We start from the raw sequence: 144,179 nt of genomic DNA, 5'->3' as shown, positions 1-144,179 counted from the left end.
AACGGGAAAATCGGTCCCTCAAGTAGTTGTGCCGCCTCCATCCGCATTCGGAATGCCAACTGGGTTCTTGAGGCCCCAATAACCTTTTTACTCTATATTTATTTTAGAAATTACTTGTCGGTTCTTGTAAATACATTTTTAAAGTTTTCAATGGTAACTTCGCTTTGTTTTTGTACCATGTTATGAATCTAGTCTTGTAAATATTTCTAATAAATTATTAGAACTTTAATTTCCCGCATAATTGTTTCATTACGAGCTTATTGACCAGGCTTGTAAACTTTTTACATTCCGGATTAAACAGGGCAAATTTAGGTAAATTTATATTAAATGCCAAAATATCGGTGAAATTAAAGAAGATAAAGGCTAAATAATTAAAATTTGTTAAATTTTTGGGAAAATTGATAGAAATTGGTAAAGGTTTGGGAAAATTATAGAAATTGGTAAAGGTTTGGGAAAATTATAGAAATTGGTAAAGGTTTGGGAGAATTATAGGAATTCGTAAAGGTTTGGGAAAATTATAGAAATTCGTAAAGGTTTGAGAAAATTGATAGAAATTTGTGGAAAATTTATAAATTTATGTAAATTTGGTGAAAATTAATTAAATTGTGAAGTTTTTGTTAATTCAAAAAATTCGTTACATTTTGGGTAAACTTCTGTAAATACGAGTGAAATTGGTAAATTAACGTAAGCTGGATACGATCGTGAAACTTGGATGAAATTGGATCAAGTTCTTTAAATTTGACAAATAATGAGAAAAATTGTGTAAAATCTTTAAGATTTGTAAATATGCAAATAAATTTATATACAGAGAAATGTTTTTAGTTCTCGAAAACTATTTCGGATGCCATGGCAAAACTAAAGCCCGTAGCAATATTTATCTTCAAATGGGGTTTTGTAAGTACACAAAAGTCTACTTAATTCCAGAGATAAAACAAAATCAGAGAGTTACACCTCGGGTAGTCTCCTGGAAGTTGTTCCAAATGATATTGGGATTAAAGCACCATATACTTGTAACTAAGTAACCACAGTTAGTCGTTCTTTGTTTAGTTTAAATATTAATTTATTGTTGGACTGCCATTTAAAGCACAGCATTGTAACCCGGCCACCTGTTTAAACGCCAAGGGTATTAGCCTAGTTGATTATTATTATTATTTCCAACACCATTCCTGCATCTAGCCATCTATGGGGTTAGTACTTCACCAACATTATTTCCTACATTTAGACCAAGACCAGCGGCTCCAACTACCACTTTCGTTCCAATGACCGATTTGCCTCCAGCGACAGTTAGTCCCGCTTTACCAAGAGCGACCTTTCCGAGGACACCGGCTCCCGCCTTTGCTACAGCAACGGTACCTCCAACGACAGCTTTTCCGCCAGCAACGACCAATTTGCCTTTACCAAGAGCGACTGTTCCAACGAGCCCAGCTCCGGCTTTGGCCACAGCAACCGTCCCACCGACCAAGGCTTTTCCTCCGGCAACGACAACTTTGGCTTTCCCCGCTGCGACAGATCCGACGACTGCGGCTTTAGCTTTTCCGAGGGCGATATTACCACCAGCGACGGCTTTTCCTCCAGCAAGGACTAATTTGCCTTTTCCGACAGCTACTTTTCCCACGAGCCTAGTCTTAGCTTTCCCCAAAGCTACTTTCCCAGCTACGACTTTGCCTCCGAGAAGGACGAGGATTGCTATGGCCTTTGTAGCTATGAGACCCTTCTTGATGGCTAGAGCTCCGGCACCTTTGGCAACAGCGAGTCCTCCTCCAATTAGACCCTTCTTGGAGATAGCAGATCCAAGAAGCCCTTTCGTCAACAGGAAAGTAGAGACTTGGAATTCTTGAATCCAGAGGCCGAAGCACAGGAATACTAACAAACTCTTCATATTAGCGTCCATGACTGTATTAAAGTAATTTAAAAGATTAATACTAATTAATTTAATAATAACCAACCATTCAACGATAGTGAAGGAAGCTATACTTACCGAAATACCAGTAATCAAACTGATGTGGAAAATGTACCACTCTAGACTACCTCGAAACAACCTGCTAAAATCAAACTACGAAGCAAACCCAAGCTGGAGATCTGATGGTAAGTTGAAATGCAAACGTCAAGTAGCTTCGTCCAATCCGCTTCCACTCGAGGGAGTATGTTTGGTAGTTATCCCCCCCCCTTGGATTTGCTGCCATGATATGTGCGTATAAAAATAGTCCTTCACTGAAAGTTAAGGCCTACTTAATATTATTTAAAATACTTTTAGTCTTAAAAAAATTCGCTCGCTTACATGGGCTCCACGCTGTGAAGCGATATATATATTTAGCATAAAAATAAATACCAGAATTCAAATCGACGTTGAAAATGTACCACTCTAGACTATCTTGAAACAACCGGTTAAAATCAAACTACGAAGAAAACCCAAGCTGGAGATCTAATGGTAGGTAGATAGGCCCCTCGCCTTTTTATAATGGTTGAAATGCATACGTCAAGTAGCTTCGTCCAATCACGGTTGTGGGTGTTGAGTTTGTTGTGTTTGTGTTATGACGGTTGTGGGTGTTGAGTTTGCTGTGTTTGTGTTTGTTGAAGCTGTTGTGTTTGTACGGGCGTTTTCTCTTCAACTTCTTCTTATTGACTTTTGGGATGGACCGAGTGCTGAGTGTTATGGTAACCTCTCAACGTCCAATGGCAGGGTTTCCACCAATTGTTCACGGTATTCGTCTTAGTATAAATATTGCGGTTTATTGGCGCCGGCCGGGAATCGTACCCGGGCCTGCTGCGTGCAAGAGATTTACTCTAACCACTTAGCTTCCGACGCTTGTGTTTTTTTCTAAAACAGCTATGGCGAAAGTGTTTTAAGCAGTTTTAAAGTTATTAACGTCAATTTTTCCTGTACCATTTTATTTTTTTATATATATAAAATTGTCAAATGTGGAAATTGATCAATTTGTAGATTAATACGAGCGTCGTCAGGAATCGAACCCGGGGCACATTCTTAAGACGCGGACGTTTTACCGATGGGCCATTGACGTCTACAGCGCTAAAGTGAAATAAAAATAAATGCAATATTTGTTTGGGTGGGAAGATTATAAACACCTTACGTAGATGTTTATTTTGTTTTTAAAGTCTAAATTTTGTACGTATGAAAATTTAAAGGTCAAATCTTGTTTTAGCGCAGTCAGCAGATAAGATGGTTAAAGGGTAGAAACCGTTAGTTTTTACCTCTCCGAGGAGACTTTGTACCCTAGGAGGGGTTATACAACCACCGTGTCTGTCTGTAGGTCTGTCTGTCAGGCCTGCGAACGCGTTCGCATTTTCGGGGCAAAGGGTAATCACTGCGTACGCCGTTTCTTAGAATCAGGGAAAAGGTTTTTCCAAAAGCGACCTATTTTTGTCATTAGGTGTAGTATAATTTTTTAACGTCCGGGATCGAACCCGAGCCCTCTTGCACGACAGGTGAGTGTTCTACCGCAGAACCACGGATACAGTTACGCTTCACTGAAAATTAAAAACTTTTCCGAGGAGAGGTATATTTGTACTTGTTTGTAATTTATTTCGTTTTTTCAATCGTAAATTATTATCATTTGTGTGTTTAGCGTAATTGTTCATTTATGAAGAAAATATCGAGTTGTATACATCGTGCGCTTACACTTATGTTTGTCTGGTTTTTAACTGGGTCGTCATTACTTTGTAATTTATTTTAAACGTTTTCTCGACTGATTAAGATGTTTAATGCAGTTCATCAATTGGGTTTGTTTCTTTTATTTATAAAGAGCCCTAACTATTCCGTCTACGGTCATTTATTGATATACGATCTGTCGTTTAGTCAAGTGGCTTTCTGTGCTTTGTGAATGGTAAGTTTTTCGCTTCTTGTTAATACATTTTTTATTGGTGTGGATTTTTGAATGTCTACGATTCCTAATGCAGTCATTATATGATATTGGAAATTGGACGGTATTGGTCCTTTTCATGCGTTATGTGACACAACGTCAACTGGAAGTCTACGAATCGTCCATTACCAGATGTCGAATATAGCTATTCTACGGTATCTTCATCAAGGGCGAGTGTTGAAATAAAATGAGCGTTAAAGATGCGGCAAGTATTTGGTACGCGAGAAAAATACAAATACCCTCTGTAGATATTTCTTTCATTAAAATTTGCTTCGTATTATATTTAACTGATAAACTTGTTCTGTAAATAGGGTTAAATTCGATTGTGCATTGTTTTAGTACGTCTAACTCGCTGTTGTAACTACTTAATTAATATTATTCTGAATAAATTAAACTCGGTTGTTTCGTCTCAATTATTTTAAATAAAATAAAATTTTATACCGGGCGGGATTGAACCGAGATTAAGTTTTTAGTAAATAACTCTGAAATGCGGCAATATATTTAAGGGTCGTCTCAAGAAATTAATACCACTTGGGAAAATTCTTCCGAGGAGAGGTATTTTTTGGCTTGCCAACTTGTTTAAATAAGCACTTAGCGTCCTATATTGGGACAAAACAATAGTGTAAATGGATTCACCTAACGTGCAGTATGGAACCAAAATCAGTTTTGAAGATGCTTCGTGAAAAAAATAAACGGTTTTATATCTTTTCGCGTTCCATTTGAAATTGTTTAATCGTGTCCATTTTATTTACGCACTTTTCTAGTCCCATGTCCGATCAAATGTCGATTTAAATTCTTTAAATTTGGTTGAATTTTACCAGGATTTCGTGATTGAGGAAGAATTAATTGGAATTTAAAATAATTTCGGATTATAAATCGGATTTCGTGTAAAGTGTATGGGATTTCTTCAAATGTTCATCCAGTCGTTTTTATTACACCCATATTTTTCCCTACAGGTTACATAACGCTTGTGGTATATAATATTGATTTTTTTCCCGAGATTCACTTTCTATTTGGATTTACTACTCTTTCTATTCCGGACGTAACAATTCAGTGATTCTAGTCGCGTCTAAATAAAATTAAATACCATCTGGCCTAATATTTATAACGTTAATATTAGTTCGTTCGAATTAAATCGCAACGCATTTTGAATGATTCAGCGCCAGATATTGCGAGTGATTCAGTTGATTATGAAGCACGGAATTTCTGGGATTGCAAACCCTACACTTGTCGTATACCGTGAAGGAGTTAATCGATTAATTATCGAACTTCATTCGTTCCATCTGCCTTTCCTATTTGACCTTCCCGTTTAATTCACCATCTGCCGCCACCAAGGCGCTACCGATAGGCGTTGTAAAATTTTTCTCTACGAACCTTGAAGGCGTTGCACTCAGATTTTTGCTTCTGGTTAACAGGGTTGCCATTTTCGATGTAAAATAAATAATTTTGAGAAAATAGCGTCAGCTCCTCCAATTCCCTTCATGAGCTTCAAAAACTCTCAAAACGGCAACTTCTAGTTTATTTTAATTAGTTTTTTTGTAATATTTCACTGAGCTAGATTTCCACAAACTAATGAAATCTTCAATGCAACATGAAAAGAATTACAATTTCGAAAGCAAGCAGACGACTTTTATGCAGAATAGGCGTTTAAAATAAACCGCTTTAAGGAAATCACCAAGAAGAAAAATATCCGAGAGCCAGGACCTGTAATTTATGTTGCATACCGTAGAGGTGAAAACTTTCCATTATTTCAACAAGCACTAATTAAACAGTAGCTGGCCGGTCCTGGCTCTCGGAAATATTACTTCTTGGCAATTTCCTCGAAATTGTTTTATTAAAGCTTCTATTGAAAAAGCTCACCTTAGAGAAAAATTTTCAAAATTATTTAGCGCAGCGGGGTATTCACCCCCAACAACGACAACGTCAATTGTGAAAATAACAGTCTCATTTCCTCAATAACTAGAGGGTGAGTTTAAAAAGACGGCGAAATAAAAACAAACTGTTTAGGGAATACTAAACTTTATTTAAAAAACAAACACGGTACAAAGGCAAATAGATAATAATTTGAGAAACAATTAAAAAAGCGCGTAAAGCGATTAAAAGGATTGTTTTTAAAAAAGGAACACTTCAGGGAAATTTCACATAATATAATATTTTGAACTGTTTTGGTTTAGAAAAAACAATTTTGATAATCCTTCCTAAAGTTTTTATCTAAGATAATTATGTTTATCAAAATGCACTCTATATAAATACATGTAAAACATTAAGTACAGATAATTATATTATCTTTAAGAAAAGCAATTTTGATATTTGTTCGTGAAGTTGCTATTTAAGAAAGTAATGGTTACTGAATGCACTAGAAATTAACACCTTTGAATGAAAACCTATATTAATAGGTAACACTAACAATTGTAAGTAATAGTCCAAGAGCCCATGACAAAATGAGCATGTGATAAGGTACACGATGGGTCAAAGTATTTTTTAATTAGGTTAGTGATTTGTAACCAAGAACTGTTTGTCTTACGCGTCAAAATGGGGGCTTTCCGGAAATACGAACCACGTGACGTCACTTCCGGTGACCTAGAAAATTGATATGACCTGATATTGGTATCATTCGATTGGTCTCAACGTACTCTTACCAAATATCGCTAAATTGACCTTCAAATCTGAACTTAACGGCGTATAAGACTAAAAAGGTAATTTTGTCTTATACATGTAAATTTGGGAGGGGCTCGAAATTAGTTTTTTAATCTTATACGCCTCTTGGTTCAGACCATATTATTGTTAGACTGAACTAAATATAAGTTTTATTTAATTTAATGAAAAATAACCGAAAGTCCAAAAACAATATCCCCGAAATTAGAAACGTGAAATCTTGAAGGTTCCCCGAGTATTTACTGAACGAAAATGTGCTATGGTAATATAGCATTTAAATGAGAGTTAGAAATTTAGAATCTTGCATTAAATAAATAAAAATAATATTTAGTTCATCCTAAAAATAATATTGTCTTACGACTTCCACTGCATCCAAAAGATTCTAGTTTTTGATTTTTCCAATTATTTTGTTTACCCGTTAAGTCAATTTTCAAACGCGTGTAATATCGTGAAAAATGATTGTATTTTCAACGACCAAACGTTATTCTTATGTTTTCGACGTCACTCTACATTTTTCTCATTGACAAAATTTGACGAGCTCCAATACATCAAAATTTATTTTTTCAAAATTTTAAAATATTATTTTAAAATCGATAAACATTATGTACAACAATGGCCCCCGGTACTGACAATTCACACAAAAAATTTCAAAATTCTAACTACAACGGTTATTGAGAAAAATCACTTTTTCGATTAAAAATGAATATCCTGTATATATATATATATATATATATATATATATATATATATATATATATATATATATAAATATGTTTATATATTTATATATATATATATATATATATATATATATATATATATATATAAATATGTTTATATATGTATATATATATATATATAAATATGTTTATATATTTCATTTAGTAAATTATAATAATAATAATTTGGGTTTATTTCGAAAACATAATTTCGACCAGGCTAAGTCTTTTAAGCCTCAGCTTATTTCTATATATTTGTAATTTGAGCAAGAATGAACCGTAGAATAACGCCATTTTGCTGGTGTAGATTTCTTACTAATATGCCAGGGTTAACAGTTTCAATCGTCTGTTTGCGGATTTTAGTTATTTTAAATGATTAAGAATTTTGTTTCACGTTAAAAATGGTTACCTGGCTTGTTAAAATATGTTCGATTAGTTCAATTAGAAAGAGAGAACGAAAATTGTTTATTTTATTCGATACCGAAGGTCATTGTAAAAGGGATCAACACAAAAGCGTAATTTGATAAACTTTGCCAACCTCTTTTCGTAGATATTCCGGTCGTCATTTGCTATTTATTTAAATAACCCGGGTTTCAAATCTTATCTGGTTTTGCTTAAGGCCCATAACGATATTATTTTAAAAACTTTAAAGCATTTAAATCTAATTTTCGTCAGTTTTGTCGCTTCAATGAGTCTGTGAGATAACCAACAAAATGGATACCTATTTAGTAGCTATCGGCGAAATGGTTTGACTTTTTGACCCCCCCCTTCCGGTTTCCATGGAAACCATAGGCCCTACCCTTCTGTGCAAACTATGTATACAAATAATAAATGCACTTTACTGAGAAAAAAAATAAGGAGTTATATAGCAGTAAAAATAAAACATGATTCAAGATAACATGAAAGGTCTTATTTAGTGATCTTTTTGGTTGCGTATATCATCTTAAAAATTATCTTTTATATGATCCTTAATGGTTTTGTCATTTCTATACATTTTAATTTATTTTGTGATGGAGATAGGAATAGTGACCCTCAGTTGGAACAGAATGTAGTTCATCCTTTCACGCCAATAGAATGTTCTTGCCCCATCTAGTGTCAAATTCACGATCAATTTCCAACGTTATGAAAGTTATTGATTATGTGAGAAGTAAATGAACCGAAGTTATTGGACAGGGCCAAAATTTTAAAGGGCATTTTCCTTAACGTGGGGAGAGGAAAATCTATCGGCGATAGCGGAGCCATGAAGGCGCGAAACTTGAAAACATTGATTAAAGGGAGATCCCATATGAAAAATGCACTTAGTAGGTTTTATACGTTCACAGGAACAGTTTCCTAGTCACCAATCTTATTGCTGGTGTTATAAAATCAAGATTAGGATGACGCCAAAATCATAGACGTTCCTCTATTCATTCCACTGATGATAGTTGAAAACTAAAAAGAGATTAACAACATCAGCAATTTTCTACTTCATTGATAATGAGATCCCAGTCCCCTCATGTACGCCTGAAGGAGGTATAGAACACTTACATATGCTTATCATTTACTGATAAATAATGAATTAAAAACATAGCACGTGGAAGCGCAACGGACAAACACGGGTCAGAAGAAACGACAAAGAGAAGCCATTCAAAAGGAAAGAACCTTCGCAACTATGCTTTACCTAATGAGCGATATTTACCAAACAGTATACAGACAGGGCCGTCTTTAGCTTTTAGGCGCCCCTGGGCTAATTATATTAGGCGCCCTTTTCTATATTTTTTATAGTATTTTTTATATAGACGGCGCCCCTGCCGGGCGCGGCGCCCTAGGGCTTAGCCCTACCTAGCCCAATGGTAGAGAGGGGCCTGATTACAGAAAACTAATTTAAATGTTAAAATCAGTGGTGTAGTCGGGCCAGGGCGGGGCAGGGCGTCGGCCCGGTGCTCTTTTCAAAGGCAGGGCCACGCCCCGCCTTGGTTTTTCCATTTTTCCAGGGCACGCCCTGCCTCTTTTTTTCAACTTGCCAGGGCGTGCCTTGCTTCTATTTCGTAAATCATTTTTCTCGAATAAACGGTGTGTGAATTTATGATAAATTTTGCCCGCAGAAAAATTTCATAACAATTTCAAATCGTTACCTAGGTACGGCCAACTTCGATTACGCTAAAGATCAAAGTTGGACCTACATTTATGGCAGCCGGTACAGCCAACTTCGGTTACGCGCGAAATCGAAGTTGGCTGTATCCGGGTAGCGCCCCGGTTCTTTTTATTTTAGGACTACAACACTGGTTAAAATGCATTCCAGATAAGCATTACATTTTTGATGATAAGTATTTTCCGGAGCCAAACGTATTCAAACTGAACATGGTTATTGTAATATGAGCAATAACGCATATAGGTACTAAGAACTATGAAAGACTTAAATTTTGGCGCCATGAAGTAATACTTTGCCGATGGCCTAAGCCCAACTTGGGCCTTGGTGTAATGGATTTTTACATAGAGAGAGAACCGTCTACTGCTTAGACTGCTTCTGAAAGTATAAGATCATGGCAGCAGGGGACAATGCTGTCATTCATAGTTCTTAGTACCTCTTTGCGTTCTTGATATGAGCAACAGTTATGTATTTAATGAAAATTATTTTACTAAATACTTTATATTATCAAGGAGGATAGGAAGGGAGGCGAAGTAGGAGGGATGAACGCGCCAGCATCCTTGTAAGAAGCTTAGCGCGCGCTTGGCGGGAAAAGGACATCGCACTTCTTCTATGGGATTTGGCTTTCGACCGATTTTTTTCAAAATTTAAACATGTTGTTGGGCTTTATCAAAGGAGCAAAATTGTCCTTTGCCATTTTTTAATAGCTCCTATAGTTTGTCCAGTATCAGCGGTCAAAAGTGGACGAAACTTAGTGTAGTCTATTTGTTAAAAGAAGTCTCGGCCCATCGCTTAGCGCTCTATGTTTGCGCGTCGCTAGTCCGGGCTCACTATCAATAGAGGTTTCTTGCCGAAATTCCGGGTGCTTCCCAAAACCGAGCGTCGAATCAAGGAGGATAGGAAGGGAGGCGAAGTAGGAGGGATAAACGCGCCAGTATCCTTGTAAGAAGTTTAGCGCGCGCTCGGCGGAAAATTTCGGAAAAATGGCGGCAAGATTGCGGCCGCTACGCTACGTGTTGCCGCCATTTTCGAGCCGAGCGCGCGCTAAACTTCTTACAAGGATACTGGCGCGTTCATCCCTCCTACTTCGCCTCCCTTCCTATCCTCCTTGGTCGAATTCTGATCGCACGATGAACGAACTCAGTAGATAAATAGTTAAGTATTGAGTCTTAACTGTCGTGTGACCGTGACTTTAACCGACTATGTGCTGTATCAATAAATAAGTGTTTGATCTGTTGTTGAGTGACTGTTTGTTACCTATGAGCGAGTGTTGAATGTGGGATTCATCGAAACGGTTAATCATATATATTCTGATTTCTTTAGTATTTCTTTTATTTTATTATTGCTCATAAAATATTGAATAATTAATAATTCCACGTACGAAAATTCATCGAATAATAAGTTGCGATAAAAGAAATAATGAAGTAGTGTAAAAATCTTGGCAAGAAAACTCTATTGATAGTGAGCCCGGACTAGCGACGCGCGAGCGATGAGCGTTAACCGATGGGCCGTGACTCCTTTTAACAAATAGACTACACTAAGTTTCGTCAACTTTTGACCGCTGATACTGGACAAACTATAGGAGCTAGGGAAAAATGGCAAAGGACAATTTTGCTCCTTTGATCAATCTTAGCAACATGTTTCATTTTGAAAAAAATCTGTCGAAAGCCAAATCCCATAGAAGAAGTGCGATGTCCTTTCGGAAAAATGGCACCAAGATTGCGGCCGCTACGTTACGTGTTGCCGCCATTTTTCCGAAATTTGACAGCGCCTCGCTAGGGGGGTATTTTCTTCTTGTGATGACGTCACTTCGTGACTAGCTCTCAGTGAAATATTCCCCAAAGTGACAAACGTATGGAACAATATTATAGATTTATGCTAATACTTAATAATCCAATTAAATTAAACTATATTTGTTTTGTTTTTTGCTCTGGGTTTTAGAAAAAAGAATTATTTTCCCCATAACGCTTTCAACATTTCTAAACATGTTCCAATGATTGCATTTAATTTACTTTCTTGTAAAAAGATAAATATAAAATCGTATAAAAGTAAAGTTTTTAGACGCAGCTGCTTCATCCATCCAAACAATACAACACGATCACACTTACCCCTAAATTCGCTTCGTTTAGATTTTTTTTTTTTTTTTCAAAAATAATAAACTTTATTTTGGTGCACATGACAACTAGGCCTTCGCACCTTAGATAACTGGTTTTTAAAACCAACGTGAGAAGTCGCTTCGTGTTGGTTCGGGAAGCAACTCGTTACTCGTCCAAGTCGGTTCGCTTAGAATCGCTTTCAAAACGACAAGGTGGGGAAGTAAAATTGCTCGAATTTTCAAAAATAAAGGGAATAAAATTCTAAATAAAGTCAAATAATATTACTGTATGTATAGTAAACACGATTAACTAATTGTTTTGGGATACATTTTAGTATTTTCAAAATTCTAGTCATAATTCGAAATGGCGTTAAGCGAACCGGGGGTGAAGCGATTTCGCACGTGTGAACTAAGAATTATCGTAGCAGGGAGTTGTTTGGAACGAATTTTTTTGTTCCCCAGCGTGAGCAGAGAGACCCCGAAAGTGGGGGGGAATTTCTACCCCCTCTTGGAATAATATGGGACAGAATACCGTTTTCAGCGCCATCTATCGCAAATCAGGAGTATTTTGTTAAATTGACCCCGGGTCAACTCAAATGCGCGTTGAAATAACAAAGTCCTCCAGCCAAAATTATATTTTTTCATTATAAAAATGGTAAATAATATTCAAGCGTTGTAGTTAGAAGCAAATAGTGCTAAATACTAATAATTCCTTCATATATATTACTGTAGGTAAAATTTTAGGTTAGTTATTATATTTTGTATCATCTTGGCATTAGGCCTTTGCATGGTAAAGGACTGGGCATGTACTGAAATAAATTTATAATTATTAATCCTGGCTAGTAAAATTTTCCTTTTGTCATGCCTAAAAGTTGCGTTTATCGTACATGTAAAAATCACTCTCGTTCCCAAAATAAGGACATTATTAGTAAAAAAGTGTACTTTATCCCTGTACCAAAACCTAAAACAAATCCTGTAAAATGTAAAAAGTGGATTTCTGCTATTAATCGTAAAGAAATAAGAACTGATACAGTAAAAAGTCACCACTATGTCTGCTCTAAACACTTTGTTGGTGGAAATGGCCCAAGAGATGAATATCCGGACCCTATACCAGATACGACAGTATATAAATTACTGGTAAGTAATCGCAATAGATAGAAGAGTTTTAATCTATATTGAAGATTGTAATACTTTTCCTTTTTCAAAGGAGCCTGTTAAAGAAATTTTACCGAGATCTTTAAATCCAAAAGATGGTATAGAACTGTCACATTCGGGTCTTTAAGCCGAGATGGTTCAGTATTGCCAGTAAGCTAGGTTACCGAACAGTTAACATGTACAACAATTTTGAGCCATTGTTTTTTGTATCCGATATATGCCATTTGATCAAAACAGCTCGTAATTGCTTGGAAAATAGTGGAAAGTTAAGTAAACAGAAAGATGGTTCTTTTAAATTAATAAGACAATTGAAAAAAAATGGAAAACTTATTTTATGGGATCATTTTAACGAAACTTTCCAAGCAGATAATAAGGCAATTTTACGAAAGGTACCAAAACTTTCCTATAACCACATTCATTTAACTCCATTCTCTCGCATGAGAGTAAAGCTTGCCACTCAAGCATTAAGTTCCTCGGTGGCCAATGCCATGGAAGATATAGTTGGGGAACGTGCTGAAGAAACTGTAAAATTTATCAGATTTTTTGATAAATTCTTTGACATCCTGAACATTTCAAATTCAACTGACGGAGTTAGATTACGGAAGCCTGCATTAGAGCCTTTTCAAAGTAGCAGTGATATAAGATTTGAAGTATGTAGTAAACAAGGTAACCGAAGGGTAATGAATAATGATCTAATGTATATTTTACTTGTAGTGGCTGGAAAAAGAATTTCTTAAATACTTAGATGAATGGGAACAAGAGGTGAATTCAATGGAGGAGAAAGATGATTTGGAAAAATCTAAAAGGCTCCTCAGTAAAGACACTCTGTGTGGAATTCGCATCACTGGTAAATAGAATGCTATAGCGCATCAAACTGATCAATCTCGGAATTTCCAAAAGGGTTTATTTTCCTAATTCTGCAACATCATTGTTTAAAATACAAAAATCTAGGAGCACCCGAGATTGACCAGTGCAAAAATATAATTTCCTTGAATCTAAAATGGGTTTAATTTTTAGTGTATTCAACCATATCAGCTATTAAGTTTTTGATCTCCAAAGGGGCTCCATCGGTATTCACGTACAAGTTCAATCAAGACCCCCTAGAGCATTATTTCGGTAAGCAAAGAGCTGCATCAGGCTCTGGAGAAAATCCTACGATTGAGAAATATCACCACAATGAAAAACGAATAAAACTTATGGGTTCAGTAGCTCTAAGTGCAAAGAACGGAAACTGTATAAGTAATACCGAAAAGAAAAGAAAAGCTCAGTTAGCAGAAATGAGAAGGAGATTGAATTTATAAAACCATTTTATACTAGGAACAAAACCATTTTAATCACTTTGAAAGTTAATAAAATAATGTTTTAAATATTAATTTATCTTTTATTACTAAGCACTTTTAGTTCATTGCATATGCCCGTTTTGTTTAGACTCGATTTTTTTACTTTTTGTATTTTATGTCTAATTTGGTTTTTAAAACCTTTTAGGTAGCAATTAAGCAGAATGCTGAAACATTTGGCTAATGCTTCTTTTGAATTATTTTCATTACTCCACAAATCTCTCCACTTCGTAATAATTTCAATATCAGAATGCAGTTCCTTTAAAATTACCTCATTTCTGTTGTTGTTTTCAGCTAAAATTTTTCCCGCTTGGTAATGGGGTGCTAATGTCTGGTCTATTTGGAGGAAAAATTCCATTCCCTTTTCGTTTAAAAATATTAAACCACCTCGATCTTGTTTCTCAGACCATTTTTGAAATTCTTTTCTTTCTTCTTTTTTCTGTTCTAAAAATTTTTCAGCGTGGGGACCATAAAACCTAACTAGCTGATTTATTGTGTAGCCAGCCACTTGATGGATAATTTTCGTGTCCTACTTTAAAATTTTATAATCAGGCTGAATTTCTCTTTCTTTCAGTATGAATTCCTTAAAAATCTCGGTGAACATTCTTGCATTAAATACTTGAAGAACAGTGTTTTTCTCTTGAGTGTTAAGGCTGACAAATGAATCTAACAAATTAAATGATCCACTCAATGAATCCAGAAAATCTGTGTTACAGCTAAGTTCTATCTTGTTTCTTAAAAAGTTATTTCTGTCAAAACAAGGTTGATCTGCTTCGCAGAATTGGCCGAGAAAGTTAAATGTAACACTGATATGGTGGAAATTTTAATTTTTTTAATATCTTCGAAGCAATTCTAGTATTAAATGGTAACATAAGAGAGATATATAAATATACTTATTATTATAAAATAAACTCTTACTTTAACGTTTAGAGTTCTTCCAGTCATCATTAAAGAATTTAAATCTGAAGCTTTTAGCAAAATCTCCTTTATTTTCTTTTGTAAAGTTTCACGGTCGAAAACCATTTCTATCAAAATAAACACGCGTCAACATGTGATAATATTTACAAAATACTTTACGCTAATTACCATTATTTTTCTTCTTTCTTTTAGTTTTAATCGATACCTTAGCATAGTTATGATGTTCCATCTTTAACTGGTTTTGTTTGTCGCGCTGAACAGACCACGTGGTATAGTGAGCGTTGTATCACGGCCGTCGCGCGAAGCAGATCTCGAGACGGCCGTGGTTGTATAGAACCGCTCTGTTTCAAAATCTTTTTTTGCCCAATAGATGGCGATAAAATAGTGATACTGGCCAGTATTTTTCCAAGCCTGGAGCGCGCCTTGCTCTGACCATGGGCCAGAACGTCGAGTTCCCCCACATTTCTACTCCCCTGATCGTAGGCAGTCAAAACTGGCATTCCAACCGACCTAAACTGGGTTTTAGGCTCTAGTGTGAACGTGGCTTTAGTATCAGATACTAGTACTAAACATTTGCAGGGTTTCTTTTGAAGCAGTATCCATCGTATCTTTTAGTTATTATTATTTATTATTATTAATAATAACATTTCATTTTTGAATTATTTGTATAAATATTATATTTCATGTATCGTCTCAACATACAATAAATGACGTCATAAACTGAAAAAATTTAAATAATAACGTTACAATTATTTTCATTATTAGTACAAAGAATATAAAGCCCCAGGAATGGAAGGTGTAGCTCCGTCTAGTGAAACTTTTGCGCCTCTCGTTTTTAAAGAGAGACCGGGTTGCGGTAACCGTTTCCGGTTACTCTGATTTGCTTTGCCGGAAGTTTCTAGCGCAGCCAAAACACGCGGCCAATAATATCAATCCTTCCATTCCTGGGGCTTTATATTCTTTGATGACTTAGGCCTAAGGTCTTGCCTAGGGTATTAGCCTAGCTGATTATTATTTAAAATTGGCCAAAAATAGATTTCAAAAAAAGAAAAAATGAGCAAACGAAAATAATATATAGTAATTAAATGTAATTAAGATTTCATTTAATTCCAGATTAGCTAACTGGTCAAATTAAAAAATCCGTTATACAATGAAAACGCCATCAATTGTATAAAAATCAATAAATTCAATAAAATAAAAAAATTCGGTTGATTTGATTTTTATTAAAAAAAAATAAAAAAACGAACCTAGTTGTTTAATATTAATATTTATATTGATTTGGAAATTTAGTATTAGTCGAAGTTGGAGCTGGTCAAGAATGTCAGTCTCTAAAAACGGTTCGGTCATAAACTTAATTTTAGGAAGTGACATACTCATTACTATTATGTTACTTATGGTATTAGTAATAACCTTTGTAATAACACAAACGTCGATACTAGGGTTCGTAGAAGTACGGGCTGATGTTTGGAGTTGCTAGGAACGTAGCCTGTATTAACTTTTATCAAGGTGCATACGGAGATTCAAGTTCATCGGAATAATGTGGGAATCTTTTACAAAAGTCACAGATCACAAAAAAACATGTTTACTTCGACGGACAAATGTTTTTGGTCGGAAACAAAATTGTCGGTACCTTATTTGAAATTGGTGTAAATTTGGAAAACTGTTCGTATAAATTTGTAACTTTTAATTGTTAAATATTGAAATTATAATTTGGTCTGTGGGTAAATATAATTGGGAAACAAATTACGCTAATACCCTTTTTAGACGATGTTTATAAACCGGGATTTCACTCCATTTAATTAAAGAAAGTTAGCTTTAATTTCTCAAATATGTTTCCCTCGAGTTCTTCAGTTTCCCCTTTCCAAAAACTTTTGTATTCGTTAACGGTAATAGTAAGTGTAGGGAGCTGTTGGCTCGCGTGGCATGAAGCGCTTGCCACCACCCTCCTACGCATTGTAACCCGGCCACCTGTTTAAAGGCATTAAAAGTCGCTAGATGACTTAGATCTCAACTGATAATTATTATTTTTAAAATTTACTTTAGTTTCGAAAACCAGGTTTTATAAGCATCGTCTGAAAAGAGAATTAAGCAAATGAACTTAAATTGAATCATTTTTATTTACGTGATAATTTTAACATTACATTTTCTAAAAAACAAATTATATAGCCATAAACGTGCAGTGACAACTACTAAATAGACCAAACTATATTCAAATAAAGTGAGGAACATATGGTAGTTCTTGTACGGATTTTGTATTATTAGGGAAATCGAGCCTCAATTGGCAGTACTAGTAAAAGGGGGGATACGGTAAAGTCTCGCACTAGCTTCTCCCATTGAAATGACTCGAGTGAATCGCAGAATTCCCCCGACCGGACAACGCATTATCGGCCTTTGTCCACACCGCCTTTGAGCACTTGACCCCATTTTTAGTTCCCAGTAGTCTAGCACAGACTGGTGTAAGACTCCTGTAGCCGTTATTGTCCCCGCCGTCGCCGCCGCTGTACGCAGGGATAGTATTTAAACTCCCAGTAACGTCGCGAGGTGATAGGGAAACTCCTACAGCTACAGAAAGTGGTTTCAGAGAAGGACCAGACGAAGGTATAGAAACCCTATCACGCCACTCATCAGGACCAAAGGCTGGCTCACACGGGCAGTGTTTTCCTGATTTTCTCTATTTTCTCGTTTTACCACATTTTCCCGTTTTTCTGGCGCACAGGAAAACGACTATACACACGGACAAAATTTGCTGGATTTTACCGCCACGAGCGCTGCCGGTGAACGAGAAAACTGATAAAAAAATATTGAAATATCTCTACTTTATTTTCCGGCTTTTTGAAGCACTTTGAGTTCGACCAATCAGCGAGCGTTACGCTCTCACGTGATTTTGAAACAGGGTTGGACGTAAGGCACTAGTCACGGCATTTGACTACGAAAATAAATGCTCTGACTACTGAAATTAATCGAAACTTGGGTTCTCACTAGTCAATTTAAATAGTGAAAAATTTAACTAAACATTCACAAATAATGGCGAATATGGGCCTATGGCGGATCATAAATTCATCATTCATCAATCCCATTTTATTTAAAAAAATCACATCATGTAACTCAAGGAATTATGAACTCCTAATTTAATTCTGACGGGTAAAGGAAAATGTTGGCTGTCCTTTTGTTTTTATACCCCTATTTTTACCCCCTCTAGTCAGTGACTTCTAAATAAAATATCCTTATGTCCAACCCTGTTTTGAAAGTCTTTGAAAGTAGGCTTACGAATTTTTGCGTCTATCACGTGACGGCATGACGCTCGCTGATTGGTCGAGCCCAACGCGCCTCAAAAAAAGGTTCTCCGTTTTCTCGTTGGGGCGGTAAAACCATAGACATAATAAAGAAATAGACACCTTACGCGGAGTTTGATTTGACAAAAAAATACGGGAGTGATAACTAGCAGACAACCGGCAGTTGTTCCGTATTCCTGGGGTACTACGTGTAAAGCGCCACTCAAGTTAGGTGGCGCTTTTAGGCGCCCACTGGCTCTCCGTTTCGTATCCGTCCTGCCTTCCACAAGGCATTGTCTCCGTTACGGAGCAAACGTTTGTGGAAGGTAGTACGTAGACGTTACGAATAGCAGTGAGCGCTTGTCCTAGGCCACGTAGAACCTAACGCTTATGAATATTTATCCGGTTTAAAATCAGACGCAAAAACTTAAGGGGTGAATTTGATAAGCGGGTAGTACGTTTATGTTAGCTAACATGTTTTATAATTAAATACCAAAGTTTTTGTGATTTCTTTATTAAAATAGTAGTAGTTTAAGTGTTTTCTACTGAAAATCGGTTTTTATTTGGTAAAAATGGTTAATATTTTTGCTTTTACGCATTGCAATAACTTTTCAACAAGTAAAACAATACCGGAAATGGTTTCATTCCATAAGTAGGATTAAATTATAATATTATTTAGATAAATATGCATTCTTATTTAAAATCTTTATATAACTATAGGTTTCTCGTATCTAAACCTACAATACTTTCTCAGTGGATAATTATTGCTGTAAATCGCGACAACTGGACACCTTCAAATCATGATTTAATTTGTAATGTTCACTTTTTAGAACGGGATATACAAATTGTAAATGGCAAAAGGTGGGTCACGCCAAAAGCCATTCCAACTCCGGTTTTGTTTCCATAGAATTAAAACAAGTAAAAATAGCCTAAATTATTTTTTTATTTAATGTAAAGAAATTACATCCACTTGAAAGTGAAATAGAAAAAACCGGTGATGCTAACGTCTCAACTTTTTAAACATTTTTGGTTGCCATGGCAAAACTAAAGCCCATTCTTGTCCACCCTTTTAGGGATTTTAAAGTTACATGAAGGTCTACTTACCACCCGAGTTTGAACCAAATCGGAGATAAACACCTCGGTAGTCTCCTTGTAAGTAAAGTTTAGGGGCCCCATTACTGGGGTGGGCCCCAATGCTGCATTGGCTTATTTACGCCACTGCGAGATCTCCTTGGTTTTTAGCCAACTTCGTTAAGTTGTTATGAAGAGATATTCATCTCTCTATAAAAGAAATGTAGTCTAAGAACTAGGACTTGCTGTATTACGAAATATTGTTGGCATGGACATCTTCCCAGATATCCACGAACATATGTTTGATGCTGAAGTTGGAAACGAACATCATCGCATCAGTTTGATTAAGAAAGTTATTAATTTATATTGCTAGCTCAGACTAAAATCTAGAAATGAAGGGTCAAGCTATCAGACTTAAATTGTCAAAGCTCATTTTAATTTAAGGACAATAGCTACATACCTTTAGTAGAATCATTATTAATTCAAGGTAGAATCATCCTTTTCATCAAAATTCCCTTTACTTTTGTTTACAATTTAGAATCTCAGAATATTCTCATAACAAGCCATAACCACAACACACGAGTTACTTAAGCCTTTGACAAAATATCAATTCGCAATTAGAATTTTTTTTTATTAATAGATCATATGCTGCTTTTTATTTGGGTTTCGAATGAATTAATTGACTTATTTACAAATTATAATTAAAATTAATAGTTGAGTTCTTGGAAAAATAAATTTAACGCTTTTTCTTGTTTCATTGTAAAAACTAAAAAAACACGTGGCGTGCCAACAACTAGCAGACGAAAATATTTTCTTAAGTTCAAACTATTTCCGCTAGATGTCTATATTGTATTAAGTTCAATGGTTTAACGTTTTGCAAAGCCTACCTACCCAGTCTACCCCATAACTTCGATCCTCCTAGGGTGAAGTCCTGGGCAGCTAAGGAGTTCAAGAGCTCTATTTACGTCAACCTTATCGACCCAGAACCATATTCTAAACTCAAGTTCGAGCAGCCCTCTACTAAACATAACAACTTTACTATCGAATTCACTTTTAACAGAGGTTTTTTAAAGAGCCCTTGGGATAATTTTACCTTCCAAAATTATGGAAAAAAAAACGTTGTTGGATAATTAAGAGGGCAGAGAGAACATTTCTGATCAATACAGTTCGTTTTATACCCACTAGATGGAAGCACCCTTGACGATTCCGAATTTTAGTTCTTAGACTGGAAACCCTCGTTATTTCGCGAGGAACGTATTCAGGTCATTAAGAACCTCGAACGATGCTTTTAGAATAATATTAATATGGAAGCTTCAAAACTAGGATATTGTTTTATTGAATAGACTAGGTCGAAATACCCTATTCCCTTCCATGAAGAAATATTCTATTTTTGTAACGTCCAGATGGCCCTACACGCATCACTCTGAAAAGTACAAAAACTGTGTTTCTTAAGAGACGTTCACGGATATACAGGGTGTTTCAAAATGTTATGCCAAAATTTCAAGGAGTTGTAGGGGATGAGTTGAGAAGTATGCTTGTTTTTTTTCCATTTTCCTACGATGAGTTAAAAGAGCGCCAGAGAGCTTCAAAGTATGGCCTACTAGCCCCTGGAAGTATGCTGCAACAAGCGCAATACCAAGCAGCAGGGAAACGCGAACATAAAGGTTTGGGTTCGTGTGATAGGTGAAAAAGGAATTTGTAAACCAATCGAGGTAACCAGCGTAAAAAAGTACACAGTATTTAAAGTCCCTGCTGCTTGGTTTTGCGCTTGTTGCAGCCTACTTCCAGGTGCTAGTAGGTCAAAGTTTGAAGCTCTCTGGCACTCTTTTAACTCATCGTAGGAAAAAGGGGAATAAACCGGCATACTTCTCAACTGACCCCCTACAACTCCGTAAAATGTTTGCATAACCTTTGCAAACACCCTGTATATGACGTTAATAATAGCCCATATTTCTTGGGCTATGGTAATAGGGTGGTCAACTGGTTTTTAGCCAAATTAAGCTTCAATGGCCGTAAACAGAAACGTAAAAAGCCAGATGTCGCTCAGAATTACCATATGTAACATAATGATTCATAAGTAAGCCTCTGTATCATATTTCCATATAAAAAAATTCAATGAGACCTTGTTTTTCACGAAACGTAATTCCAAAAAATGGAAAATTATCATATTCCATGTGTAATTGATATGGTTACCATGGAAGCAAATTATCGTGAACTTAACTGTAGATTATAAACGCCATGGTTTCCTTTGATTGTTGAAAAGTCCACTAAAATCCTACTAAGGGTCTGGTCAAAAACCTAAAAATTCTATATTTTTTAGAGCGATGATGAAATTGAAATTTTAAGGTGCTAGAATTTTGCTAAAATTGGATAATAAATGGAACCACAAAATACTTCTAAACTGGTACCAGAAAAGTACATTTATTTGCCCACTTCGTCTACCGCCACTGACGACGAGACTACCCGAGGTGATAATCACCGATTTTGTTGAAACTAGGTGGGTACGTAGACCTTATGGTAACAAGAAATTTCACCGAGGGAAAAGTTTCAAGGGGCATTAGTTTTGCCATGGCAACCGAAAATGTTTTTGACAACACAGTATGTATATTTTACCATTGAAAATGACATGATAATCTGAGCACTTCTAAATAATAATAATAATAATTCTAATTAAAATTATTAATTTTGATCAAATTCAAACAACTACATTCTATTTTATTAATTTTGATAAAATTCGTTTATTACCGTCGATTTGGCGATTAGTTGGTAAATACAACTTTTTATTTTTATATTTCGCTTTTCTCCATTTTTACCGATTCTGATCAATTTTGATCAAATTGACCAAAATTCATCAAAATATCATAAAATTAATTTCATTTGTCAACTTTGATCTATTTTTTTGGTTTTGAAAATTTTCACAGGGGGGATTAGAAGCGCTCAGATTCCCTTGTTATTTTCAATGAGAAAATAAACGTACTGTGTTGTCAAAAACATTTTCGGTTGCCATGGCAAAACTAATGCCCATTGCAACTTTTCCCTTGGTGAAATTTCACGTTATCATAAGGTCTAAATTTTTATTTTTTTTTAAAATAGAGCTAATACCCAAGGCACCCAACTAGTTTCAACAAAATCAGTGAGTATTATCAAATATTTAAAAAAATGCAGTTAAAATATCTATTGCGCTTACTTAACCAGATTATGAAAAAATAAACTATCGAATTTAATAAACAAAATAATTAATAATATTTAAAGAAGAGTCCCAACTTTACAATTTGTCAACTGATGCAAAATTTTCAACACAGTAGAATTCGTGGAAAAGTCAGGATATTAAAAAAATAGTCTAACAATCCGGGAAATATCTGGGAATTTAATTCCGGTTGGAAAATAAGAAAACCTTACTAAAATATAGGTTAAAAAATACAAACTTTTGGCACAAAATAAATCAGGGCAAATTTCCGGAGATGATCAGGGTAAACCTGTAAAAGTCAGGGAATTTACTGAAATATGATTCGAGAAGGTAAAATAGTGCGGGTCGAAGAGTCACATTTTGATTTTGGGAAGCAGGGGCGTAGGAACGTTCTAGAAGTTGGAGGGGGCAAAGATAAACGAAAAGGGGTCTGGAGAATGGTTTTGAATTTTTAATCGAGTGTAGCTTATCCGAATGCATGTGTACTTTTTACTACTATGTAAATTGGCGGGAAAAGACTGAAATTTAAACACAGTTGAGGTTCTATAAGCTTTATATGCTTTTAAAATGACAATTTGAGACTTGTGAAGATTTCTACTGACCAAAAGGTTGGAGAGGGCAATAACATTAGTTGCCCCTCCCTGCAAAATTATAGGGAGGGGCATTGCCCCCTTTGCCCCCCTGGTTCCTACGCCCCTGTTGGGAAGAACATGGTTTATCAATAGCTAAATATTCCCACACAGAAATCTGCTTTCGAGTAAAAAAAGTAAATCTGAACACCTGTTTGGATTTCTTAGATTTAAAATACCGGGAATAGACTGATACTTTTTGCGCTATATGTTTGAGAGACACAACCCCCTTGGGGCCAGAAACAAGACGGGGGTAAAAATATCTTTCCCCACCGGCACCATGGAAAATAAAGGATTTTAAAATCAATACTAATCGAACCCGAATTCTTCCATACTGCACGCACACATACAATACACTCTAGTCTTTGATAATATTTTTTTTTCAAAAACATTTTTTTTACGGTGAGGAGAGGGGTATAAAATGAAACCCCTTAACCTTTAGTGGTGGGGGCAGATAGCAGTTCTTTCTTCCAACAGCAGGGGTCGCCACAATATTTTCACCCACCCCTACCCGTCACTTCCTTGAATTTTCTTATGGGGTTATCGATTATGGGAAGATGAGTATGGATACGGTTCCGAAACCCGGCGGTTGCCAAGTATTGCTCGGTGGATCGGCCCTAGTTGCAAGTTAATCTTAATTACTAGATGGCGCTGGCCTCGGTATCTATCACGGCCGCTTTGTGCAATACATATATATATATATATATATATATATATATATATATATATATATATATATATATATATATATATATATATATCTTCGGTGGTAGGCGGCGAAACCAAGATGGGGTTAGAGGCTTAGAGCCCCAAATTCCAAGGCGTATAGCTAATAAATGGTTTTTAGATAAATATAACATATCTATCCGCTCAAGCGACTAAGAATTAATGTGCTTTGCAACTGAAACTGTTCACACCTTTTGCCCCTAAATCAAGGTGGAAATTGGGGTACACTTTGTACTTCATCTCGAAAGCGAGAGCAAAACAATTGGTCGTTTACAATTAGCATTGCCAGACGTTCGATAATTTCGAGCAATTCTTTGAGCCCTACGATAATAATTCTAAGTTTTATTTTGTTCTAATCAAGATTGTTTCAAGGGTTCAAACTGGATTTAAGCGCTATTAAAATTGTAGATTTCTCATAAATAAAATAAAATTAATTAATTAAATTAATTAAATTTGACGCCAATATTTCGACAAAATTAAATTTTCAGGCGTACGATAAATATTTTCCTGAAATCGATAATTTTCTAGCCTTGGAACGATAATTTGATTTTCAAAACTGTCTGTCACAGTTATAGTCGTCTGCTTATTCAGTGGTGGCGCCAAAAGGTTTTTTTAAGCAAAGTAAGTTGGGCCCCTATTTCAAATATTTGGGGCCCTTAAAAGGATTTCGGGGATTTTCATATCTTAAAGCAAACAAAATATGGTGTTCAATCATTAAAATTTAAATTTCTCAATAATAAATTTCGGTAATATTATAATTAATTTCAACATTTTCGCTAATTTTCGATATTTTGGGCCCCTTTTCCATGGAAATTTGGGCCCCTTTAAAATTTTCAGGTACTCCACTTGGGGGAGTGACCAAAATACCCGAACAGCGCGTGAAATGTACGACAGGTCGCAATCTTTACCAAATTATTAGGCATCTAGCTAGCTCATTTGCTAGATGGTTTCGTGCGCGCGTAGGTCGCGAGCGAATCGAGCGTAGCAGCTAAACTTACCTTCCGTCATTGATCCCGCCGAGGCCTAAGCGACTGGTCGTAATGATGCCTTCGCACGCGATTTCTATATTCGGTTTTATTTGTATAAGCAAATAAATGGAATCGCTACGAGGTTTTAGTTAACGGTAATGGTGGGCGTGTGGTTAAAATTGAAAATTTCCTTATAGTTTATTAATTTCCCGAAAATCACCACCAGGGTATTAAGGCTTTAAAAGCGATACGCGTAAAAGTTTGTAAAGTTAATTCAAATACGGTAATAAAATTTCATATTTTTCGGCAGAAGATTTCGGGCGATTTGCGTTGGGAAAATGTAGTGTTCTTAATTTTCCGCAAATCGGAAAAATAAAAAATTGAAACCTAAATTACTTTTTAAGGTTTTTTAATGTTTTTAACTTTTTATCGATATAAAATGTCTAATATCGGTAAATATACTACAAAACATTAAAGTGTTACATTATTAATCAGTTTAAACTAGTCTAGAGGTTTAGTTCCACTTTCAGATTCGAAAATTTGCAAACAATATATTAGACTAATCATGGAATGAAAACTTTTTTATTTTTATTTGGGAAAAATACTGAAAATTTTCCGGAAAAAAAGGCCTCGGTCATTTTCCGACTTACAACACTAGGAAAACGTCTATATACCCGTGGAAGTTGACTTCTTTGTAAAACGGGAAGAACTGTATCCTATATTTTTGGCCTACTAACTCTCAAAGTGGACAAATAACGCGTCTGTCTGCGGGGTTTTTGCGTCTAAAACGATTTTCGTATGTCTAGCCCCAGGGCCGGATTAACCAATAGGCCGAATAGGCCGGGGCCTAGGGCACCAAGCCTACAAGGGGCACCAAGAGGGTTCGAAAAAAATAGAAGTACAAAACTTTAATCATTTGCTTTTCACAAAATATTTTCCGGAGTAATTTTAGTAAATGCGTCCACCCCTATGAACCAAAAACGTTTGATTGTCACATTCTCTGACGGACTGCCGTCTAGCCCCTGACGACAGACATACTAAATCTGGCAGCAAAATGAATTTTCCTTCCATTTCGCAATTATAAAATTGAGGAAGCACCTGAAAGAGGGCACCAAAATTAACTTGGGCCTAGGGCCCCATTAAGTCTTAATCCGGCCCTGTCTAGCCCGGTCTAGTCCCCTTTTGGAAATGAAACTGAAACTATCAAAGCCATTTCCGTAATATTAGGGGGACCAACTTGGAACGTCAGGACGAAGAAAAGAAAGTAGTATCTTCGTCGCCTACCGTCAGTTACTACTCGAGACGGAAAGCGTCGCCCAAAAGGGAAGGTAACGCCGAAAAATGTTACGCTGCTTTGGTTTCGCGTCACCCCTCCCCAAAATGTCCTTTCAGCTAAGACTCGGCTTCGCGCCTTCACGGAGGGATGGAGGAACGCATTGGCGTCGTCTTTTCCTTCCGGAGGCCACCGAACGAGCGCCGAAGCTTCGCCGAGTACTCGACGGACGAGAGGAAGCCGCCCGCCGCCGTTGGGTTCGAACGGGGAGAGATTCGCCAGAGTCGGAGGGAAGACGCGGAGAAGGCGAGCTAAGCCTCGGCAGTTCCGCGTCGCGACGGCGTGATAGTTTAGAGGGGGGGGGATCCCAAATATAAAGAGGAAAGAGATTCGAACCCGTGTAGGGAGGGTTGGAGAGAGGGTCTCTTCCGACCCCTACGCGCCGCTATTCGAAAAGAACGGGGAGGAGAGTAAATAGAGAGGGAGGGTAGGGAGCGGCGGCGGCGAGCAGCCCCACTCGCCAGTTCCGTCAGTCCCGCTTGGATCGCGAGCGACGTCGAGAGGTCCGGGAAAGTTCGGAGTTTCGCGTCGCGCCAGAAGTTAGGCCTAAAAAGATGGGCACTATCCCTGAGGATTATTCAAATGGACGGCTAACCCGATTTCAATTCGATATCAACGTCACGGTTTTATCTCGTTCGTCGCGCCAGGCGTTCCCACCCGCGCTAATTCCTCCGAATCATCCGATTATCTTCGTCAATTGCTAAAAATCTTGGATATTTTCGGCTGACTTAAATTAACCGCGAAGTTTTCGGCGTGGGTGTACTCTTTCGTTATTAATATTATTCTCCTCGTTTGGTGATAATTTTGGTGAACAAGTGGTTTCTACTACTATTCTTAAAGTGTGTCCGGAGAATGTGATTACTTCACTGATTGGAAAAATTGTTTTGCCGAGAAAATAATTATTGTGAGTGTTTCGAAAAAAATAAAAGCCGAGTCTGGCTTCGTAGAAACGTTGGAAAACGCTCGTTTTTATATCGTGAAAGTGGGAGTGTTTCGCCGGCTGCCACCTGCTCTCAAGGTAAGCGGCATTCTACCTGTCTTTTATCTCGGCTGGTTCGCGATGACTAAGCCCCGGCTATTACAACGTATTTCTTTTGGTTAGCGCTTCTGATTCAAATATCGTGGCTATTGGTCTCTGATCGGATTCTCCGTATTTAAGTTTATAACCCAAACCACCACGACGTATTATCGATTTGACGCGTTTCGCTACGAGATGTCACTGATATCTGCAATCCCCAAATGGCGATGCCCCTAGAAGCCCCAGAGCTAACGCCGATGTTTGTACCTCCAGGAATTTATACGCGTATTAGGACGCTACTGAAACGCGTCCATTTAAATTATTATCTACACCAAATAACTGTTCGGCTCCGTATGTAAGGATAAATTTTAACGACAAATAATCTACGTTGTTTATTTTGAGAAAAATTACGTACTATTGTACACGCGGTTGATTCAATTTTGTTTTAAACTTCCGGCTAACAAAATAAGATGTTATTACCATTGAAATGAAAGTAGAGGGCGCGCTAACCTCCCCGAGGGCTATAGGGCATATTTTTTTTTATGGCTCTGGAAATTCTTCAAAGTTAGCACTTATAAAAAGACGGGGAAATGAAAGAATCTATTTATGTTAGTATGTTAAAAAGAAATAAAAAAAAATTACAAAAGGAATTTCTGGCAATCTTATGATGCATTCCGGAAACGTAAATCACTCGAATTACTTGAAAAACAGTAATATTTCAAGAATCTTATTATAATGACAGCGGATGTTGGGGGGTGGAGGGGAGGGGGGGGAGTGATAAGAATAGTTTACGTATGACGTATTTTATGACGTCGTTAAGGAAGTAGGTTGCCACTAATAGGCAGATAAGGTTCTGATTGAATCTTTATCGGATAATACCGCCTAAAGCATCGGTAACGACCGAATAATTAAGCTAAGTCAAGCGAGGTCAAGGGTCAATTTCGGAGACAGTAACTATACCTACTTAATTTCAACACTTCCTTATATAGAGCTATTGTTTTATAACCCTATTTAAATTAACTTAAGCGGAATTTTGTATACGTTGATGAATTTTTAAATGGACCTTATATGTCCATTATCTTCTAATTATAAACAATACTATTTAAGGATATAGGTGCAATTTCCGTTGAAACATTGGAATGTTTGAAGTTCATAAACGTCTGTACGGGATAAAGCTACGGTTACATGTTTCTCCTACGCGTTTCCTTGAGCGTGCTTAACCTGTTTAATAATTATTACAGTTCAACGTATCATAAGTAACTTACGTAATTAAAATAAGTATGACATTTTCTTTTTGTTTTAATAATAATTTTCTGACCGAACATTTTTCAAGGCTTCTCGGTCGGTACATATTACCGGGGCCTGTGCAGCCTAGGGACCCGGGTTTTAACAAACGAGGTATATTTCATCCGGGTTACTCCCAGAAAAAGTAGTAACGGCTCTCTTTGGTTCCGGAATTATTATTATTTTACCGGGGCCCGGACGGCTCTCTGCGGCCCCGTTGCGAAACGGAGTATTATATTATCGTCCTTGGGCTTATTTAACCACTTAAGGAGTCTGTGCTGAACAAAATCTTGATGGCGTAATAATTCTAAAAATCATTTCGGTATTAATTTTTGCTAATTTTCACACTTATTAAATTACTTATGACGCATTAAAAATAGTAAAAATTGACGGCAACCAATAACTGTAGCAGTTTTAATACAACCCTAAGTATCTCTAATACTGTTGTTAATTTTCCGGAAAAATAAAATGCGGGAAATTTTCGACAAATCGGAAAAATAAAATGCGGGAAATTTTCGACAAATCGGAAAAATAAAATGCGGGAAATTTTCGACAAATCGGAAAAATAAAATGCGGGAAATTTTCGACAAATCGGAAAAATAAAATGCGGGAAATTTTCCACAAATCGGAAAAATAAAAAATTGAAACATAATTTACTTTTCAAGGGTTTTTAATTTTTTAACTTTTTATCGATATAATTTCTAATAACAGTAAACATACTACAAAACATTAATAGCGTTACATTGTTAATCAGTTTAAAGCTTGTGTAGAGTTTAGTTTTACTTTTAGATTCGAAAAAATTAATCAAAAATTCCGTTTTATTTAAATTTGCAAGCAATATTAGACTAATTATGGAATGAAAACTTAGTTTTATTATTTTCGGAAAAATACGGAAAATGTTCCGGAAAAAAGGCCTCGGTCATTTTCCAACTTACAACACTCTAATTAAATACAAGTACCGTCAATTTACAACAACTCTTGAGTGTATGTGGGTATAATACCCAAGGTATATGACCCATAACGTTTAGGCGTGAAATATCTCAATTTGCCGTGAGATAAAAGACTTCCCACCTGCCCTTCCGCTGTCGGCGCGCGTGCGTTAGTGAGTGTCCCACCCTGAAGGAATAATTAAGCCTTGGCTAATCGGCCTTTTCCAAGACGAGATTAGTGGAAGGAAGCCCTTGACGAGATTTGGCTCTCTCCCCGTTAATATTTTCACTCTCAGGCGCGTCATCAAAGTCCTCTCAGCCATCAACGGCCGGCCACGCGATTTTGGCAGGAGTCCCAAAGCCTCGCTCTTTCGGCCTCGACCCCTGGCTATGATGGATAAGGGTCGGAAGTTGCAGCTTACGGACTATATCTACAAAGGTTGGGTGTTGTCTTTGGAACTAACGGAATCGAATGGCTTTCTCACGATATTCGCGTACCCGATACGAAATTGGTATAGGTGTCTTCGCGTTAGACTGTGATGGGCATTTTGACTGAAACTGGAGTGCCGAATGGGCTCAAATTCCGCTCAATTTTACAACGGCTTGAAGCTTTTAGCTCCGAAAATGGCGTTCGTCTTAACAGTTATTTGAGCAGATAAATATCGTTTCTGCACTAATTTGAACAGTAAAATCAGCGCTCATTTGGGCGGGGAAATCTGAGCTCCTCTTAGTAGTAATGAGTTTTAAAATCAGTGCTCATTTGAGTAGAGAAATCGGCGCTCATTTGAGCGGAGAAATCAGAGCTTCTCTTAGCACCAATTTAAGCAATGAAATCATAAAATCAGTGCTCATTTGAGTAGAGAAATCGGCTTTCGTCTTAGCACCAGTTTGAGCTGTAAAATCATAAAATCAGCGCTCATTTGAGTAGAGAAATCGGCGCTCGTCTTAGCACCAGTTTGAGCTGTAAAATCATAAAATCAGCGCTCATTTGAGTAGAGAAATCGGCTTTCGTCTTAGCACCAATTTGAGCTTCAAAATCATAAAACCAGCGCTCATTTGAGTATAGAAATCGGCTTTCGTCTTAGCACCAGTTTGAGCTGTAAAATCATAAAATCAGCGCTCATTTGAGTAGAGAAATCGGCTTTCGTCTTAGCACCAATTTGAGCTTCAAAATCATAAAACCAGCGCTCATTTGAGTATAGAAATCGGCTTTCGTCTTAGCACCAGTTTGAGCTGTAAAATCATAAAATCAGCGCTCATTTGAGTAGAGAAATCGGCGCTCGTCTTAGCACCAGTTTGAGCTGTAAAATCATAAAACCAGCGCTCATTTGAGTATAGAAATCGGCTTTCGTCTTAGCACCAGTTTGAGCTGTAAAATCATAAAATCAGCGCTCATTTGAGTATAGAAATCGGCTTTCGTCTTAGCACCAGTTTGAGCTGTAAAATCATAAAATCAGCGCTCATTTGAGTAGAGAAATCGGCGCTCGTCTTAGCACCAGTTTGAGCTGTAAAATCATAAAACCAGCGCTCATTTGAGTATAGAAATCGGCTTTCGTCTTAGCACCAGTTTGAGCTGTAAAATCATAAAATCAGCGCTCATTTGAGTAGAGAAATCGGCGCTCGTCTTAGCACCAGTTTGAGCTGTAAAATCATAAAATCAGCGCTCATTTGAGTAGAGAAATCGGCTTTCGTCTTAGCACCAGTTTGAGCTGTAAAATCATAAAATCAGCGCTCATTTGAGTAGAGAAATCGGCGCTCGTCTTAGCACCAGTTTGAGCTGTAAAATCATAAAATCAGCGCTCATTTGAGTAGAGAAATCGGCTTTCGTCTTAGCACCAATTTGAGCTTCAAAATCATAAAACCAGCGCTCATTTGAGTATAGAAATCGGCTTTCGTCTTAGCACCAGTTTGAGCTGTAAAATCATAAAATCAGCGCTCATTTGAGTAGAGAAATCGGCGCTCGTCTTAGCACCAGTTTGAGCTGTAAAATCATAAAATCAGCGCTCATTTGAGTAGAGAAATCGGCTTTCGTCTTAGCACCAATTTGAGCTTCAAAATCATAAAACCAGCGCTCATTTGAGTATAGAAATCGGCTTTCGTCTTAGCACCAGTTTGAGCTGTAAAATCATAAAATCAGCGCTCATTTGAGTAGAGAAATCGGCTTTCGTCTTAGCACCAATTTGAGCTTCAAAATCATAAAACCAGCGCTCATTTGAGTATAGAAATCGGCTTTCGTCTTAGCACCAGTTTGAGCTGTAAAATCATAAAATCAGCGCTCATTTGAGTAGAGAAATCGGCGCTCGTCTTAGCACCAGTTTGAGCTGTAAAATCATAAAATCAGCGCTCATTTGAGTAGAGAAATCGGCTTTCGTCTTAGCACCAATTTGAGCTTCAAAATCATAAAACCAGCGCTCATTTGAGTATAGAAATCGGCTTTCGTCTTAGCACCAGTTTGAGCTGTAAAATCATAAAATCAGCGCTCATTTGAGTAGAGAAATCTGCGCTCGTCTTAGCACCAATTTTTGAGCAATGAAATCGTAAAATCAGCGCTCATTTAGTTGACAACTATTAAAGCAGATGGCGCTAATTTTCCACAAACGTAGCCGTCGCGTTATGTGAAAAAGAAACAAGTTGACCACATTATGTTCTAGGAGCGTAGCTGCAGTTCGATAATCCCAGTAATAATAAAAATAATCAGACTTGGCGGCCAACCAAGATTATGTCGCGCGTACATTCCCGCAAAGCAGAAGGACAAAAAAAGAATCGCCAAAATGGAACATTTATTGTTAATACGGAGGAATAGGATGATTTCTTTCAGCGGGCAGCTCTTTGGGAAGAAAACTAAGGCCTTATCTCTTAAGGTCTTAATGGTGAGGCCACTAAAGCAGGCCTTTTCCGCCCCTTTGAAAGGATACGGCCTAAGTATGGCCGCTTTTACATCTTTGGCAGGACCAAGGCCCGATAACTTGGCCAAATGTTTATTGACCGATCTCGGCGTTCTGTCGCTTCTGCCTCGGATGTGAGCTTATTTTTTTCTCTACGGACGTCGACTCCGCGCCTAGCAATCGTTGAAGAGCTTTTTATGCCATACAAATCCCTTATTTGTACGGATAAAACTGACCTATGCTATGATTGTAGACTATTTCCAACGATTATTTATTTATTAATATTCTAGCATACTTCGTATCTTATAGAACGATTTATAAATTGCTTACGTTGAAACCAATATTTGGTTTTTTACTTGACCAAAAATTGGAGCTTTGACGCAAACAAATTGTAGTATAGGCCTAACGCTTGGTTTCCACTAAGGCAAAAACTCCATATCGACGCAAAAAATCCGCGAAAAAATCTCCGTTAACCCTAAAGGATGGTTTTCACAAGGGCAAAAACGCCGCGACCGTTGACTCAAAATAATGTATTAGGCCTAACGCTTCGTTTCCACTAAAGCAAAAACGCAATGTCGACGCAATACATCTCCGTTAAGCCTAAAGGATAGTTTTCACTAGGGCTGCAGGCAAAAACGCCGCGACCGTTGACGCAAAAAATTGTATTAGGCCTAAGAGCTGATTTTTAATAAAGAAATATCGTGACGTTGACGCAAAAAATCAACGTTACGGTTAGACCTAAAGGCTGGTTTTCTACTGGGACGAAAACCCCGACAGGGTAAGCGTTGACGCAAAAAATTGTATTAGGCCTAACACTTGGTTTCCACTAAGGCAAAAACGCCATGCTTACGCAAAAATTCTTCGTTAACCCTAACTGATGGTTTTCACTAGGGCAAAAACGCCACGACCGTTGACGCAAAAAATTGTATTAGGCCTAACGCTTGGTTTCCACTAAGGCCAAAACACCATGTCGACGCAAAAAATCCCCGTTAAGCCTAAAGGTTACGTGGTTTTCAGTCAAAGGAACCTTGGTTTTCACTAGGGCAAAAACGCCGCGACCGTTGACGCAAAAAATTGTATTAGGCCTAACGCTGGGTTTCCACTAAGGCCAAAACACCATGTCGACGCAAAAAATCCCCGTTAAGCCTAAAGGATACGTGGTTTTCACTCAAAGGAACCTTGGTTTTCACTAGGATAATGAAAACCAGCCCTTAGAGGTCCTATTTTAATATTTTTTAAACGCCAAATTAAACTATTTGACTGGAAAGAGATAAGTACTTACAGATTTGTACAAAAAAGTATTTCTAACATTATTTTATTTAGAAAATATAAACAAAATTCGACTTTGAAAAAGATATTGAATTTTGGATAATTTAAAATGTCTACCTATAAGACTGCCGGCGGCGTCTGGTTAAACATCGTGTATTTAAAAATCGACCTCTAATGGCAATACCCCTGTGAAATAATCTTCACCCTTGACAAATGTCTATCGGCACTGGTGAAACGATTTAAATGGGATTTATAACAAAGAGTAAATAAATATTCATTCATTCATCTCTTATATTTCAAAAGGGGTTTGTAAGTCAAAAGGAAAATAAATATGTATGTATTGGAAAGCGCGTTGGGGTTATTTCGTGGTTGGTTTTACGATACGAAGAACGTATTAATTTTAACAAAAACGTGGGTATGTTTTTACCGCTCTTGAAGGCAACAACTCGATAAATACCAGACCACGTATTTTCAAATAGTCATAATTTAAAATATGACGTAGCATTATTCGACTTTTACTGACCCCGTGGTACAAATCCTTGGCATATATTTGACTATGGGCGTTTATGACGTCGTAAAAGGTACTACTCCCCTCATTTACCCTATTATAACTCGGACCCTATCCGTCGCCTTGGCCCCCACCTCAACTTTCCTATTATTAAACGAAATGGAGCTTGGAAGCCAGCGCCACCACACGGTGAGGCCGCGCAAAATGAAGAACGGTTTATGTTTTTTAGCGCCCTCGTTTGGCCTCGAGGCTCTTCAAAAAATACCGTGTCGTAAAAACTCGCCCTCTCGCGGTTGCCTTTCGCCATTTTGGCGTTTTTTGGAAGGGGATAAAATGAGGGAAGGGTAATTTCATCCCAAAGAGAAATGAACCTAGTAAGGGGGGAAGGCATCGTGACTATAGGCAGGGGGGAGGCGACACTAACACCCCCAAATAATACAAAAGACCTTTGCCGATTTTTTTTCTTACTTCTTAAAAAAAATTATTCGTCTTGGCCTCGAGGCATTTATTTTTTTATACGGGACGCAACGTAAGGACGCCATCTACAAGAATTTCGGCGCAGTCGGAGGAAAAAGGGATCTATGCCTCGTTTGGAGCTCCCCTTCCTTTTGTACATTTTCGTTTTTCTTCCATTTCAAGGGTCATTTTCATTTGACCTCCATTTTTTTTTGGAAACAACGGTACAACTCTTCACGCGCAAAATACAAAGCTTTTCTTTGTGTTCCGTTTGAATTTACGTAATAAGAAGTTTGTGGGCGTTTTCTTTGTAAAATTACTTTTAATCTGGCTTAGATTTGGGCCAATAAGTTATTTATTTGTACTTGGGGAGAATGACTGTTTTAGAGCCGATGGAAAAATGTGTGTGCTTCAATTTATTTATTATTAAAATTCTGTCACTAAAAGCCACTTTTAAAAAAATTAGTCCCTACTTATCACTTTTTTAGGATTTTGGCGTTTTTAACCTTTTTTGTCTTTAAAAATATCTTCTAAACTATTTAAAAACCAAACTGAAATGCACTCTTGTGTGATTTAGCGAAACAAATATTATAATTCTTAAAAATCTCGCCAGTTACTTGATCATTTTGGCGCTGCATCTGCGCTTGGAAGGAGCCCGAGCATTTGAAATATTGAGGAGATTTCCACATTTATTAATTAGTACTTTTCAAATTCCTCTCAAGAAGGCTCGCTCTGTCGGACAATTATTGAACTAAATTTCTTTTTAAAGCATTGGTTTATTATAAATAAATTATTTTTATTATTATTATTTTTATTATTATTATTATTATTATTATTATTATTATTATTATTATTATTAATTACTATTATTATTATTCTTGTAATTAAGTTTTATTATTATTATTCTTGTAATTAAGTTTTATTATTATTCTTCTTGTAATTAAGTTTTATTATTATTATTCTTGTAATTAAGTTTTATTATTAATTTTCATTTTTTATTTTTTCTATAAATTGACCTTAAAACAATTATTCAACAATTTGTTTTTTAAAGCTGGTGATTTAACGTCATAAATATTTCAAACCTTAAGTTTTCATAATTTCAATAAATTATATTTATTATTATTTTATTATAAATTTACTATTTTTCATACAAAATACAAAATGCTTTAAGGTCTTTAACGTGGTCTTTAGAAATAACTCCATAAATAATCTAGAATGTAATGGTAATTTTGTTGGTAATACTTTATAGTGTTGACAAAAACACCTTTAATGACTTCACAGGTAAACCATGACCTGGACTATTATTGCTAAATGTTTTTGAACGACAAAAAAATAAAGTTCCGTAGGAAAACTTAATCAATTTCGGCGGCGGGATCAAAATTTAACGGAGGCGCTAGATAGTAAATGACTAGATAATATATTGGCGACCGCGGCGTTGGATCGGCGGCGCTATGCTCTAGCTATAGTTGCGGCTACGTCATTGAATTGGGAATAATACTGCTAGAATTACAATTACGATTTCGGTTGCCATGATTACGCGGACCTGTTGCGAGAAGACTACGAAATTCATCTTTATAATTAGGCGGTAGCGCCATCTATGTTTTGTAAAGTTATATGGCTAAAAATAAATAATTATGAGCTAACTCACCTTAACTTGTGTTAAAAAGGATCGTGTTGACAGTATAAAATTATTTTTAAACAACTTCAAAGGTTTGTTTGTTACGAGAAATCATACATTTTAATTTCGCGTCAGATTCGCGCAAAAATTCAATTGCCATATAGTGGCGACTACCAGAGACAGATGCCGCCACGGTAGAACGATAAAGTTGATAAAGTTTCCTTATTGAACGAAATTGGTCCCGCGCCAGCCAGATTTCGTTGTACCTCTATTTATTCGCAACTCAATGGGCTACGTATTCTCCGTTAAGGCGAATATATTCTTGGTAAGAATCATTCCTTATTTTGAGATTTTGTAAATTAATTAAATCTTAATCCCCGTCTAATTTGGGAAGTGAAAATTTAATCTCCGTTCGAACGCCAGAGGCTCCTTTCGGATTATACGTTTTGAGGGTAAGACAGACCGGAGGCAAATTGGGAATCGCTCGACGTGGCGCCGACAGCCGGCCGAAATGGAAACACAGTTATTATTGTTTTGTCACTCCCCAATTTGGAATTCTGACGCCGAAAAAGGGAGAAGGAAATTTTTCCACAAAAGATGTCTTAGGCCTATGTATTACTTACGTATGTTTCTTAAGAAAAGACAAAATTTTGACGGTATGCTTAAAGAGTTTCCAACTGATTTTTACCCAGGTTTTAAAATTATCGAGCCGATTTTTACCCAGGTTTTAAGATTTTTGAACTGATTTTCACGTAGTTGTTAAAATTCTCGAGCCGATTGCTTACCCAGGTTTTAAGATTTTCGAACTAATTTTTATCCAGGTTTTAAGGTTTTAAGATTTTCGAACTGATTTTCACCCAGGTTTTAAGATTTTCGAACTGATTTTTACCCAGGTTTTAAGATTTTCGAACTGATTTTTACCCAGCTTAAGATTTTCGAACTGATTTTTACCCAGGTTTTAAAATTATCGAGCCGTTTTTCACCTAGGTTTTAAGATTTTCGAACTGATTTTTACCTAGCTTTTAAGATTTTCGAACTGATTTTTACCCAGCTTTTAAGATTTTCGAACTGATTTTTACCCAGCTTAAGATTTTCGAACTGATTTTTACCCAGGTTTTAAAATTATCGAGCCGATTTTCACCTAGGTTTTAAGATTTTCGAACTGATTTTTACCTAGCTTTTAAGATTTTCGAACTGATTTTTACCCAGCTTTTAAGATTTTCGAACTGATTTTTACCCAGCTTTTAAGATTTTCGAACTGATTTTTACCCAGCTTAAGATTTTCGAACTGATTTTTACCCAGGTTTTAAAATTATCGAGCCGATTTTCACCTAGGTTTTAAGATTTTCGAACTGATTTTTACCTAGCTTTTAAGATTTTCGAACTGATTTTTACCCAGCTTTTAAGATTTTCGAACTGATTTTTACCCAGCTTAAGATTTTCGAACTGATTTTTACCCAGGTTTTAAAATTATCGAGCCGATTTTTACCTAGGTTTTAAGATTTTCGAACTGATTTTTACCTAGCTTTTAAGATTTTCGAACTGATTTTTACCCAGCTTTTAAGATTTTCTAACTGATTTTTACCCAGCTTAAGATTTTCGAACTGATTTTTACCCAGGTTTTAAAATTATCGAGCCGATTTTCACCTAGGTTTTAAGATTTTCGAACTGATTTTTACCTAGCTTTTAAGATTTTCGAACTGATTTTTACCCAGCTTTTAAGATTTTCGAACTGATTTTTACCCAGCTTAAGATTTTCGAACTGATTTTTACCCAGGTTTTAAAATTATCGAGCCGATTTTCACCTAGGTTTTAAGATTTTCGAACTGATTTTTACCTAGCTTTTAAGATTTTCGAACTGATTTTTACCCAGCTTTTAAGATTTTCGAAATGATTTTTACCCAGCTTTTAAGATTTTCGAACTGATTTTTACCCAGCTTAAGATTTTCGAACTGATTTTTACCCAGGTTTTTAAAATTATCGAGCCGATTTTCACCTAGGTTTTAAGATTTTTGAACTGATTTTCACCTAGTTTTTAAGATTTTTGAACTGATTTTCACCTAGGTTTTAAGATTTTTGAACTGATTTTCACCTAGTGTTTAAAATTCTCGAGCCGATTTCTTACTAAGGTTTTAAGATTTTCGAACTGATTTTCACGATTTTTATTTTTCTGTATAAAATAAACAAATTACAGTTAAATTCAAAAATGTTTAATTTTTAGCCATAATTTTAAAATAATAATTTAAAATTAGATTTTGGAATCTTTGGAAAAATATATATTATTATCAAGAATGTATTTATTTCTACTCAGGGAGAATGAATATGTCGAGATTGTTTTATAGCGTTCCTCCAATTCCAGCCGTTGGGGCCCCCGGTATGCTCCTCCGCTTTAATAAAATCAAATAATACTGCAATCTCATTGGTTCTTAAAAATTACGTTTTTCGACGCGATTAACGCTGCAGTGAGGACGCAAAAAATAAGACCGCCTCCTTTTTTCCTCCCTCCCCCCTTAGCGTGACGGGGTTAGGGCCTCAACGTGTCCGTCGATAGTCTCGACATATTCATTCTCCCTGAGTATAAATAAATACATTCTTGTTATTATATTCGTTTTATCGTAATAACGCAAAATCTAGGGTCGGTGTATCTTGTAAGAGTAAGACCAATCTTACTTGATTTAACTTAATAAATTATAATTTAAAAAACTTGAATACCACGTTAATAGTTGATTTTATAAAATAGAAAGTGGTCTTGCCCAACTTGTTAAAATGTTTCTCTTACGTCACAAGACACAGCTTTATTGGTATATTTTGCGCACGAGCGATTTGCACGCGCGCTAGAAAAACCTATATTCCTCTGGCGACTGTAGCGCGTGCTCGTAGATTTGTCAAAGTAAGAGATCAGGGGCGTGATTCTACTCTTATCGTTAGCTACTTAACGAAAATTATTTTTCGTTAGCTAATATAATTTCAATGGAGCCAACGAAAATTTTCTTTCGTTAACTCCTAACGATAAGAGTAGAATCACGCCCCTGAACTATTAATTTCTTACAAGTTTTAAAGGTATAAATATTTTTTTAGGGATACACCGATATGGGTACAGCCGATATATCGGCTATTCGTGGCCTATAAAATCGGCGGTAATATCGGACGATATTAACAAAGTTGTCTGTCATAACCGTAGTGTGTATGATAAAATCATGGTAAAAGCAGGGTTGACAAAAAACCGGCTTTTTTTAAATTGTAAAATCCAGTATGGTTAAAACCGGCTGTAACCGGTGGTTTAAACCGGTTAAAACCATTAATACAAAATGATCAAATTCCTTATATCAAGCCCTCATTGCTCAAATTTCCCGATTTAAAAATTACGTTTTTGCGCGTGACAGTACCTTTACATTGTGAGGTATAGCAGACTTATTTACCCGCTTTTATACCCTAACATGGCAGCGTATTTTCACGCGCAAAATTAATTTTAAGATCCCCTAATTGCTTATATGTTAGCTCTCATTACTCGCGACAAAAAGTGAAGGTTAAGTTTTGTCAATGTTTCTAATTAATTTCTCTATTTATTTTATAAAAAAAAGTGGTTTTAACCATGGATTTTATTTGGTGGTTAAATCTGGCTTAAACCAGGGTGGTTTAATCCAGTCTGGCTGGCTCTTGCCAACCCAGGGTAAAAGACGGTTCCCTACACTGTCATACCATTTTATTATAATTTTTCACGAAAAAAAGTTTGCAAAAGCATATTTTCTATCACAAATCGAATATCTTTGTTTTTTATTTGTTATCACTCGTAACCCCTTGTCTAAGAAAAGGAACGATTTAGCTTCTGAAATCTGGCGTACGTGGCGCGGCCAATCAAATAAAATATTATCATTAGTTAGTTGATTGAGAATTGTTTTTATTTTTAAATGTTTTTCTGAAAATAATTTTTTAATACCGGTATCGGCCAATATCGCTTAAGCTGATATTGGCCGATACCGATATTAGCAAAATAGGCCGATATATTGGTTACCATTTTAACTCTATATAGGATATCATTTTACTGAAAAAAAAGCGTGCAGGTAGTTTTTATCGAACTCTAAAAGTCGGCTACCTAGCGAGTAATTTTCTAAAGCGTCCCTTTACAAGATTGTAATTTTTTTTCGTAGATTAGATAAAAAAAAGCATGAAACCTCGACTCAATGTTTACGCCAAATAGCAAATAGGATGTAGTTTAGAGCTATCTAAGAAGGTAAATTTCCCGGGGCCCATATCAGAGATACTGATAGCGCAATGCGCTTCTTTGGAAATATATTTCTACTTTCAAAGTCACGAGACAAAACGCTTAGCTCGATAGGTTTTTAATAAAAAGGGCTTGAAAAGGATCTAGAATTCTAGATGTGGTATATTGAAGTCGCTATTTTGTATATTTTTTCATTAAAATAGATAAAAATAATCGAAGGTTTCGCATAGCTTGACAAAGGGGGGTTTTCGGAGGAGACGCTGAGAAATATTATATCATATCTTTTAGCTACTGATAAATTACGTCTTCCGAAAAATTGCCTCTGGATTTGAAACCGTCGCCTCATCCAATGTTAATGCGACAACTTTTTTCTTTTAATTACCGTCGGCGTGACTAATAGAGGGAGCTTGATAATTGATCTTTTGACGCTTAAAATTTAATGAACCTAGAAACGTTATACGGGTGGATTAATTAATCCACTCCAAACAAATATATTATGATTTAAAATGGAAAATTTCGGAACGATCCTATATATCTAGTGATTAAATTTATTGAATTGGCTATCATTAAAGAAAGTCGTTAACTAAGCTATCTAGAAGATAAATAATGGTTTATCACGAGCTAGGGTATGATTGGCTGCATCATTTCTACACTGCTTGTAACCAGGGTTGTCTGATTTCAATCAGTGATTTAAAGCAAGTAATTTTGAAAATGTACGAAAGTAGGTTTTCTAGAAATTAAATTTTATTATTAATTAATGATTCAATTTAATAAATATTAATTTAAATTAAAGGTTTATAGTTTACGTTATGGCCGCACTTTATTTATTAATTTGTCAATAAAAACCGACATAAAACCTTAAAAAATCAGTTAAATCAATTGAAATCCGAAATTTTGCAAAATAAAAAAAACAACCCTGGATTTAACTTATTTTTGAATCGAAATAAGTTGACACATTGATACAAAATTGTTCGCTTGATTTCAAAGCCCATGGGTTACGCGTCGAAATTTTTAGTATTTCCATATTTCGATTATTTTATATTTGAATTTCATTATTTGGTATTTGAATTTCATTATTTTCACCATCTTTCCAGATTTGATATTTGAGTTTCATTATTTTCACCATCTTTCCAGATTTTATATTTGAATTTCATTATTTTCACCATCTTTCCAGATTTGATATTTGAATTTCATTATTTTCACCATCTTTCCAGATTTTATATTTGAATTTCATTATTTTCACCATCTTTCCAGATTTTATATTTGAATTTCATTATTTTCACCATCTTTCCAGATTTGATATTTGAATTTCATTATTTTCACCATCTTTCCAGATTTTATATTTGAATTTCATTATTTTCACCATCTTTCCAGATTTGATATTTGAATTTCATTATTTTCATCATCTTTCCAGATTTTAGATTTATTTAATGATTATTAGTTATTTCTCTCATTCTTTTTGCCACGTGATGATTTAAAAAAATCTAAAACCTTTTTTTTAATAAAATTTCAAAACAATGTCTTGCTTATTTTTCTTATTATTTTGGCCATGATTTCATGATTTAAAATAAAAATTAATTTTATAAAATTTCCAGACCAAAGTTGTATTTCTAATGGTTTTATTTAGAATTATCAACCTTTGTTATATCTAGGAGCAACAAACACAGCACCCCACACAAGGAGAACGCAACCAGTCAAAAGTCGTACATTTTCTTGTGTACATTTTTCATTGGTTAGACGCTTTTGCGCCTGCTGCCGTCGGAAGGGGAAAATTCGGAAATTGTCTTTCCCCTTTCCGTAAAACGTGCAGCGTAAAGGTTCGTCCAATGAAATTTGTACACAACACTGCACGCCTTAGCTTGTTTAAAGGCTAGCTGCGTTCTCCTTGCGTTTGTTGCTCCTAGATTATATTGACTTAATTTAGTTAAATTTAATGTTAACACAACGCTTAGCTAATCAATGTTACAAAACGTTCTGGAACCTTTTCGAACGTAAACAAGGCCATCCGGTTTTTAGTTGGACACACCTGGTTTATTTTTGAGATACGAGCGGAAGTTTAACATTGATAGTTTATCTGGACAGCGGAAGTAGAAACGCACTGAAGCGACAAATTTATATTTCACCTTGTTTATATTATTTTAGCAGTTGAGACAACATTATTAAGCTATGCAAATGGATTTATATGAAAATTAAATTGACCGAATTTAATGAATTAGATTTAAAACAAATGATTAAAAACGTTGATATAAATCACCATTTAGGCACTCAAATAATTACAATATAAAACAGATTACTAAAGTAATTAAATTTAATTCATATTACATTTCATTTTGACTATATAACCGATAAAAGCTTATAATCCATCAATAACACTGTAAAAAATTCATTAATCAATAAATCAATGGCGAAACTATAAAGTCCAGGGGGCTGAAAAAATGGTAGTCACGTGACGGTGTGGAGAACTGCAGCGCCATCTATCCTAAGAAAAACGAACTATTATTCATTTTATTTTGCTAATGGTGGTTTAAATTTTGATCGATTATCTATTTATTATTATTATAATAATTATTATAATAATTTATTTCTTTACCGTCGCGTGGCCAACTATGAACACGAGTTACCGAATCGAAGTTGGCTGTGATATGGTAGCCACGTGATTTTGTTTTCCCATTTTAACAAATTGGTTAAGACCAAATTTACTTTATAGTTTCGCGTGTTTCATTTCTATCACAAAAAAAATTGTGCCAATCATTACCTCAAATAATAAACACTCGAGGTAATTTCAAAGTGTGAAATACCCAATTTTGTACCAATTTTATATTTAACAGTTCCTACAAAACTATTAATTTGATTGTGCTCGCGGTACAAAAGTGTGAACAGCTTCCCGTTTTCATTTACTTCATCTAGATAAGTAGGTTAAATCAAGGATACAATAATTATTTACAATACCAAGAATGTGGGCCTCTGTAATTGTTATCACGAAAAATTTCATCGTCAAATCCGGAAACGCTATTCACGGAACCAAGACGAATCTTTTTATTCTGCTAAAACTCAAATTTGAGGTATACAGGCTTTCCCTCAAAACGCACGTTTCTGTGACTAACCGCACGATTTTGGAAGAAAAATCAATTTACATACAAAACGTGTAATTTAAGTGTTGAACGATTCCCCGACGCTTTTTAAATATAATAGGTCAAATATGGAAAATACGATTGAAAAAAGGTTTCGCGAAAGCGCCATCTACCGTATAATTTAAAAGACTAAAATGTTAACCTTAAATTCTTTCTAATACTTTCCACTCCAGAAAAAAAATAAAGAAGCTAAGCACCTGCCGAATTTATTACAAACGTCAACGTAACTCGATACTACTATTTATACTACTAGTTAGGTCTAGGCGCATTGATATCTTGGATTGTCGCTACTTATTACTAAATACTAAGAAAGACAACTTAACTTCAAACTACAACGTAAAGGATATCGGGTATTAAGGCGTAGTGTTCGGTTACGTTGGTAAAAGCCGTAATCGTCAGCGGACGTTTCGCGTAACTCGTACTTAGCAGGTGAATACCGTTTTTGGCCCCAAAAAATTAAGAAGTTGTACTTCGTTACGTAAAGATGGCGCTGCCGGCAGCTGCCTCTCGCTGTTTTTAATTATTCATACTCTTCTACTTCTTATCCTCTATCTAGGCCTACTTAGATAAAAGGCACCACTTTATTTTATTAAGACCTAAAGCTTTCGTAATTGTAAACCTTTCGTGTCACGTAGCACTGAAATTATTTCTGATAAGTAGAAATATTTCACCCAAGTATACGTACTAAGAAAATATATTTAGGTCACGATAATTGCAATATAAATGCGTCCTGTTTCGACCTTTTTTTAACAACAAAATTGGTACTGAATATAAATGTACATATTTATTCTTGGACAATGGCGTGTGCTAAAGTAATTAAGAAACTAAAAGTCTTTCACTTACTATTTATAGTAAAAGTTTAACGAATGACAAAATTACTACCAGAAGTAAATAATTGACTTGTAAGTAACGTAATTGTAGAGTTACGTTGACTTTTAAAACATTTGAGCGTAAATCTTCCTATTTGGTACCATCTAGGTGCAACAAACACAGCACCCCACACAAGGAGAACGCAACCCGTCAAAAGTCGTACAGTTTTCATTGGTTAGGCGCTTTAGCGCCTGCAGCCGTCGGAACTTCGGAAGGGGAAAATTCGGAAATCTTCTTGCCCCCGCCCGTGAAACATTCAGCGTAAAGGCTCGTCCAATGAAATTTGTACACAACACTGGGTTAGCGTGTTTAAAGGCTAGCTGCGTTTTCCTTGTGTTTGTTGCTCCTAGGTACCAAATTGGACAAAAAATCTCACTGTTCCCGATATTTGGACACGGTAGGCGTGGCCTAAATCGGAAGGCTTACTGAGGTACATCAGCCGCTTTGAAGTGCCTCAAGAATTCTGTTCAACTATTACTACGAGAATGTTAGTCGCGGCTTATGCGACAGTACGTGCGAGAAAGTTAGGCTTAGTTTAGGAAATCTTTTAAAGGCCTAGGTTTTCTTCTGCCTGTCACCCTTTAAGTTTACTTCCCGCCAAACAAATACCCTGGTGGTAGGCCAACAGCAAAACATGTTGGCCTTTCACCAGGGTATTTGTTTGTAAGGAAAGTAAATTTAAACGGTGACAGGCAGAAGAAAACCTAGGCCTTTAAGTTAAGTTAATTTGATTAATAAACCTCAGCCATACGTGGCTTACTGGTTATTTTTACTTAACACAATGGTTAGTTACCATTACTTCAACTTTTAAAGAAACAATTTCCAAAATAAAAGATCAAAAAATTACTAAGCCTAATCATTTAAGCGACAACAACGGCGCCATTTGGTCAAAACTGAACGTGAACGTTCCAGCTTCTCTACGAAACTACGTCGGAAATCGACTTAAGCGACACCAAGTTTGTCCACATTAAACTAAAAGTGAGTCCCCCTTAGATTCTTGGTCCATGGTACCACGTCACAGCAGAAGCGGATTATCATATTCGAGGATTTTCCCAACTCCTATTTTACAAGCTCGTACTTGAAATGGTCAAAGTGACCATGTCTCCTATATTTTATAATTTTTCCTATATTATCAATACATTTCTATAATTACATTTAATTACATGAAATTTTTCCAACTTAATCCGTTGCAATTGCACGTTGATATTGATGTCAATCAAAATCTAAAAATTACTCCAGTTTTGCCTCTCCCAGATTTAAACTACAATCTTTTTTACCATATTATAAATAGTTGCTGGTTCAGTTGATTATTTAACAAACTTTCATTTAAATACCACGAAGTAATACTTCATAAGTATTTGAAATCTTTATTTTTCTGTAATTTCAACAGAAAATACCCAAAATTTTCATTTATTAAGCAAAGCAATCGACTTCGAATTTCATATTTTTCCTATAAATATTTTATTCTGTTTCGTGGTCACATACTCACATTAATCTAGTTAAATTCAAACGTTGGTAAAGTCCTTTAACGTGACAAGCATTGGCTACTTTAGGTTAGGCGTTTTAAGTTGGTAAATATTCCGGAAAATGACCGGGGCCTTTTTTTCCGGAAAATGTTCCGTATTTTTCCGAAAAAAAATAAAAATGTTTTCATTTCTTGATTAGTCTAATATATTAGAAATAAAGCGGCATTTTCGCCTCATTTTTTCGAGTCTAAAAGTTAAACTAAACCTCTAGACTAGTTTAAACTGATTAACAATGTAACACTATTAATGTTTTGTAGCATGTTTACTGTTATTAGACATTTTATATCGATAAAACGTTAAAAACATTAAAAACCCTTAAAAAGTAATTTATGTTTAAATTTTTTATTTTTCCGATTTCCTGGAAAATTTTCCGCATTTTATTTTTCCGGAAAATTAACAACACTGCTTAAGGTCATTTACTTCTGATACTGTGCATATATATTTTAATAAGAAATCGATAAAAAGGTGTGTAAAATTTTGTAGTTACTTTCTAGACTTGTGAAACGTTGCGTGACAATTTATAAATAAAAATCCACAATTTTTGGGTCAATAGAAAACCTTTCTACAGAACCCTTATAAATTCTTATCATTGTGGTGGCTTTGGGATTTCAGAGATACCAGCGATGCTAGAGCTATTGCACCACATACCATCGAAATGTTCAGTTTCTGTACTTGAATGCAATATAAATGGAAATAAATGTACTATTTCCAAGAAGTATTGAATTTAGAAACTGATTTGACATCCCTAATGATATAACCAGGGGCCCAACTTTTTCACGAATTTCAATTAAAATTTATTACACCCGTTAATATATGAAATTAAATTAAAAAGAAACTACTTTTGTAAAATTTAATTAAAAACATCAACTATTATAATAATATAATTGTTAATTATTATACAATATAATGTATTATAATCATAATTATTATCCGTAAAAGATTGAACTTAGTTAGTTACTGAAACTGCGTTATTTAAAATTAATTTATTTTCAGAAATTTATACGAAAATTAACAATTACAACTAGTATTTGTAAAAGAATAAACTAACAATTATAACTATTTTTTGTAAAAGATGAAACTAACAATTATAACCATTATTTTGTAAAAGATTAAACTTACAATTATAACCATTATTATTGAAATATTAAACTAGCAATTATAACCATTATTTGTGAAATATTAAACTAAAAATTATAACTATTATTTGTAAAAGATTATACGTTACAAGTTACTAAAATTGTATAATTTAAAATTAATTTATTTGGATAAATTTATACGAAAATTAACAATTATAGCTAATATCATAAGCCTATAACCTTATGATAGGCTTATGCTAATATTCGTAAAAGATTAAACCATAGTCAGTTACTCAAAATGAATCAGTTAAAATTAATTTATTTTCAGGATTAACACAGACTGTTTAGATTCCTCGACAAATTTATTATCTAATATCAAGTTACACTGGAAGTGGTCATAGGTTAAATCCATCTGGAATAGTGAATAATTCAAAGGTTATCCATATGCTGGCAAACTCGAATACTTTAATAGCACTGGCAAGTGCACTTGACGAACCGTCTGCAATTCTAGCCGTTCCTGCGCTTAACCTCTATTAGAAATGGTACGGAATAAAATCGGACTTTGGTTTAGACGCGTAAAACGAAATATAAAATAGAATTTGTTTGCACCACGTCAAACCCTCACACCCTTCAAGGTAGCCCTCTCGGTTATCTAACACCCGTGTAGAGGACCTTTGAACCAACAGCTCCCCAACTCGCCGTTTTATTCAACAACCACCTACGTTGAGAGCGAACCCCGGTGGGAAAATGTTGAAACTAATCACCGTTGCACATCCTGTTTTGAGAAAAGCTAAAATATATATTCGCCAAGAAAAATAAACCGTGTTCGGCGTCAAATCGGACCGAGTTCTTGCGGAGGCATTCTTACCAATCTCGAGATTTTGTTTTTTATAAATTGACACGCCCCTCAACCATGGTATTAAAAGTCGATTTTTAAATACCTGAGGTCTTACAATATGGCCCCAACAGTCTCAAATGTAAAAGTTGAAATTATTTAACAAAAAGTAAAAGTATTAATTTTTAATTTCTGTTTTGTTTTGGGCTGATTTCGAGATTTTGGAACGGATTTTACACTCAGATTTCGGGATTTTGGAACGGATTTTACACTCAGATTTCGGGATTTTGGAACGGATTTTACACTCAGATTTCGGGATTTTGGAACGGATTTTACACTCTGATTTCGGGATTTTGGAACGGATTTTACACTCTGATTTCGGGATTTTGGAACGGATTTTACACTCTGATTTCGGGATTTTGGAACGGATTTTACACTAGGATTTCGGGGTTTTGGAACGGATTTTACACTTAGATTTCCGGATTTTGGAACGGATTTTACACTCAGATTTTGGGATTTTGGAACGGATTTTACACTAGGATTTCGGGATTTTGGAACGGATTTTACACTTAGATTTCGGGATTTTGGAACGGATTTTACACTCAGATTTCGGGATTTTTGGAAAGGATTTTACACTCAGATTTCGGGATTTTGAAGTGGATTTGAAGATTTCTAGGATAATTTTTCTCAAGAGTGAACGGGATTTGTGGAAATGTCGGACCCATCGCGTCAGTTTTCGAGAAATAAGGACATAGCGTGCTGATTTGTTTACGGAGAAGGAGTTTATTCGTATCCACATAGTCATTATCCACACGTCAGTTAATTTAAAAATGGCCCTAAAATGTCAGGGAATTTTTAGAATTTGTAAAAAGTCAGGGAATTCATTTTTACGTTGACTCTTATCTATGGCAAATTCTGTCATTAATATTTAGATCCTTGAAACGTTTTTTTAACGTTGAAATAACTTTTGTACTGAAATATAAGTTGATAAATTTTATTAACTTCTAATAAATGTGAAAGTTAAAAACTGTGTAATTTGGCCCTAATAAGTCAGGGAAAATAACTTAAAATGATCAGGAAAAACCGTAAATAGTCAGGGAATTTTAATCTGGAAATATTGTGGTAATCCTGTTCTCCCTAAATTGAAATATTAACATTCTAAAAGCATCGTTTAATATAATGAAAGAAGTTATTTTTAATAAAAAAAATAATAAAATAAAATAAAATAACTTAATAATTTTTTCCCCTATAAGGATAAACTAACGCCATCTAGTTTGAATAAAAACAATACAATAGAACCCTTACGGGCTTCGCCCCCAATGTTTGTTTCGCTGTAAGTATTTTGTGAATTCGTCCAACACAATTCCGTATTTGTTTGAAAACTTTTTCATCCGCTTGCTTTTCTAATTTAGCTCAATCTTCAAAGAATGGGTTTGTTTTTCGTCGGCCCACGTGAGAGTACGCGATGACTAAGTGTACAAGGCGGCGTAGCGGCTCCAATTGTGGGCGGCGTTGCTAGTTCGAATTTTAAACACCAGGGGGCGGCTGGATGAGGAATAACTTTCGTGTTTCAAAAAGGGACTCGCGTATTACAGATTTTTCCAATAGATTAAGAACTTTTCTAAAGGCAGATGCTTTTACGCTCGCCTGCCAAAATTGTTTTTCTATTTTACGAAAAATAATATTTATGTTTCAAGCTTCCATAAAACCAGAAGTTAAATGAACTGCCCGAAGTTAACTAAGTAAAAATAAGTACATTCTTGATAATAGTTCAGTATGTTATTGAAATAAACATTTTGAATGGGGAGGTCACCCTTTTGAAGGTTGAAATCGCAATTATTGAAGGTTGAAATCGCCATTTATGAAGGTTGAAATCGCCATTTATGAAGGTCGAATTCGCCATTTATGAAGGTTGAAATCCGCCATTGTTGAAGGTTGAAATCCGCCATTGTTGAAGGTTGAAATCCGCCATTGTTGAAGGTTGAAATCCGCCATTGTTGAAGGTCGAAATCCGCCATTGTTGAAGGTTGAAATCGCCAATTTGAAGTTTGAAATCGCCATTTAGTAAAGATTGCTACACGTAACAGATAAAGTGGGAAAAACCACCCCATTGAAGATCCACAACTATAGAATATCCCAATCTTAATCAAATAATCATAAAAAAACCAATCCTTCACTAATTAAATGATGTAATTATAGGCCTAAAACTGGCCAAGTCGCGATAACAACAATATCACATGTAAATAATTGAGTCCCAACCGGCGACAAAGCCGGTGACGGGAGTGGGTGGAGGATGAAAGGCGGCCCGTCTAATATAAATTCCAGAGGCTTCAAACACAAAGCGGCCGAAGGTAGCCGTACACATATCTCAATCCATTAGCAAGCGTCAACTTTGATCTAAATAACAAAAGAGAGTCAAAGGAACGACAGCCCGAGGGTGAGGAGTGCAAGAGGGGGGAACTAACCCGAATTCCTTCATATTTAATAAAAGTCGGTCGCCCCTGCTAAGTTCGGATGGATCAATGATATCTCCACTTCGAACTGCTTCTGCTTTCCCATGACAAAACCTAGTAAACGCCAATTCTTCTAAAAATTTCTTATATTTCAGTTTCTTTATTTTTTGATCGAAGCTAGTGGTTAGCACTTTCGCCTCGCAGCAAAAGCTTGTGGTAGTGGGTGAAATCTTGGGACAAATCCTTCCGCTAAGAGTTTGCAAGTTCCCCCTGAACTTGACTGTTTTCCTTTCCATAAAAAGTTGTTGAGGTTAACGGTAATAGTTAATAATAATAATAATAATAATAATCAGCTAGGCTAATACCCAAGGCACCACCTTAGGCCTAAGTCATCAAGCGACTTTTAAAGACATTAATTCAGGTGGCAGGGTTACAATGCGTAGGATGGTGGTGGCATTGGCTCGCGTGGCATGAAGAGCTTGCCACCACCCTTGTATTGTAATCCGGCCACCTGAATTAAGGCATTAAAAGTCGCTTCATGACTTGGACCTAGGGTGGTAATTTGGGAGGCTTATCCTAACTGATTATTATTATTATTATTATTATTATTATTATTATTATTATTATTATTATTATTATTATTATTATTATTATTATTATTATTATTTCTAATACTTAAAGCAACTGTCGGCTCTATCATTGCCACCTGTAGCATGAAAAGGCCCCTGTTATTAGAGATGGCCATGAATCTATCCGATTTTTCGAAAAAAAGCGACTTTAGTGGAGAGCGTGGTGCCATCTATTAATGGCAAAGGAAGCTAAAATTCAAAATAGCCAAATGATAACGTCGTCAGAGAGCCATTGCAGATTATTATCTTTAGACAACTTATACTCTATTTAGTGGCCTTAAACCTAAATTATATATCCCATGTAACAAATATAGTTTAAAATTACTGTAAGTTATGTCATTGACCAATTTACAAACGATCCAATCAACGCGAGGGGTACTTATAAGTACCCGCTTTTTGGGTAAAAATGTAGCTTAACTAACTTGTTTTAATTGCGACGATAGGGCATCTGTTGATAAAGATCTACTTGAAGTCGAGCCGACACTTGCTTTAAACAACATAAATTGTTTTTACATTATTTCTTATAGTAATGTACTGTATTTACTCGTATATTTCATCTTGAAATTCTTTTACTAACAAGGAGACGACCCGAGGTGTAACGCACCGATTTTGTTCAAACTCGGGGGTTTGGTAGACCTTCATGTAAAAACCCTAAAGGGAAATGTCTCCATAGGCAACCAAAAATGTTTTTGACAACACAAAATGGAAATTTTACCGTTGAAAATAACATTGGAATCTGACCAATTTTAAGGGTTTGAGGTAAAACTATTAATCAATTTCGAACTTTTTAATTATTTTTTTATTTATATTTTCTATTTTTAGCATTTTTAAAATTTTAAATTTTTTACAGGGGGTACCCTTAAAATTGGTCAGATTCCCATGTTATTTTCAAAGGGAAAATTTCCATTTTGTGTTGTCAAAAACATTTTTGGTTGCCATGGATAAACGGTTGCCTATGGAGACATTTCCCTTTAGGGTTTCTTAAGTTACACGAAGGTCTACCAAACCCCCGAGTTTGATCAAAATCGGTGTGTTACACCTCGGGTAGTCTCCTTGTAAATGTACAACTAACGTATCCGTTTGAATTTACTACTAACACGAAAATTTCCAAATTGGCGTTTAATAGGAGTTGCTTTTGGACAACCGCCTTGTCCTTAAGCCTTGGCCCGTAGAAAAAATATCTTCATTCATATCAAAAATAGCTGTAGCACCCTCTACTGTTTTTTGATGATAATTGACGGGTCCTAGAAGACAATATAATGAAAGAAACACCGGCCTTCTTCTGGTACGGACATCTAGGCCTTGACGCCAGCCAAATATTTTATTTTTCTACGACAGTGATGATTCATGAAATTTGGCGCCAGATTTTTAGCGTGATTGATGACGAGTTTATCGGATTGGCACATCTTAACGCAATTAACTTTTATTTTCATTTCGCTAAACGATGGATATTTCGGTGACGCTTATGAAATATGCAAAAATGTCTGTCTCGTTTCAAAATTGCTTTTATATTGCCACAATTTTAATAATTTTAGATAGTTCAAAAATTGAAAATGGGTCTAACATTCAGGGTAAAGTCAGGGAATTTGAAAATGGGTCTAAAAATCGGGGAAAAATCGTGGAATTTCAAAATCTAGTATAAAAGTTAGGAAAATATCAAGTAATTCAATTTTGGTTGCAAAATAGTTTCCTAAAAATTGCCAAATTTTGGCAAACAATAAGTCAGTCAGAAATAGCTATGGAAAACCTGGAAAAGCTAGTGTTGTTAATTTTCCGGAAAAATATAAAATTGAAACATAAATTACTTTTTAAGGGTTTTTAATTTTTTAAACTTTTTATCGATATAAAATGTCTAATATCAGTAAACGTACTACAAAACATTAATAGTGTTACATTGTTAATCAGTTTAAACTAGTCTAGAGGTTTAGTTTTACTTTTAGACTCGAAAAATGAGGCGAAAATGCCGCTTTATTTCAATAGGCGAAACTATAAAGTCCAGGGGGTCTGAAAAGATGGTAATCACGTGACTTTGTGGAGAACTGCAGCGCCATCTATCCTAAGAAATACGAACTATTATTCATTTTATTTTGCTAATGGTGGTTTAAATTTTGATCGATTCGTCTAAATTATATATTTTTTTTTATTATTTAAAACATTTTTGTAATAGAAAAGTGTAAGTTAATTAGCTGTCTGCAGTATCTGGAAGGAATCTATTTTTTCTTTAACGTCGAACTGCCAACTATTTACACGAGTTACCGAATCGAAGTTGGCTGTGAAAAGGTAGTCACGTGATTTTGTTTTCCCATTTTAACAAGTTGGTTAAGACCAAATTTCTTTATAGTATCGCCTATTTGCAAACAATATATTAGACTAATCATGGAATGAAAACTTTTTATTTTTTTCGGAAAAATACGGAAATTTTCCGGAATAAAGGACTGGGTCATTTTCCGGAAAATTTTCGGACTTCTAGTGAAAGCCTTGTACAGGGTTGAGAATCCGCTGATAAAGGAAGACCCTTTCCAGGCGCATTCCGTAAACAAGGTAATTATACAGAACCCCGGCATTAATACGCAAATTTAAATCTCGAATGACAAACTAATCGGCTAGTAATTAGAGGAAAATTCTATTCAAAGCGAGACCGGCGAGGAGGGCGGGCTATTAGCCATTCTGGCTAACGTACTCGTCGCTGTCCTAATTATTTGCAAGACGGGGGGGGGGATAAAGACGCCCCCCGGGCCTATGTGAGATTGATCACCCTCCGAGGAGGGATATGAGGCTACCGGCTCATCGCGATCCGGAGCTCCTTGTAGGCGCACCATTTAATGCTATTCCCCATCGCTAAATCTAAATAAAGTCCAACGCAAAGAGACACTCCGGCCAGTGGTTGCGCGCGTTTAAACCGCTCCCTTTATCGAGATTCATTTTACTAAATTTACCATCGATTCGTCTAAAATAGGCGATATCATAAATAGTTTTGGTCTTAGCTAACTTGTGAAAATGTTCCCGAAAATTCGTCATAGCACTGCCAACTTCTATAACGCGCTTCCGCGATCGGGGTTAACCCCGTGGTCAAAACATTGGGTCTGCTTCACTAAGCCTAGGTTAAAAACTTGTTCTAGTCTGTGTTTCATTTGTTTACAATGAGACTTAGTATTCAACGTCGGAGAAGTCGTTAAATTAAGTTTAACAAATTAATATTTTTTCTATTAAAAAAGTATAAATGTTTAATAGCGCAAAATTTTAAGTTATGACTTTCTTTTAAGTATTTCGGCCGATAATATCGAACGATATATCGGCCGATATTAACAAAGCGAGAGGCTAATCACTATCCGTAATCGGAAAAACTCTTTTCATGCTAAATTAATCATTGATATGTCTATTAAGTGACTAATTTGGTCATTGCAAATGGGAGAGATGAAAAAAGGCCAGAAGAAGAGTGAATAGAATAGAAGAATATACTGCTTTTATTATTTATTTTTTATTGAATTTTGCCACTAGAGGTGGAAAAAACCATGGAAGTACGATTTACCACACGGTTTTTAACAGGAAAACTATAGGTGGAAAAAACCGCGGAAAAATCTAGTTTTTTTCACCCTTGGCAAAATTGTGCCGACCCTGGTTGTAGGGGGTGAGTGAGTTGAGGATTATGATGGTTTTCCCCATTTTCCTACGATGAGTTAAAAGAGCTTCGAAGTGTGGCCTACTAGCTCCTGGAAGTAGGCTGCAACAAGCGCAAAACCAACCTGCGGGACGTTGAGGAGCCAAAGCATTGTCATCCGCCAGTCCATACACGAGTGGTTAGCTCCTCGTAAAAAAGGTTATCTATCATAACAGTAGCGTATATGACAAAAGCATTGTAAAAGACGGTTCAGTACATACTACTGTCATTCCATTTTATTCTAAATTTTAATGAAAAAGTTTGCAACAGCATATCCGAATATGTTTCTTTTCATTTTAATTGATATTTTTTTTTTAAACAAACGTAATATCTTTGTTTGTTATTTGTTTACACTCGTAACCCATTGTCTAAGAAAAGGAACGATATAGCTTCTGAAACCTGGTGTACGTGGCGCGGCCAATCAAATCAAATATTATCAAATCAAATATTATCAAATCAAATATTATCAAATCAAATATTATCAAATCAAATATTATCAAATCAAATATTATCAAATCAAATATTATCAAATCAAATATTATCAAATCAAATATTATCAAATCAAATATTATCAAATCAAATATTATCAAATCAAATATTATCAAATCAAATATTATCAAATCAAATATTATCAAATCAAATATTATCAAATCAAATATTATCAAATCAAATATTATCAAATCAAATATTATCAAATCAAATATTATCAAATCAAATATTATCAAATCAAATATTATCAAATCAAATATTATCAAATCAAATATTATCAAATCAAATATTATCAAATCAAATATTATCAAATCAAATATTATCAAATCAAATATTATCAAATCAAATATTATCAAATGAAATATTATCAAATGAAATATTATCAAATGAAATATTATCAAATGAAATATTATCAAATGAAATATTATCAAATGAAATATTATCAAATGAAATATTATCAAATGAAATATTATCAAATCAAATATTATCAAATCAAATATTATCAAATCAAATATTATCAAATCAAATATTATCAAATGAAATATTATCAAATGAAATATTATCAAATCAAATATTATCAAATCAAATATTATCAAATGAAATATTATCAAATGAAATATTATCAAATGAAATATTATCAAATCAAATATTATCAAATGAAATATTATCAAATGAAATATTATCAAATCAAATATTATCAAATGAAATATTATCAAATCAAATATTATCAAATGAAATATTATCAAATGAAATATTATCAAATGAAATATTATCAAATGAAATATTATCAAATGAAATATTATCAAATGAAATATTATCAAATCAAATATCAAATGAAATATTATCAAATGAAATATTATCAAATCAAATATTATCAAATGAAATATTATCAAATGAAATATTATCAAATCAAATATTATCAAATGAAATATTATCAAATCAAATATTATCAAATGAAATATTATCAAATGAAATATTATCAAATGAAATATTATCAAATCAAATATTATCAAATGAAATATTATCAAATCAAATATTATCAAATGAAATATTATCAAATGAAATATTATCAAATGAAATATTATCAAATGAAATATTATCAAATGAAATATTATCAAATGAAATATTATCAAATGAAATATTATCAAATGAAATATTATCAAATCAAATATTATCAAATGAAATATTATCAAATGAAATATTATCAAATGAAATATTATCAAATGAAATATTATCAAATGAAATATTATCAAATGAAATATTATCAAATCAAATATTATCAAATGAAATATTATCAAATGAAATATTATCAAATGAAATATTATCAAATCAAATATTATCAAATGAAATATTATCAAATCAAATATTATCAAATGAAATATTATCAAATCAAATATTATCAAATGAAATATTATCAAATCAAATATTATCAAATGAAATATTATCAAATGAAATATTATCAAATGAAATATTATCAAATGAAATATTATCAAATGAAATATTATCAAATGAAATATTATCAAATGAAATATTATCAAATGAAATATTATCAAATGAAATATTATCAAATGAAATATTATCAAATGAAATATTATCAAATGAAATATTATCAAATGAAATATTATCAAATGAAATATTATCAAATGAAATATTATCAAATGAAATATTATCAAATGGAATATTATCAAATCAAATATTATCAAATGAAATATTATCAAATCAAATATTATCAAATGAAATATTATCAAATCAAATATTATCAAATGAAATATTATCAAATGAAATATTATCAAATCAAATATTATCAAATGAAATATTATCAAATGAAATATTATCAAATCAAATATTATCAAATGAAATATTATCAAATGAAATATTATCAAATGAAATATTATCAAATGAAATATTATCAAATCAAATATTATCAAATGAAATATTATCAAATGAAATATTATCAAATGAAATATTATCAAATGAAATATTATCAAATCAAATATTATCAAATGAAATATTATCAAATGAAATATTATCAAATGAAATATTATCAAATGAAATATTATCAAATGAAATATTATCAAATGAAATATTATCAAATGAAATATTATCAAATGAAATATTATCAAATGAAATATTATCAAATGAAATATTATCAAATGAAATATTATCAAATGAAATATTATCAAATGAAATATTATCAAATGAAATATTATCAAATGAAATATTATCAAATCAAATATTATCAAATGAAATATTATCAAATCAAATATTATCAAATGAAATATTATCAAATGAAATATTATCAAATGAAATATTATCAAATGAAATATTATCAAATCAAATATTATCAAATGAAATATTATCAAATGAAATATTATCAAATGAAATATTATCAAATGAAATATTATCAAATGAAATATTATCAAATGAAATATTATCAAATCAAATATTATCAAATGAAATATTATCAAATCAAATATTATCAAATGAAATATTATCAAATGAAATATTATCAAATGAAATATTATCAAATGAAATATTATCAAATGAAATATTATCAAATCAAATATTATCAAATGAAATATTATCAAATCAAATATTATCAAATTAAATATTATCAAATGAAATATTATCAAATGAAATATTATCAAATGAAATATTATCAAATGAAATATTATCAAATGAAATATTATCAAATGAAATATTATCAAATGAAATATTATCAAATGAAATATTATCAAATGAAATATTATCAAATGAAATATTATCAAATGAAATATTATCAAATGAAATATTATCAAATGAAATATTATCAAATGAAATATTATCAAATGAAATATTATCAAATGAAATATTATCAAATGAAATATTATCAAATGAAATATTATCAAATGAAATATTATCAAATGAAATATTATCAAATCAAATATTATCAAATGAAATATTATCAAATCAAATATTATCAAATGAAATATTATCAAATCAAATATTATCAAATGAAATATTATCAAATGAAATATTATCAAATGAAATATTATCAAATGAAATATTATCAAATGAAATATTATCAAATGAAATATTATCAAATGAAATATTATCAAATGAAATATTATCAAATGAAATATTATCAAATGAAATATTATCAAATCAAATATTATCAAATGAAATATTATCAAATCAAATATTATCAAATGAAATATTATCAAATCAAATATTATCAAATGAAATATTATCAAATCAAATATTATCAAATGAAATATTATCAAATGAAATATTATCAAATCAAATATTATCAAATGAAATATTATCAAATGAAATATTATCAAATGAAATATTATCAAATGAAATATTATCAAATGAAATATTATCAAATCAAATATTATCAAATCAAATATTATCAAATGAAATATTATCAAATCAAATATTATCAAATGAAATATTATCAAATGAAATATTATCAAATGAAATATTATCAAATGAAATATTATCAAATCAAATATTATCAAATCAAATATTATCAAATGAAATATTATCAAATCAAATATTATCAAATGAAATATTATCAAATGAAATATTATCAAATGAAATATTATCAAATGAAATATTATCAAATGAAATATTATCAAATGAAATATTATCAAATGAAATATTATCAAATGAAATATTATCAAATGAAATATTATCAAATGAAATATTATCAAATGAAATATTATCAAATGAAATATTATCAAATGAAATATTATCAAATCAAATATTATCAAATGAAATATTATCAAATCAAATATTATCAAATGAAATATTATCAAATCAAATATTATCAAATGAAATATTATCAAATGAAATATTATCAAATCAAATATTATCAAATCAAATATTATCAAATCAAATATTATCATTAGTTAGACATGTTTCTTATTTTCAAATATTTTTATGAAAATATTTTTCTAATACCGATATTGGCCGATACCGATATTAGAAAAATATGCCGATATATCGGTGTATCCCTAAACCATTTCTGATTGATTATAAATTTAAAGGACAGTTGCGATAGACTGGTTAAGGCAGCCAGTTTCGTAGCTAATATTTCCGCCCCCCCCCCCTAGGAATTTAGGGGCTTTCTGTATCCAGGGCCCCACTCCCGCATTGCCGGGTATGCGGAGGCCTTATTTACGCAATTGATTCCACCCCTTAAAGGGCAACGCAAGTGACCATGCAGGGGGGTAAATTATCTTATAGATAAAAAGAACGACTGCGCATGCGCTATCTGCCATAGCCTTTCCCTCTGTAAAAAAAGCAGAACCATATTTGCCGAAATTATTTTGTATAAATGCGCCTCTCGCGGTTTTTACGCAAAATCCATGCATTCTTTAGTCGCGAAAATGGCCGAGGAAGTGAAGTCTCCGTGCTTACCGATAAATCGGATCCTAAACTTCTACAAAATAAATGTAATAAAAAAAGATAAATATTCTGTCGGGGTATAATGATAGGGAAATTGTTAAGGGAGACGGGATATAGGAGTGTGTGTGGTGTTGAATTTTCTTAATCCAATGTGAGGCTAGCGGCAGAGATTTACCGCGTCCAAGGCCTAATGTTTCAACTTCCATTATTAAAAATATTCAATTCACAAATAATTTTATTCCAAAACATTGTTAAATCGAAAATATCGAAGTCCAACTCTCGGAAACTAACCCAGTTCTTTTCTCCATAATAAATAAATTAAGCTAGGCCTAAATTCCTGGATTCGTTGATTGCGAGCTAACTCGGCGAAGAAAAGCGAAAAATTCGCGAATGAGAGCGAAATTGCGCAACGTGGCTACACCAAGGAGAATAAGGCTTTCGCGCTGTATAAAATAATCCTTGGAAAACCTACTTACGGCTTGTTGAAGAAAACATAGTTCCCCCCCTGCGTGACCACTTGCGTTGCCCTTTAATAACGTGAACGGGAAACTGGTAGAAGTGTAGATTGTACAGAATAAAGCTATGTTTACACTCACGACGTCAGCTACGAAGTTTTCCCTATTCGATTTCAAGAGGATGTCTAATATTCGCCCTACCTGACCTTGGTCTAGCTTCGTCTCGGGTTCCCCTACATTTAGGCAAGTTTACGGGCCCTTAGCATATTGGGTAATCCGCCACTGTAAATATCGGGAAATCTTAAAATCGATAAAAAATCGGGGAAATTATGGCTTGAACAAAAAATCAGTAAATTACAAATTACTATGAATAGCCCTTTAAATAAAAGATCATTCATAGCCGAATATAGAGTTTGTGCTGCTGCAACTGGACATATAACAGGTTTGCTTTTGGTTTCTTTATATACTGCCAAAGCTGAGAATTTTCTACGCATAGATCTGGCAGCATTTTTCAACAGGGGGGCAAGACAGTCAGAGATGGGTTTATTTAAGCGTCTAATAGGCTGTCATAAATTTCCCCACTACACGACTTCTAGCGCCATCTCTAGATTAGTAGCGGACTACAGTTCCTAGATCCCCACGAGCCTCGCAAATTAATAGTTCAGCTATTAATTCTGGAATTTTAAGTCGGATTATTTGAAAATGGGTCCAAATGTCTAGGAAAAGTCTGAGAATTCTAAGATCTTGTAAACATGTCAAGGAAAGTTCGGAAAATATAATTTTAGTTGCAAATGGAAAAGTTTTACTAAAATATGGGTTAAAAAAATTACAAATATTAAAGGGTTATATATGGAGCCTAGCGCACCGATCGACCGCCGCCGAGCCATTTACTTTTCGGCGCGCCACCGTTAAATTTTGTTCCCGCCTATAGATTTAGCTTCTTATACAAAGTCATTCTAGTCTATACTTGTGTTATTGTTAACATGGTTAGCTACTAGTATATTGTTATGATAAAATGGTTCAATAGTTTTAAGTTTTTATGTGAAAATCAAAGATTTATTTTACTAAATATAGATTTGGTTTTTAAATTCATAAAGTTAGTAAATTAAATGGCATATATAGTCCTATAAAATCCTATAATTTAGAAAAAATAGTTCTATAAAATCCTGTAATTTAGAAAAAATAGTCCTATAAAATCCTATAATTTAGAAAATTTGTCATATAAAATCCGATAATTTAGAAAAAATAGTCATATAAAATCCTGTAATTTAGAAAAAATAGTCCTATAAAATGCTATAATTTAGAAAATTAGTCATATAAAATCCGATAATTTAGAAAAAATAGTCCTATAAAATCCTATAATTTAGAAAAATTACTATTTTTTCTAAATTATCGGATTTTATATGACTAATTTTTCTAAATTATAGAATTTTATATTAGTCCTATAAAATCCTATAATTTAGAAAAAACAGTCCTATAAACTCCTATATTTTTAGAAATATTATCTTATTTTTCCTATAAAAAGTGGAAGATTTTGCTAGTGCGAATAGGCCTGCAGGTACGATTATAATAGATGAGGTTGGGGAGGGCCGCAGACCGAGTTCCCCCCGCCCCGTCCTGGACATTTATCTCTCTTTTGAATGCGCAGTGGCGGACGATTCTTCAGTTTTAATTAAAAACGGGAAAGAGCGTCGGATAAATCAAAGGCTGCACTTCTTAATCTTTGATATATATACGGGGGGGGGGCGAAAGGGGAGTAACTGCGTTGTTCCCCCCGCGCACGCACCAGGCAATAGGAAAAAGGCGAGAGAGGTCCCAGAGTTTCCGATATATTGGAAAAAGGAAGCCAAAAGATGCAAAGTATCAAAACGACAATGGCATTGCACCTTTAACTCGGGGTAGCCTCCCTCAAACCACCCTCGGCTGTACGGGCGGGCGCGACTAATTGGCATCCATCCTGCCACTAATTACCATAATTAAACGAAAAGCTTTTCACCCCTCCTCGAATGGCGTCTCTCCAAACGACGCCCCGAAAACGAGGGTGATAGCGATATCTTGGCGGGGTTTGCTGCCCAAATTCTGCCCCCTTCTATACGAATTTGACAAGGATAATTGATGCTAAATACGAGATAGAGAGAGCTCTTTCGCGGGGGGCCAATTTCTCCAGAGCGCCATCGACCCCAAAACGTCGAGGAGTGGGCCACCGATCGCGACAGTTTTTAGACCCACTCCAGACTGATAGTCTACACAAATTAAGGTTAATTTTTTTTTTAAGTTTTAGTTGGACGTAATACTTGTAACTAAAATAAATAAATTAGCAACAGATGTTTGTTTTACCAAAAATATCAGGGTTCGTGCGGAACCTGGATATCCTTGATAACCTGGATAAGTCAGGAATTCTCAATTTGGGGAAAAGGTCAGGGATAAGTAAGGGATTTAAATAATATCGTTAAAAGTCAGGGATAAGTCGGGGATTTAAATAATATCGTAAAAAGTCAGGGATAAGTCGGGGATTTAAATAATATCGTAAAAAGTCAGGGATAAGTCGGGGATTTAAATAATATCGTAAAAAGTCAGGGATAAGTCGGGGATTTAAATAATATCGTTAAAAGTCAGGGATAAGTCGGGGATTTAAATAATATCGTTAAAAGTCGGGGATAAGTCGGGGATACTATTACCAAAAATGTCAGGGATAACCTGGATAAGTCAGGGATTTTAAATCCGATAATTTCGTACGAACTCTGAATATATTTAATGATATTTAGGGAGAATGACTTCCTTGTGACGATCTGAAGGAATCATGGTCTAATTTCCCCGGCGCGAGAGGGGGGAGAGGAAAAACGTCACGTTACCACAAAAACAAATTAGTTTTAAAAACGTTAGCAGTCATACAAACATACACAATTGATATAGGTTTCTCATTAAATGAGTTGTGAAAAGGCTTTGGCCACCTACTACCAACTTGTTATTTTTCATGACCTAATATCTCAGTGTCAAATTGACCTATTCCGACCAAACCAATTTCAGTTAAGGTTTTCGAGTATGCTCTACAACTTGTTCATTGACAGTTTCCATCTACCACCTAGCGTTAAAAAATAAAAATTCCAAAACCGTGAAAACTGTCACGATGTTGCTGAAATTTACAAATAACAACGACCGTCGTCGATAGTGTACATCCTGAAAATTTCACTTTTCTAGGTAATATAGTTTTTGAGCAACATGCCTGAAGCGATCAAATTAAAACACCCTATATAACCTTTTACTATATATTTATTCGGTCAAGTCAAAGAAATAAAAAGGTCGAGGCAGATACTTCTTTCGTAAGCGAATATTATATACTTCTGATAATACCTATCTTTATACCATTGGCAGTATACTATGGCATACTGTGGTAATTATTTATCCCCCCTGACATACTGTGGTAATTATTTATCCCCCTGACATACTGTGGTAATTGTTTATCCCCCTGACATACAGTGGTAATTATTTATCCCCCTGACATACTGTGGTAATTATTTATCCCCCTGACATACTGTGGTAATTATTTATCCCCCTGACATTCTGTGGTAATTATTTATCCCCCTGACATTCTGTGGTAATTATTTATCCCCCTGACATCCTGTGGTAATTATTTATCCCCCTGACATACTGTGGTAATTATTTATCCCCCTGACATACTGTGGTAATTATTTATCCCCCTGACATTCTGTGGTAATTATTTATCCCCCTGACATACTGTGGTAATTATTTATCCCCCCGACATTCTGTGGTAATTATTTATCCCCCCGACATTCTGTGGTAATTATTTATCTCCCCTGACATACTGTGGTAATTATTTATCCCCCTGACATACTGTGGTAATTATTTATCCCCTGACATACTGTGGTAATTATTTATCCCCCTGACATACTGTGGTAATTATTTATCCCCCTGACATACTGTGGTAATTATTTACCCATCTGACAAACTGTGGTAATTATTTACCCATCTGAAAAACTGTGATAATTATTTACCCATCTGACAAACTTTGATAATTATTTACCCATCTGACCAACTTTGATAATTATTTACCCATCTGACCAACTGTGATAATTATTTACCCCTGTGACCAACTGTGATAATTATTTATCCACCTGAAAATGAAGGTAATTATTTACCCATCTGACCAACTGTGATAATTATTTACCCCTGTGACCAACTGTGATAATTATTTATCCACCTGAAAATGAAGGTAATTATTAACCTCTGAAAAACTATGGTAAGTATTAACCCCTCTGACAAACTGATAATTATTTACCCATCTGACAAACTACCCTTAACATTTACCCTCTGATAAACTAAGGTAACTATTTATCCTTCTCACAAACTATGGTAATTATTAACCTATGGCAAACTACCCTAAATATTGACCCTCTGACAAACTATGGTAATTATTATACCCACCTGACAATGGTAATTGTTTACCCATCTGAAAAACTGGTAATTGTTTACCCATCTGAAAAACTGGTAATTGTTTACCCATCTGAAAAACTGGTAATTGTTTACCCATCTGAAAAACTGGAAATTATTTACCCATTTGAAAAACTGGTAATTATTTATCCATCTGACAAACTGGTAATTATTTATCCATCTGACAAACTGGTAATTATTTATCCATCTGACAAACTGTGAAAAATATTTATCCATCTGACAAACTGTGAAAAATATTTATCCATCTGACAAACCGTCGTAATTATTTACCCCTCCGACAAACTGTGGTAATTATTTGTTATTTCGTTTAAGGAGCCAAAATCTAGCTTCAAACGAGGGAGCCGGAATTAAGAAAATATGGAGCATTTGTAACGAAGAAATCAGAAGGTTCTAGGATTGGCTGATATAGGCGTTCGCCGACGCCCTCTGGTGGCACGCCGCGAGAAAACGTTTGGGGAGGGTGTGAAACGGGGTTGAGTGACCCCCTCGTTTATAATTGAGTTAATCCTTTAAACTTAGTCCTGGCTGGACTAACTAATTAAAAGAAAGAGTCCTACTGGTTTGGCTCTTCACGCTTCGCTTTATTTTTGTAACGGAGTTCTCATTTGATTTAATTTATACGAAGAATGGCTTTGCAATTCGGCTGTGTATAAACAATTTAGAGACTTGTTTTAAATAATTCTAATTCTATTCTATTTACACTGGAAATACTTATTTTATCGAATAAAAGTTCATACTTCGTCGCCGTTAAAATAAAACCACGTAACTTGAGATACGTGGTTTTGTAAAAATTGACATATTTAGTTTTTACACCCCGATTTACGTATATAACATTAAAAACATTAATTGGTTGCAATTGAATTTCTTTTTTTTTTAATCGAGAAAACATTTAAACGTATCTTTGATATTCCAACGCATTTCGCGCAAAAGCACGTATCTTGCTTATTTTCAGCTCCTATCTCGCTTCATGGCGCAAAACCACGTATCTCAAAGAATTCCCCTTTAGCAAAATATTTTTAAATTAAAATCCTCATAAATTTAATATTGAAACGAAATTATTTAACTATAAAATTAACTCGCGTGTAAAAACCTAACACGCGATTTCACGAGTCCCTGCAAAATTAAAAATCAATTTTTCTCAAAAAGGCCACGGAAAAGAAACATGGTTTTGTTTTAACGGCGACGACTACTCAAGTGCTTAAAAATCTTAGTATAAAGGACTTTTCTGGACTGAGAATCATATCCATTTATATCTCCGCTCACGTTTGAATTGTGTTGTATTTTTCATTTCTCGTATTGGATTCATTAATATATTCAGGAATCCATACCTCTACTTGGAATGCTTATTGTGCCGTATCGCGTATGGTAAGATCACTTTGACGGCTTTGGCCACGCCTACGAAAGAAAATATCCCCTCTGCACGCGCTCCACTCTCACGTTGTTGTTTGTTAAGTTGACATAGTAACGTCCAAAAAAAAACCGTCAGCCACATGGCCTAAGTCATCAAGCGACTTTTAAAGCCATTAATTCAGGGGGCCGGGTTACAATGCGTAGGAGGGTGGTGGCAAGCCCTTCACGCCACGCGAGCCAACAGCTCCCTACACTAACTATTACCGTTAACCTCAAGTTTTTAATCATAGATGTTCTACTTGAAAAAGAAAAAATGTTTTTTTAATCAAATTCATCCGCTTAAAAGTCTTCAAATAAATTCATACTACGAAACTGGGAAAAATAAAATATATTCTATTTAATTTAAAATTCACAAAGGGTTCCTAAATTTTTGTTCCAGATACATTAATTCTATATTATTCACAGAATACGCTAGTATGACGCGGAAAAACGCCGCTAGGAGGCGTCTCTCAAATGTTTTGATTTATGAGCGATAATGTCGTAATTGGGGACATGGTCCAGAATGATATTAAAATTAATAACGCGAAACATAATTTTCCATTCAGGGAAGTGGATTAATTATCGATTACACGTGCACGTATATTTGATGGGATTGTAGTCTGTACTTCAAACAATGGTGGAAGTAACTCCAGCACACGTAATTTGTTTTGGTTATAGCGGTATATACATTATGTATTAAATACAGCCTAAAGCCCGCCAGCGAAAACCAGGTTTTGTTCTCATCACACGCGAGTTAAATATTCCCGAATTATTTTTAATTTAAGTTCGTGCTAGATAAGGGATATAGATTACATGTAGCAGCAGCGTTGTCTCAATTAAAATTAATTTAGTTAAACAAATATTGATTTAAAATGACTATTATACTTCAATGTATTTGTGAAAATAGTTCTGTTCTATAGTGCAGTTTACACCTGATATTTTCTAAAAGCAGTAATCAGGTGTAAACAATTACTTAAATAAGTCTTGAATTTAATAAAGTCAAGAATTAAATAAAGTCTGGAATCACGGTATTTTTAAAAATGTTTATTTAAAATTTTTCGCTAGCTTTCGCGTACGTTCTAAAATGAATATAGCGTTTTCTTTTTTCTTATCAATGTACGCTAGTTTTTTATACATACATATACAGAATTTTTTAATTTTTAAAAAGGTGTAAACAATTTTTAACAACCACGTTGTTTCAAACTTAATTTACATCAGGGTTCGTACACGACCTGGAAAAGTCAGGGAATTTCAATAAGTTTCCAAAAGATCAGGGAAAAGTCAAGTAATTTGAAAATGATGCCAAATGGTCAGGGAATAGTCAGGGAATTTTAAAATGGTCCAAAAAAGTAAGGGAATTTTAAAATGACCCCCCCCCCAAAAAAACAGGCAAATAAATTTTTTTAAAGATGTTTTAAAAATACATATCACTATTTTTCAAGATTTTTACCTCAAAACATTCATTTATTCTACAAAAATGATCAGGGAAAATTTGACAATTTGTTCAGGGAAAACCTGGAAATGTCAGGGAATTTAATTCCGGAAATTTTGAAAAAAAAAACCCTGGGGAGATAGTTGAATCTAAGTTAAAACTATTGAAATAAAATACATTTAAAAGAATAAATGGTTAATATTTGTAAATTACAATAAAAATATTTAAGAGTGCGTAATAGTAACTTTAAATTTATAGAATTTCTTACATAATATAATGATAATTTTAAATAAGTAAATTAGGTAAACATTTTTACCTAAAGCAGCGTTCAGACTATGTGAAAATATTACGTTAGCATCGGTCGTGTCGTTTCGGTTGGTCGCGTCGGTTCGTTCATTTCACTGTTCAGAAAGGAACCAACCTTGCACGGAGATTAACATAAAAAGTGATTGTTCATCCAATCAGAGCTCAGTAATAACGGCGGAAAAATTGAAATAATTTTTATCCACGTCTGATTGGTTATAGTATTTCGATGGTTCTAAAGGTCGCCACTACCTAGAGTCAGCGCTGATGAGGCATAAGGCTATATGCCTGCTATGATGTTTTTGAGCGGAACGAAATGAAAAAATGTAAACGACACGCGCGAAAATTTAAAGTCTCTGTTGAGAAGTCTGAACGGTGTAAGAAATCGAAAGAACCGACACGATCGACGCAAACGTAATATTTTCACATAGTCTGAACGCAGTTTATCGGGTTCAATATAACATGGTATCTTTTAACCATTTTTATGCCTATAATTCCTATAAAATGTTATATTTTTAAACCTATCGTATTTTATCCTGTAATTTCTTGAAATGTTCTATAAAGTCAAGTTAGTAATTTAGTATGTGTTTCTAAAAGACTTATTTAATCTCTTTCATAATTCGTCGACAGTTGAAAGTTGACACTTGAAAATCGTTGTACCTGTAATAAAATTTTCATTTCTTAAATTTTTGGGAATAATTATTGCATTTAATACCTCAAATTTAATATAATATATAATATATTAATCCTATATTATACTATATGATACATATGTCTCCCTTTAAAAATTTGGTGAAAAAACCCTTAAAATATTTCGTTAATTTTTTAAACTCATTTCATAGTAAATCTAAAGCTAGCACGAGGTATGCAAAGTGGGTAAATTGTGTTTACCCCCGTTATTTAAAACTGTATTAACACCGGGTTCGTACGGCACCTGGATATTCTTAATAACCTGGATAAGCCAGGGATTCTCAAATGGGGGGTAAAAGAAAACGAATTTAAATAATATCGTAAAAAGTCAACAAACTTTGCATCGAAGAAAAAAATGAAGTATTTTCTCTTGGGCGCTCATGTCTGGCATCTTTTCAAGAGAGAGGAGAGAGACGTTCTGAGTATGTTGTTATAAAATATAATTCAGTTTGTGATATTTGAAACAAAAATGTTTCACTTGGTAATTTACCTATGAAAAATTAGCAGTAATATTACCAAAAAGGTCAGGGATATTGCCAAAAAATGGTCAGGGATAACCTTTATAAGTCAGGGATTTTAAATCTGAAAATTTCGTACGAACCCTATAACAAAAATAATCATATTTTTCCCATATTTAGCTGAGTTGCTTGGGAAGTACAGTGTGAACGCAACCATAAATCGAGGTCTTCCTTCCTCCCCCGCCCCCCCTTCTTCCGGGGGTGGGCTTAAAGAAGCAATGAAATGTTAGCTTCATTACCTGCAACGGCAAACATTTATTTTTCGTCCCCTCCAACTTGCAAGCCGCTCGTCAGGCTTCCCAGCGCTACATACTTCAATCCGTACTCGAGAAGGGGCAACTTCCCCCGTCCATTACTCCCCAACTAGTTTAAGGAGCAGCCGAACCCCGAGGGGCTTTCCTCCCGCCTCTGCCATGTATACAAGCGGGGATATAAATATTTAGTTTTTTACCCCGGATAACATTCTCCATGTTCCATACGGACAACCTTAACAATATATACTCCGATATCCAAGGCTTAGAACAGGGTACAGTCTATGTTTATCCACATCTACGCGTAAATATACCGCTTGGTTTAGTACATTACTGGACCCAAAAAATCCTAATGGTGGTTACCAAAGAACGCTGTGAATGGATGCCGTTAGTTTAAGCACGGACTGTAAATTTACAGTCCATGGTTTAAGGCAAATCAGCTGCTCCATGGCAAAGCAGAGTAAACGCGATTTAATTAAATTTATTTCAGTTTATTTATTTTGATTAACGTTATTTCTGATGGTATCGTAAGTGGTATTTATTGGTATCATTGAGTTGGGAATAAATAGAGGTACAACTAAATCTGGCTAGCGCGGGACCAATTTCTTTCAATAAGGAGACTTTATCAACTTTATCGTTCTACCGTGGCGGCATCTGTCTCTAGTGGTGGAAACTATATTGCAATTGAAGTTTTTCGCGAATCTGATACGAAATTGAAATGTATGATTTCTCGTAACAAACAAACCTTTGAAGTTGTTTAAAAATAATTTTATTCTGTCAACAAGATCCTTTTTAACTCAAGCTACGGTGAGTTGGCTAATAATTATTTATTTTTAGCCATGTAACTTTACAAAATATAGATGGCGCTACCGCCTAATTATAAAGATGAATTTCGTACAGTCTTATCAGAACAGGTCCCGCGTAACCATGGCAACCGAAAATTATGACACTTCTTATGGTTTTTATGGTTTTAATGCTAATTCCTGACCGAACCTTTTCGACACTGACGTGTTATTGTCTTTGGTAGTAGAATATTACTATTTGGGCATATTTAGACACAAGGGGGCTCTGTGCTGGGAACTAAACCTAGATTGCGCGATAGCTCTGAAAATCAGTTCGGTGGTAATTTTTTATAAATTTACATACTTATTGTTATTATGTTACTTATGGTATGACTCATGCAGGAACTATTTTGATATATTGCCTGTTTTGTACTAGGTGAATCATTCGTGTATGTAATAGAACTTACTACTAACTCGAAATTTTTAAAATTGGCCTTTACTACGTTTTGCCATGAGACAGCCGAAATTTCTAGACCCTTAAATATTCAGTGGCGCTTTCTTAAGGACTTTCCGACGTACATTTAATAGCACTTAACTCTAAATTAGCTTGTTAGATAGTTTAGCGCCGGGAAAAACGTATCCCATGACTTTAACGAATGGATTTGTTAATCCTAACCAAATATTATCTACTTGTTTTATAGGCTGAAGAAATTTACGGATTAAAGTCAATATTTTACACGTTTTTATGCAGGCGTCTTTGCAACTGCTTACCAATTATAATGAGCTATTATTTATGGAAATTAATTTCAATATAACAAAGTTCTAAATAGAGTGAAATTCAAAATTTTTGATTTAATTTAGTTTTTACCTTAAATTTATTATTTGAATCCCAATCGTCATTTCAGTCAGGAATCCATACCTCTACTTGGAATGCTTATCCTGGCGTATCGCGTATGGTAAGATCACTCTGACGTCTTTGGCTCCGCCTACGAGGTAAAAAATCCCCTTTGCGCGCGCTCCCCTCTCACGTTGTTGTTTGTTAATTTAACATAGTGACGTCAAAAAACCAGTCAGCCACATCGAGACGAAAATCTGCCGCGATAAGCATTCCAAGTAGAGGTATGGATTCCTGTTTCAGTATAACGTACGATAGCCAGCAAAGGTTAATGTTTCAAGAATAAACATTAACAAGATTCGGGGATGGATACTTCCGTTAGAGATATTATATAGTTGTGTTTATAACTACTAGAATATTCTCTTACGTCTGAATTACGTCGAAGAATAAAATAATTTATTTATCCTACGTTAGGATTTAAAGTGTACGGTTTTGCTTCTATCAGTAATGGTTTTCTAGCAACCCAGGTAATGATGTTCCAAAACTTCCAAATGGTCTGTCGATTTGCTGTTCATATCCACCACAGATCTCGTCACTCGAGACGATTTTTCGTATTCAGAGTGAATAATAAATATTTTTTGATAACATAAATACATTTTTTTTGATAACGGAATTAATTTTTTTTTGATAACAGAAATACATATTTTTTGATGACAGAAATACATATTTTTTGATGACAGAAATACATATTTTTTGATGACAGAAATACATATTTTTTGATGACAGAAATACATATTTTTTGATAACAGAAATAAATATTTTTTGATAACGGAAATAAATATTTTTTGATAACAGAAATAAATATTTTTTGATAACGGAAATAAATATTACCGCAGATAAAAGTGTAATGTTTCATTTAGCTTTAATAATGAGGCACACACCAGAAAAAATAACGTTATTTGGTAGGCCAATTTTTAGTATATGTCCAAAATAACGTATAATATCAAGAAATCTTTTACCATTATTTGAACTTTATACGCGTTGATAATAGTTTGAAATTGGCGAAAACATATAAGAATGAGATATTTAATCTTTGTTTACCATTAATGTAAAAGTCTTTCGTACTTCTATGCTTTCAATCTCGGGAAACATTGAATTTTATAGTATAACGATGAACGTATTTAGGTTACAGAGAACGTTCAAGGCGACACGTAACTACCTAGACCATAGATAAAATAACTTCGTATATAGATAGGAAACTTCATGTTGTAAAAGTGACGCCAGAATTTTGGCCGACATCTGGTGGCGGCACCTGAATAATATTATTTGGTGAAGTTCGCGCTACACGAAGTCCGTACTAGAACTTTGGTGTAACGCAATTTCAAAGGCTTAATTGAGCTATATGTTTTAAAAGTACTTTTTTCTTGAACAGAAAGAAAAATTTAAAAAAATAGCACTAAAGAAATAGCATTCAGTAATGATTTCAAGTTTGTTTTAAACGCTATTTATCGTATATTTGAAGACATTTACTTTGCAAAATACGTTTATTCCCAAAACTCCGACCTCAAATTTCTCAATACGTTCTACGCTCTTGAGAACACAGCCAACTGGCGCAGTCACTAGATGTCAGGGCAATCTCGTGAGAGTCAGTTTGCCCCATTGAAGTTTTCTATCTATATACGAAGTTATTTTATCTATGACCTAGACTGAAAATCGCAATTAACATTGAAACTTATAATAATTTTTCTTGACACTATATTTGAGAAAAAAATAAATCGTGGAATTTAGATTTAATTAAAGTTCCACGAATTAAATTAATAACTGAATTTACCTTTTCCTTAACTAATTATAGACTATTTGTTGAAATATAATAAAATGTCTTACGATCTAGATCTATACTAATTGGCGTGGGGCAATAGGCCTTCTTATAAAGTAACATTGACCTTCTTGTTCTGATATTACTGCTGGGTCACGGGTGACGTATCGATGACGTTTTACTACGAAACGCCCTGGATAGAAGGCAGGGTTCGTACGCGACCTGGAAAACCTGGAAAAGTCACTGAATTTAAAAATGTTTCCAAAAGTACAGGGAAAAGTCAGGGAATTTGAAAATGTTTCCAAAAGTACAGGGAAAAGTCAGGGAATTTGAAAATGTTTCCAAAAGTACAGGGAAAAGTCAGGGAATTTGAAAATGTTTCCAAAAGTACAGGGAAAAGTCAGGGAATTTGAAAATGTTTCCAAAAGTACAGGGAAAAGTCAGGGAATTTGAAAATGTTTCCAAAAGTACAGGGAAAAGTCAGGGAATTTGAAAATGTTTCCAAAAGTACAGGGAAAAGTCAGGGAATTTGAAAATGTTTCCAAAAGTACAGGGAAAAGTCAGGGAATTTGAAAATGTTTCCAAAAGTACAGGGAAAAGTCAGGGAATTTGAAAATAAATCCAAAATGTCAAGGAGAATGGTCCCAAAAAGTAAGGGAATTTTAAAATAACCCGAAAAAAATCGGGAAAATAAATTTATGAAAGAAAATATTTTTCAAGATTTTTACCTCAAACCATAAATTTATTCTACAAAAATGGTCAGGGAATATTTCGTAATTTGGCCAGGGAATACCTGGAAATATCAGGGAATTTATTTCCGGAAATTTTGTACGAACCCAGGAAGGGTAAATTCGACGAGGCACCCTTTTAAGTATGAACTGAACTGAACTGAACTTCTACGAATTTCGCGACGAATGAGCAAGTTCAGCATGCGTAGCTTATTTTATGGAAAGCATATTGCGCAAATTCATATATTCCGTCTTGCTTGGACTATATATTGTAAGAACAACATGAGCGCTAAACGTCCGTCTTATGAACAAAAGATAACGCTCGAACTAAGCCTAAATGATGAAAACGAAGTTAAAAAAGATTAAATTTCCATTACCGGCCCGCCGAAAATAAAAACTTTCTCTTTCCATAATGGAACGTAATACGTTACATCTACCGCTTTTAAAATATTTGTTTTCAACGGGTGTACTAAAGGGGGGGGGGGTTATAAGCGGTATAGTATTAAAAATTAACCCCTCTATGGTAATTTGGTCTATTAATCTTTATCCCTGCTGGCATTTCATACAGCCCTCTCTTTTGTCGAGAGTTTTGGCGATGGGCGTCACCCGATAGTCCACAGACCAGAGTAATATTTCTATATTTTTATACCCCAAGAAGGATTTTTGAAAAGGGAGTCGAGAAGATCTGGCGGTTCTTCCCCCCGGTTGATCGTTTAGGGGCTCAAAGCACGTCCGATCTTCGATCAAATTTGACGAGTTAAGGCTAGTTCCCACTTGGCGAAGTTTCGAGACGAATAAAATTTTCGCGCAACGAAAAAAGACGCGTTTTTTCGGTCGCTGGGGAAGCGGTTCTCACTTTAGCGCGAAAATTTAAAAACGCTGAAAACAACTCGTGCGGGTTTTTAGTAATGTTTTAGGCCTAACATAAAACATCAGTTCAAAATGAACCAAATGGATGTTCCTGTTGATAATTTCAATAAATAAACGATTCTATTCGTGAGATAATTACATTAACTTCAGTATCTTGGTCGAGTTGGTCGAGCCGCTTTTCTAAAGACCTAAGCTTAATAAGTGACGGACGGGAGCGGAATAGATCGAGGGAACGCGTTTTCTGATTGGCTGAAGGTTCCTGTTGATAATTTCAATAAATAAACGATTCTATTCGTGAGATAATTACATTAACTTCAGTATCTTGGTCAAGTTGGCTGAGCCGCTTTTCTAAAGACCTAGGCTTAATAAGTGACGGACGGGAGCGGAAGAGATCGAGGGAACGCGTTTTCTGATTGGCTGAAGCTTTTTATCGCAGGTGTGGACGTCAATAAATAGATAATTCGCTAGATACCGAGGAGACGCGACTTTAGTGGCGAATTTGAAAAAAATCGCAAATTTTATTCGCGAGCGTCAACTTTCAGCGCGAAAATGTTGTTTTTCGCTAAGTGGGAACTAGGCTTAACTCTATTTTAGCGAAAGAGAGAACTTGCTTTGACTTGAAAACCTTCTTTCCTTTTCTTTATTTTATTAAACATAAAGAAGCTTACTAATATCCTCTGTGTTCTTGTAAACTTAAACTACAAAGGAATTTTAAAAATTTTACCCTTGGGTTAAAGAACTGTTGGATCAATTCATTGGAAATCTTTTTGTTGGTTTGTGTTTTGTTTTAAAGCGATAACTAACACTAGATTTCTGTTAAGGGTTTAAATTTTTGCAATGCATTATTTGAAATACCTTTGTCTGGTATAATTCTTTCAGGGTTGCCACGGTACCTGGAAAATTCAGAGAATTTGAATATGGGTAAAAAAATCAGGGTAAAGTCAGGGAATTTTAAAAATTAGGTCTAAAAATCAGGTAAATGTCGGGGAATTTAATTTTGGTTGCAAATATGAAACTTTTAATAAATTATAAGTTAAAAATTACAAAATCTGTCAGGGAAAATCTCCGGAGATGGTCATGGAAAACCTGGAAATGTCAGGGAATTTGGTTGTGAAAAAATTGTGGCAACCCTGCCTTTAATCTACGTTTAAATAATTAGTGTATATGGGCACCTATAAAATAATAGTTTTTTACAAAGTAGACGATAAACAAAATGAAAATATTCATATTAGAACGAAATTAAAATTTAGTATAAACCGTATAGGCATAGTTTTTCGCAGCGTTTTGGTTAATTTTGGATAAGTTGAATTGGTTTACTACATGAAGCTCAAGTTATTTGGCTTGAAAATTTACTTCGTTTTGCGAAAGGATTTTTGAGCAATGAAAATTGCCATAAACGTGGTTTCGGAAATGTTGTTGGCCAACTAAGTCGCTCTAAAATGGTTCGTGCGAATGGGCCGTGAAATTTGTTTAACGATTCGTGATCCGATATAATCTCAGGTTTACGAATTTTGTTATCCTACGCCGCGTCGCGATACGCCAAACGTAATAGGGGTATTCCGTTTTTAATTACTAGCCCATTTGACACACATATTCGGTAGGAATTAGTACGTACCTTGATCTGGCTTCGTATAAGTAGGCCCGGAGTAGGTTTGATATAGAACGGGACTTTGTGTTATTCAACTAGAAGTCGCAACGAATGTAATTAGGTCATTAATTAAACTTAATTATAGGGAGAGATATCGAGTAATAAGCCACCTACGGATATTCTACCTACTTAGTCTCGCCAAGACTTAAATACCATAGGTTGCTGGGGCTTCCGCCGGTAATGCTCCGCGGGGAATTCGGCCCCTGGAAGTTGCTTCTAATGAGAGCGCGTACTCAAAACGCCTTACGCTCTCGTACGGATTTCTCTGACTGTTCTATCGTAACAAATTATGAGAGTTGGTTCCACGGAACTAAATGCTATTGACTTTCGGAGCAGCTTGGATTAATTATTATTGGATTTTGTTAGAAAAAAGTTGACAAACGAACCCTGTCCAATCATGAATTTGAATTTAATAAAACGAAAACTTTTTGAAATTCTCGAGAAAGTTCATTTCTAAAATTTCGGATATAATATTTTAATCTGCTAACGGAACCTGGCTATCCTGAAGAGTCAGGGATTTAAATAATTTTGTAAAATGTTAAGTCGAGTATTCTATTTAGCCCACCAAAGCATCCCCCGCTAAGTATTTTACCTGGAAAACGAACGAGAAATGAAGAACAGCTCTAAAGTTTCTTATATTTATTTAGGTACTTCAGCTTTGTTTTTCGATCGTAAACAAAAGAGACCAAGAATATTACCAAAAAAGGTCAGGGATTTTGGTAAAAGTTGTTCAGGGATATTGGTAAACGTTGGTCAAGGATAGTGGTAATAGTTGGTCAAGGATATTGGTAAAAGTTGGTCACGGATATTGGTAAAAGTTGGTCACGGATATTGGTAAACGTTGTTCAGGGATATTGGTAAACGTTGTTCAGGGATATTGGTAAACGTTGTTCAGGGATATTGGTAAACGTTCGTCAAGGATATTGGTAAACGTTCGTCAAGTATATTGGTAAACGTTCGTCAAGGATATTGGTAAAAGTTGTTCAGGAAAATTGGTAATAGTTAAAGATATTGGTACAAAATGGTTCCGGGATAACTAGGAAATGTCAAGTATTTAGATCAGAAAGTCTAGTACTAACTTTGATACAAACCCTGTTTCACATCTATTGCTATAAATTTTTAAAATTAAAATACGCCCTTAATGAGTATTTTACGCCGGAAATATGTCTTAGTTATTACGGTTCTAGTTTGTGAATGAGCGTCAAAACAGACTGTATATTTCGGCAGCACCAGCTATTCTAGTACCACGCTTAATTGAGCCAGTAACCTTATATTATTTTTAATTATAGCGTAACTGTTTGTAGACGTAACGTGGTTTAATTTTAATTAAAATATAAAAAATAGTATATATATATATATATTCTTAATAAACGTGTACCAAAAGTTTCCCTAAACGATTTATAAGGGGGTATTACTGCGGCGTTTTTATCCATTTACGTTTCAAAATTCCATTACTCATTCGAGCGCCTGGATAATTTACGAGCTATAATTAAAAACTAAGTCTAACGCTCATTAAGCCCCCAAAATAAGGCGGGTGTGAATAATATATAACCCGCGAGTGAGCGCGTGACCCCGCCCCGGTCACGGACGACCGGAAGACTAGGCTTACCGCTTTCCAGGGTGTAAAAACGGTTAAAACAAATAGGCGGGGTTACGTTAAGCCTCAGCTTCTCCGGAAAGCGAGTCCAAAATGTAAAATAGAAAGTGGTCGAGGTGGTCCGGCCGTTTTGGCAAAATAGATGGCGCCAAACACGGAAGGACGACTCCCTCAGCGAGTATAAAACGCGGCCTGCTCTCGAATGAAATGGAGTTTACGTGAGGTGGCCTGTCGTCACGCAAAATACGCCAGAATGGAAAAGGAGCACGCTTCGATACCACCCGTCGCTAAACTAAATTACGTTGAGCGCGCGACAGGGATGTACGGGTCCTAATGTGCGCCAAACGTTTCCATCGGCTTTCCCTTTTTTCTCTTCGTCGGAGGCGCTGGTATTTAAGAAGTCGTTTAATGCCAATAATTCATTCGACCGGCTTAGCGGCTTATTTATGGTAGTATGGTAGGCTCAACCCTCCACGCGCGTAATTTTGAAACGCCGCAGACGCTATTTGGGGGCTTGTGGCCTCACGACGCTTCTCGGCCACCGCGACACTGTACAGCGCCACGCGGTGGCGTGCTGTCGGGAGTTTGTGTGGTAAGTACATAAAACCTTCCGACAATGTCGCGGCTCTGGTACAACATGTGGTTACGTGTCTGGCTATAGTCTATTAATAACCGATGGGGAATCGTGAATATGTAATAGGCTACTCTGTCGGGAAAAAGGTCGTGTCGTTAATATCCATTTGACGTCCCTCGTAAAATTCTCGTAATGCGTGACGCCATTGTGGAAAAATCTCTCCGACTTTTGCAGTTTTATTGGCGAATATAGCTTTGCCCCTGGAAGTTGTTTCTGATTAGTGTACATGCTTATCAGTAATTTACTGTAGAATATCGTTTTGCCCCTGGAAGTTGTTTCTGATTAGTGCACATGCTTATCAGTAATTTATTGTAAAATATCTTTTTCCCCTGGAAGTGGTTTCTGATTAGTGCACATACATATCAGTAATTTATTGACGAATATAGACTTGCCCTCAGACGTTGTTTCTGATTAATGCACACACGTATCAGTAATTTATTAGAGATAATTGTTTTGCGCCTGGAAGTGGTTTCTGATTAGGGCACATGCTTATCAGTAATTTATTGTAGAATATCTTTTTGCCCCAGGAAGTGGTTTCTAATTAGTGCACATCCATATCAGTGATTTATTGACGAATATAGACATGCCCCTAGACGTTGTTTCTGAATAATGCACACGCGTATCAGTAATTTATTGGAAAATATTGTGTTGCCCCTGGAAGTGGTTTCTGATTAGGGCACGTGCTTATCAGTAACTTATTGTAGAATATCGTTTTGCCCCTGGAAGTGGTTTCTGATCAGTGCAAACGCGTATCAGGAATAATTATTGCTCGTTGCTTCAAAGTTTCGGTAAACAACATTTAATAATTCTATACATCCTTCGTGTAAACATAAACCTGATAAGTTTAGCTTCAATTTGTCGCGGATTGTCCTGATCAAAAGCATGTTGAAATATTCCGTTTCCGAACTTCCGTTTTAATTGATACAAGTCGTGATTTAGAAGAAATAATTGAACTGATCCACAGAACGCGTTTCGAATTACATTCCGTAGATCATCAAAGGAGATATCTAAGGTAAATTGGGCACTAGGAGACTCGCGTCGGCCAACTTGTATCAACAAATGTAGCAAAATGCTGATGCAGTCACGTTTAGGACAAGACTTAGCAAAATACCGACAGCGCCTTAAATATTCAATCTAAACTAAATTAAACCATAGCCAAGAGGGATGCGCAACCTTAATCAAAGATACCCGTAAAATCTCGCTGAAGTTCGCTTAGTTACCGGGCGCGGGAGGGGGGCATTCTACCAAAGTGAATAGCCGTTGGCAAGCGCGAGTAGGTGGGCCTTTACACTGCGATCGAATTAGACAAGCCTTATACCTTAAATACCTACAACGCAACCGACGCGGCAAAGGCTCACCGGATAATCCGGAGAAAAGCGAGTAGTAGGTAAACTCAGCGTTGTTATTGGCGCTCCGCTAACGGAGGGAGCCACCCAACCCAACTGCGCTTAGCGGATGTTATCAGCGGTTATAGAATAGTACGTAGGCGTAGGGCGTCGGAATTCGCAAAATGGCCAAGTTTAAGCAAAAGGCCTAAATGGCGCGGAGGAGGGTTGAGAATAATGTTTATAGCAATATATCGCGCTCTTAATTGACATTTCCAGCCCTGTCTAAAGGCAAAAATCTGGCAGCACTGAGCCCGATGAGCGATCAGCTAGCAGCGATAATTGGCTCGGCGAGGCGCGAAGCGAATAGTTTACGTAGCCAATAAAATCTGAAATCTCTCTGGCGTATTTGTTTGGCAGATTAGTTAATTATTGGCAATAACCCAATTATAAGGCGCGGGAATTTTGATAGGGTTCGCCCGCGTTGCTTATATACCTATACGGCCAAGGCCTAGCGCCGCACGACGCTGCCAGATACGCGGGGAGGGACGAACTACAGTCGAGTTCGCGTCCTCGCCATGTCCGAGCTCTACTATCGTGCTACTGACGCCGCGTATTAATTTAACCGCTTCTAATTAATTGGGTTTTAAACAATAAAGACTGGCCGCTCCACCCTTTTCGCAGTTACGCTCTATTCGTCGGAATGATAAAACAATGAAGTGTGAAATTGGCAACTAATTCGAACGTGATCTATTCGGTCTAATTTTCCCTCTTCAATAAATTAGCCTATCCTCGTGTAAGGCCGGAGTATTTTATTTCATTTTGGACAAAACTGGTCGTGGAAAATGTTCAATTAGAATTACTAATTTCAAAGAGATTATACTAAGTTTCTAAACTTATTAGAATTGGAGATAAAAATGTATACGAGTCTTCTGTTCAAACTATTTCTCATTTCTAGTTTAATTTTATGTACTTAATGTATTTGCTTTAGCGTTGACACGCGTCGCCGCGCACCGAGCCATATTTACGTCAACAGATCGATGATACGTTGTTTGCTTCGGAATGCGTGATACGCTTCTAAGCCTAGAAATAGGTACGAAATTTGTCGTCAGAAATTTTTTTTGTAGCGTCAGTAGTTTCACTTTACGCCTCGATTTGTTTCAAACAGATATTTCCGCTTCCGCTTGGCAAAATCACGAAGAGGATTTCAGGGGTTTTTACTACCCACTAGTGGGTGCAAAATTCGTGTTTCAAGCGGACACACTTTTACAGGAAATGTTTTAATACATGATCTATCTTAAAGAGATTAAACTGTTATTTGAAATTAAAATATTATTGAAAAAACCGTGAATTAAAAGTATATTTAAAATGCAAGTTTTCGTTTAGCTCGCTTTCAAGGTTGGCACCTTTTTTTTTATAAAAATCAAATCAATTGATTTTTTTTATTTAAATCGTTTTTTTATTTAAATAAAGATTTTATTTTATTTTATTTTAATTTGTTGATTTTTTATAATTAATGGCTATATTGTCGTTTAATTAACGGATAAGTCAGCTAATCTTGAATTAAATTAAATCTTAATTAAATTTAATTACTTTTTAATATTTTAGTTTGCACTGATTTTCTAGGTATTTTATTTTTTTAAGAAACTATTTTTTGCCATGTTTTATTTTTCCATTGAAATACCTTGTGTCATTTAAATCAATATATTTTTAAAAAAATCACTTGATTTAAATCTTGATTCTAATCAAGATTAAAATCAGTCAAGCCTGCGCGCTTTGTTCAATAGAGTTCACTAACTTACAGCATGCTTTGATCATAAAGTATTTTGAATGCAAGATCGCATTTTCCCGATTTCATACCAAAGTATTTTAAATGCAAGGTCGCATTTTTATTTTAAAAGCAGGGTTTAAATTTATGCAGTCATCAGGTTTACTTAATATTTATTTCCTAAAGTATGTCTATAACATTTTGTGATAAACTATTTTCGAAGTTTCCAGAATAAATTAACATATTCTAGTTATTCTATCGGATCACGTACTGTTTAAAATAACGCCCACCAAGCATGCAAAGTACACCAGGCTCTTAGGCTATAGATAAGATATGACAAACTTTATAATATAAATAAATTTTATGACTGTATACGTTTCGAGAAAGATATACTTAAATTCTTCGAAATGTATATATTTTCTTTCGACATAAAATTGCCATTAAAAACGTCATTCGCCTGTGCATTAGTCAGAGTATGTTTAATAAATAGCGAAGTAAAATAACGCTCTAAAATCAGAACTTTCAGAAAGACAACATTTTCCTTTGATTTAGCAGTGATGAAGGATTTAGATAAAAAATGTAATCTCCGCTGGCATCGTCCAATTTGGCAAATTCTCCATCGCACACTCGCGCCTTCTGGCGGTACTTTTTTTTAACCAATCTACGTAATATCCCCAAGCGGACGAGTTTGAAGTTGCAGCTTGAGAAGTAATTTGCATAAAAATCGAAACTCAAGGAGCTCTAAAAATTCTCTCATTTTAAAATGTGTTTGAACGCCAATTTTTGTCCAGTTTTAGAAAGGTTTTGTTAATTTCGTCTAGCTGCAGCGACGAAATTTATTTGGCAAACGATAACTACCTCGAATTCTGTTTTAAGTGGTCACGTGGGCAAGTTGCTCGATAAATTTTTATTTTTAAAACGGGCTGAGAAACAAATTGTATTATTTGGTATATGAAGGGTATGACGTTTTTATCACAAAAATTACTATTAAAATTTTAATTGGCGATTTCCCAGTTTTTTTCGTCTATTTTTAAAAAGAATTTCTAAACGAATTATACATATATTTCAACGAGTATTTTCTAGATAGTTATTCAAAAATTAATTGTTAGATCTGAAAATACCATAGAATTAACTTAATATAAACCAATTAAAATGATAAAGTATTTTTTTTAAATATAATAATACAAAAATTTCGTAAGTTATTAGGACTGTGTGATTTTTTATCGAGTATTCGAGTCGAGTAATATTTTTAACGAGTCGGGTTATCGAGCACTTGATTTAGAGCTGGTTTTATTCAAGTAATTATAAAGTAACTTTCAATGCTGAAAAATATTCCTTTCATTTAAATGAACCACAGTTTCCACAACTTTTGTAGGTACCGTTTATTGCCCCTTAAAAACTTGTAAAAACCCCTCTTTGAACTTTGAAGCCACGAGGATAGAAAAAACAAATACTCGACGTGTTTAGAGAGCAGCTTATTCGAGTAATCGGGTACCCGAAAATGCAATTTTTTGGTACTCGGTAATCGACGAGTATTCTCCTATTTTTTATTCGAGGTCGAGTTCGAATACTCGACCTCAAAAAAATTCCAAGTACTCGATGATGTTCGAGTAGTACTCGCACAGCCCTATAAGTTATACATCAGAGTACAGAGCCTATAAGAACCCTACATCAAAATGTTTTGTTCAGCTAACAATAAAAACAGCGTATAACAGGGTTCATACACGACCTGGAAAACCTGGAAAAGTCAGGGAATTTGAAATAGTTTCCAAAAGGTCAGGGAAAAGTCAGGGAATTTGAAAATAATTCCTAATGGTCCGGGAATAGCCAGGCAGTTTTAAAATGGTCCAAAAAATCTGGCAAATAAATGTTTGAAAGATGTATTAAAAATACATAATAAATATTTTTTCAAGATTTTACCTCAAAACAAATAATTAAATCTTCAAAAATGATGGTCAGGGAAATTTTGCAATTTGGTAAGGGAAAACCTGGAAATGTCAGGGAATTTAATTCCGGAAATTTGGTACGAACCCTGTATAAGTTTAATAAAGATTTTAAACGATTCTTGACTTTTAAACTTCTATGATTAAAATAGTTTACTTTTCTATTCAAGTCGAAGCTAAAGTATGGAAAATGAAAGCGGAACTTCCAATATCGAAGTAGTTTCTGATCAGCGATTCAACAGAAGACGGGCAATGACAAGAAGCTGACTGCCCCTATCGGCTTTCTCGAAACGTGGGTAGCAAAAACCAATTTGAAGGAGAAAAAGCAATTAGCGAAAACAAATTAATAATAATGAATATTCGTTCTTTCTGGCAAGAAGCGGGGGACAGCTTTTTTCGATGAGAACTCTCGTCTTTAAGGGCCGAAAAATCTAAATAGCGGAATGTGTCCGTAAGGCCAAACGGGGTGGATGGCGTTTTTCTGTCATTGTTGTAAAAAGGGGGAAGATTGGGGAGAGAAAAGGCTCGGGCTAACAATGTATTGGAAATCAATGGCTGGATGTCCCAATTCCGTCGAGCGGCACCAGCGCCTCGGACGCGATGGCGGCGGACAATCCTTTTCCTTCTGCCGCAGTTTGTTCCAGGGGCGTTTACCCAAACTAGAAAACACATTTCGAGATAAAGAATGGCAGGAAAAAAACGAATAATAACGGTTTCTTGTTTGTGCCTCCGGAAGAATAATACCCAACCAGAAAAGGGATAAAATGTTATTAAGATTTTTCTAGAGCCACTTCTCGTATGTAATCACGGGGAGAACCTTTTCCCCGAGGTGGCAACGCTAAGATAAGATGACTATTTGTTATGCCGTATTTGCTATTTGAATACCTAAATTTCAACTGGAAAAGGGTAGGTTTTCGTTTTTAGACTTAGTTTTGTGAAAAGATCGAGCGGGGATTTCATTTTGTTCTTGTATTGTTGGTGAGAAGATTTTTTACGGAAGATGGAAACGTTAAACAAAATATCTTGAAATATGTCCCGTTAAATATCGACTACGTACTCATTTGAAATAATTCACGAGATAATGTAATTTTGCGAATATTTATTGGCGCTGTATGTACACTCATTTGTAGCATTCGAATAGTTTACTAAATTCGTTTACTAAAATAAACGTTTATTTGTCGATTTCAAACCGTAAAATGATTGCTATCAATACCATTGTTTCGACGTAAACAAATGAGGAATTTGGAGTTTATTGATCCACGAAAACCATACGGAATCTAAGAGAGCGTTGAACTTTAGTGTAAACTTAGTTTAATGCCCCTTTAATTTATTAAATTACAATTTATTAAAGTTTAAAACTTTTCGCCATATAATTCAGAGATATTAAAATGTTAAAATTTGAAAATAATTTATGTCAGAGTTGGTTGATTTAAATCACGATTGAAATCAAGATATAAATCAAGTTATTTATTTTTAAATTATTGATTTACATCATACAATGGAGAAATAAAAAATGGCAAAAAATATGTTCTTAAAAAGTTAAAATACATAGAAAATCAGAGCAAACTAAAATAGTAATTAAATTTAATTAATTTCATTTCATTTAATATTAGCTAACTAAATAAAATATCCGTAAATTATACAGGAAAAGAGCCAATAATTGTAAATAAAATCAATAAATTTCATATACATTCAAACACATTCGATTAATTTGATTGTTTTAAAAAAATCAAAAAAGTGGCAACCCAGTGTAATGTAGGAAAGTAATTTTTATAAAGAAATAATTTACTATAAAATAAAGTTGAACCGGTGACCTTTCGGTGACATTTGAACCTCAATGCTGGCTTTTATCTCCACATTTAAGACTATGAATAAACAATTACTTCATTCGAAACCAGATACCGTTGAAGATCAAAGGGGCACTCTACAAGATGACTCGTGGAAACCGCGTATTAAATTAAGCACACTGCTCTTCAAAATGCTAAAGGGAATATTACATTTCAAAGATTTACCCGCAGTCTTTTTAAATCCCAAAGTCCCTCCTCTCCTGGCAAACTGTTTCGCGGAATTCGGAATGCGCAAAGAAAGATAGACAGAGGTTTCAGCTCATTATTTTTGCCACAAGACTACCCCATTTATATCATTTCTATCAAAGATAGTTCGAGTTTCGATACGATTTGAACATTAATTTTAATTAGTTGCGCTACTAAACTCATACATATGTCGAACATAACCTATCAATGATTCAATCGGTACAAGTTACGCTAATCCATAAATTGTATCAAGATAGTTAAATTACCCTACCCGTAGTTTGATCAAGATACAGTTAAATTGTCCTACCCGTAGTTTGATCAAGATATAGTAAAATTGTCCTACCCGTAGTTTGATCAAGATACAGTTAAATTGTCCTACCCGTAGTTTGATCAAGATATAGTTAAATTGTCCTACCCGTAGTTTGATCAAGATACAGTTAAATTGTCCTACCCGTAGTTTGATCAAGATATAGTTAAATTGTCCTACCCGTAATTTGATCAAGATATAGTTAAATTGTCCTACCCGTAGTTTGATCAAGATATAGTTAAATTGTCCTACCCGTAGTTTGATCAAGATATAGTTAAATTGTCCTACCCGTAGTTTGATCAAGATATAGTTAAATTGTCCTACCCGTAGTTTGATCAAGATATAGTTAAATTGTCCTACCCGTAGTTTGATCAAGATATAGTTAAATTACCCTGCCCATTATATTATCAAGAAATTTAATTTACACTACCTATAATTTGATCAAGATAGTTAAATTGCCCTTACCGTAATTACATTTAAATTATCCTACCCATAATTTTATTAACCCTTGCCTTTTTCTAATTATGGATCAGCATAGTTTCCTTAACCCATCCATAATTTAATAAATATAGTTAAATTATTTTATCCATAATTTAATAAATATAGTTAAATTATTTTATCCAGAATTTAATAAAAATAGTTAAATTATTTTATCCATAATTTAATAAATATAGTTAAATTATTTTATCCATAATTTAATAAATATAGTTAAATTATTTTATCCATAATTTAATAAATATAGTTAAATTATTTTATCCATAATTTAATAAATATAGTTAAATTATTTTATCCATAATTTTATCAACAATTTCCAATTATGGATCAGCATAGGTACCTTAGCCTTACCATATCCACAATTTCATAAATATACTTAACCTTCTTCGTAACTTTTATGACCCTTGCTTAGCTCATGGAAATTTCCCATAGACCAAATCCGCCATTTTCGGTGAGTTTCAAACAAAATAATCTTTAAAGGGAATATGAACTAAATCGAAAATCGTCTGCTAACTGGCGATACGACTAGTTTTTAACGTAACTAGCGGCCATGGTCCATAGATTTTATTAAAGCTGGTGGCAGAAATTCGAAATTTCACCACCGAAAAAGTAATCCAGAGCCGGTTGACCGTTATTTTGAGTTATCGAATACGACTATTAATATAAAAATTTAAAACCCGTTAACAGCATTTCCAATATATTCACTCAAAATCGACTATATAGGAAAGCTAGACTGGTTCCAGACCGATGAAGAAAAACAATATTTTATTTTTCACCGGCTGCGTTGCGATTGGGTGAAAAAAATGAAATAAAAATGTTAGTCAATAAATTTTCTTTATCGTTCGGTGCAGCGCCTAGACTTAGCCAGATTGTAAGAAAAAAAATACCCCCTAAAATTTGTAATAGATTAATATGCCTATTTTCCAATGTAACTTTTTTTCTCTCGTTACCCTTAGTTGTTCCTGGGCTTAAATTTTTCGGTATTTTTTTTTGTTCAATTTTATTGATCGTCGCGAGTTCCGGAGAAGCCAATGTTTCCTAAAAAAAAGAGTGCAAAAAAGCGTTTTCGTTCCCGCCCGAATAACTCTCTTAAAAGTTCAAACAGAGCGTGTTTTAGCCGATAGATGTCCCTATTGACCCGTTTGGATGCCGCCGCCGTAGCCGACACTAGCGCCGCTCTACGGTCATCATCTACATTCTCGTTATTTTTAGTTTCTTGTCCGCCCACAACGCGGCGGTGCTATCCGAGGTCCCCCCTTAACTTCCCTCGCCTTCCTTTTCAATTCTTTTTCTCGGCTTCCAGCGCCCCCTACTTTCAGAGTCGCGCACTACATCACCATTTTCTTTAACAAAATTTCGCCAAGGGTGCATTTGGGTCAAAAGCAAAAGATTTCTATAAGAAATTATGAATAGGAGGACCATCTATTTCGTCCCCCAAATAGGTGTCTGCTGGATTCCTTTTTCATCGCCCTCTAGCGGGAACTAGCGGCGGAATTTTCTTCTCCGCAATTCGACGTTGCAAAGAGCGAAATCTTTTAAATGTTACAAAGGAGAATAATTTGTCGAGCATCGCTTCCTGGCCATTGTGACCAATGCTCAAGCGTTAAATTTTAGTCTTTTAAAAATTCTTATAAAACGCCTTTTTAAGCGAAACAGTTGCGTTTAATTTATAATAGACAAGTCATGGTTGCCACAATATTTGCAGATTTAAATTTCCCGATTTTTTCCTGATAATATTTGAGATTTTGCTAATTTTTTAGGGTCAAAATTTGTCAATTTTAAACTTTACATTTTAATTTTATTAGAAGTTAACGAATTTACTTCAGCTAATATTTGAGTATGAATGCTACCCTTAAAATTATATTTAACTAATAAAACGTTTTATTGCAACGTTGGATTTAAAACGTTTAAAAATGACTAAAGCGTTATAATGAACTTAAAAGTAATCACAGAATTTGTTTAGATTCCCTGACATTTTTCTAACATTTTAGGTCTTTTTTTTTAGATTCCCCGACCTTCCCTAACATTTTAGGACTATTTTTAAATCCCCTAACTTTTCACTAACATTTTAGGTCTATTTTTAAATTCACTGGCCTTTATTTTTAGATTCCCTGATTTTTCCCTAACATTTTAGATTTATTTTCACATTCCCTGACCTTTCTCTAACATTTTAAGTATATTTTTAAATTCCCCGACTTTCCCTAACATTTTAGGTTAATTTTTAGATTCCCCGACTTTTCCCTAACATTTTAGGTCAATTTTCATATTCCCTGACCTTTATCTAACATTTTAGGTCTATTTTTAGATTCCCTGACCTTCATCTAACATTTTAGGTCTATTTTTAGATTCCCCGACCTTTATCTAACATTTTAGGTCTATTTTTAGATTCCCTGACCTTTATCTAACATTTTAGGTCTATTTTTAGATTCCCGGACCTTTATCTAACATTTTAGGTCTATTTTTAGATTCCCCGACCTTTATCTAACATTTTAGGTCTATTTTTAGATTCCCTGACCTTTATCTAACATTTTAGGTTTATTTATAAATCCCCTGACTTTTCAATCGAATTTAAATTCTTAACAAAGTCTCACATTGAATTTACACCTAAAAGGTTTAATGTTCTGTATTTTCCTCTTCAACTTTGAGCAGTTACCATCAAGGATCAAAGCAATTGAAAATACGACTGAGCCAATAAAACGTGACAAACGGCTAAAACCTTTTTGAAATTTTCCTAGTTTAATTTTATGACCGTATAACAAAACTTAGAAAGAAAATAACACCAGAAGTCTATAACTTTCCTCTTTGAAGTATCTAACTAGATACAGGGAGGAGGTTAGAAAATGCGGTATGGGTGCATGATTCTGGGTAGAAACTTAGATAATGTTATGTAAATAATGTCTTTACTCCCTGTAGATATTTGGTTCAACGAATTTAACATTTCTGCCACCAGGTTTAATAGTGGCACTAGTTACTTTAAAAAATCGCAAGCGTATTAGCAGACGATATTTCTACTTAGTTCACACATGGGCCAAATAATGATAAATCCAGGACAGGACTCTATGCGAAAAACCCGTCCAACAGCGCTAACACCCGATCACTATTGCCCCCTATTGGGAAAAATGCGCGATCGCGGACCTACGTCATTTTGGGGGCAAATTTTTAGGGACAGTTTTTAAAAATAATACACGTAGTAAATATCCTGGAATATTTATTCACAGTTATCATATATAGTGTGGTTATTAAAGAAAGTACTTATTTTTATACGTACTAAGTTCATAATTAGTATAATATATATAATTATTTAATATTAAAAATATACTTTCCTAGAATCGTTAAAATTTATCAAAAAATGAGGGGCCAAATATGGCAGGATTTTCGAATTACAACCGCCACTTATTTCCGAATTCCGACTCAGTCATCACTAGATGGCGTTCGGGAAACCGGAAACTTGCTTGATTTTGCCCCGTAATTCTTTTTTTCCTCCTTTTCCCCCCTACTAAAATGGCCGCCTGTGTTTTTTAGTGGACGGCCGATTTAGTACGCGTGAAGGTACCAGAGTCATGTCCTGGATTTATCATTATTTGGCCCATGGTTCACACCTCCTTTAACCCGAATGCATTCTTAGTGTGTGTATAGTTCGTTTTTGGATGACACTTCTAAGGTGGTAATAGACTTTTGGAAATATTAAGGGTAATATTTAAGGGCAATATCTCATTCGGCAATACACTGTCGACTAGGTTCGCAATAGGGCTAGGGCAGGAGGATGGGGTGGTCATTTAGGAAAGGTCCACCGCTCTCCATTAACTACTTCTTAATCTATTAAAGTTTAACGGCCTAGAAGAGAAAGTTTATCCTTAAAAAAACCCGTCCAATTTCACGTTTGAATTCCAAAGAAACAGCGATGCCTCTTCACGTAAAATTTAACCTTTTCCCAAATATCTTCGAGGTCCATTCCGGCATCGCAATAATAACAAACTAGTACCTATCGGTCGGGGGTTGGGTAAAATAATACCAAGGTAGATGGATAAAAAAATATATATTATTCCCGAGATTTATCTCTCCCTCCATTGCCTATTACGTCACGCAACATTGAAGCTCCGTTATTGGTCCATTCCCGCGCCTAAACACCGGTTCGCTAGCCGGCCGGTACTTTTTTTAAATGGCTATTTTCTACTGCCGCCATTTGCGAAAAAGCCCATAAAAATAATCGTCTTTCTATTTTTCTTACTTTCTCCTTTCTCTTTAGGCCTTGGTCTACTCTTTTCGCTAAGCCTGGGCTCGCGTCAAAGAATGGGGGAGCGAAGGGAGGGAACCGGGGGTCATCCGGAATCTACCGAGCGTTTCCGAAATTACCCGAACAAAACCTTCCCCCTCTCGTCGTCCGAGACAGTCAGTGTTGACAAGTTTAACTGCCGGCTAATAACCGCGCGCGCGCGTGCGCTCGTGCTTTTCCCCGAGTTTCAGCCGAGGCTTAGCGGCGAGACGAAGAGACGCGTTTTAAAGAATGGCCAACCAAGCCAAATTCGCGGCTATAAAACGCGTAAGATAATTCAGGCTGGTAGGGCGCTGCCGTTCGAGGTCGGTTGTTGAATAATAGATGGTCTTATATTAAAGGTTTCGCGTCGAGTAAGAAGCGACCATTAATTTTCATTACCGTCCACCAGATGTCGCTAATGAGGCATACACGTCGTATAAAGTCTTCCCCTCTACGGCGAGATTCTCGACTTCAGCCCGGGTCCGGTTTCGTGGTCCGGAGTCCACTGCGCGCGCCAACGAGACCCCCCCCCCCCTGTTCCCTCGAATGACCCCATATTGTCCTTAATACCGGGGTACCTCAAACGAGCTGTCATCAACCGATTTTTGATTATGATTTCCCGCACGATTTTAAACAAGACCGAGGCGGGATTGTTAATTTGTAAAAGACTTAATTAAAAGTTAGCATCGTCGAAGCCACGCCACGCCGCCCCCGCCGCACGAGAAAACATAGCCATTGTTATCTCTCTCCTCGATTACCTCAAAACTATTGTGTAACGACGAAAATCACCGCGTCTCGAATTTAAATCCAAATTTTGAAAACCCCCTGTCGTTTACGACTATATGCGCTTAGACGAGTATCTACTCCGTCAAATTACAGATGGCGCTACCAGTCTATCGTCCCTCACACCCGAGTACGACACGCTTACGCCCGATCTAGTCGTAAAAGGGACGCGACCGAGGGTTAACGGAATAACGACGCGTCTTTTAAATAAACATTTACCACACGAGCCGTTCCATATTTATGGGCCGGAGCCAAGGCTTAAGTGGAAAGTTTATTATTTTTATTGTTATTATTATAGTTCGTCGGGAGAAAATCGTTATAGCCCGTTGCTCACCTACAGGGATATTTAAGTAAATATCAAAAGTAAATATGACGAAGCGCGCGCGCGCCTACTTGTTTGCCTTAAACTCAACTATTACGCGAAGGTGGCGGAAGTCGAGAGGATTATAATTAAAACAGTAGCGCTCCCCCTTTTACGTCCCCTCCCTCGCATTTAAATAAACATACAGCCTTGACCCGTCAGAAGTAGTCAGTAAGCGTTCAAATTTATCACCAGAAGCGGGGAAAACACAACGTAATTTTATATCTGAATTTCAAATTAAGGTAATTTAAATAAAAATTGGGGCAACCTCGAAAACTGTCACTTTTAAGACGTCCCAGCCACCGTTCAAAATGCTGTTTCCCTGCTGTTATCAAGTTCAGATATTAAGGGGACAGTCGTAACTGTTAAACACGTGGGCTTCTGCTTCGTTTATTAAATAAAAGGCTATTTAACAGTTAATATTATAAAATGAGGGAAATAAACATTTAAAGCGTAGCCCTGATAGGTTCGATTTTAATGCTTTTATTTCACCTAGATGGCGCTTTTTGGTGGTTATGAATACTTACTGATTTAGTACATGATGTCATATGTTAGAAATTCAGGGGAAATTCATTACAGGGTGCCACCTAGTAGCAACAAACACAAAGAGAACGCAGCTAGCCTTTAAACACGCTAACGCAGTGTTGTGTACAAATTTCATTGGACGACAGGGTTGGCAAGAGCCAGCCAGACTGGATTAAACCAGACTGGTTTAAGCCGGATTTATCCACCAAATTAAAATCCATGGTTAAAACCACTTTTTTTTTATAAAAAAAAATTGAGAAATTAATTAGAAACATTGACAAAACTTAACTTCACTTTTTGTCGCGAGTAATGAGAACTGACATATAAGCAATTAGGGGATCTTAAATTTAATTTTGCGCGTGAAAATACGCCGCCATGTTAGGGTATAAAAGCGGGTAAATAAGTCTGCTATACCTCACAATGTAAAGGTACTGTCACGCGCAAAAACGTAATTTTTAAATCGGGAAATTTGAGCAATGAGGGCTTGATATAAGCAATTTGATCATTTTTTATTAATGGTTTTAACCGGTTTAAACCACCGGATACAGCCGGATTTAACCATACTGGATTTTTCGATTTTTAAAAAAGCCGGTTTTTTGACAACCCTGTTGGACGAGCCTTTACGCTGAACGTTTTACGGAAAGGGGGAAGACAATTTCCGAATTTTCCCCTTCCGACGGCAGCAGGCGCTAAAGCGTCTAGCCAATGAAAAATGTACGCGAGAAAATCCACGACTTTTGACGGGTTGCGTTCTCCTTGTGTGGGGTGCTGTGTTTGTTGTCTTGGGTGGCTTTGTGGATTTTTGCCTGGATTTGTGCTATAGCATCTACTCTTAATCCCACTGCTGTACGCGAAGTGGGAAATGGTCCACCCATTGCTTCTCCTTCTGCTGGGTTGAGTGGCTCGCGTCAAAGGTGCGACCATCAGTAGTAGGGTTCTGCTACCCATGCTGGATTTGTCACCTGTCCGGGCCTGGGGACGCTGGCGTAGGGCACTATGATGATCGGCCTCCGGTGGTATGGCCCCTGTTGCTAGGTACACCGGGCTATAAATTCTGACACACTGGACTTGTGTATCTGTCAAATCTGTTGTTTTACAAAGAAATCAATGATATCTTTGGGTGGCTTTGTGGATTTTTGCCTGGACTTGTGAATTTGTCAAAAGCCCTGTTGTTTTTCAAAGAAATTAACGGATTTGTCTTTGGGTGGCTTTGTGGATTTTGGCCTGGACTTGTATTTGTCAAAACTCCTGTTGTTTTTCAAAGAAATTAACGGATTTGTCTTTGGGTGGCTTTTGTGGATTTTGGCCTGGACTTGTATTTGTCAAAACTCTTGTTGTTTTTCAAAGAAATTAACGGATTTGTCTTTGGGTGGCTTTTGTGGATTTTGGCCTGGACTTGTATTTGTCAAAACTCTTGTTGTTTTTCAAAGAAATTAACGGATTTGTCTTTGGGTGGCTTTGTGGATTTTGGCCTGTACTTGTATTTGTCAAAACTCTTGTTGTTTTTCAAAGAAATTAACGGATTTGTCTTTGGGTAGCTTTGTGGATTTTGGCCTGGACTTGTATTTGTCAAAACTCCTGTTGTTTTTCAAAGAAATTAACGGATTTGTCTTTGGGTGGCTTTTGTGGATTTTGGCCTGGACTTGTATTTGTCAAAACTCTTGTTGTTTTTCAAAGAAATTAACGGATTTGTCTTTGGGTGGCTTTTGTGGATTTTGGCCTGGACTTGTATTTGTCAAAACTCTTGTTGTTTTTCAAAGAAATTAACGGATTTGTCGTTGGGTGGCTTTGTGGATTTTGGCCTGGACTTGTATTTGTCAAAACTCCTGTTGTTTTTCAAAGAAATTAACGGATTTGTCTTTGGGTGGCTTTGTGGATTTTGGCCGGGACTTGTATTTGTCAAAACTCCTGTTGTTTTTCAAAGAAATTAACGGATTTGTCTTTGGGTGGCTTTTGTAGATTTTGGCCTGGACTTGTATTTGTCAAAACTCCTGTTGTTTTTCAAAGAAATTAACGGATTTGTCTTTGGGTGGCTTTGTGGATTTTGGCCTGGACTTGTATTTGTCAAAACTCCTGTTGTTTTTCAAAGAAATTAACGGATTTGTCTTTGGGTGGCTTTGTGGATTTTGGCCTGGACTTGTATTTGTCAAAACTTCTGTTGTTTTTCAAAGAAATTAACGGATTTGTCTTTGGGTGGCTTTTGTGGATTTTGGCCTGGACTTGTATTTGTCAAAACTCCTGTTGTTTTTCAAAGAAATTAACGGATTTGTCTTTGGGTGGCTTTTGTGGATTTTTGCCTGGACTTGTGAATTTGTCAGAACCCCTGTTGTTTTTCAAAGAAATTAATGGATTTGTCGTTGGGTGGCTTTGTGGATTTTTCTCGTGGATTTGTGGTTTGGTCCTATTCTTTTATGGATTCTGTCGGAAAATTATGGGAATTTGTTATAAAATCTTGATATTTTATTTTAAAAATTCAAAATCATCAGTCGGTGAGTGTACGATATTTTTCTCAATGTCCGAGCCCTCGCTACCAGAGATGGGCAAAAACCGAATTTTCCGAGCTCGCGCTCTTTGATATTTAGCTAGATGGCAGCGCTCACGCTCTTCTCTTTTTTTGCCCGAGAGTGGAGCTCGCGCTCAAATATAGATCTCTCACTTTTTGGAGCTCAGAGCGCAGCCCACCTCCGCTCGCTACCACGGTTGGAAAAAAACCGGCTTTTTTGAAAAAATTCAGACCAGTGGTTTTAATTGGATATAACTGGTTTTTAACGGTTATAACCGGCTAAAATATAACCAACACCTTTTACTTATTTAAGTAGAAATTGTCTGCAGTTATTGTCGTAAATAAGAAACTAAACAAACAAAGCGAAATAACTATATAAAATAACTGAATTATTTTGATTTCCTCGGCAAATTGGGAAATTCCCCCCAGTTTTTGTGTATGACGCACCGACAGAAGCGAGGCAGCGAACTTTCGAACTTCAAACCGACCAAAAAACTGGCCAAAGTAAACTGGTTTCTAAATATGAAACAAAAAATAAACTAAATTTCTAAATAAAAACTATTAATTTACTAAAATTGTATTTTTTTTTAAAAAAGCCAAAAAAATCCGGATTTTTTTCAAGTGGCTATAACCGGTTTTAACCAGGTGGCTATAACTGGTATGGCTGGTTATATGCCAACCCTGCTCGCTACCCGACTTTAAACAAACACAACGTCCTCCGATATTTGGGAATTCGCTCTACTTTGAAATGACGCTAGTAACAATAAGGTACATAGTCACGACGCTCGGCCTGCTAGCTGAATCGCGGTTCGATGTATAAATAGAGAGAAGACACAGTTGTCCCGGAGTCGTCCTCATTGTAATCCGGCCCGAATACACTTCAAAAGCATTCTGCAAACGTCCAAAGGCCGACTGTAATAATGAGTTCGCTTCTAAAGACGCGAAAATATCTGGAAGCCAGGAGTCATTTAAATATTGTAGACCCTCTTTGACTGTAAACAGAGCTTAAGAGCCGCGTTGGTGCAGACGGCTAAGTGGTCTACGTTGCGTATCTTTGCAGAGTGTCTATTCTACGGAATTTGATGTTGATAACAATGTTTGAAACCTTAAGCAGCGTTCAGACTATGTGAAAATATTACGTTTGCGTCGATCGTGTCGGTTCGTTCGATTTCTTACACCGTTCATACTTCTCAACAGAGACTTTAAATTTTCGCGCGTGTCGTTTACATTTTTGCATTTCGTTGCGCTCAAAAAGTTCATAGCAGACAATTAGCCTTATGTCTCATCAGCGCTGACTCTAGGCAGTGGCGACCTTTAGAACCATCGAAATACTATAACCAATCAGAGGTGGATAAAAAATTATTTCAATTTTTATGCCGTTATTACTGAGGTCTGATAGGATGAACAATCACTTCTTGTGTTAATCTATGTGCAAGGTTGGTTCCTTTCTGAACAGTGAAATGAACGAACCGTCGCGACCAACATAACCGAAACGACACGACCGATGCTAACGTAATATTTTCACATAGTCTGAACGCAGCTTTAGGCTTTATTGGAATAGCCGGGTCCATTTTTAGAGCGGTTGCTTTAACAAAGTAGAATGTTTTACAAATTAAGCCATGCAAATAAGCCTAGGGATAATAGACGATTTCGTGTTTTAAAACACAGTTTGACCTAATTAATCAGGGTTTCCACAGTACCTGGAAAATTTCAAATTCATGAAAACGTCGGGGAATTCTAAAACTCATTATAAAGGTTGGGGAATTTCTAAAACTTAGTATAAAGGTTAGGGAATTCGAAGAATTAATGTAAAGGTTAGGGAATTTCTAAGAATCAGTGTTAAAGATCAGGGAATTTCGAAAAATTAGTGTAAAGGTCAGGGAGAGATCAGCGAAACAAATAAATTAACCGTCAAAATTTCGATTAATCATAAAAACTTTGGTTAACTGTTTATTTACGAACATTTTATCCGAATAAACAACGATTTAACATGCAAAAATAATCGGTCTTTTCTGATATTTTTTGGATAATTGTCGGTTATGAATAAAAATAAATAATTGGATAATTTCTTATTCAAACGCCAAACTCTAGTCAGGGGATTTCGAAGAGTTAATATAAAAGTCAGGGTATTCTAAAAATTAGTATGAAGGTCAGATAATTTAATATACGTTGCAAATATATAACGGCCACCTGAATTAATGGCTTTAAAAGTCGCTTGATGACTTAGGCCTAAGGTGGTGCCTTGGGTATTAGCCTAGCTGATTATTATTATTATTAATTAAACTAATTTTTTTTTTAATATTTAATTTTTCTACTGAAGCGATGACCCTTGCGAAAATTGAAATCATCGAAGAAGCAGATTCAAAAGGATTTTAAATATCGTTTAATGATTTTTCCAAATTCGGTAAAATTTTAGTATTGTTTTGGTGTTAAATGGGAAATTGAAATTAAACTACTGTAATCTAAATTAGTACTCATAAATATTAAAATCTTTTGCGGCCACTGATAACCCGGGCATTTTACATTCGGGTTTCTTAAATAAAATGTGAAGTACTTAATTTCAAATACAATCCCAATAAATACTTTACGAGGATATCGCCAAAACATTAAGTGGATATTGTTTGATACCTCAACGCAGGGCGCTAGTCTAGACGATTTTCTAATAAACAAATTGCAATATCAGATCGATGGATGGTATTGACAAAAACCCCTTTTTCCAACGAAAGAAAAGACGGCAAATTCAAAAGTAGGGGGTGTCACTGACGTCTGCCCCCTTCCTCGGAGCCAGGAAAGGGGTCCTGAAACCCCGAAAGGAAAGTAAGGGCGAGCGAGAGACGAATCCCCGACCAGTGTTGGTCATTTTCGTCAAAGAGCCGCTCACGCTCACGTCTTTTTGAGCGGTAAAATTTTCGCTCCTCTCTTTCCGCTCTTTTTTTATTTTTTTTTAATTTAATTTATTGATGTCCGTAGTTGTCAATACAAAAATACTTTGGTGATACATCACCCCCGATCCACAGAAGCAAACGCTTGATCGTGGTGGGGGTTTCAATTATATATTCATTTTTACCTTTGGAAAGAGCGGTAAAATCGGCGCTCCTCTCTTTCCGCTCTTTTTTGAGCGGTAAAATTGGCGCTCCTCTTTTTCCGCTCTTTTTTGAGCGGTAAAATTTTCGCTCCTCTCATTTTTGTTTTGCGCTTTTTTAAAAAGATATTTTACCGCTCATTTTCGCTCATAATAACAAATCCGCTCACAATGAGATGAGCGGTGCCCAACGCTGTCCCCGACTAAACGCCACCAGGGAAAAGGCGCTGGTCCGGGCTTGAACGCGGGGCTAAACACGACCGGGGGTTGGAAGGGCCTCTAAGTCGATTTAATGGCTTAATAAGATGGGAGTCGCTCCTTCGACCAAAACAAGGCTGAATTATAATAGCCAGCCACGATACGAAGGAGGGAAAATATCCCCTTAAAAAACACCCCCTCTCAAGACCACCACTAGAGGGGTAAAATGGCCCGGTCCCCTTTAATTATGAACGGAAAACACGGGGGTCTTAATGGCTGCGGGTGGGTTCCCGATGTCTACCATTGATTGAGTTAGGTTGCATCCCCTCAGTGTTAATATGTATGTAATGGTAGGGGGTGTCAGCTGAGGCTTGGAAGATGAGAGACCTGTTGTACGGGGGTGTGTTCGGTGGTCTGGGGGTAAACAAAAAAGCCCCAAATTAGTTAATAGCCTGTTAGAGACCAACAAGATAATTGGGACGTTTTTATAAGATTACCAAAGACGAAATTCTGGAACTTGCTTCTTTAATGACTTTTTGATACAAATTATTTTTCTTTTTTTGTTCATAATTGGTTTGTGTATAGGATACGGGAGGCGTGGTTAGTTCTCGTGACGTAAATTTTAAAAGGTTGTCAAAGGGTCAGGGAATTTTAAAAGGGTGTCAAAAGGTCAGGGAATTTGAAAATGTTTCCAAAAGGCCAGGGAAAAGTCTGGGAATTTTAAAAGGTTGTCAAAAGGTCTGGGAATTTTAAAAGGTTTCCAAAAGGCCAGGGAAAAGTCTGGGAATTTTACAAGGTTTCCAAAAGGTCAGGGAAAAGTCTGGGAATTTTAAAAGGTTTCCAAAAGGTCAGGGAAAAGTCAGGGAATTTTAAAAGGTTTCCAAAATGTCAAGGAAAAGTCAGGGAATTTTAAAAGGTTTCCAAAATGTCAAGGAAAAGTCAGGGAATTTTAAAAGGTTTCCAAAATGTCAAGGAAAAGTCAGGGAATTTTAAAAGGTTTCCAAAATGTCAAGGAAAAGTCAGGGAATTTTAAAAGGTTTCCAAAATGTCAAGGAAAAGTCAGGGAATTTTAAAAGGTTTCCAAAATGTCAAGGAAAAGTCAGGGAATTTTAAAAGGTTTCCAAAATGTCAAGGAAAAGTCAGGGAATTTTAAATGGTTTCCAAAAGGTCAGGGAAAAGTCAGGGAATTTTAAAAGGTTTCCAAAATGTCAAGGAAAAGTCAGGGAATTTTAAAAGGTTTCCAAAATGTCAAGGAAAAGTCAGGGAATTTTAAAAGGTTTCCAAAATGTCAAGGAAAAGTCAGGGAATTTTAAATGGTTTCCAAAAGGTCAGGGAAAAGTCAGGGAATTTTAAAAGGTTTCCAAAATGTCAAGGAAAAGTCAGGGAATTTTAAAAGGTTTCCAAAATGTCAAGGAAAAGTCAGGGAATTTTAAAAGGTTTCCAAAATGTCAAGGAAAAGTCAGGGAATTTTAAAAGGTTTCCAAAATGTCAAGGAAAAGTCAGGGAATTTTAAAAGGTTTCCAAAATGTCAAGGAAAAGTCAGGGAATTTTAAATGGTTTCCAAAAGGTCAGGGAAAAGTCAGGGAATTTTAAAAGGTTTCCAAAATGTCAAGGAAAAGTCAGGGAATTTTAAAAGGTTTCCAAAATGTCAAGGAAAAGTCAGGGAATTTTAAAAGGTTTCCAAAATGTCAAGGAAAAGTCAGGGAATTTTAAAAGGTTTCCAAAATGTCAAGGAAAAGTCAGGGAATTTTAAAAGGTTTCCAAAATGTCAAGGAAAAGTCAGGGAATTTTAAAATGACCCAAAAAAAATCAGGCAAATAAATTTTTGAAAGAAAATATTTTTCAAAAGATTTTTATCTGAAACCATTCATTTATTCTACAATGGTCAGGGAATATTTGGCAATTTGGTCAGGGAAAACCTGGAAATGTCAGGGATTTTAATTGCGGAAAGTTTGTGCGAAACCTGAAATAGTACATCAAGGATCACAAGTTACATTTGCCCCGTTTTGAAAACTAACTGAAAATTTAATTTCCACGAATGATTGAATTAATTTATATTTGTTTTTATTATTTACGTTAAACGTCGTTTAAAATAGTGTTAAAAGTTGTTCTTTTGTAAGAAATCTGAGTATTTTGGCATCTATAAGAATTAAAAGCATTTAAACTTTACCTTCCAGGGCTTCGCACTGTATATTTTGTTTCCCTTAAAGCATTCTACGAATAGTTATATTTTCAAATATATATTGATACAATTTAAAATGAATTTTTAAATGTGATATCGATTTTCAATGTTTTAAACTAAAATCAATCAAAATCCGATAGAAAAATTTAATGTCAACAGTTTGGAGATAAATATGAAATATACAATATCTGCCACGTTAAAAATTACAATCAAAGGAGTATCGACATAGCCTAGAGAATAAGAGACGATAGGATTAGCAACCAATGCATAGGGGTGGTAAAAGCAGTTGCGCATGGCTCTTAAAACGCACACGTCAAGAACAGTTAAGTACTGACAATGCAATTCGACGAGTCTAGGTAACGTAACGGCGCTAGCTTCTCCAAGGTAGCGTATACTACAGACAAATTAAAATGTCATAAGAAAATACACACGTTTTAAAAAATTAAAATGATAAATTTCCATCCTTGCTCCAAACGTGGGATTTAAATAGCAGTTTTATACAGGTCGTTTCAAAAGATTATGCAAAAAATTTAAGGGGCTGTAGGGGGCAGAATTGAGAAGTATGCCTGTTTTTCCCCCATTTTCCTACAATGAGTTAAAAGAGCCCCAGAGAGCTTCAAAGTGTGGCCTACTAGCCCCTGGAAGTAGGCTGCAACAAGCTCAAAACCAAGTAGGGGGGAAACGCGAACATTGAAGTTTGGGTTCGTGTGATCGGTAAGAAAGTACTTTGTAAACAAATCGAGGTAACCAGCGTAAATAAGTAAACTTAAACAGTATTGTCGTGATGGACCACGATTTCTCATCACTTTCGAACTGCAACAATTGAGTTAACTTCGGAAGAACTGGCGGATATTTATTTCGTGTATGGACTGGCGGATGACAATGCTTTGGCTCATCAACGTCCCGCAGGTTGGTTTTGCGCTTGTTGCAGCCTACTTCCAGGAGCTAGTAGGCCACACTTCGAAGCTCTTTTAACTCATCGTAGGAAAATGGGGAAAAACAGGCATAATCCTCAACTCACCCCCTACAACCAGGGTCGGCACAATTTTGCCAAGGGTGGAAAAACTAGTTTTTTCCGCGGCTTTTTCCACGTATTGTTTTCCTGTTAAAAAGCGGGTGGAAAATCGTACTTCCATGGTTTTTTCCACCTCTAGTGGCAAAATTCAATAAAAAATAAATAGTAAAAGCAGTATATTCTTCTATTCTATCAAGAATGTATTTATTTATACTCAGGGAGAATGAATATGTCGAGATTATTTTTAGCGTTTCTCCAATTCCACCCGTTGGGCCCCCCGGTATGCTCCTCCGCTTTAATAAAATCAAATAATACTGCAATCTCATTGGTTCTTAAAAATTACGTTTTTCGACGCGATTAACGCTGCAGCGAGGACGCAAAAAATAAGACCGCCTCCTTTTTTACTCCCCCCCCCCCCTTAGCGTGACGGGGTTAGGGCCTCAACGTGTCCCTCGTTAGTCTCGACATATTCATTCTCCCTGAGTATAAATAAATACATTCTTGATTCTATTCACTCTTCTTCTGGCCTTTATTCATCTCTCCTATTTGCAATGGCCAAATTTGTATCTTAATAGATATATCAATGATTAATTTAGCATGAAAATAATTTTTTTGTATTAGCAAAAACCTGTTTTTCCGGGTTTTTGCCAACTCGCCTACAACTCATTAAACGTTTTGCATAACCTTTTGAAACACACTGTATTTGTAAATAAGCTTTCATACTTCCTCCCAGAAAGGTATTATTATAGACTTTTGGCATTAGTCTGCATTTTTGTCCGAAGCCAAGCGTGGATTTCGAAGTCCGACTAAACCAGCCAGAACCCTGTTAAGCGCTCTGGGTGGTCAAGTCGGAGTGAGGTCTACCCTAATCCCTTAATACGGCTGACAATTAATCTTTATTTCCGCACATCCCTCTGCAGAGACCAGCGGGCTTTTCAGCCTCACGTTCAAGTGACGCCGCAATTCCGGAACGTACTTACCACCGTCACTCTCTGGAAGCCATCACGTCAGGCGTTAAGTAGTTACGGTGAACGACCGAATTAATCCACGCTGCTGGTGTTTTTACCGACTTGAACCCGCTGACTACCATTTTTTTTTCGGGGGGCCCTGGTGATAGTAAAAAAGGGTCTTCCATGCTACATTCTTCGAGATGAGTGTAGCCAGGGTCGCGGACCGTCAGCAATAATGAAATGGCGGGCTGGCCATTTCCGGACGTCAGATTTCGGATGAAGGCGGTCGTCTTTTATGGAGGACACGGACCATAAAACCCGCCTTAAGAGTTCCTAAAAAGCGAAGATGCTGCTTAGACACAAAAAAGCTCTTTATTGAGGACCAATGTGGATGGCTTGATTGATTGCGGTTCAATGAAATTTCAATGGCTTTGGGATTGTCAACGCTGTTTATATGAAGAACGACTTTCTAAGCATTTTCAGGGTTGCGCCAGTGATGGGCACTCTCCTCTCACCGTGAGATCAGTGAGAGCAATTGAGAGGAGGTGAGACAGGGTTGGCAAGAGCCAGCCAGACTGGTTTAAACCACCCTGGATTAAGCCGGATTTAACCACCAAATAAAATCCATGGTTAAAACCACTTTTTATAAAAAAAATTGAGAAATTAATTAGAAACATTAACAAAACTTAACCTTCACTTTTTGTCGCGAGTAATGAGAGCTAACATATAAGCAATTAGGGTATCTTAAAATTAATTTTGCGCGTGAAAATACGCTGCCATGTTAGGGTATAAAAGCGGGTAAATAAGTCTGCTATACCTCACAATGTAAAGGTACTGTCACGCGCAAAAACGTAATTTTTAAATCGGGAAATTTGAGCAATGAGGGCTTGATATAAGCAATTTGATCATTTTTTATTAATGGTTTTAACCGGTTTAAACCACCGGTTACAGCCGGATTTAAACATACTGGATTTTTCAATTTTTAAAAAAGCCGGTTTTTTGCCAACCCTGAGGTGAGATGCTATAAACTTAAAATGGAGAGGAGCGTAAAAACCGGGTTTAGTCAAGCGGCGTTTGCTTTCTATTTTAATCACTTCTGTTAAAGCTTGTTTTCCACTGGCGCGCGCAACGACGCGTTTCTCAGCTTTGAAACTTTCAAACGTTTTTACGCGCGTAAAGAAAATAACGTTATGACGCGCGCTAGTGGAAAACAAGCTTAACATAGGAAATTTATTTCAGCAGAGGTAAGAGCCGACTAAACAGAAAGTAGATACAATAATGAAATATTTCACCGTGAATAATTTTACTTGACCCTACAATAAGCCTCATTTGCAAAGCGTATGTGTCCATTAATTCGTGTAATTTGTAATAATTGAACTGTGGTTCATAATATAACTAGACGTAGCTACCACTTTAACATTTCTGGCTCTACTTTGTAATCCCAATGCTTCAATTCTTTTCAATAATTTTGAATTTGTTCCGCATACCATATATGATTCTCAACTTTCTAAAATGAATTTCCCATTATGTAATTAACTAAAATAAATCATGTGGTCTTTTTTTTCAAATAAAATAATCAAATTCCTTGATAAGATTTGCTGTTACATAATTTTCAGCTTTTGTATTGTTTAACTTTGTTTTTGTATTTGATATTATCTTTAAATTTAGGGTTTTCCTTTATAACTGTAAAATAAATCATGTGGTCTTTTTCAAATAAAATATTCACATTTCTTCATAATATTTTTCTCACCATTTGCAATTAATTTGGTACACCATTTTCATTTCTAAATTTCTTACTGTTTTAAATTAAATTTTTTCTAAGTATAACTCCGAAAACTGATACAATATTATGATTTTCAAGAGCTGATAATTTTCCTCACTTTTTCTAGGGCTAATTCTACCGTAGAAACTGAATTCATGATTTTCGGTAAAATGGCTAATTTAATAAGCAAATTATGCAAGATAGCTTTCTTTATAACTGCCAAAATTATGATTGCAAGACGTCACAAGCATGGCCGTATCTAGACAGGTACGAGTGGGGTATCCGCTCCGGGCGTCACTGACCTGAGTAGCCATTAGGAGCACCAAAATATCGGTTTCAAACATTTTTTGCTTTTATTAGGGGGCGCCAAATTTTAACCCCCGGGCGCAATTTTTGCTGGCTACGACCCTGAGCAAAGCGTCATCCGCTACTCCACGGCCCCTCTTTTCTTATGGGGCTGGCTATCAACCTTTCTATAAAATACCGTGGTCTTCTCGAGGGCCTTCTTAATTGAAACATTTGAAAGTATCTCTTACGTTACTTTTAACCTCTCTTACTTTTTAGGACAGGGACCACAAGATGTTACAATTTTAAATATTAAGTAACTAAAAAATTCCAAACGTAACAAAACGCTCCCAGACATTCTCAGAAATATTTATTAATACTAGAATTAACATTCCAAATTATACGTCGAATTAGACAATGTATTCAACTTTTATAGGGTTAAACTATCGAAATATTCGATTAAAAGTTTAAGAGTCTTAGGCCGCGTTCACACTAGAGACTTTGGAAACGCTTTGAAACGGTTTCAAAAAGTCAAATTGCAAAATTTTGGTATCAGCTGGATTAACAAGCAAACGATAAATTCTCTTGACATAAATTTTTTAAAAATTTAGCTTTTGAAACCTTTCCAAAGACTCTAGTGTGAACGCGGCTACAGTATAATTATCAAAACGATCTGACAACAACTTTAATAGTTATCAGATTAGTTTATGAAAGTAGCGTATACTCTAATACTTTCAAAAATGGGAAACCGGGTGAAATAAGGACGTTTTGAGAGAGTAGCGCGAACTTTTTAGAGCTCTGGTAGAGAGCCCAATATGAAATAACGCAAATGAAGAAAGGCTAAGCGGAGGGGAGAGTAGATTTGATGGACAAGCGTAGCTAATCGCGGTCCGCCAAAGAAGGGGTCATAGTTTTCAGGGGGAGGAAAGAAGTGTGTCCGTTTTTCTACTCTACTACCTTTACTACCAAAAACCTCCGTGAGGCTTCTATAGTAGTACCATTCCTATTTTAAAAAAAAATCCCTCTTCGAAAACCTTCAAGCTGCCATCTACACATTTTTTTTTCTTTATTTCACGTTAGTTTGGAAAACAACCTCTAGGTAGCCCCCGCGTGCAGATCCGAGTATAGGAAAACTTATCAAATTCTAATATTTTTAGATAATGTGTTTAGTTACCAAAATAGAATAGTTTTTTTTTGAATTTTTTTTTCTATTCAATAAAGTAAGGTTAAATTTACGAAGCGTATGAAACTAAAAGATTTTCGTAGTACTGAAGTATATTAAAAATGATGACGAAATATGTTAAATATTGCTTAATTTTGTCATCATATAAAAAATTTACCAAGTCTTCGATTAAAATTCGCCTCGAACAAATTTAAAATCGAAACTTCCAGGTGAACTTAAAACCTTTCCCAAAGCTCTAGTGTGAACGGGTTTCTAGAATACCAGGCGCGAAGTTGATATGTATCAGCATTATTGTTCAAGTTTAATGCTCATTATTTAAATATCTATTTAAGATAATTGAATAATTATTTTTACACATGAAAGAATACATGTTTCGTAAAATGTACTATATATTTGAGAGTAATATCGACTTTCAAAGTATTTAAACAATTCAGCCAAATATATTTAATTTTAGGTACTTTTTCAAGTTAAATTAATAATTAACTAAACGATGGAATCCAATTGCCTTCGAACAATTTATAGTTTGAACTGGGCTGATCACGATACAAAAGAACACGTGAAGTTATATTTAGCCATTTACGAGATAAACGGTGTTTTGTGAGAGCTTGTAAGCGCATTTCATCCAAATTTAAGTACAATTATTTAAATACCCATTAGCGATATCTAAATTCGGTTCGAAGGTTATTTAGAACCAGACCTCGTGATTACAAAACCGAAGAGTTCTTAGTAATCCGAGCTATAGAACTCTAGATTAACAAGCGCAAACTAGTCACGTTTTTTAAACTTTCACAATGCTTCCCCTTAATGAATTTGTCAAGAAAAACATGCATAATTCCTATAAATTCCTATATTTTTAGCAAAACCCCTGAAGTCCTGTAAAATCCTATAATTTTGATATTTTGCCCATTGCAAATACCGCCACTCACAATGTCAGTTAAATTTATAGTTTCTATTTTTAAAAGAAAATAGAGGATTTATTTCACTAAATATAGATTTTGTTTTTCATTGCATAAAGTTAGTAAATAAAATCCTATAGTTTTGAAAAAATAGTCCTATAAAGTAAATATATTCCTTTTTTCCCGTTAAAAAATACATTAAATCTTATAAATCGATTAAAAATCAATAATGGAAACTCTTTACTTGAACGCGTGACTTCAATATATTTTTTCCTTTGTTTAATTTAACGTGAAATGGAAACTTATCACGTTTTTCAAATATAATCGCGTTAATACCCATCGAAAACGCGTAGGTGACACTTGTAGCTGAGTGTAGACGGGACTTTATACGGGATTTACGAGAGCATTTCTGTGGGCGCCGTCATAAGATGTCGGCACGCCTTTTTCATTGGCTGACATTCCTTGTCGGTGCATCGAAGCCGGTAGCTTCCACAGCACTAGCCTCCAAAAAGGGGGCGGTTACCTCGTAAATCGCGTATACTGTACAATCTACACTGCTACAAGTTCCGTGGAGTGTTTCAATTTGTCTAATAGCGATAAGAATCAAAGTTTTTTAGTTTTATCGAAACTTAGACTTTCATACTTTTTAGTTGTTTTTGAGAACGAGCAAATTACTGCTACGAAGAATATGCATTTATTGGACTGTTACAGGTCAGGGATATTGGGGAAAACGTTAGGGAATTTCGATATAGGACTAGAAACTCAGGGAAAGGTCTGGGAATTTGAAAATAGGACTAGAATGTCAGGGAATTTGAAAATATAACTAGAATGTCAGGGAATTTGAAAATAGGACTAGAATTTCAGGGAATTTGAAAATAGGACTAAAAGGTTGGAATTGGAAAATAGGACTAGAAAGTAAGGGAAAGGTCAGGGAATTTTAAAATAGGACTAGAAAGTAAGGAAAAGGTCGGGGAATTTGAAAATAGGACTAGAAAGTAAGGAAAAGGTCGGGGAATTTGAAAATAGGACTAGAAAGTAAGGAAAAGGTCGGGGAATTTGAAAATAGGACTAGAAAGTAAGGAAAAGGTCCGGGAATTTGAAAATAGGACTAGAAAGTAAGGAAAAGGTCAGGGAATTGGAAAATAGGACTAGAAAGTACGGAAAAGGTCAGGGAATTTGAAAAAAGGACCGGAATCTCAGGGAATATTTAGAATTTGCATAAAATCACGGAATTTAAATTTTTATTGAAATTTTTATGAAGGTGATGTAGGGCTAATTTTACTATAGTTCAGTGATAAATTATGTTATTATTATGAAGTTTCTTTAACGATTTGGTCGTTTTTAAACGTGGTAATTGCAACGTTGCATTAACACCTTTTTAGTTCAAACATTACCTGAAGTAAGGTTAATTTAATAACTTCTGAAACGGAAAATATAAGATTAATCTTAAGATTCATTAATATTCAAAGGGTCTAAAATGGTTAGAAACAACTAGGAAAAGTTAGGGAATTTTACACTACTACCAAGGACGATAACATATAATACTCACGGTCGTCAGTTCGGTCCAAGACGGAGCTGGGCTAGAGTATCAGTACTGAAAAAGTTTGGTAAGAAAATTGTCATTAAAACCATAGGAAGTGTCATGATTTTTGGTTACTATGTTATTTATGATATTACTTTTAAATATTTTAAAAGTACGAGTGTATAAAAATTTCACATTAGAAAGTGAATTATTTTGTGACTTAGAAATAACTCAATTACATGATTAACAACGACGAAAGAAAAACTAGCATCCGAGAGGATATGCAAATTAGCCCTTGTTTTAAGGCAGATTTCCCGGCTAACAGAACGGCCGGTCTAAAATTACCGCGTGTTAAGCGTCTATTCGTATAACGTTAATAAGTTCGTATAAGTTAAGTGCCTCTAAAACTAGCGCGGCTGCCAACGGGGAAAAAAACACTTGCAGGCGTGAAACAAAAGGAAAGTAGAGGCCAACTAGAATGAACTTTCGCCGCGAAACAATGGAACTACGTAATTAGCGGTTGAAAACTAGGCACTCTCTTTTTAAAACGCGTACGACGGCACGCACGCCAACGACGACGTAGAGTATTCGCTCAGTTGAAGACTTAAACAATAAAGGAAGGCTCTATAGAGTTTCGCGTCTCTTTCTCGAGCCGAGGCCCGGCAACCGAGGCTTAACGGAAAACTCTTTTATTGGCGCGGACGAAAGGGTAAAGACTGCGGTCTATTAAGCGGCATTAGCATTACGTAACTCTTGACTGGACGCGAACGAAGAAGACTTTTGCAAAAGGCACGACTCTGCTGTTTTAATGAAGGTCCCGAAAGCCACTTAATCCAACGTCACTATTTTCGCGTCGTCATCTCCCTCCCGTGAGTTCCGTACACTCCGCGGCGTTTCCCCGAGGCTAGGTTCCGGACTGTCCGCCCCGATCCTCCCCCGAATCGATGAGACGGACTACGGTCTATCAATCACCGAAGCTGCAGCTAGACCGAGGCCCCCGCTAATACCCTTTCGGCCGTGTCTCACTAGCGCAGTCAGATATCCCGGCGACATCTCCTCCTTTCGCGCCTAAATCCGAAATAACTTCCTCCATTTAGCATGCCGAGGCTTAACGTCTTGGACCGCTCTTAGGCCTTTGTCTTATATAATAAAATATATGACCGAGGCTTAACTCCTCTTTTGGAAGCAAATGGATTTTGCCAATAATTTTGGGTCAGACGCCCGTAAGAGCTTCGGTCGCGGGGGCCTATAAGTCATCCCCTCCCTCCCCGGCTTACTATACCGCCAACAACTCTCCCCCCCCCCTCGCTGCTTAACCCTCTTCCCCCGTCTTTCTACCCCCTTTTTTATATATATACCATAATCCCGTTCGCGGGGAATTTTCCCGTCTATAAGGCTTAGCGAACTGCTAAAAAAGAAAGAAAAAATAGAGAGCGCTTGTAATGCCATAGTTTACAGGTAGATGGCGCTGTAGGAGTCTTTTTCCTCCAGGGACTTCTGGTGACGTAAATGACAGAGATAAAGAGCTATAGAAAGAAGAGTAAAAAATTAAAAACGGCTTTTCCATTGGCCCTCGGAAAAGTTTCGTTGTTACTCGAAAACTTTTATCTGGCCTGGAAAATCCTAGCCTTCTCCGGCGCCAGAATAATATATAAAAATACGTTTCTTTAAGTCGACGCCCGCTATTTTAACTCGATTCTAAAAGTTCCAAAAATACAACCGTTTCTACTTAAGATCATTCCGAACGTTAAAAAGAAACACGATAGACCGTTCTTTATATTAGATCTTAAGTTTAAGCCCTGCCCGGTAAGATACCTCTAAAGAGAAAGGTGTCGAAGACGGTTTGGGAGTTTAAAAGTTGAACGAGATAGAGTAGGCCAACTTTAACACGCCATCTGTCTTCATTGAAGAGAACTGATAAGGAGGCGACTTTCCTGGGTGAAAACCTTGACTTAGCGCCCTTTATCAACATCGATCGAAACGCACCCTGTATTGATCGAAGCGAATTAAATGCGTTTCATTCATTTAAATTATAGAATAAATAAATAAATTTACTTATGGTTATAACCGGAATTGATATTCCAATTTCTCTTAAAATGTTTAGTTTTGAATTTTCAAAATATTGATTTTTTTCCAAAAATATAATAAATATTTAATTAATGTGTTATATCATAAGTCTTATGATATTGTTTCATAAGTTTGTCACTTTGGGGAATATTTTACTGAGAGTTAGTAACGGAGTGACGTCATCACAAGAAGAAAATCTCCGCCTAGCGAGGAGCTGTCAAAGGCTACGAGTGACACAAATCGGTGACGAAGCCCGTAATGCAATATTTTACCTGTGAAGAACAATAAGTGTCACACTTATGTAAAATGTTATACACTTTTATGGTTATATTTGACCTACTTCAGTAATTCATTTTCAAAACATATAAATTGCCCTATAAAAATGATATATATTTTAAATTACTTTTATCATAAGTAACTTAATAATAAAATTAGTATGACATTTAACGATTTCGGTTAGTTATAGTCTTTCGCTTAATGATTGTGTAATCGGAAGCTTAGAGCTCAATCGGACTATCATTTAAAGCCAGCGTAGTACCTGAAATGTCGTCAATTATGTCCCATTAGTTGAGATTTCCAAAGATTACGAACGGAAACTTAATAACTGCCGCATATTTTCAACGGCTTATGCGAGGGTCAGGTCACTTCCATTTTGGGTGCGTCTTAATCATAGTAAAATTATTAAATCGGGGTAATCGTGATTAAATCTGGGGTAATCGTTATTAAATCGGGGGTAACCGTGATTAAATCGGGGGTAATCGTGATGAAATCGGGGGTAATCGTGATGAAATCGGGGGTAATCGTGATGAAATCGGGGGTAATCGTGATTAAATCGGGGGTAATCGTGATTAAATCGGGGGTAATCGTGATGAAATCGGGGGTAATCGTGATTAAATCGGGGGTAGTCGTGATTAAATTGGGGTAATCATTGTAATCGGGAATTTTAAAAAAAATGTTTAAAAAAATCGGGGAATTTCGAAATGGTTCCGAAAATTCAGGGAATTTAAGAAAGGTTCCGAAAAGTCTAGGAATTTCGAAATGGTTCCGATCCATTTAGTAAAATATTTTCGGCAGCGTAATCGTCGGCCATTTTCGGTATGGGCAAGGCTGCCAGATTTCGATAGATCGAAAACGGCCAACTCTCTCAAATGTTTTCGTTTTCAAAACGAAAATTTTGCGGCGTAGCTATCGACTAAGACAATAAATTTTAGAGAGATTAAAAATGTATATTAAATATTTGCAAGATTTTACCTCAAACTTTTTTAATTGTACAAAGGGAAAACCTGGAAAAGTCAGGGGAATTAATTTAGTAATTAATTTTTACTAATATCATATTTTTTAAATTGAATTGATATTCATTTGTAAATCTAAACTTTGATCGTCGGCATCAAACAGTAGTTTAAATGGGCCAAGTCCTAACGCGAAATTGGAGCATTAGGCGCGAAATGGTAATCGGCAGGAAACTAATGGTGATTGTTCGTGTTCCAGGCAGCTGATTTTTTCTTCCGAATCCTGCCACCTGCTTCTTCGTATGACAGATTAAACCGAAATGGACCAAGAATGGAAATTTATCCCCTCCCCTAATAAAGCAGTTCACATTGAAAGTTAAAGGGGTGGGGTTTCCTCGAATTAGCCTAATTGTCGTTTCGGCGACCTAATGGAAGTTCGTGCCTTGTCCGATGTTACCCCGCTTAAATTTAAGAGCCTATAAAGTCCCCCGTAGTGTAGTAAATTATGCCATTTTAGTGGTGAAATCTCGATTTAAGAGCACCTTTAAGTGAACGCTAAAAACTAAGTTAAATATTAAATACCTGGTTAGGTAATGGCGGTTCATATTTTAACTTAAAGACACCTACCAATAATTATCGACCTTTTGGCGTGGTGGCGAAGTGGTTAGCACTTTCGCCTCGCAGCAAGAGGTATCGGATTCGATCCTAGCTTGTCCTATAACATCCTATATTTTAAAAAAATCCCCAAAAGTCCTATAAAATCCTATAATTTTTAAATTTTGCCCATTTCAAATCCCGCCACTCACAAGGAGACTACCCGAGGTGTTACACACCGATTTTGTTCAAACTCGGAGGATTGGTAGACCTTCATGTAACTTGAAAAATCCTAAAGGGATTGTTTTCAATGGGCAACGGGTTTGCCATGGCAACGAAAAATGTTTTTGAGAACATAATATTGAAATTTTCCCATTGAATATAACATGGGAATCTGACCAATTAAAAATTAATTTTTTTAAAATGCTAAAAATAGAAAATATAAATAAAAAATAATACAAAAGTTCGAAATTGATTAAAATTTTTACAGAAAATTGGTCAGATTCCCATGTTATATTCAATGGGAAAATTTCCTATTTGTTTTGTCAAAAACATTTTTGGTTGCCATGGCAAAACGGTTGACTATGGAGACATTTCCCGTTGGGGTTTTTCAAGTTACATGAAGGTCTACCAATCCCCGAGTTTGAACAAAATCGGTGTGTAACACCTCAGTGAAATTGCTAGATTTAGTGATAGGATACATTCCTATACAAAGTCATTCTAGTCTATACTTTTGTTATTGTTAACTTGGTTAGCTACTAGTAGGTTTTTGTGATAAAATGTTAAATATTTGGTTTCTAGTTTTTAAGTGAAAATCAAAGGTTTATTTCACTAAATATAGATTTTGTTTTTAAATGCATAAAGTTAGTAAATGAGATAGCATCTATATAGTCCTATCAAATCCTATAATTTAAAAAAGTCCTATAAAGTCCTATATTTAAAAAAAATATTATCCTAATTTTCCTATGGTGATTAGCTTGATTTTTGCTTGATTAAAAATGAAATAACTTTCATAATTAAAATTATTTCTTCGAAATATTGACCAAATATTGAGATTTTGTTGGCAAATTTATCGGGAGCTTGTGTAATTACATGTTTCAAGATAATAACATTAGTAGTAAAGGCCTTGTTGTTTAATTGTAGCTCTTACGCCACAGTCTCTTACTTTTACAAGGCTTTTACAATATTGTATATAACACTGGTAAATATGGTAATTATTGGTTAATATTGTATAATAATATGTGAAATCAAGAAAATCATTCAACAAAGGAATTTATCAACTTCAGAAGATCTTAAGCTTAATTTTAATTACTCTTCAAGTCTGTTCTACAGGGTTGCCACGTTATCTGGAAATTCTTGAATTCCTGGAAAAGTCAGGGAATTTTAAAAATTAGTCTAAAACAGGGAATTTTAAAAATTAATCTAAAAACCAGTGAAAGTCATGGAATTTTAAAAATTAGTCGAAAAGTCAGGTAATATTAGAAATTAGTCTACAAATCAATGAAAAGTCAGGGAATTTTAAAAATTAGTCTAAAAATCAGGGAAATGTCAATAAATTTAATTTCGGTAGCAAATAGGAACCTTTACTAAAATCTTGACACAAAATAAGTCAGGGAATATCTACGGAGATGGTCAGAGAAAACCTGGGAAAGTCAGGGAATTTGATTTGAAAAACTGTGACAACTCAGAACCAAATCTCTTTAAATGTAAGTTTAAGTTTTAGATACTGAAAATAATTCACGGAAATATATTATTTACCACTTTTCCCATTTTATACCATAACGTTATTTACCATTATTTACCACCTGTGAAATATCACTTCGGAACCCAATTTTAGTTTATTAGGTATGGTTCTAGCATTTTTTCACTATTTTTTATTAATTTTTTTGTTACAGCAGGGTACACGATGACGAACTGCAGTCCTACGGGTTTTTACCGTTACCCTGCTTTCGTCTACTCACATTTTTCTTCTTCGTGTAACCTGGTTTATCGCAGAAGCTAGCAAGCTTTCCCCGTAAATAATAAAAATGGGGTAAGGAAATAGTTTTTCAATGACATACTTTTATATGGCTTAATTTAGAAAATATGTCGCCTAAAAACTGCTAACTTCAATTGTTAATGTTTTTGTCATTCCAAAAAACAATGCAACAGTAGGAAATATCTGGGAAATTAGGGAAATTTATGAGGGTACAGATATTTTGTCTTAAAGAGTACAAATTTTCTTCAATAAGATTTTATTTTTTAAGTTTGACTTCATTTTTTTATATGTAAAATCATAAAATGGTTAACCCTATACCACTTCACGAAAAGAATGGTTAAGTTAGAAATGACAAGGTAAGTGTTTACGACATAACCCAAATGAAAAGGTTTTATCTTATTATCTTAAAACATTAATTGCCCCCATACCTGGATAGATCAAGGAATTATCAGTGGGAAAACCTGGAAATATCATGGAATAGTTGTAGGAACCCTGTTATATACTGTGACGTCAGTGCTTCAATATTCAGTTTTTTTTGTTCTCAATGGCGTTGATAAAGATTCAAATAAAACCCAATGTAAAATTGTCGAATGTTTGAATCTTGATCGAAAATGGGGCTTTAGTAATGCGATACCTTGCATTCGAATTTTCATTTTATAAAAATGCTTAAGTTTTATTAGATACATTTTGATACGGTTGAATATAATATTAGACAAATAAACTAGTGGACCCGTATCGATGGAGTAAAAACACAAAGTTCATAGCCCACCAGCGCTCCTACCGAGAGAATCGCCAAACCTTTCTACCCAAACACAAATTAGGTGCGTAAAAATGTTAGATGACGAACCAAAAATATGTGGCGCACTGCTCAATATTTGGGTGGAAATCCTTCCATTATCGGACACCGCGGCGCTGCTGTTAAAGAACTCTCCAGATTCGGGTACACTAGTTTATTTGTCCAAAGGTATAACCTACCGATCTCAAATAAATACTTGGAAATAGAGTTATCTAACTTCGATGTCGGACTAAAAAGACGGGCAGCGCTGGAGCGTTTGATTTAAGCTTGGCCGAAACAATTTCTCTTTCCCCCGCATTTTGTCCTTGTTCGTCCTAGACTTATAACGTTTCCCAACCGGCTTGGGAAAAGGACAGGACACGGAAGTTCTTCCGGGTACTCCGGCGAACCTTTGAAAAAGAACCAAAATAAAGGTTTTTCAAAGTAGACACCAAAAAAAGTGGTTGGATAGAATTTTCGCGCCTAATGTAGTTTCCCAAAAGTGTCGTTAGGTGGCTCCCGAGTCGCATCAATCCATCCTTCACTGATTGGCTACTCTTCTTTACCAGCTGGGAGCTCCCATTTGCCAAAAAGATCTAGCTTTTTTTTCTTTTCTTACCAGGCACTTTTTTAGGGATGAATTTTTTTCTTTATCTACCAAGATACTCTCTGGTCCTTATAAAGTTGAAAGTGTTGTTTTATAATGTATTCAATTAGCAATGGGCTATTGTCGAGGGTATTTTCCGCTGTTCGGGGGGGAGGGTTCCGTCCCCTCGAGGACACAGGGTGTGGGGCGAAATGGAAACCTAACTTCGTAGCGCTACTTGTAAAGCGAGATGAGGAGATAGTGTATTAGTGAGCGTGGAAGCGATGGAACTCGGGATGAAACAGAAACGCGATAAAAAGTGCGCGGCTGAACCGGAGATCTTGAGTTTCTCGAGAGGGGAGGTAACGGTATATCCCTGTTTTCTCTCCGTCTAGTTTCATCCTAGCTCCACTAGTCATTTCTCGAATTTCGATTTGGATGCTTTCCAAATTTAGGAAAGTGCTTTTTCGGAAGTAGTGGGTCAGATGGGGGAGGGTGTGCGAGTGCTTGAAAGGAATATAATGTGGAAAAGGGATATTTCATAAGCCATAAAATTAATAGGTTATAAAACAGTCGGCCCGTTTCTGCCGATGGTGAAAACGGAATTACAACTCGCTCGTTACAAATTTCGAAACAGTTGCTAGTGGATTTACGGGTTTTCATCTTCTCCGAATTCTCCGTTCCGTACATTTGTAGATCACTCATTTGCTGGAACAGTTTTGAGGCGGCTGTTCTGATTGGTACGACGACCATTTACAATCGCCGGACAGATTTTGAAAACTCTTCAGACTGATTTTGAGATTCAAGTGTGGGTTTTGATATACATGTATAAATGTGGGTTTGGATGAATAAATGTGGGTTTGGATGTATAAATGTGGGTTTGGATGTATAAATGTGGGTTTGGATGTATAAATGTGGGTTTGGATGTATAAATGTGGGTTTGGATGTATAAATGTGGGTTTGGATATATAAATGTGGGTTTGTATGTATAAATGTGGGTTTGGAGGTATAAATGTGGGTTTGGAGGTATAAATGTGGGTTTGGAGGTATAAATGTGGGTTTGGAGGTATAAATGTGGGTTTGGAGGTATAAATGTGGGTTTGGAGGTATAAATGTGGGTTTGGAGGTATAAATGTGGGTTTGGATGTATAAATGTGGGTTTGGAGGTATAAATGTGGGTTTGGAGGTATAAATGTGGGTTTGGAGGTATAAATGTGGGTTTGGAGGTATAAATGTGGGTTTGGAGGTATAAATGTGGATATGGAGGTATAAATGTGGGTTTGGAGGTATAAATGTGGGTTTGGAGGTATAAATGTGGGTTTGGAGGTATAAATGTGGGTTTGGAGGTATAAATGTGGGTTTGGAGGTATAAATGTGGGTTTGGAGGTATAAATGTGGGTTTGGAGGTATAAAAGTAGGTTTGGATATTTTATTATGAATTTTGAGATTCAAAGAGGAAATTCAGATTTTGGTTATGGATTTTTGAGGTTTAAATGAGAAACAGTGGCGGACTGGCCATAGAGTGAACCTGCCCGATGGCAATTGGGCCCCATGGGCCGTTCGTGAAGTGGGCCCCCTTAAACATGATAGCGTTATAGGTGTTAAGGCCTGGGCCCTTTGTCTTCTGGCAACCAATAATATTGGACCCAGTCCGCCACTGATGAGGAATTTAAGATTTTACTATGACGTTTGGGGTTCAAATGTCGATTTTGAAATTTCATAGTATGATGTAACTGTAGGATTAAGATTTACAATGCGTAGGAGGAGGTTTGAAAGTCCTCCAAGGCACCACCCTAGGCCCAAGTCATCTAGCGACTTATAATGCATTTAAACAGGTGGCCGGGTTACAATGCGTAGGAGGGTGGTGGCAAGCTCTCAAGCCATGCGAGCCCTACACTCACTATTACCGTTAACCTCTACAAGTTTTTATGGAAAGGAAAAATCGAAGAATTAGTAGGGAAACCCCTTTAGCTGATGGGTAGAGAACTGGCAAACTCAACGCGGAAAGAAATGTTTGGAGTCTCCACCTGGAGGTTCGACCGACAGTCCGCGCTACTAAATTTAAACAAATTTATATCGAGTTAATAAAAGTGGTTTTTGCTACGATTTGAATCTTTCGTTACAACTACCGTAACAATATCTAACCTCGATTACAGACTCGAGGGCCAACTTACGTGGGATTTGGGGATTCCCAAGAGGATTTCGAAATTTCTTTCTTCTACATATCCGACATCTTGGTCCATTTTGAATGTTTACTAAATTTGAAACGCCAAAGATGACTAAAAACCTCGGCAACCAGTGCTACGCTTTAAAAACCTTGGATTTTTAAGAAGGAAGATTTAAGAGTGTAAGAAGATTAAATTGAAGGCTATTTGACGGGCCAGGCCCAGTGCGGATTATTGGGAAGACGTTAAAGAAAAAATAGACGGAGCACCCGGATATATCGTTTTCCAATAAGTCTTCTCCATCTCCGCAGTTTCTTTGAATCGCGATTCGTGTTTGTCTCTCCGCGGGAAGAAAGAACTGGCTTCACTCGCAGCCTTTCGGGATTAAGGAACGGGACGTTTTAAAAGGGTTGTGAGCCTCGCCTCCCAAGTTCCCCTTTTACCGAGGCTTAGCGTTTCCAATTGTAACTTTGTAGTCTATTCCGTATAGTGTGTTTGAAGAAAATTACATTAAGTCAATAGGCGCTGTACACTCTGTTTGAAAAGTCTTCGACAGCTGAAATTTTTGCCCTCTTTTTAATTCTGCTAGAAAACTATAATAGATAGCTCGATGAAACCAATTGCAACTATTATTTATTTTCCAATATCTTTCGTTATTTATCGGTTTCGTCCGCCAAAAATTAATAGTTTGGCGGGAACCGTCAAAACTCATTTTTGGCAACTGTTTAAATATTGGTTCTACGGCACTGACTCGCGCGTTTTTGAATTCACAATGGTCGGTTCATATTTAGAAAGTGGAGAAATTATCCCTCTACAACCAACGGTTGAGAAGTTATCGCGTTTCCAAATTGTCGTCGAAGTTGCGTTATTTATAATCGCTTGATGAATTTTAGGTGTTTCCTAGTTTCGAGGAAAGTTTGAAACGCTATAACTTCTCAACCGTTGGTTGTAGAGGGATAATTTTTCCACTTTCTAAATATGAACCGACCATTGTGAATTCAAAATCGCGCGAGTCAGTGCCGTAGAACCAATATTTAAAAAGTTGTAAAAAATGAGTTTTGACGGTTCCCGCCAAACTATTAATTTTTGGCGGACGAAACCAATAAATAACGAAAGATATTGGAAAATAAATAAAAGTTGCAATTGGTTTCATTAAACTATCTATTATAGTTTTCTAGCAGAATTAAAAAGAGGGAAAAAATTTCAGCTGTCGAAGACTTTTCAAACAGAGTGTACAACGAAGGAATAGTGACTGCGAATTTATTTTCTCGCTCAAATATCACCAACGCGCCATCTACTGGCGGAAAAAGAAAATGCTTAGGACGTTATTTCCTTTACAATCGTTTATAGTATATGCTGAAAAGTGTCGTAGATGGCGCCACTGTAAATACTGAAGTTCATCACCTTAAGCATGGTAAAAGTGAATCGATTTGAATTAAATTTTGGCAATAACCATAGGTCGGCAACACGTTTGGCTTAAAGGGACTTTCAAGGGAGAGCTGTGGGTTGTTGAAGTCCATTTAAAATTCTTCAGTCGGTCGCCGTTCGTCGCATTGACAAAGTTACACTCTGATGACGTTTCAGTGACGTATTTTAAATCGACCCAACCCCTCCCTTGAAAGTCCCTTTAAAATAAATCGTTAAAATCTCCAAAAATGGCCAGTGCAGTGCTCCCAGCGATCCTATAATTCCTATATTTTACTATAATTCTTATATGGTCCTATAAAAACCGGCCATCTGAGTTAATGGCATTAAAAGTCGCTAGATGACTTGGGCCTAGGGTGGTGCTGATTATTATTATTACTGTTAGCGCATGAAGGAGATTAGGAACAACGCTAAAAATCGTATCAACATTCTTAATAACTATAAATAAATTAATTCTTCAAAACACATTTAACTGTCAGTCTGTGTAATTTAGGAGCAACAAACACAAGGAGAACGCAGCTAGCCTTTAAACACGCTAACGCAGTGTTGTGTACAAATTTCATTGGACGAGCCTTTACGCTGCACGTTTTACGGAAAGGGGGAAGACAATTTCCGTATTTTCCCCTTCCGACGGCAGCAGGCGCTAAAGCGTCTAGCCAATGAAAAATGTGCCCAAGAAAATGTACGTTTTTTGACGGGTTGCGTTCTTTTTGTGTGGGGTGCTGTGTTTGTTGCTTCTAGGAGGGTTGCCACGGTACCTGGAAAACCTGGAATTCCTGGAAAAGTCAGGGAATTTGAAAATTGGTATAAAAATCAGGGAAAGTCAGAATTTTAAAAATTAGTCTGAAAGTCAGGGAATTTAATTTCGGTTGCAAATATGAAACTTGTACTAAAATATAGGTTAAAAAATACAAAATCATAGCGCAAAATAAGTCGGGGAAAATCTCCGTAGATGGTCATTGAAAACCTGGAAAAATCAGGGAATTGGATTGTGAAAAATCTGTGGCAAACCTGTCATAGGTGTAATCTAAGAACTTGGTCTGGTTTCGTGAACCAAACAGAGTAGTTGGCAAGCGTGTCGCTAATTAAAGGGAAAACACGTGAGCGAGGAGCGACTCGAATTGATCTAATCACTCTAAACCCGGAAACCAATAATATTCAATAACACCCCGTTAAGCCATTAAATTTCCCCCAGAATTCAATATGACGAGGGTGTTGGGGCAGCCTAATATCCATAGCCCCTCCGGCCAATGGGTAAAACTCTCCAACCGCGTTTTAAATTTTAAATCACGACAGGACTCCCCAAATCAGACGTAATGAGGTTAGACGTCCCCGCTCGAGCGTTTAACAAGCTGACAGCGCGTCAAAATAATGATGGACGAAAATTAGACTAAACACATCGCGTCTCTGAGACGTGTGGCGTTAACGTTGAGGAATCGCGCCTGGCTGCTATAACGGCGTTTGCGCGGTTTCGGTTGAAAGGCCAGGAGTAGTTTGATGACTTCAAAGGCAGCGGACTACAATTTGAAACGAACACGCGTTGATTATCGCGCGGAAATCCTTCGGCATCGTATCCTCGGACTCTAACGAGATAAGGCATTAACGGGAGGAGCGAGTACATGTACGTCTGAAGGTCTGTAATAAAGCTAGGGTAAATACTTAATCTAACCGTAGCTTATTGATCGAATTGATGGCGAGAGACTTAGCGGGGCCAAATAAGACTCTTATAAGACGTACTGCGAAAATAAAAAAGTGGGGGACTTCCATCGCATACTTGAAATACCGTCCAGAACAAACGGACATACCATCCTCGTCCGATTTCAAAACTTGGCTCTGTTTGGCTAGAACTCTGTCTCGCTGGGACCAAGTGGCCGAACGGGTATCGAGGATTCTTTAGTTTCATTCCACTCCGCGAGAGGCGCTCCGAAACTCGGCAACTGGCAAAAGTATGCGGTTTTTACCAAGTGGTTAAAAGCACTTTAGCTTTTGAAAAATAATGCTCTCCCCGCGATTCCGTGTATTCAAACTATCGCGTTATTTTTTTTACATTTACAACGCAAATCTTTATTCGTGCGTTATTAAGTCAGGGAATGGTCAAGGAATTGGAAAATAGACCTAAAAAGTCAGGGAATTTTAAGAATTTTCGTAACAATTCGGGTAATTTAAAATTATGCGTAAATTTTGTGATGGTAATTTTACTGTAGTTCTGTGTGAAATTCTGGGATTATTACTTAGTTTCTTATACGTTATGTTCATTGTAAATTGTAACTTTTGTAATAAAGGTTTCTATAGTTAAAACATAACCTAAAGGTTCACCTTCGTAATAAAATATGAGTTAATTCATATACTTCGCATAAAAGTAAAATTTTATATAAAAATCGTCTAATTTTAGCATTAAAACATCAGCAAAATCTGTAAAATTTGATCGCCAATATTGTGGCAACCCTGCCTGCATAACTCAAAATTTATTATTTAAATTAATCCAGATTACAGGCTGGAGTTCCAACGCACGTGCCCAAGCTTGTGGTAGCAGAGCGTGGTTTAAATGTCAAATATTCATCTCTGACGCTGTGAAAAAAAGACCGGAATTTGAGTTATTGTCTCATCCTCCTTTCATCCCGCCATTCGATATTATTCAGTGAAATTAAAAGGTGTCAAAGCCCTGAACAACAGCGTTTAGTTATCACCCGAACCCGTCAGCGTGTTGAAAGGTACTTCCGTTGCGCGCGCGGAGTGAGACGAGCGAAAATAGAATGACGGTGCTTCTCTATTTTTGGTGTTTCGCCTCGTAGATGGCGCAAGAATTATACTCTGATAAAAGGGAAAATTTCGTAAATATCGTTTGGTTTGACACCATTTGAAATGATTTCCTAAGGTAGAGCAGCCCTTGTGTATCCCCAAACTGACTCTCAGGGTATAGATGGAGGATATATAAGGTCTTTTCGCTTCGCTTTGTCGCTGTCTGTTCTAGGAGGGGAAACTTAAAAGCGTAACATAATAACAATAAGTATGACAATTAACGAGATTTACAACCAAACTGATTTTCATAGTTATAGCGTAATTAAGATGTTTTCCCAGCACAGAGCCTTCTAGTGTCTAAAATATGCGAGACTTCCGCTAAGCCGAAATATCTGGTTTCCGATAGATAGGCGGAATATTAGGCTAAAATGATAAAAATTAAAAACGTTTTTCTCGGCGCCACGAGCTCATGTTTTTTATCACGCCTAAAGCTCGGCGAAACGGATAAATTAACCGCTAAAACTTCGATTAACCATAAAAATTACGATTAACTGTTTATTCGTGGATATTATCCAGATTAAAAAGCAATTTAACATGTAAAAATAATAGATTTTTTCGGATAATTAGTGGATAAATATGTGTTTTGGATAAAAATAAATAAAGTGATTAATTCTTATCCAAACGCCGAGCTCTATCACGCCTGATTCGCACGCGGGCTTCAAAACAAAGCCAAAGCCCCTCGCGACTCCAGAACGTGCTCTCCGATATTAGGCTTAAATTTTTATCAAAAAGTAGTCATCCAACACGGTTAGTCGCGAGTCCAAGTCACAGCTTGAAAAAAGGTTCGGTTAGAAAATTAGCATTAAAGCAAGGAAGTGCCATCCTTATTGTTATTGTGTTACTTATGGTAATATTAAACTAAAATTAAGAATTATATTCATATTAAATTTAAATTAAGGATTTTTCTAATTTAAAATGATGGATTGTATTCATATGAAATTTAAATTAAGGATTATATTCATATGAAATTTACATTAAGGATTATTTTCATATAAAATTTAATTTAAGGATTATATTCATATGAAATTTAAATTAAGGATTATATTCATATAAAATTTAAGTTAAGGATTATTCTAATTAATTTAAAATTAAGTATTATATTCATATAAAATTTAAATTAAGGATTATTCTAATTAATTTAAAATTAAGAATTATTATAATCTATTTAAAAATTAGAAGGTTTATAACGTATTTAAAAAGACGGATTATTTTCATATGATATTTAAATTAAGGATTATATTCATATGAAACTTAAATTAAGAATTATATTCATATTAAATCAGAGTTGCCACAGTACCTGGAGTTTCTGGAAAAGTCAGGGAATTTTAAAAATTAGTCTAAAAATCAGGGAAAAGTCAGGGAATTTAATTTCGCTTGCAAATAAGAAACTTCTTTTTAAATAAAGGTTAAAAAAATACAAAATCTTGGCACAAAATAAGTCGGGTAAATTTTCTGGAGATGGTCAGGGAAAACCTGGAAAAGTCAGGGAATTTACTTATAAATATGATTCGAGAAGGGAAAATCAATAGCTAAATATTTCTACGCGATGTAATTTGTACCTTTAAACAACAGACTCGGTAAATTTTGAGCCAAACACAGAAATCTGCTTTCGAGCCTGCTTAATGCCTGTAAATTAAGTAAATATTAAATTATTTAATTTAAATTAATACTAAATACTATTACAGTTTATGGCTGCTTAAGCCCCGGACTACATTTTATTGTTTTGACAACTTTTTTTCTCTCTCTCGCCCAAATGTTACGCAATAAATCCAAAAAAAATGCAGCAGGCCTTGGCTCGCGATGGAAAATGGAGGGTTGTAATTCAAAGTTTTGGCAAGCGTATCTTGGGCGCGATAGGCGCCGTTAAATTAGTCGGATACGGATGAAAACAAAACTGTCTTTCATCGTCGCGCACCCGTTCGCACCTCCCGCTGTCTCGCTGCGGCTCTTTCGGCGAGAGGGAGTAAGGCGGGAAGGGGCGCCCTGAGATGGCAAAAGTGTGTAAAGCGGGACTGACGACGATCCCGCGACGTAGAGAAATAGTGTTTACTAAATATAGCCGTAGTAATACATTTCGTGAGCGGGATTCGCTAGTTAACGGTAGAGATAAATGGACTAATTACTAAAGCGATTAATTGTTAGCAATGTAGATTATATATTAATTAATTAACGGTGAAAGGCAATCTAATCGATATTAATTTGTCTCGTGCGTAATCAACTATAGATAGATTAGATGGCGAATATAAGTTCGTTTTTGATAACATTTGCAGTTACTGATACGAAGAAGTTTAAATGAACGTTTCCGATAACTGCAAAATTGCGATTTGTTAGCCGTGATAGTTCCGCAGATATTTCTATGAATTTCATCTAGATATATTCAACTGCGAAAACTTTAAAACCTTAGACTTAAAAAACACTAGAAACTAGTTGTTCTTGGGACTGAATTATTTACTCAGTTTAAAACCTATTTAAGTTGGGATTTGTTTTATATATTTTAAATATCGCTTTTATTACGTCATTGGAATTTTAAGAGGAAATTGCCGTATTGAAATCAGGGTTCGTACACGACCTGGATCACCCGGAAAAGTCAGAGAATTTGAAAATGATTCCTAAAGGTCAGGGAAAAGTCAGGGAATTTGAAAATGATTTCCAATAGGTCAGGGAAAAGTCAGGGAATTTGAAAATGATTTCCAAAAGGTCAGGGAAAAGTCGGGGTATTTTAAAAGGATTTCCAAAAGGTCAGGGAATTTGAAAATGATTTCCAAAACGTCAGGGAATTTTAAAATGTTTTTAATAGGTCAGGGAATTTGAAAATGATTTCCAAAACGACAGGGAAAAGTCAGGTAATTTGGAAATTATTTCCAAATGACAGGAAAAAGTCAAGGAATTTGAAAATGATCCCAAAAAGTAAGGGGATTTAAAAATGACCCCAAAAAAATCAAGGAAATAAATTTTTCAAAGAAAATATTTTCAAGATTTTTACCTTAAACCATTCATTCATTTATTCTACAAAATGGTCTGAAAAAATTGGCAATTGGGTCAGGGAAAACCTGGAAATGTCAGGGAATTTAATTTCGGAAATTTTGTACGAACCCTGTCAATATTCTAAGTTATAAAAGAGGTTGCATAAACACGGCGATCTCGACCTTGATAATGATTATTTAGAAAATATACTAAAATATTATAATAAAAAAAGTAATATAAACACTTGGATCTCGACCTTCAAAAAAGTCTATATTTAGGCTCTCAAAACTCGGTCATCCTTGTCTTAGACCACAGATGTAAATTTTCGGTAGATCTGGTTACGTTACAAAATTTCTTACAGTTCGGTGATTTTTTTACTAGGCCTACTACGATGACCAAGAAATCTCCATTTCATTCGTTGATAAGGAATCTTAATAAAAAATACTTCACTATTTTAGTAACATATTTGGAAATAAAATTTAATAAACTGATAACATAATGTCACAAAAAAAAGCGGAAACGGGGGATTAAATTTAAGAATGAAAAGATAAATGTCACCATTACCCAATCGACATCCAACAAAAGTCGCCTAAAATAAACTCCCTATTATTTCTATGGCTGAAATGGCATCTCAAATATCAGTAATACGAAAAGGGAGTGTCATTCTACGTTAACGGAAACGCCAATGACTACGAGGGAAATCTAACGCCGCTGGCGGATCCACGACTTTTTTAATACCACGCTAGCGATAGTTCCGGTACATTTAAGAGGCGAGAGAGAGCCACCGACACCCTCAAATATAAAAGAATAAGAACCTCTCTTTATATTTCGAGTCGTCCAAGTTGGAAAAATGATGGGTGGAGGGCGTGCGGAGGAGGAGAGGTCGACAGATTCGAAACGTGCGACTGGCGTTTTGGCACGCGTTACTTCCCCCTCCTTACCTCCCCCCTTTCTCTCTGGCCTCCGAGCCCCAGTGACATCTAGCGGGGTAGTAGGGCGAACAAAAATTGATGCGCTTCTCTAAAGGAAAAGATTGGTGTGAGGTCCTCTTAGTTTAAAACAACGCGTAGATCTGTCTGACATTTTCATTTCCCGCCGAAAATAGAGCCACAGCACTCGCGACTGTAGCGCCCCCTAACTCGCCTCTTTTCTCACCTCACTAAACCCGCAAGGTTTTTAGGGTGATATTCTCTCTCCTCTATTCTACTCGGGATAAACAGTGATGGCTTTGGCTGAAATAAGAAAAATCTACACAGTCTGTTTTTTCTCTCTTCTTTTAGCTAACCCCAACGTGGTAAAGAAACAAATGTTGCTATCTAAAAAGCATCAAAAAACTGCGTAACACAGTGACTCGCTTTTTTACGAGCGTCTTAAAAATAGGAAAGTTTTTTATCAATCGTCTATTTGTAGTTCCGAGTTTCAAAAATCGACTTCTTTGTCATAAAGGACTCGTAGTAGTAGTTATCTTGTACGTTAAAATAGAATCTCGGAAATTTTATACTTTTATTTAAATAAAATTGTCATTTCTTTTATTTAAACCGTAAGAACGAAAACGAAAGTGGCATAGCAAGTTTATTATTACCTTTTACGTAAGTGTGTCAATTCTCTTGTACGTAGAATTTTTTCAAATTGATACTATTATTTAAGCGGTCACATTAAAAAAAATGTCAGCATAAGTTTATAATTACATTTTACGTAAGTGTGACAATTCTCTTGTACGTTAAAATTTTTAAATTGATAACTTTTGTTAAATCCGTAAGATTTTAAAAGTATCACCATAAGTTCATTATTACCATTCACGTAAGTTTGTAAATTCTCTTGTACGTTAAAATTTTTAGAATTGATACTTTTATTTAAGTTTACAAATACTTATCACGTAAGTGTGTCAATTATATAACTACCGCTTGGTAAATATTTATTAAGAGCTATTTCTAGCAAAACCATTCATTAGTGGTGGACTTTAAAGGCCCGTTTCCACGGACGCTTGTAGCTTGAAAATGAATAGCTCGAAATATTTATATTTTCGCATAAGTAACATAATAACCATAAGTATGACACTTCCTATTGCTTTAATGCTAATTTTCTAACCGAACCTTTTTTTGGCCCTGATACTCTCTTCAAGCTGTGACTTGGACTCGTGACTTCCCGTGTTGGATGACTACTTTTTGATAAAAATTTAAGCCTAATATCGGAGAGCACGTTCTGGAGTCGCGAGGGGCTTTGGCTTTGTTTCGAAGCCCGCGTGCGAATCACTCGTGTTAAAAAAAGACATGAGCTCGTGGCGCCGAGAAAAACGTTTTTAATTTTTATCATTTTAGTCTAATATTCCGCCTATCTATCGGAAACCAGATATTTCGGCTTAGCGGAAGTCTCGTATATTTTAGACACTAGAGGGCTCTGTGCTGAGAAAACATCTTGATTACGCAATAACTATGAAAATCATGGTTGCAAATCTCGTTAATTGTCATACTAATTGTTATTATGTTAATTATGATTTGCGTGATATTAATTTTATTTAAGAATTTCGCGCTAAGCGCCACATGCGTATAGCTTTGTGTTTCCACGAAATATTTTAAGCTTCAGAGATATGTAGAATATACTTTGGTTTACATTTTTGATAATCATTGCGTCTAAATAAACCCTCTACGGAACCCACGGGACAACTGGGATTGAGGTATTGCACTATGAATTCTAACCGACGTATTAAATTTTGACTTGAGCGTGTAAATATCAAGTTGAATTTGATCGGCGCTAGAAACTAGTACCGATCCAGTTTCGCAAGCGCAAGCTACACGCTAAGGATCGAGCAATCGTAGAAACTGAAATTATTATTTTAAAATATTCATCATTTAGCCTAATAGACTAAGTGCTGTTTGCCTCGGCGTCATAGTGAATGCGGGGAAGCCGAAAGAACGGCGCTTGATAATTTGTGTTTTATGAAAATTGATCGACTACACATTGATTTATCATCAATTGAACGTGAATCCCGCGTAACTATCAACATAATTTATGAGCATTGATTAATCACACATTGATTTGTCATCAATTGAACGTGAATCACGCTTAACTATCAACATAATTTGCAAGAGCATTGATTAATCACACATTGATTTGTCATCAATTGAACGTGAATCCCGCGTAACTATCAACATAATTTATGAGCATTGATTGATCACACATTGATTTGTCATCAATTGAACGTGAATCCCGCGTAACTATCAACATAATTTATGAGCATTGATTGATCACACATTGATTTGTCATCAATTGAACGTGAATCCCGCGTAACTATCAACATAATTTATGAGCATTGATTGATCACACATTGATTTGTCATCAATTGAACGTGAATCCCGCGTAACTATCATCAGTCTAAAACTAGGCCAAAATCGACCAAGAAAATGGACTAAGGTAAAGGTTGATCGTAATTGGCAGTGTCCAAATTTGAGGTACAAATTTGGTAGGCCAAGTGGAAGAACAAACACTGGTAGCGACTTCTATCGGGAATTTGATTCTTTTGAAACGAGGACAGTGCCCGTATTCCAGCTAGACGTTTTAGAAGAGCAAACTTCCATTAGCGCAACCCGAGGAAAACAAAAGATTGGAGGGGGGTCAGCGGGTCGGTGGACTTCGCGAGCCTTCAAAGGGCGCTGGCGGGATATTCCGTTGACCAATTTCATTTCCGAACGGGACTTTATTCGTCGGCGCGTATATTTCATTCCTCGGAAGGCGAATTTTCTTAATGGAGTTTCGCTTTTCTGAAGAAAGGGGGCGCCGCGATCTCGCGAATAATCGCTTTTGATGGGCGTCGTGACGTCACCGGACGCCTCTCGCGCGCTCGGCCACTAGATAATGATCCTAAAATGGAGTCCCCGACTGAAAAGGCGAAGGCTCGAAAAGCCGATAGACTCGCTCGGTTTCTCTCGCCTATACGTCCCTACTGCACCGGCGTCTCCAGTGGCGCACCCTGGCGTTTGGAAAAAGGCGTAGGAATGGCGAGGGAAAGGTTCCAATTCACTCCGCCCTTACGCGGCTCTACAATGATTACGCCCGAATTTTCTTCGACGCGCCTTCTTACACCAGAGGTCGCTGAAAACGGTTCTTGTTTTAAATTAAATCCCCCGTTGGTTCTTTTTCCCCCAAAACGCGTTATAAATGAAGGAATTTAAGGAATGCCCCCTTTAAAACTGAGAAAAATATATATCAAAAACCTTTACTTGTTAGACCGATAAATTAAACATTTTTCCCTAAATGCGTAAGCAATTTTTATTTATACGTCGTTTCTGTTTCGTTGTTTTAGGATTATCCGGAAAAGACGCCAGCGAGCCGAGAAAAGAAGTCGAAATTCGCTTGTCAGATGAGATCCGGTCTCGAAGGATGTCCTTCGTGTGCTGCTACATCTGCCATCACAGGCTGCGATCTTCCGGGGACTTGTACCGCGATGATTCCTCGACGGGAGGTAGTTACCATTCGCGGTTCGCGTCGAACGGGTCTTCCAAGTCGTCGTCGGGTCAGTGTCGCCGAAGACAACGGCCGTGTTACGTGTCGAGGCGCGAACGGTTCGTGGGCGCCACCAGCACCCCTCGAACTTCGAACAGCGCCGCGTTCATGTGTCTGGCGGTCGTGGTCTTGGCCCTGCTGGGCACTCACGGTGTTTCGGGGTTCGCTTGTCACCCCAAGTGTACCTGCATTTGGAGGGGAGGCAAGCAGACGGCGACGTGCTTGAACTTGTCGCTGACCAAAGTACCTACCGACTTAAACCGCGACGTCCAAGTCTTGGACTTGAGGATGAATCAGATTCCCTACTTGCCGCGGCAAGTGTTCGTCGACGCCGGTTTGACCAACTTGCAGAGGCTCTTTTTGGCCGAATGCGGCTTATCTCAAGTGGACGAAACGGCCTTCATTCGCTTGACCAATTTGATAGAGTTAGATTTGTCCCAAAATTATTTGACGATGGTCCCTTCGCCTTCCTTCCGTCACCTGACGAGCCTCAGGGCCCTCTCTCTCGAAGGGAACAAAATCAGCTTCCTGGGCCAGCAGGCCTTCTCGGACCTAAAACACTTGATCTCGCTGGACATCAGCTCTTGCGCGATCGACTCGGTGGCCATGGGAGCCTTCGACGGCCTCGAGAAACTGGAAAAGCTCCTGATCGACGGCAACCGTCTGGGCTCCCTCTCGGGCAAAGCCGTTCTTCCGCTCAAATCACTCAACGCGATTCATCTCGACAACAACCCTTGGCGTTGCGACTGCGACCTGAGGGCGCTGAGGCATTGGTTGCAACTTCGAAACATTCCGTACGTGTCTCCGACGTGCGACAAGCCGCCGAGGCTCGCGGGAAGGTCTTGGATACAGTTGGTCCCCGAAGAGTTCGCTTGCCCTCCCGCGTTTCTCAACACCTCGAGCGCCTTCCAAGTCTACGAGGGAAGCAACGTCACCCTGGAATGCAAGACGACGGGCGACCCGCTGCCGACCATCAGCTGGTACTGGAGGGACCGGGTCCTCGGCAACTTGTCCGAAGGAATCTCTCCGAGGCAGATTTTCACGGTGGTCGAGAGGAGCGAAAGGGATAAGTACTCGGCGTTAACGGTCAGTTACGTCCAAGAGGCGAACAACGGACCTTACACCTGCAAAGCCGAGAACGTGGCGGCCAAAGTGGCCAAGAACTTCACGGTTCACGTTTCGCGCAAACCAGTCACGGAAGTCAAGGTAACCGGAAGTGGCGGCAGCTCCAGCGGCACCAACCAAGACGATAACCCGCAGGAAGTCAGAGAATTAGACGCGGGTGGCGTATCCGGAGGTGACGGTTCCGAAAGTAACAAGGATACCTTGATCGGCTTAATCGTGGGCGTGGTCGGAGGAGCCCTGCTGGTCCTAATCATCTTCGCCGTGGTCCTTCTGGTGTGTCGTCGCCGCCGAAGAGACAGAAGGCAAAGAGCCGAAGCCAGCGCGGCCGGAGGGCCCATGAACAAACTGGCCCCGATGGACAAAGTACCCGACTGCATCGACGACGCAGACACGAAGCTGTTATCGCCCAGACCGCAAAACGTCAGCGTCTTGCCGCCGGCCTACCTTCACCAGCACGAAATGGAACCTCTGGAACCGTTGATGGAACGCAATTCGCTGTCTCCCCACGTCTGGGTAGTCAAAGACCACGTACCACCGGAATGGCCCCCTCGCAGAAGCCCCATTCCGGTGCCCATGCCCGTCGCTCCCACCTCCAACGACCCGGAAGTGAACGCCAGGTTGCATAACGAACTAGCGGACACTTTGCGGCGCAAAGGAGACCGACGAGTGATACACGAACGGGAACGCGGCGACGGCGTCTCGGAATTGGAAGGCGCGGAGGACCCGGATGGGCCGCCAGGACACTACGGCACGTTGCGCGCTCGCGACCTCCACGACCGCTCCTCGGGCGACGAACCGGACTTGCTCCTGTTGGAACGTCCCAAGCGGACGCAAATACTTCCCAGCGTCATGGAACATCCCCAATATCAACCTTCGACCCTGGACCGCCGCCACGCCTCCCCGGCGCCGGGACACGCCAGGCAGGATTGGGGCGACGCCTACGACCACCCTTCCGCCTACTTCCGACCGGTCCAGTCCGCCCCAGTCGCCAATCCTATCCTACACGTTCCCGTTTTACAAACAGTCAAAGACGGTGACGACGGTGGCGGATCCGACGGTACCGAAGTATGACCTAAGTGCGACTACACGCTCGGTTAAACCGTGCTAAAGTTACGAAGTTACCCGTCTGGACGTACGGCGAAAATAGCCGGCCAGCCGACCACGCGCAATCATCACGTTACTACAAATTGCGGAAAAAACTAAAAATTACAAAAAAAAGTGAGAAAATGCTCGAAATAGTTTAAAAAATAATACTATAATGCCAGGAGGACATCACCCGCAAACGCACCCACTTTCCTAGCACAGCGAGTCGCACGTTACTAAATAATTACCTCCGAATTAATTATTAAAAATTACAAATTAACCTAATGTAGGAGTTTATCAATCGTCAGATCGCTAACTACATCGAGCATTTTCCCTCTGTTTTTATACTACACAAAATGCGTTCAGTTTTATACGAAAATTAGGTAAAATTAAAAGCAAACTTGAATTGTGGAATTGAAACCGTTCGCGCGTTTTAACGTCGCGTAGGAATACAAGGGTGTGCCCCAAATGGAAAAATATGACTCTTTACGGTGAATTATATATTGTATCAATGCGCGGTTAAGTCAAATTGTTGAATCGAAATCGCGAAAAGATTTAAAAACACAAAAAATATAAAAAACTGTTGATGTTGTTTGTTGTTTTCCCGAAAAAAATAAAAAGTTAAAAAATATAAACAACAAAAATCCAAAAATAAATAAACCATTTGTTTACCGCGCCGATACACTTAGTTCAAAGTCTACTTATTTCTTTGAATAAATAGTTTGTAGAATGAACCCTTAATTTTCACAATCGGTTCAGTTTCGAACTGTATTTCTAAAATATTTTCGATTGAACTTAATTATTTTTTTGTACCTTTTTAAGTTCAAAATATATTTTTTTTAAAATTAATTGAATTTAAAAAAAACGTATTTTTTATTTTATAATTGATTGATAAACCGGCTTGCTTGTTCAACACGATATCGTACGCGCTTGGTGTTTTTGTGCCAAATATTTTAACTAGATTTAATTTGAAACTAAAATAATTAATTTGTATGATCGTAAAAAATATCGCGTTTTTTTCTAATTGTTTGGTCAATGTCATAGCGCCCAGTATTTATGGATACAAAAATCCCACATTAAGAACAACATTAAAAAAATATATCCTTGTATCATATAATAAATTGTTATACCAGAAATATCACCCCTTCAAGTTCTGTTCACAACTCGCCCCCCCCCCCCCCCAAACTCCTATTATATTCCAAATATATTGTCACAAATTTATTGATTGTGGGGATTTAAAAAAAAAACATTTCAAAACAAACCAAAAATCCCTAAAAAAGTTCCAAGATTTCGCAAAAAAAATTAACACAAGTGTATATATTATATATAATAGATTATAGGGGAAATTGACAAATGCGGGGTTATGAATGAGAAAAATTAAATAAAACCTATGGGTACTTTGTATCCTACTTTTATACAAATATTTTCGTTATTTCACGCCTACCTCACATATTTCCCTACTTATCCAGATCTTTCATTTTATCCATTTCTTTAAGCAAGTGTGTCAGAATTTATAGCCCGGTGAACCTAGTAACAGAGACCATACCACCGGAGGCCTATCATCATAGTGCCCTACGCCAGCGTCCCCCTAGCCCGGACAGGTGACAAATCCAGCATGGGTAGCAGAACCCTACTACTGATGGTCGCACCTTGGACGCAAGCCACTCAACCCAGCAGAAGGTGCAGCAACGGGTGGACCAATCCCCACTTCGCTCACAGCAGTGGGAGTAAGAGTGGATGCTGTAGCAACTCCAGCCGACACCCTACCTACGTAGGCAAGGAGTCAAACCCTTTGGAGAGAGCTCCTAAAGGGGAACGACGAGCACACAGCAGTCCAAGTAACCCGGCACAGCTGGCACCGGAGATCCCGGTGGACTCCAAAAGGCCGGGAAACAGGACCGCCGTGCCCGCATACGGAGGCCCGCCGCCCCACAGCAGGCTACCCAATCCGCTGAGGCGGCCAGTTTGCCTGGACCCTCTCCGTTATCATGAGCCGAAGCTCAGTATCCAGCCCACACCTGACCGAAGTCGGAGGTGGAGATAGGACCATTTGATACGGAGCTAACATCTCCCAGTGCGCAAACGCCCTTATGGGTTACAAGAGCCGGACCCCGACTCCCCGGTAAAGCCACCAGTTATTGCACACTCCGACCCCTTTAGGGCCTTCTTTAAGCAAGTGTCGGCTCGACGTGAAGTAGCTCTTTTTTCAACAGATGTCGCTAGCGTCGGAATCAAAACAAGATGCTTACGCTACATTTTGACGCAAAAGGCGGGACATAAAAGTACCCCTCGCGTTGATTGGCTGGTTTGTAAATTTGACGATTACTTAAGTTATTGTAATTTTTAACAATATATTTTATATGGGATATATAATTTAGGTTAAAGTTCACTATTAAGTATAATAGTAATTACAATCCTCTACAATGGTTCTCTGACGACGTTCTCGTTTCACTATTTTGAATCTTAGCTTCCTTTGCCATTAATAGATGGCACCACGATCTTTAGTAAAGTCGTTTTTTCGAACAATCGGATAGATTCATGGTCATCTCTAATAACAAGGGCCTTATCATAATACATTTGGCAATGATAGAGCCGACTGTGGCTTTAAATCGAACCACCTGGTAGTCAACGAAAGAAGGTCAACCGCAATATTTTCGTGTGCGAAGCGGAATATTTGTGTTTAAAAGGAATTTAAACTTCAATATTTATCAGTTAAATAAACGCATTCACTGATTCGCCAGGAACTAGTATTAGATAGAGTTTGGAGCTGCAAGCTACTCCTTATAGGGCTGGTTTTCAAATAGGCGAAAACGCCCTATAGTGAGAGCGTAGACTTGAAACAATTGCTAGGCCTTAGGCCTAACCCAGACTTTTTGCGTTGACGCGATAAAATTATGTTAAGCCTAACGGATATTTTTATTGTCGATGCGAAAAAATTATGCTAGGCCTTAAGTAGATTTTTTCGGCGGTAAAGCGCAAACCATGAAGCGAATTTTTTCCGGCGGGAAGTGGGTAAACGCTATCGGCAACGCGCGAGAGAGTGATTTCGAATCTAGGGTACGAGTTTAAATTATCTTTGGCCTAACGCAGGGTTTTTGTGTCGACGCGAAAAAATTGTTAGGCCTAACGCAGTTTTTTTGTGTTGACGCGAAACAATTGTTAGGCCTAACGCAGTTTTTTTGTGTTGACGCGAAACAATTGTTAGGCCTAACGCAGTTTTTAGCGTCGACGTATGCGATGGCGCCATTTTTAAATTTTGGAAAATTAAAACTTGCAATAAGTCATAAACTGCGTTTATAAAGTCCATGTCCAACCTAGTTGACTTGGTTTGATTTGAGTATGAATTGTAGTTGGGTTAGTTGGCTAGCTATGCTAATATGAAAACCGACCAACCGGAAATATTTAATTCGGCGATCCCCTTTTCGCCAGTAAAAATATAGGGTTTTTTATTGAATCGCCCATTAAACATTAATGTTCTTTCAATTTTGACTTTGTAATATTTTAGCATTAATACTATAAGTTTTTTTACTAAAATTAAAAATTGTTTTAAAAATAAGTTCAAATCTTAACGTCTTTGGAAAAAAAATGTTTTTTTTTTAATTTTAATTTAATTATGTTAATTAAATATTGCACTTTTTTGACATTTTAATTAGCCACTTTCGAAATGGAACCATCGCGGGAGTTCCAACAATATCTGAAATTCAATTAGGCCTAATAACAACATTTTTTTAATCATTTTTTCATTGAAAGAAGCGAAACGTAACCTTTTTGGGAAAATGTACGTCGAATATTAAATGAGAGTCTTAATTTTCTAGAATTTTCGCGTATTGACTCAAAAGAGTATTAAGAGGATTGGAAAATTTTAAAAAATGTTCCGCCCACGGAAACAGCGCACTTTCATCCTATTATGATCTCCAAAATTCCAAAGCTCATCAGAACATAATCCGAAGCTACTTTCTACGTTTTTCGTTACGTAAATTAATCATGAACTTAATTAACGTTTTCGACTGTAGTATTAAACTTATTTATGAAGCGTTTTCGACTGTAGTATTAAACTTATTTATGAAGCATTTTCGACTGTAGTATTAAACTTATTTATGAAGCGTTTTCGACTGTAGTATTAAACTTATTTATGAAGCATTTTCGACTGTAGTATTAAACTTATTTATGAAGCGTTTTCGACTGTAGTATTAAACTTATTTATGAAGCATTTTCGACTGTAGTATTAAACTTATTTATGAAGCGTTTTCGACTGTAGTATTAAACTTATTTATGAAGCGTTTTCGACTGTAGTATTAAACTTATTTATGAAGCGTTTTCGACTGTAGTATTAAACTTATTTATGAAGCGTTTTCGACTGTAGTATTAAACTTATTTATGAAGCGTTTTCGACTGTAGTATTAAACTTATTTATGAAGCGTTTTCGACTGTAGTATTAAACTTATTTATGAAGCGTTTTCGACTGTAGTATTAAACTTATTTATGAAGCGTTTTCGACTGTAGTATTAAACTTATTTATGAAGCGTTTTCGACTGTAGTATTAAACTTATTTATGAAGCGTTTTCGACTGTAGTATTAAACTTATTTATGAAGCGTTTTCGACTGTAGTATTAAACTTATTTATGAAGCGTTTTCGACTGTAGTATTAAACTTATTTATGAAGCGTTTTCGACTGTAGTATTAAACTTATTTATGAAGCGTTTTCGACTGTAGTATTAAACTTATTTATGAAGCGTTTTCGACTGTAGTATTAAACTTATTTATGAAGCGTTTTCGACTGTAGTATTAAACTTATTTATGAAGCGTTTTCGACTGTAGTATTAAACTTATTTATGAAGCATTTTCGACTGTAGTATTAAACTTATTTATGAAGCGTTTTCGACTGTAGTATTAAACTTATTTATGAAGCGTTTTCGACTGTAGTATTAAACTTATTTATGAAGCGTTTTCGACTGTAGTATTAAACTTATTTATGAAGCGTTTTCGACTGTAGTATTAAACTTATTTATGAAGCGTTTTCGACTGTAGTATTAAACTTATTTATGAAGCGTTTTCGACTGTAGTATTAAACTTATTTATGAAGCGTTTTCGACTGTAGTATTAAACTTATTTATGAAGCGTTTTCGACTGTAGTATTAAACTTATTTATGAAGCGTTTTCGACTGTAGTATTAAACTTATTTATGAAGCGTTTTCGACTGTAGTATTAAACTTATTTATGAAGCGTTTTCGACTGTAGTATTAAACTTATTTATGAAGCGTTTTCGACTGTAGTATTAAACTTATTTATGAAGCGTTTTCGACTGTAGTATTAAACTTATTTATGAAGCGTTTTCGACTGTAGTATTAAACTTATTTATGAAGCATTTTCGACTGTAGTATTAAACTTATTTATGAAGCGTTTTCGACTGTAGTATTAAACTTATTTATGAAGCGTTTTCGACTGTAGTATTAAACTTATTTATGAAGCGTTTTCGACTGTAGTATTAAACTTATTTATGAAGCATTTTCGACTGTAGTATTAAACTTATTTATGAAGCGTTTTCGACTGTAGTATTAAACTTATTTATGAAGCGTTTTCGACTGTAGTATTAAACTTATTTATGAAGCATTTTCGACTGTAGTATTAAACTTATTTATGAAGCGTTTTCGACTGTAGTATTAAACTTATTTATGAAGCGTTTTCGACTGTAGTATTAAACTTATTTATGAAGCGTTTTCGACTGTAGTATTAAACTTATTTATGAAGCATTTTCGACTGTAGTATTAAACTTATTTATGAAGCGTTTTCGACTGTAGTATTAAACTTATTTATGAAGCGTTTTCGACTGTAGTATTAAACTTATTTATGAAGCGTTTTCGACTGTAGTATTAAACTTATTTATGAAGCGTTTTCGACTGTAGTATTAAACTTATTTATGAAGCATTTTCGACTGTAGTATTAAACTTATTTATGAAGCGTTTTCGACTGTAGTATTAAACTTATTTATGAAGCGTTTTCGACTGTAGTATTAAACTTATTTATGAAGCATTTTCGATATAATTTAACTAAATGAATTTAGAGATGTACGAAATACATGGCTCCCAGAGTTCCTATAATTCCTATAAACTCCTATAATTTCCATATGCTCCTATAACTTCCTATTTTCTCAAAATTGTTCCTATAAATTCGTATTTTTTCCTATAGCTATGTCCAGAAATTCCTATAATTTTAAAAATAATGTATTAGAAAACAGCCTTAAAGAAAAATTTGCCTTCTAAATAGAGCTTAGCTCTGGCTTAGGTCCGATGTTCTCGAAAACATCAACGGTTGGGCTCCCAGAGTTCCGATAAATTCCTATAATTTCCTTTTTTTTCAAAATTGTTCGTATACATTCCTATTTTTAGCTAAAATGTTCCTATAAATTCCTATTTTTAGCTAAATGATTCTATAAATTCCTATTTTTTGGCTAATAATGTTCCTATAAATTCCTATATTTTCTATGAAATTTCCTATAATTCCTATAATATTTACAAAAAAAATCGCTGGGAGCCCTGGAAATATTCACTGTAGCACAATGGAGTCAGTGCTGCCAAAACGAGGAAATCAAATTTCCCTGTCAGGGCGTTAAATGTTTCCTTTTTGACCCCATATTTCACATGTTTGTCTATATCGTAGAAACAATCATATTTTCTTTAGTAATCCGGGCTAAACTGGTAATCATAATTTGTTCCTACTCTCTCAAAATCTACGGATGAATTCTTAAAATACCAAAGCCAGATTACAGGGATGCCAGCTCAAACGAATTCAGGGAAAAACCTGGCGATCGGTTCAAGAGTAATTAATTTATCATTTGAATCTAGAGGTCGGCGTTCGATTAATTTTTATCCATGGATAAAATAAGTTCGGCAATATTTAAATAACCAATATTTGAATAATAATTGTCAAATGTTTAAATAATCGAAAGAGGATAAGCCTATTATTTAAACAAAACAAACAATTATTTAAATAAATACCATTTTAATTCAAATAAATGCTTGGTTGCGTAAAAAAACATAATTAAATAAGTTAAAATTATATTCTTTTTACCAACTTTTGTTAAATAAATCGGAACTTTTGTGGATAATGAATAAACAATTCCGAGCACTATTTGAATCAGTAGCTTTTAAAGGACACTTCGAAAACCAGGGTGTGCTAGGATAAATGGTCCATGTGACGAAAAGCTATAAAAAACGGTTGTGAAAAATAATTAACATTTAAAAGCAAATCTTAACGCCATTAATTTACGCTTAGAAAAAGACCCTTATAAAACTGTTATTTTTATTCGTCAAACCCCAAAAAGAGTTAAAAATCCATTAATCCACTAAAAACATTTTCCAGCATAACAGAATTATTTCCCCATTTACGCCTAAATATATACACATACATGTAAATAAATCTTTATATTGTATAGTTTATACGTATACAAGCTTGTGTGTATATATAGTGGTTTAAATGGGGAAATAATTCAGTTATGGTGGATAACAAAACGTAAGTAAGAAACGCAAAATTACGTAAACAAAACCTGCTTAAATTTAGTGTAGGAAATGTTGAAAACAATTTACGAGCGTATAAGAGTAAAACCAAGAGCTTAACTCTATGGTATTTTCGAAGTAACCGGTTGAGCATCGGCCCAAAATACCTTCGAGAAGTACCCCTTAATGCCCTAAGAAAACTTTCGGGTAAAGCTTTGTAGGGATTTTTCAAATTTATATCCGAGCGTAAGTAGGCGTACTTATAGCCGTTGGGGCTCGTATCCCCCGCACCGCCTCCGGGACCCCTACTTTCATTTTTATGGGCCCTCTAAATCCTCGCTCTTGTATTTTAAAAGGTTCCTAAAACTTATGCTACAATAACCCTGACGAAAACTGCATATTTTACGAAGATCCTTTTTCCGAAAGAGAAGAAAAAATTTAGCTTCCTACCCCCTTTCATCCCCCACGTGTGTGCCACCATTCTTCATATACGCGTGGGGCAAGTGGGGGAAAGTTACTGATATACACAATGGAGGTTATTGAAAAACCGAAGATGACGTAAATAAAAAATGGTTTGCGAGAGTTATCCCCCTTTCGCATACATTAAGGGCTGGCTCCATCTATGGGGCATATTCGATAAAGATAACCCTCCCCCGCCAATGGTTTCGCCAAGGCTTAGCTATCGCGTAAAGCTAGAAGTGGAAACTTTCTTTTAGGTTTTTTTTTTCGAGCGTATTTCCGCGAGACTTTGGGCGATAAAAATAGGGGTATATTTATGCGAAGTTTAAGCCTCGGTTTTTTTTCTGATGCTGCCGCGATTTCCCGAAATTTGGAAGCGTTAGATTCGCGTCCATCTATTTTTATGGGCAAATCATTCCATCTTAACGCGTATTTGCCTGCAACTGGGGACTGCGTTGCGACCCATTCTCTAGTGCCGCCATCTGTATCCGAGCGGAACGGGCTAACAGCGACTTTTTTTTTATGGAGCGCGTAATATTATGGTGATTTTCGATATTTTTTTCGGGTAGGCCGCCGAAAGTGGTACCAACGGGTCAATTGTTTATACGGTGCTTCCAAAATACGCCGAAAACGGGGTTCAATGAACGACGTTTTTCCGCGGAAAGAAGGACGGTCTGAGGTGATTGACCACTCGTATAATGCGTTCCTTCAAGGCTAACGTAATGACCATGAGTATGACCGGTGGTGGATTTGGGTCCGTATGCAGGGTTCGTACACGACCTGGAAAACCTGGAAAAGTCAATGAATTTGAAAATGTTTCCAAAATTTCAGGGAATTTTAAAAGGTTTCCAAAAGGTCAGGGGATTTGAAAATGTTTCCAAAAGGTCAGGGAATTTTAGAAGGTTTCCAAAAGGTCAGGGAATTTGAAAATGTTTCCAAAAGGTCAGGGGATTTGAAAATGTTTGCAAAAGGTCAGGGAATTTGAAAATGTTTCCAAAGGGTCCGGGAAAAGTCAGGGAATTTGGAAATGATTCCAAAATGTCAGCGAAAAGTCAAGGAACTTGAAAATGGTTCCCAAAAGTAAGAGTATTTTAAAATGACCCCAAAAAAATCAGGCAAATAAATTTTAGAAAGAAAATATGTTTTAATAATTTTATCTCAAAATATTCATTTATTCTACAAAAATGGTCAGGGAAAACCTGGAAATGTCAAGGAATTTAATTCCGAAAATTTTGGTCGAACCCTGGTATGACCATGCTCTCTTTAGCCTCGTCTGGGGGCCCTAGCTTTAGGCAAGTTCCAGTACTCTAGGTCAGCGGTTCCCAAAAGGTGTTCCGGCTATCTTTGTTTGTGTTAAGAGTCTTTTAAGATAAGTAGTAAAAATGAATTTTGGTTCCGCCAGAATTAGCTGGATAATTTGGGGTTCCATAGCCAAAAAAATTGGCAACCTCTGCTCTGGGTCTACTCAGCCTATTGGATTATCAGCCACTGACAAAATTGTGAGTATGACAATTTAAAGGAATATAACCTGCGAAGCAATCTTTATGAAAGACCACTTCATTTTATCCAATTTCCCTGAAAGTGGCGCCAAACATTTTTAAAGCCAAATGCTAGAGCAGTCAGAGCTGCAAACGTTGGTGTCCCACACCAAATACCTGAGGTTATATTCCCTTTAAAGAACCTTTTTTTCCAGGAATTAATGATATTTTCGAAGGTTATGTATTGCCAGAAGAATATAAAAATCTATCTTACCAGAGAAGTAAATGACAAGCTAACGTGGCCACTTGTAGGTACTGTTTCCAACCGATTTTCAGGTAAAAGTTGCGATATCTAAACCGAGAAAATAATTTCGAGATTTAAAACAGTAATATATGTTATAGTTCCGTTACAATCTACGTATTGATCAGGGTACAAAAAAAACCCTTCGAAAAATGTCCAAACAATAGTTCAGAAAATTCAACAATAGCAATTAAAGAGGAACGGCCAAGCTTTTCCAAATATGGCCTTATTTCCGTATCAAAAGATTAACAAGACGTTCAATATACTAACACGTACCTTTTTTTGTCTTGAAAAAATTGCTTTTGGCCCAAAAAGTTGAAACGAAAAATAACGAAAGGTGTTTGGGTTCGAATTTTCGCCGCCATCTTAGGGGCTGCCCTAACCCCGTATGAGCGATTTGTGAACTATCCTAACTTTTAAAATCGCGTAATTTAGGCTTAAGTCTCTTATAACTGGAACGCGCCGCGCGTGCGAAACAAATTTTTCGCGTTTTCAGCAGCGAGCGCTTTTACGTTGTTTTTCTGTCTCACCGACTTCTCACCAGGTGTCGCGGCGGACGCGCGCTTTTCGATTTCCCGAAATTTCTTAATTTTATTAAAAATTAACCACTCAATATTTTTTATGCGGTTTTCGCCATAAATTTTAGTTTTTAATGGGCTATAGGGCTATCTAAGTGGTTAAAGCTTGACCGTTCCCCTTTAAGTTGTGGTCATTCAAAAATTGAACCAATGTTTTTCTGGAACTCGAAGATTTCTCCGTCGGTCAAAAACAGATTGATGGAGCCGGTTTTTGTCGAGGATGGTGATGTTGTTGCTGTAAAATCGACGATGTGATGGGTAACTGTTGCGTTGCCTCCCGTAGAGTAAGAAGATTACCAAATCCATCGTAAACTGAGTTATAGAATGTGAACCTACGCTTTGTCGAAGAAAAGAACGTGAGCTTGGCTCGTCCAAGCGTGAAAATGGATTGCACATGCAATTTAAAAAGATAACTTTCTTAGTCCTATTTTTTGTTATTTGCTTTACCTTACCTTACGATTGCGGCAGTATGCAAATTTGTACTTACAAGGAGAGACGACCCGAGGTGTTACACACCGATTTTGTTCAAACTCGGGGGATTGGTAAACCTTCATGTAACTTGAAAAATCCGAAAGGGAATTTATTCAATGGACAACGGTTTCGCCATGGCAACGAAAAATGTTTTTGACAACATAAAATGGAAATTTTCCCATTGAAAATAACATGGGATTTTGACCGATTCCCTGTGAAAAAAATTTAAAAAAATGAAAAATATTTAAAATACCAAAATTATAAAAACATTGTTAAATATTGACGAAAAAAATCAAAATTGATCACATTTTGATCAATTTGAACCAAATGGGTGAAAATGAACCGATATGGCTTAAGTAGGAAAAATTTCCATTTTATGTTGTCAAAAACATTTTTCGTTGCCATGGCAAAACCGTTGCCCATTGAATAAATTACCTTTAGGATTTTTCAAGTTACATGAAGGTCTACCAATCCCCCGAGTTTGAACAAAATCGGTGTGCAACACCTCGGGTAGTCTCCTTGTTAGAGAAAACCTGTTGAAACCATACAACGTTGTAATTCGCCAGTTGAAATAATGAAAAGGTATTTTCAAATACGACAAGTAGAGCCAACTTCAATAGTTTTGACACGCGCCTTTATTTTATCGGAATTGACCAAGATGGTACTAATAATTTAATAACAATAATAATAATAAGCAAGGCTAATACCCAAGTCTAAGACTAATTTTGACAATGGAAAATGTTTGAAACCGATAGATGGCGGTAATGTTATTGAAGCTCGCAAATTAATTTACGCTCTTCAGTGTGCTACAGATTACAGAATGAACTCTAATCAGTCTTAAAGCGCCATCCGGTGGCTCGAGTTGAAAGTTAACAATCGTGGCCTATATAAAACGTGCACTTTCAAAGAATTTCAACCTCTCGTTCATAACATCAACGTATGTGTTAGGAGAATTAGAAAAATCTGGTGAAACAAAAATACTAAATATACTTTGAATAAAATATTCATAATTCTAAGTAACATTAATGATTCTCAATAAAAATGTTACGACAATGGGCGAAAGAATGCACTCTCATTAGCGGCATTAAAGTTCCAAATTAATGGAACGTATCTATTTGTATTTTAAACGGAATTGGGTCTATTGAAGTTCATAACTTTCGCTAGAAGCTAACCATACAGAAATAATAGAAAGCTAGGAAATGAGCCTTTTTCGAAATTTCTCATAGAAACGAAAAAATATATATTTCGACTTTGAAAAAGAGAGTGAGCGAAATATGAAACTTGGAAAACTAAATGACGTACAAAAATCCATTACCGCAATGAAAAATGGTATATTTGCGATAGAGCGCGGCAAAGTCCTAGATGGCAGCGCGGGAAGAAAGGAGCTCCCCAAAACAGACAAACCTTATAAATTTTGGTATCGCGTTACGCGGCTGGCTTCAAAATAATGGATGCCATCACTGTAGAGACTCTCTCAATTTTTTCCGACTCAAGAAGTACCCTATACCCTTCTACCCTTCTAGCCAATTTCTTTATTTTCTTATGATAGTTTTATTTCTTATTCCAATATTCTTTGGCTTTCTTAGTTTTGTTTTTTGAAATGCCCCCCTTGATTTATATATATATATATATATTTACTTCACTTCCATTTCTTTGAATAAAGTGAATACCTTTCTTACCAAGAACGAATTAATGTAGCTGGGATCGTACACTTTCTCAAACGGAAACTCTCAGTTTTCGAGATTGCAGCGCCACCTAGTACCGATCAGAAGAACGTTTTATTTCAGCTTTAGGGAAAACTTCCATAATTAAATAAATAATAATATAATGTAATGTAAATATAATGTAAATGTAATGTAAATGTAATGTAAATGTAAATGTAATGTAAATGTAATGTAAATGTAATGTAAATGTAATGTAAATGTAATGTAAATGTAATGTAAATGTAATGTAAATGTAATGTAATGAAAATGTAATGTAAATGTAATGAAAATGTAATGGAAATGTAATGTAAATGTAATGAAAATGTAATGAAAATGTAATGAAAATGTAATGTAAATGTAATGTAAATGTGAATGTAATGGAAATGTCAATGTAAATGTAAATGTAATGTAAATGTCAATGTTCATGTCAATGTCAATGTAATGCAAATGTAATGTAAATTTCAATGTCAATGTAATGCAAATGCAATGTAAATTTAATGCAAATGTAATGCAAATGTAATGTAATGTAATAAACAAAATAATATAATATAATATAATAAAAGTTCGTTTTAATTTAGTTCGTGAGACTTTAATACAAGCAGAATCTAAAAATGTAATCAACTTCATTCATTATAAATAGGAATATAGATAAGATGTATTATCAACTATAGTATCAAGAACAATATTTAAAGTCAGATGGCGTTACTATTTCAATTTGAATTGCGATTTTAAGTCAGGCCAAGGTGGTACTTCTTGCTTCTTTCAACAGTTTCACTCGCACGTTCTCAATAACCTGAAAGCAATCGTGCTCTACCCTATGTAAAATGTATAATAGCTTGAAAATGCAAATTATAAGTAGCTAATCGGTAATTTAACTCGAATTAGTACAAGGTTGAAAACGCTGTTAGCAGAGAGTGTAAAGATTATGAGAGGCGTCTCTTCCTATTCCCGTAACGTTAAAATTTCGTACAAGATTTTGAGAGCGCGCGCCCATAGGAGAGGTTACGATACTATCCGACACACGATGTCGCTACTGGAATTTTTTTTAATTTTGTAAACATCCGGAAAGTATTTTTCATCAGTCATGACTGTTAAACATAGTTGAATTATGCTAATTTTAATTTAAAATTAATAAAATTCAATTCCATGAAAAATAAAGAAACGTAAGTACAAGAAAGCGGACTATTTATAATATTTTGATACTAAAAGAATTAATTTGTTTGATTAACCAAGGAAATTCATTGGAAATTTTATGAAATGGCCGAGGCTTAACGAGAACAGAGCGGTATAAAT

The 144,179-nt window shown here is 35.9% G+C and overlaps 2 protein-coding genes across 2 annotated transcripts in view; both read left to right on the top strand.

Annotated features, from left to right (window-relative positions):
* LOC149945521 (uncharacterized) overlaps positions 1-229 on the top strand; it is a 2,051-nt gene extending 1,822 nt beyond the window's left edge. The window contains exon 2 of the mRNA XM_090175378.1: positions 1-229. This exon is cut by the window's left edge and continues 58 nt beyond it. Within this exon, the coding sequence (XP_090031504.1) occupies positions 1-82 (82 nt within the window). The 3' untranslated portion in view covers positions 83-229.
* A 26,721-nt stretch (positions 230-26,950) lies between these two features.
* On the top strand, positions 26,951-131,811 carry LOC149945520 (uncharacterized). Its single transcript, XM_090174563.1, has 2 exons — positions 26,951-27,089; positions 127,996-131,811. The coding sequence occupies exon 2, from the start codon at positions 128,073-128,075 to the stop codon at positions 130,389-130,391; it is 2,319 nt and encodes a 772-aa protein (XP_090030689.1). The 5' UTR covers positions 26,951-27,089; positions 127,996-128,072; the 3' UTR covers positions 130,392-131,811.
* Positions 131,812-144,179: the final 12,368 nt, after the last annotated feature.

The sequence above is a fragment of the Leiobunum rupestre genome, chromosome 5 (genome assembly GCF_980474605.1).
Source record: "Leiobunum rupestre chromosome 5, qqLeiRupe1.1.hap1, whole genome shotgun sequence".
Taxonomy (NCBI): domain Eukaryota; kingdom Metazoa; phylum Arthropoda; class Arachnida; order Opiliones; family Sclerosomatidae; genus Leiobunum; species Leiobunum rupestre.
The sequence above is the reverse complement of the archived record's forward strand: the minus strand, read 5'-3'. Positions and strand labels throughout refer to the sequence as shown.

What these genes read in the sequence shown, in the direction of transcription:
- LOC149945520 (XM_090174563.1), top strand. Translation starts at nt 128,073, where the DNA reads ATGTCCTTCGTGTGCTGCTACATCTGCCATCACAGGCTGCGATCTTCC.